Source organism: Musa acuminata, chromosome BXJ1-3 (genome assembly GCF_036884655.1).
Source record: "Musa acuminata AAA Group cultivar baxijiao chromosome BXJ1-3, Cavendish_Baxijiao_AAA, whole genome shotgun sequence".
NCBI classification, from domain to species: Eukaryota; Viridiplantae; Streptophyta; class Magnoliopsida; order Zingiberales; family Musaceae; genus Musa; species Musa acuminata.
The window spans coordinates 16,660,780-16,804,958 of record NC_088329.1 but is presented as its reverse complement, the minus strand read 5'-3'; positions in this window follow the sequence as shown (position 1 = coordinate 16,804,958).

The following is a 144,179-nucleotide window of genomic DNA, read 5'->3' as shown; positions in this document are numbered from 1 at the left end:
TCATAAAATTATTATAATCCTAATATTAAAGATTTTTAAATATAAATCAAAGTTAGTTTGAAAAGAATAGAAGATCCTACCTTTGCTCATGGAATTCTCTCCTCAATCCTATCACTATCAAACTCGGCGAGGATTGAGAGAAGAGAAATACTCTATATATAAGAGAAGATGAGCTCTTCTCAAAAGATAAATAATAATTTAATTTAATTTTTAATTTACTTTTATTTTGCTTCACACACAAAGATAGAAATGGTTCACACACGAAAATGAGATTTGAACTATTTACTTTCCAAAAATCACATCATTTACTAGAAAATAAATAAATTAATAATTTAATTGATTGATGAGATTTCTAACTTATCCATATGAATAAGAAAATTAATTTTAATTATTTTCTCAATCATACAATGAAGTTAATAATTTAAACAAAAGTAACACATTATTTATGATAATTTATTTATGTTAAGGGAGAAAAGTTATTGGTGATTATATTTTTTACATCAAAGTTGACATAGTATTTGGACATGGCGATGAGCTCGAGTAGGAAAAATCTACCCATGAATGGATAGAGTTAGAGGACTCGTTATCACATGGAGTCACCATTAGGCTATGCTTCATATGCACCATATTGGGATTTGATCTAGATTATGCTGAATTTTGATGAGAACATAAAACCCTTGAGTGGAAAAAATTATAATACTTCAATTAGTCTTGCTAGGATTAAAATTGGCACTAAGAGGAGGGGAGGGGTGAATTAGTACTTTCGTAAAACTTACGTTGATTTAGAAACTTCATTCAATAAAGGCATATCAGAAACTAAAAAACATACGAAAGTGTAATGAGCGTAGTGAGAGTAGGAAATCAGTTTAGAATATAAATGAAAAATATAAAGTAAATACAAATCATATTTTATAGTGGTTCGGTCGTCGTGACCTACGTCCATTTCCGATTCCTCTTCACTCGAGGCCATCAGCTTTCACTACTGATCTTCTTTCAACAAGCGAAGATCAACTACCCTTACAACTCTTTTTCCTTTTCACAAGCTTAGGAGAGAACATTTACACCTTTCCCTTTTACGCTTAGACCTCATTTCTCCCTTTAAAAGAACTTCTAAATACTAGGAAGAGGTAACTCTACACTTTCCCTTTTCTAGTGAATCTCATATTTTGATGATGAAACCAATTGATAATGTCTATAATTTAATCTATGTTTTGAGTGATATAGAAAGCTTCGATTAGGGAAAGATAATTAAAAGCAGGAAGAATCATGTTGGTGTTAGGATCGGAGCGGCACTAAGAGGGGGGGGGGGTGAATTAGTACAGCGGATTAAAACGTTGGTTTCGACAAATCTTTCGTACGATAAAAACTGGACTTGAAAAGCTTAACTTGAACGTGTGTTCGTAAAGGTGTGCAGCAAAGGTAATGAGGAAATAAAGCACGTAAGAAGGTTTGCAGTAATGTAAATAGCAATAAGAAAATGCAAACCAGAGATCACGCCGATTTTAAAGTGGTTCGGTCAAATGACCTACATCCATTTGCGAGGCCCTCTTCGATGAGGCTCCCACCTTCCACTAGCAAATCTCTTGAAGGGGAAGGGCAAATACCCCTCTTACAATCTTTTACAAGCAGTTCACACTCTTACAAATTTTCAGCAAGAAAGAATGAGGTGAACACTCTAGCAAATTGAAAACAAGACTTGTTAAGACTTTTCTAAGACCTTTCTCTCAATCAATTGCTTCTCAAAAAGTTATAATCTCAGCTGAGATTTGAGGGGTATTTATAGGCCTCAAGAGGATTCAAATTTGGGCTCCAAAATTTGAATTCTCTTTGGTTCCCGATGATGGCGGTGCCACCGCCCAGCCAGGCGGTACCACCTCCTGGCTCTCGTGTGCTGGGCGGTGCCACCGCCATACCCTTCGGTTCACAGGTTGGGCTTTAAGTTCAGCCCAAACCAAGTCTAATTTTGGGCCTAGTTGGCCCCTAACCAGGATATAGGATTATCTTTTAATCCTAATCCTAATTACATGTGAACTACATAACTAAAAACATCCCAAGCAAGTTTTCAACCGTGAATGTCGAGTCTTGTTCTGGCGAGCTTTCCGACGAACTTCCGACGGACTTCCGATATGCCCTCGGATTTCTTCCGACGGACTCCCAGCAAGTTCCCGATCTTGTGATGACTTCAACGAGTAGCCGAGCCTTCTCGGTGATCTTCATGAACCTCCAACGATCTCTTCGACAAACTTCCAAAAATTCCGATAGGTTCCCGATTTCTTCTCGGTTGGTTTTGGCAGCATCTCCGACGATTCTTCGGACTCTTAAACGTCCATCGAACTTGACTCCGGTATTCTTGCTTTATGTTTTCTGGTTATCGTAGTTAATCCTACACACTTAACTCAATAATATGGATTAGATCAATTAACCCATCAATTGATTTTATCATCAAAATATGAGATTCAACAATCTCCCCCTTTTTTATGATGATAATCAATTGATGACGGAGTTAAACGTAACTCCCCCTATCTATATGCCATATTATGAGAAGATAAAAACACTTGAATTCCATCCCATTTAATTCAAGCATAAACCGATAAGTTCTAACTGTAGAACTTATCGTTATTCTCATTAAGCAATAGTAAATACGAAACTTCGATGAAAATCATAAGTCAAATGATAAGGGACGATTTTTTGATAGAACCCTTGCATATTCTAGACTTGGGGTTGATCTCTTTAGGGGATCGGCCTCCTTGGAACTCTATAGGGGTTCCTCCCTCCAAGTTGCTGCTCAAAGGCTGCAGAAAAGATTCATCTATTGCTTTAGAAAAGAGAAGGAATACATGGCTATTTATAGGGCTTCTAAACCCTAACTCCTAATAGGACTCCTACTTAAGACTCTTACTTCTAACCAACTCCTAATATGACTCATACTCAAGACTCCTATTCCCTTACAACTCCTAATTCTTCTCTAAGAAAAAACCTCCTAACAGAATGTCCCTTTCAATTAGGACTCTCCTAATTAGAGTCCTAACAGAGTGTCCCTCTCAATTAGGACTCTCCTAGCTAGAGTCCTAACAGAATGTCCCTCTCAATTAGGACTCTCCTAGCTAGAGTCCTAACAGAATGTCCCTCTCAATTAGGACTGATACCAGGTGTTAGAACCCTTGCAGATTCTAAACTTGGGGTTGATCTCTTTAGGGGATCGGCCTCCTTGGAACTCTATAGGGGTTCCTCCCTCCAAGTTGCTGCTCAAAGGCTGCAAAAAAGATTCATCTATTGCTTTAGAAAAGAGAAGGAATACATGGCTATTTATAGGGCTTCTAAACCCTAACTCCTAATAGGACTCCTACTTAAGACTCTTACTTCTAACGAACTCCTAATATGACTCATACTCAAGACTCCTATTCCCTTACAACTCCTAATTCTTCTCTAAGAAAAAACCTCCTAACAGAATGTCCCTTTCAATTAGGACTCTCCTAGTTAGAGTCCTAATAGAGTGTCCCTCTCAATTAGGACTCTCTTAGCTAGAGTCCTAACAGAATGTCCCTCTCAATTAGGACTCTCCTAGCTAGAGTCCTAACAGAATGTCCCTCTCAATTAGGACTCTCCTAGTTAGAGTCCTAACAAACCCGCCCTCTTCAAATCAGCCTTGTCTTCAAGGCTGAGATTACATGAACTCAGGGAACCGGGTCTTTAGCTCCTCATATGGTTCCCATGTGGCGTCTTCAAGTGGTAGATTATTCCAATGCACTAGTACTTCAGTAGAGGGATGTCGGCGATGCATCACGATCCTACGATCGAGGATGGCCTGTGGTTGGGCTTGAATAACTCCATCCTCAGTTGTGTTGGGCAGTTGGATCTAGGATGACTCGTGTTCTCCCAACTTGGGCTTTAGGCATGATACGTGGAAGACAGGGTGAATTTTGGCATCTTCAGGTAATTTAAGTCTGTATGCCACGACTCCAATACACTCTGTGATCTGATAGGGCCCATAAAAACGTGGGGATAGCTTCATGGAGGCTCGAGTGTTGATAGAGTGTTGCTTGTATGGTTGTAGGCGAAGATAAACCCAATCTCCCACTGAAAATTCTCTTTCACTTCGTCGTGTGTCGGCTTGCTGCTTCATTCTGGCTTGAGCGGTAGAGAGATTATCTTTTAACAGTTGTAAGAGTTTGTCCCTATCAATCAATTCTTGGTCAACCTGATCTACCTTGGCCGAGCCAATTACATACTTTGGAATCACAGGTGCTGGTCGACCATACAATGCTTCATAAGGGGCACATTTTGTAGATGAATGATATGTAGTATTATACCACCATTCGGCCCAAGGAAGCCATTTTGCCCACTCTTTTGGTCGGTCGCTAGCGAAACACCGGAGGTACGTCTCTAAGCACCTATTTACCACCTCTGTTTGGCCGTCAGTTTGTGGATGATATGCTGTGCTCATCTTGAGTTTGGTGCCTTGTAACTGAAATAACTCGGTCCAAAATTTACTAGTGAAGATCCTGTCACGATCACTTACGATGGACCTTGGCATCCCATGCAGTTTAACAATATTTTCTATGAAAATCTGAGCAATACTAGCAGCAGTGTAGGGATTTCTCACAGCACAAAAATGAGCATATTTCGTAAGTCGATCAACCACCACGAGAATCGTGCTTTTACCTTTGGAAGATGGCAGCCCTTTAATGAAGTCCATGGAGATGTCAGTCCACACTGAGTATGGTATGGGTAGTGGTTGTAGCTTCCCTGGATTTGCCACAGTTTCACCCTTGTGCTGTTGACATACATCACATTGTGCCACATATTCAGCAATAATTTTTTTCATCCCTCTCCAATAAAAATTTTGCTTCACTCTTTTGTAGGTTCTTAGGAATCCAGAGTGCCCTGCTGAAGGTATAGAGTGCATTTCATGCAAGATGATTGCGATGCAAGGGGAGTCAGGTATAAGCACAATGCGACCTTTGTAGCGTAAATCCCTCGAATCCCAAGTGTAGTGGGCTATTGCACTTGGATCCTCCTCCAATTTTTTTATGATCTTGCTAATCTCTGGATCCTTCTTCCATTCTTCCCTAATGTCCTCGAGGAGACCGGTGGTAGGAAGGGAGATGGCTGAAACCTTAGCTTGTTCAGGTAGCCGTGAGAGTGCATCTGCAACAACGTTTTCTTTCCCCTTTTTGTAAATAATTTCATAATCAAATCCAAGAAGTTTGGTTATCCATTTTTGCTGCTCAGGGGATGATATCTTTTGCTCCAAAAAGTACTTTAGGCTTTTATGGTCAGTTTTAATTTGAAATCGCCGACCGATCAGGTAGGGTCTCCACCTCGTTACTACGTGTACAATGGCAAGCATCTCCTTATCATATACTGACATATTTTGATGGGAGGGAGATAATGCCTTGCTAGTGTATGCGAGTAGTCGACCATTTTGTATGAGAACGGCTCCAATTCTGACTCCAGATGCGTCGGCCTCAATGATGAAGGGTCTATTGAAATCTGGTAGCGCAAGCACCGGCGTCGTTGTCATGGCTGCTTTAAGTTTGTCGAAGGCAGCAGAGGCTTTGTCCGACCATTGGAAAGCATCTTTTTTCAGTAAAGAAGTGAGTGGTGCACTGATCTTCCCATAGTCCTTAACAAATTTTCGGTAGTAGCCCGTTAGTCCAAGGAACCCCCGCAGTAATTTCACGTTTGTCGGTTTCGGCCAGCCTTGCATTGCCTCAATTTTTGTTGGGTCTACCGCCACTCCTTCTTCTGATATTATATGCCCAAGGTACTCTACTTTTTGCTGGAGAAAGCTGCACTTTGGTTGCTTAACAAAAAGAGTATTCTCCCGAAGGATCGTCAAAACAATCCGTAAATGCTAAAAGTGAGTCTCAAGAGAAGGCCTGTAAACGAGAATATCATCGAAAAATACCAGCACAAATTTACGAAGAATGCTCCGAAATATATCATTCATGAGACTTTGAAAGGTTGAAGGAGCATTAGTGAGTCCAAAAGGCATTACCAAGAATTCATAATGGCCATCATGTGTGCGAAATGCAGTTTTTGGAATGTCATCGTTACATACCCGAATTTGGTGGTAACCGGATCGGAGGTCCAACTTCGTGAAGACTCGAGCTCCTTTCAATTCATCAAGAAGTTCATCCACCACTGGTATTGGGTATTTGTCCTTGACGGTGATGCCATTTAAAGCTCGGTAGTCGATGCACATCCGCCAAGTTCCGTCCTTCTTGCGTACAAGTAGCACCGGTGAGGAATAGGGGCTGCAACTTGGTCGAATCACCCCTGTTTCAAGCATCTCCTTTACGATCTTTTCAATTTCATCTTTCTGGAGGTGAGGATATCGGTATGGTCGAGTGTTCGCTGGTGGCTTGCCCGGAAGGATTGGAATTCGATGGTCATGTTGCCGAGAAGGAGGAAGACCGCGCGGTTCAGCAAATATGTCGGCAAATTTAGTAAGTAATTGGGCAAGATTTTGATCTTCAAATTCTATTTTCTTCCCCCTGGTTGCTGCTGGAGGTGCATCAAAAAGGCACCATTTACCTTGTGTAAAACTTTCTCCATTCGTTGGGTCGAAACAGTGGTAACGTTGCTTCCGCGCTTCCCGCGTAGGATGATCTGCTTGCCCTTACAGTAGAATTTCATAATTAATTTAGAAAAGTTCCAAGAGACATCACCTAGTGTAGTCAGCCATTCTATACCAAGCACTGCCTCATAGTCATCGATTGGTAGGAGGAAGAAATCGGTGATAATTTCTTGGTCTTGCAGTAATAGTTTCACCTGCGGGCATCTTTGGTCGCACTTTAGGATTCTACCGTCGGCAACCTTTACATCGAACTTGCTGCAACCTTCAATATGCAGTGCCATCCGAGCAGCAACCTTACTATTCAGGAAGTTATTAGTGCTACCTGTGTCGATGAGAACAGTGATCGGCTGTTGTTTGAGAAGGCCTCCAACTTTCATCGTTTGCGGATTTGAATAGCCGGCTAGTGCGTGTACCGTAATGTCGGTCGGCTGTGGCTCTTCTTCCATATCTTCTTCTTCATGTTCAAGGCTCTCTTCTAGATGTTCAATGACCTCTTCTTCTACTGGTTCAATCATAAGAAGTCTACCTTTTTTACAGCGATGCTCGCGGCTCCACGGCTCGTCGCAATGCCAACATAACCCCTTCGCAGATCGCTCCCGAAGTTCTTCTCTTGTTAACCTTTTCGGTGCAGGGACTCGGTTGATAGTAGGGGGGGCTGAGGGCTTTAGTATTGTAGGTCGTGGAGTGATCCTTGTCCTTCGGGCTTCATGGTTCAATCGCTCCTCTTGAAGTCGTGCGAAAGAGATGGCTTCCATAAGCGTGTATGGTTGTCGCGCCTTAACTTCTCCCCGGATCTCCGGCTTTAAGCCCTCAATAAAAGTCCCCAATAACTGTTTTTCAGACCAATCACGAGTTTGATTAGATAACCTTTCAAACCTGGTTTGGTACTCCTGAATGGTAGAGGTTTGTCGGATCTTTGCTAGTTGTCCGTCAATGTTCTCGTAATAAGTTGGTCCGAAGCGGATCAGTAGTCCTTCTTTGAATTGTCACCATGAAAGGGCTCCATAAGTGTGTTCAAACCAGTCAAACCATTGTATGGCATCCCCTTCAAGATGTATAGCTGTAATTTCCACCATGGATGCATCCGCAGTTTTATGGTACCGAAAATATCGCTCAGCGCGCGAGATCCAACCAATTGGGTCTCCTTCTTCCCATCTAGGGAAGTCCACTCTCATGCGCGAATAGTTGGGGTCGGTCATAGAGCCTCCCCTCTCTTGGAAGTCATCTCTTTGGGCATGATGTGATTGGTTAGAGCTCTCTCCTTGATGTGATTTCTTCGGGCTTGGTGGTCGGCCCAAACTGAATTCGGTAAGGAGAGTCCGAATCTTATCCTCCATTCGTGCCTCAAAGGCTTCAAATTTAGCATTGATTGCCTCCTTAGATGCCATAGTATATGACTCCAAATCTGTGATGTTAAGATCTCTCTTTTGTTGACGAGTTAAAGGCATGTATAGGTTTGATAGAAATCAGTGAAAGTTTGCTGCAGAATTGTGTTGTCTTGTAAGAGCAGAATTATCGTCGAAGAAACAGTGGTTTCTCGACGAAATCTCCAAAAAAAATTTGAGAGATTTGAGGAGAGAGTTGACAGCAATATCTCAGTTTATATGATAGCAAGGATGTCCATCAAGAAAATTTCGACAGTAACAGCAAGAAAATTGGTGTAAGTTGCGATAGCAGAATTCTTGTCGAAAAATTTCAGCAACTTACGATGAAAATTTGCAGCAATAAAGGAACGATTTTTTTTTCTTTTTTTTTTGGATTTTCGGATAGGAATAAATAAATTGCAGCAGTAGTAAGGTAGGAAACCAGAACCTGTTGCAATTCACGGGGAGATCAAAGGTTGATCTGCGGTGGTGGAGATGATGGTGGAATTGGGCGACGATCTTTTAAGCAATTGTGGGAATTGCTTTGGATGGTTGTGGAGGGTTGATGGATGGCTGTGGAAGGGCAGCGAGACGCCAAGAACGCTGCTCTGATACCAGGTGTTAGAACCCTTGCAGATTCTAAACTTGGGGTTGATCTCTTTAGGGGATCAGCCTCCTTGGAACTCTATAGGGGTTCCTCCCTCCAAGTTGCTGCTCAAAGGCTGCAAAAAAGATTCATCTATTGCTTTAGAAAAGAGAAGGAATACATGGCTATTTATAGGGCTTCTAAACCCTAACTCCTAATAGGACTCCTACTTAAGACTCTTACTTCTAACCAACTCCTAATATGACTCATACTCAAGACTCCTATTGCCTTCCAACTCCTAATTCTTCTCTAAGAAAAAACCTCCTAACAGAATGTCCCTTTCAATTAGGACTCTCCTAGTTAGAGTCCTAATAGAGTGTCCCTCTCAATTAGGACTCTCCTAGTTAGAGTCCTAACAGAATGTCCCTCTCGATTAGGACTCTCCTAGCTAGAGTCCTAACATTTTTACTACGACAGGAGATAAAGATTTTCAACATGAATTTCATGATATAGATGTAAGGCATGCTTTCAATATGATCAATCAATCTTGTGATATTCTCAAAGATTTTGCAAGGTATATAAGACATTCATATCACACAAGCTTTTGCAATTCATATAAGTCATGCTATCAAAATGGTACAAGTCATCACTTTTCTCCCCCTTTATCATCAACAAAAAGGAGATGAGACTTTGAAGCACACAATTTGTGATCATAAAATCATTAGAGAAAAAATCCAGCATTAAGATTAATCATTCAAATTTACCAAAAATATTTATCCAAAATTTATCTTAAAAAAAAGCATTCATCCAGAAAAGAAATCAGCATATATCCAGAATTTTAAAAATACATCTAAGAAGAAGGTTCAGTTTTCGTTCAAAAGATGACAAGCTTCGAACTTGATATTAAGAGTAAACAAAACAGAATAAAAAGATACATCAATTAATCCTTAGGAGGTAATCCATAGTGCTGATACATAACATCTATTTTTTGATTCATTTGTCGTAGTTCCTTTAAAATTTCAATTTGCTAGAGTTGAATTTGTTCTTGCTGCGATTTGAGTTGGTCTTGTTGGAATTTGATCTGAGACAGTTCTGCCATAATGAGTCCTTCAGAGGATGAAACAGAAGCTGAAGGTGCTGCGTCAAAGGGACTAGGAGGAGGAGATTTATTTACCCTAAAAATTGGTGTTTCTAGTTACTCTACTGGTGGAGGAATCGGATCAGTCCTTCTAGGTTGCCTTACTCATATTCCATTGTTAAATGTGCACCTAAGTCTTTTTAGTAGATTTTTATTGATGATGTTATATCTATCACTTTGAATTGTTTCTTCATCGGGTGGGATGCAAATGTCATAGGTAAGAAGAAATCTAGTGATTAACCCCCCATATGACAACATAGTATCTTTAGCTGTAATATCCTGCATGTGTTAACGTATTGAGTATCCAAAACAGTTATGTTGACCGGTCATAATCCAATACATGGTGCTTATCTCTATTAGACTTATTTCATCAAGATGAAATTGCTTAGGGAATAGTATGCTTGTTATGATATGATGAAGAATCTTAGAGTTAAAAGGTAGTAAGTGTTCGCAGCTTTTGGGTATTATTCCGAGGTCTGAGTTTGTAAAAATAGTTTCGACAGCTTCGGTGTAAGTTGCTCCGATTATATTAACATCCCATTTACCTCTAAAGTAGCAGCCTCTATCTTTTTCAGTGATTCCAATTAGTTCACAAATAGTATTATCAGAAATCCTAATTTATGTTCCTAAAAGGTAAGTACTTAGGCTATCGTTATCTACCCATAGGTTTGCATAAAAGAGCCTAACCAACCTAGGATAAATTGGTTCATCTATTTGTAGGAGAGGTAGGGCCTCTAGATGAGCAAACCACCTAATGGATTCTAAGTCTCCTAATTCATCGAGATCAACGTGTTTACCCTTATGGATACATCTTGTTTCAAATTTTGGAAACCTAAGGGCCTCTTCTTTGGATCTAAAAAGATTGTGGTCATATGAATCTCCTTCAATCCTTTTCCCTTTTGATCTCTTAGGAGCCATTATCTAGACAAGATGATAGAAAAAAAATGAAATTGTAATGAGTAGGTAAAACAAGAAGAGGAAGGAAAGATTTTACCTTATGGAGTGTTTCTTGGAGGATGGAGAGCTTTGACCAATAAGAATCCCTCTCAAGACTTCTAGAGGTTAGAATGAGAGTTAGGAAGGTTTTTGGGAGAGTTTGAGGGAGGCCTTCACGGGTTGGGGGCAGTGTCACTATCGGCCCTAACCCTTCGGTATTTAAAGGGTGTCTCGGGCGGTGCCACCACCAAACCGAGCGGTGCCACCGCCTGGCGCCCGAGCGCTCAGGCGGTGCTACCGTCGGTTTTGGCGGTGCCACCGCTGGCGTGCTGCGGAAGAAGAAAGAAAAAAAATCCTTTCTTCCCCCTTTTGTTTTTCAGAGATGTTTGACTCAAGATAGGTTAAGATAATGAGTTGTACTTCAATATGTCATTTTGAATCGAAGGAGAATGATGAAGTCAAATCCATAGAAGAACGAAAAAGGATGAGACATTTTTCGAAAAATATATTCAAACAAGCTTATTTTCAGGGATAATTTAACATGCCTAGTTCCCTTCTAATGAATTCAAATTGGTCTTCATTTAAGGCTTTTGTAAAAATATCTGCCAATTGATGCTTTGTGTCAATAAATTCTAAAACAACATTATTATTAAGGACGTGATCACATATGAAATGATGCCTAATGTCGATGTGTTTAGTTCTAGAGTGCTGAATTGGATTTTTAGTAAGACATATGGCACTAGTATTATCACATTTTATGGGAACGTTTTTGAAGTGAATTCCATAGTCTTCTAATGTATTTTTCATCCAAACAACTTGTGCACAGCATGCACTTGCAGCAATGTATTCGGCTTCCATCGTAGATAGTGCAATTGAATTTTGTTTCTTGGAAGTCCAAGAAACAAGTGCATGTCCTAAAAATTGGCATATTCCGTATGTACTTTTTCTATCTATCTTGCATCCGCCAAAATCGGCATCTGCATAAGCTATTAAATCGAATTTTTCAGATTTTGGATACCACAATCCTAAATTTGGAGTTCCTTTAAGATACCTAAATATTCTTTTAACACTCTTAAGATGAGATAATTTAGGATTAGATTGAAACCTAGCTCAATGTTCTACACTAAACATAATATCCGATCTAGTCGTGGTGAGGTAGAGTAGACTATCTATCATTCCCCTATATGTTTTTTGATCGAAATTTTCACTATTTTCAGCCAAATCTAACTTAGTCGAAGTACTCATCGGGGTGTTTGTTGCTTTTGAATTATCCATGTTAAATCGTTTTAACAATTCTAATGTATATTTAGATTGGTTAAGAAATATACCATCACTAAGTTGTTTGATTTGTAATCCTAAAAAGAAAGTTAATTCACCCATTAAACTTATTTCAAATTCATGACTCATACATTTGGCAAATGATTCACATAGTGATTCATCCGAAGAGCCAAAAATAATATCGTTAACATAAATTTACACAATAAGAAAATTATCTTCTAAGTGTTTGATAAACAATGTAGTATCAACCTTGCCTTTGGTAAAATTATTTGAAATAAGAAAGGAACTAAGTCTTTCGTACCAAGCTCTAGGAGCTTGTTTTAAACCATAGAGGGCCTTAGTCAATTTGAATACTTGATTAGGTAGAAGAGAATTTTTAAATCCGGGAGGTTGTTCAACATATACTTCTTCCGAAATAAAACCATTCAAGAAGGCACTTTTGATGTCCATTTGAAATAGTTTAAAGTTATTACTACTAGCATAGGCAAGGAGCATCCTTATGGCTTCTAATCGAGCTACGGGAGTGAAGGTTTCTTAGTAATCGATACCTTCTTCTTGGTTGAAACCTTTGGCCACTAATCTAGCCTTGTTTCTAATCACGATATCATTTTCGTCTTGCTTGTTTCTAAAGACCCATTTAGTACCAATGACTAAATGGTCACTAGGTCTAGGAACAAGCTTCCATACCTTATTCCTCTCAAATTGATTCTATTCCTCTTGCATTGCAATAACCCAAAAATCATCTTTTAAGGCCTTGTCAATGCATTTAGGTTTGATTTGAGAAAGGAAGGCGGCGTTAGCACAAAAATTCTTGAAAGAGGAACGAGTTTGAACCCCTTTTGATGTATCTTCTATAATTAGCTCTTTTGGATGATGGTGTAGACATTATTTTGTTTTAATGCAATCATAGTTATGTTATGGTTTGGTTTTTCAATAATACACACATTTGATTCAAATCTAACGATATAACCTTTATCGCATAATTGACTAATACTCAAGAGATTATGTTTCAATCCATCAACTAGTAAGACATCATCAATAGAAAAATTTAATTTGTTACCTATGGTTCCCTTGCCAATGATTTTGCCTTGGTTGTTGTCTCCCAAGGTGACGAACCCTTCTTCTTTGCTAGTGAGCATAGAGAAATGAGATGGATCTCCAGTCATATATCTTGAGCATCCACTATCTAGATACCATCTCTTGCTCCTAGCTTGTGATGGTGTATGTTTCTACAAGAAGGGATTATTTTTAGGTACCCATTTTCTTTTTGGTGCCTTAAAAACTGATTTGACTTGTTCATCATATTGCATAGAATTGATCATGGTTCCTTTAGAAACCTAAATTAGTTTGTTCGAACTAATTTTCTTGAATGGACATTTATAAGTTTTATGTCCATATTTGCAACAAAAGTTGCAATTGCTTTGGTGCTGAACATGTAAGACAGGGCCTTTAACGAAGGTGGTTGGATTTTGGTGAGGACTTCTCACAAATTCGATTCCACTTCTTTTAGGAACGTGACCCTTATTTGTAAGGATCATGTTCAAAGACTTACTACCAACCTCGAATTTCTTCAAGGTATCCTTAAGTAGCAAGTTCTCCTTTTGGAGAGTTTCTAGATCATGACATTTTATACATGGAGCTAAACTATCATGATATTCAGTCTTTAATTTATCGACATCACAAGTGAGACTATCATGCTCCTTTTTTAGCAATTTGTATTTTCTACTAATTGTCTTACATTCATCAAATAACTCATGGAAGGCATTTTATAATTCATGATATGGTAAATCTGCATCAATTAAATCCGTTACCTCTTCTCTGATGGCCATTAGGGCATAATGAGCAACTTGCTCGGTGTTGGACTCCTCTTCTTCGGACGCGCTTGAATCATCCCACGTTGCCTTGAGCGCCTTCTTCTTTGATGTTCTCTTTCTGGCTTGGGGACAATTGTTCTTGTAGTGTCCCGATTTTTTGCACTCATAGCAAATAACTTGGTCCTTCTTGTGTTCAAATTTTTTTTTGTATTATTTTTAAATTTGTTCTTTCTTAAAATTTTTTTAAATTTTTGAGTCAAAAGTGCAATGTCATTGTCACTGTCCTCATCACTTGATGTTCCTTTCAAGTGATCTTCTTGTGATGTGAGTGCCATATCCTTCCTGTTCTTTGGAAGGGGGTTCTCGAGCTCGTCATGAGCTTGACATGTCATTTCGTAGGTCATTAGAGACCCAATAGGTTCTTCAAGAGGAAATGTTTTAAGGTCTTTGGCCTCTTGAATGGTCGTAACTTTTGGATCCCAACTTTTAGGGAGGGATATTAAGATTTTAGTTACTAGTTCAAAGTTAGTAAAATCTTTACCAAGAGCTTTGAGTCCATTGATGACATCCGTTAACCGGGTGTACATGTCTCCGATGGACTTAATTGGTTTCATTCGGAAAAGTTCGTAAGAGTGCACAAGGATGTTGATTTTGGACTCTTTCACTTGGCTAGTGCCTTCATGAGTGACCTCAAGAGTTCTCCAAATATCAAAAGCCGAATCACAAATTGAAACACGATTAAATTCATTTTTGTCTAGTGCACAAAACAAAGCATTCATAGCCTTTGTGTTTAAAGTAAAAACCTTCTTCTCCGATTCATTCCATTCGCTCATCGGAAGACAAGATTTTTGAAATCCGTTTTCGGCAATAGTCCAAAGCTCGAAATCCATGGAAATGAGGAAGATCCTCATACGAGTCTTCTAATAAGTATAATCTGACCCATTAAACATGGGTGGACGTGTGATAGAATGACCATTATGTATGCCGGAGTAAGCCATATCTGTTGGGTATTAAGCCAAATATGAGAGTGAGCCTAGCTCTGATACCAACTATTAGGATCGGAGCGGCACTAAGAGGGGGGGGTGAATTAGTGCAGCGGATTAAAACATTGGTTTCGACAAATCTTTCGTACGATAAAAACCGAACTCGAAAAGCTTAACTTGAACGTGTGTTCGTAAAGGTGTGCAGCAAAGGTAATGAGGAAATAAAGCACGTAAGAAGGTTTGCAGTAATGTAAATAGCAATAAGAAAATGCAAACCAGAGATCACGCCGATTTTAAAGTGGTTCGGTCAAATGACCTACATTCACTTGCGAGGCCCTCTTCGATGAGGCTCCCACCTTCCACTAGCAAATCTCTTGAAGAGGAAGGGCAAATACCCCTCTTACAACCTTTTACAAGCAGTTCACACTTTTACAAATTTTTAGCAAGAAAGAAGGAGGTGAACACTCTAGCAAATTGAAAACAAGACTTACTAAGACTTTTCTAAGACCTTTCTCTCAATCAATTGCTTCTCAAAAAGTTGTAATCTCAGCTAAGATTTGAGGGGTATTTATAGGCCTCAAGAGGATTCAAATTTAGGCTCAAAAAATTGAATTCTCTTTGGTTCCCGATGCTGGCGGTGCCACCGCCTGTCAGTGGCGGTGCCACCGCTTGTCAGTGTCTGACACTGACAGTGTACTAGCGGTGCCACCGCCTGGCTCTCGGCTGCTGGGCGGTGCCACCGCCTGGCTCTCAGGTGCTGGACGGTGCCACCGCCCAATTTGGCGGTGCCACCACCAAACCCTTCGGTTCACAGGTTGGGCTTTAAGTTCAGCCCAAACCAAGTCTAATTTTGGGCCCAGTTGGCCCCTAACCAGGATATAGGATTATCTTTTAATCTTATCCTAATTACATGTGAACTACATAACTAAAAACATCCCAAGCAAGTTTTCAACCGCGAACGTCGAGTCTTATTCCGGCGAGCTTTCCGACGAACTTTCGGCGGACTTCCGATATGCCCTTGGATTTCTTCCGATGGACTCCCAGCAAGCTCCCGATCTTGTGACGACTTCAACGAGTAGCCGAGCCTTCTCGATGATCTCCGTGAACCTCCGACGATCTCTTCGGCGTACTTCCGAAAATTCCGACAGGTTCCCGATTTCTTCTCGATTGGTTCCGGCAGCATCTCCGACGATTCTTCGGACTCTTAAACGTCCATCGAACTTGACTTCGGTATTCTTTTTTTATGTTTTCTGGTTATCGTAGTTAATCCTGCACACTTAACTCAATAATATGGATTAGATCAATTAACCCATCAATTGATTTTATCATCAAAATCCGAGATTCAACAGTTGGGCTAGTGTAGAACATGGTAGAAGGTTGAACGTTGAGCCGGAGGACCGATCGACATTTCGATAGAAGGCTTCGGACCATGGGTTCGGGCATCGAGCCAAGAAGAGTGGAAATTGTGCCAAGGAAATTGGAGTTACGGAGGTCAACTAACCGCTTAGGCAATAGGCCGCAAGAGAGGACGATGCGCCAAAGAATCGGACGAAGCGTCGATGAACCAATGACATACCGAATAACATTTGATTTAAGCTTTATAATAATTGTCTAGATCAAAGTAGGTTTTAAGTGTGCAGGATTAACTACGATAGCAATCAAGGCATAAAGCAAAATGAAGTCCCGGAGTCAAGAACAAGACTTCGTTGGCAGTTCGAGAGTTCGTCGGAAGTCCGGATGTTCATTGGAAGTTCTATCGGAATTGACCGAGAAGTCTAAGAGCTTGCCAAAGAAGCTCATTGAAACTCACCACGAAGATCATCATGAAGTCCAAGAGCTTGCTGGGAGTCCGTTGGAACATTGTCGAGAGATCGTCGGAAGTTCGCTAGAAGATCTCCGGAAGCTCACCAGAAGAAATCTAGACTTAGGGGCCAACTCAATTCGTAGTTAGTACATAATTGGGTTGAAATTGGGCCAACTCAATTAGGGGCCATTTGGGCCCAAGTTTGGGCTGTGTTGGGCTAAGTGAAAATAGGCGGTGGTACCGCCAATACCCGAAAACCGGGGATGAATCCACTTGAGGCCTATAAATACCTCTCTTATCCCTGATTAGATCACACAAGCACAAAGAGCTTAAAAGTGGGAAAACACTATAACAATTACTTAAGATATCCCTCCTCTAGTTCTAAGTGTTGATCTCAGATTTTGATAATGAAATTAATTGTAAATTATTTGATCCAATCTATATATTGAGAAAAGTGTGTAGGATTAACTACGATAGCAGTAAGACATAAAGCAGGTATTGTGCCGGAGTCACGATCGAGATCTTGTTGGGAGTTCAAGAGTTCGTCGGAAGTCTGGATATTCGTCAGATGTTCTACCGAAACCAATCGAGAAGTCCAGGAGCTTGCCAAAGAAGCTCGTCGGAACTTGTGAAAAAGATCGTCGTAAAGTTCAGGAGCTTACCGAGAGTCTACCGGAACATTGTTGGTAGTTCATCAGAAGTTCGCCGGTGTTGAATCTTGTATTTTGATGATGAAACCACTTGATAGGTGTTTATGATTTAATCTGCGTTTTGAGTGACGGAGGATGCTTCGATCAAGATGAGATAATTAAAATAGGAAAATCATGTTGTGCCGGAGGAACATGTCAGAAGATTGGACGGCGGGCCGGTGGATCGGTCGACGTATCGACAGAAGGCTTTGGGCCATGGATTCGGGCATCGGGCCAAGAAGAGTGGGTATTGCGCTAAGGATATCGGAGTTGTGGAGTCAATTGGCCGATTGGGCAATAGGCTGCAAGAGAGGACGATGTGCCGAAGAATCAGACGAAGCGTCGAGGGACTAATGACATGCCAGACAACTTGATTAATTGCTTAGGAGTAATTGTCTAGGTCAAACTTTTGTTTTACATGTGCAAGATTAACTACGATAGCTTGAAGACATAAAGCAAGTCTACCAGAGTCAAGTTCGATGGGTGTTCGAGAGTCCGAATATTCGTCGGAGATGCTGCCAGAACCAACCGAGAAGAAATCGGGGACTTGTCAGAGTTTTCAAAAGTCTGCCGAAGAGATCGTTGGAGGTTCGCAGAGATCACCGAGAAGGCTCGGCTGCTTGTTGAACTAGCCACAAGATCGGGAGCCTACTGGGAGTCCGCCGGAAGAAATCCGAGGGTGTATCGGAAGTTCGTCGGAAGATCGCCGGATAGCTCGCCAGAAGGAGACTCGACATTTGCCAGTTAAAAACTTGCTTAGGACTATGTTTTCAGTTGCATAGTTTGCATATAATTAGGGTTAGGATTAAGGGATAATCCTATATCCTGGTTAGGGGTCAATTGGGCCCGAATATGACTTGGTTTGGGCTGGATTTAAAGCCCAACTAATGACTGGTAAAATTGGGCGGTGGAAGCGCCGGACTGGGTGGTGGCACCACCCAGAACCCAAGGACCGGGTGGTGGTACCACCATACTGGGCGGTGGCACCACCTAGCACCCGAGAGGTCCGACGGTGGCACCGTCAGTACATGTCAGTGTCAGACACTGACAGGCGGTGGCACCGTCAGCATCGGGAACCCAAAAGAATTCAAAATTTGGAGCCCAAATTTGAATCCTCTTGGGGCCTATAAATACCCCTCAATTCTTAATAGAGAAGACAACCTTTGAGAAGCAATAGATTGAGATAAAAGCCTTAGCAAAGTCTTTAGTAAGTCTTATTTTCAATTGCTTGAGTGTTCACCTCGTTCTTTCTCGTTGAAAATTTGTAAGAGTGTGAACCACTGTAAAAGGTTGTAAGAGGGGTATTTGTCCTTCCCCTTCAAAGTGATTTGCTAGTGGAAGTTGGGAGCCTCATCGAAGAAGGCTTCGCAAGTGGATGTAGGTCATTTGACCGAACCACTTTAAATTGGTGTGTTCCTTGAATGTGTGAGTACTTACCTTTCTGAAATTGTTATTTACACTGCAGTAAGCTTTCGTTTTCATCTTCTCAAGTTACTATCGAATCAAAATCTCCTCGCATTTACGAATTCGTTTTCAAACTTACAAGTTTTAATCCACTATACTAATTCACCCACCCTCTTAGTGCCGCTACGATCTTAACTGCCGGAAGATCGCCGGAAGCTCGCTGGAGAGTAATTGATGTACCGAAATAAGAATACTTTATCAATTGTCTTAATTATTATGGTTAGTCCGTAAATTGAGTTAGGATTTGGTGGTAATCCCACTAACTTAGTTAGGAGCCAACTGGGCCCTTAATGCTAGTCATAGGTGCCCAGCAAGCCAATCACGTGAGTGATGGCATGTGTGACTTGATACAGAATCTTTTTGCTTATTATATTTTGGCGTATACCACTTTATAACTATTGCATATATGCATATATATATTGTGATGTTCTTGGATTTGTGCAATGGGAATCGGATCGTGTTGAGATCATGATAATGAGATCGATTCACCTTTTAACACATATCTTAAATAATCCCGGTCATAGGTTACTCGAGAGGGACATCGTGATAACCGGAGAGACTGGTGTGCTGTATACCCATCCATATGATGGATGCAGCTGGTCTCATAGCTGCTCATGTAGGGACACTAGGGATACACTACAGGTGCTCATTGGAGAATGAGTTCACTGATTGAGTCGCTTACGGAATGTTGGATGGTTGATGATGCCTTATTGTTAGACAGCGATTCCGTAGTCCTAGTGGTGTACCTGGTCCTTAGACTTGAGACACCAAGGATGTCCTGTATGAGTGCTCCACTCTTTGATACTAGACTTATAGGTTTGGTTGTCCCAGATCTAGTACAGCTGGTCATTGGGAGTGGTAGTCAACCTTACGAGGGCTATTGAGTGTTGATAGAGGATCATCCACTCTCGGCGTCATGAGAAGAATATCCCATGTGTTCTTGCTCAGAAAAATCCCTGGCCAGGGTCACTCAAGTTGAGAGAGAAAGAGTTCTTCGAGAGAATCCATTAGAGCGAGACTCAAGTAGAAACCATATGGGCTTGACAGCACCATGCTCGATATACGGTCTCAGGGATATTAGATGGATGAGGGACTATAGGTACACGGTAACTGAGGACAGACAGATCCAATGGATTGGATTCCCTTGTATCGTCTGGGGACTATAACGTAGTGGCCTAGTACGATCGTAGTCGATGAGTCAAGTGAATTATTACAGAGATAATAATTCACTGAGTTAGAAGGAGTTCTGATAGGTATGACTCACGGCTAGCTCGATATTGGGCCTAGAGGGTCACACACATATGGTAGGCATTGCGATAATTAGAGGTTCGGATATGAGATATCCGACGGAGCCCTTGTCTTATTGGATGCAGATCCAATACCCACTAGGGGAGGACCCATTAGGGTTTGACAGGAGACCTCAATAAATAGGAGGGATTCAGAGCCTCATAGGCTAGAGCCTTTGCTTGCCTCTCCTATTCTCCTCCCCCTATCCACCTCAGAGTAGGCCTGGAGTTTTGAGGAGCATCGTCGCAGCCCTGCTATGTGGATGACTGCTAGAGAGGAGGACACTTGACCTCCTTCACCCTCTCCTAAAGATCTGCGAGAAAATAGGGATATACGATCTCCCTAGGTAACACAATCTACTCTATACGCAGTTTTAAGTTTCGTGGATTTTGCGCACCAATCTTCGCACGACGACGAACATCTCTATGGGAATCGGGGATTTTGTTTTTTTGTTCTTCCGCTGCGCATGTGATGTCGCCCCTAAGATTTCCCAACAGTGGTATCAGAGCTAGGTTGTTCGTGCGAATGATTGGTTTTGAACTGCATGTGTTGTGTTTAGGAAGAATTTTGACGTCAAAATCGTTGACACAAAAACAAGGAAGGGCAGCAACAATTGCTACCCTCGATCTGCGTGCGTGCAGCGTAGCCGAAGGCAGGCAAAGAAGGGGCTGTGCCTACAGCAGCCAGCCGGCGGCCTGCTTGCAATAGGCTTGCAACCGGTGGGGCTGGCAGCCCGCGGGTGCCCCACCCACGGTCGTTGCTGCATAGCGCTGACAGGTAGGGCTATAGGCAAGGCGGCCACCTACATGCGGGCACTGTGCCCGCGCGCAAGGGCGACGCCTGCGGGTGCTGGACTCGCAGGCAGAGGCACCACAGAGTGAGGCGCCTGCGGCCGTAGCGCTCGCGGGCTGAGGCGCCACAGGGCAACGGTACTTGCGACCGTTGCTCCTGCGGGCAAACCCCCCGGCAAGGGTGGCCGCCCGGCGGGGCACTACACCCGCGGACACAGCACTCGTGGGGGCAACGCCACCCGAAGGGGCGCCAACCCACAGTGGTGCCCACCTACAAGGGCGGGGGCAGCGCCCACCTACAAGGGCGGCGCCCCCGCCCCGCTGCACAGGCCGCCGCCAGCAGGGTGGCAGCGGCGGCAACAGCAAAGGGGAGTAGGGCATTAGGGTTTTTGGGAAAAAGATAGTTTTATCCCTTCAGAATTTGAGAAATTCCAGTTTCTATCTTTTGTCTAAATTATAAAAATACCCCTATGAATTCAGAAGCTTTCAAATTCAATGGGCGAATTTGACTACCCCTTCAATGGGTGAAGATCAACTACCCTTATTCTAATACCAATTGTGAGGATCAAGAGCACACTAAGAGAGGGGGGTGAATTAGTGCAATGAAAAACTTTCCTGATTAAACCCGATTCCGAAAAATATTCGTTTCGATTCAATCTGTTTCGGAGAGAGATTGAATTTGAAAGCTTTTGTAAAAGTGCAAAGAGAAGATTAAGGAGGTTTGCAGTAATATAAATTGCACAAATGAAAAGCAAACTAGAATTTAGAGTTTTTGTAAGCAAATGCGAAACAATGGGATATACATGTGCCTATATGAGTCAATGTGATATAGCATAAACGTTACACAATATATTTCAAGAATGTAAATAATTTATAAACAAGAGCTAACCAGAATTCAAGCATTAATATAAGCATCAATTGAGTGAAGGGAACTAAATGAAATAAATTTCCAAATGAATGAAAACAAAATATGCGAAATCGATCAAAGCTCGATTTCTGACAGAATTCGAGAGGCACATTGAATAAATACTTCAGATTATCAATTATGCTCCAATACCCTCAAGAAAGCTATTATTGAAAGATATATCAATCTATTTTCTAACGAAATAAATTTTGTATGAATCAAGGTTTTCAACAATGAGTTACCATTGATTTAGTAACCAAAGGTAAAAAACAAAATCACTATTTTGTAAAATTCATAGGGTCGGTTTCAATAGATAACAGGATAGGCATTTGAATTCCAAATTTTTCAATCTATATATCAAAAGAAAGGTTTACAAGTCTAGTTTCGAATGAAGTCAGTTTGTATAAATTAGAATTTTTAACAGGGACTTATAGGCATTTTAGTATCAAAAGGTTAGAAATTTTGATCCATGTTTTGCAGCATCTATAGGCTCATTTGAAACAGATGTTTGGATAAGTATTCGGTGTCCAAAATTTTTCAAAATCAGTGGTAAAAGAAAGATATAAGAGTCTAATTTCAATTGAACTAGGTCCTGCCTAAATCCACATTTGACGCTAAAAATTATAGCTGAAACAGTATATAGGGGTCAGTTTACCGAAAAATTTTAGATCCATGATTTTATGCCCAAATAGAGAAATATCAGGTTCTAAGCAGAAATATTTCAGATTATTCAGAATTAATATAAGAACAGAGACAAATATTTTTGTAGGATGGTATTAGAATACTTGCCTTTGAGAATTATGATCCCAATTGAGAAGATTTAAGCAAGAAACCTCAAAGCCCCCAAATTTCTCTTATTCTTCTTCCCCCTAATTTTTCTTCTTCTTTCTCTCTTTCTCTCTTCTTCTCCCACACGCCTTCTCGGGTTTCTTGAGAACGAAGGCAGAGAGGCTTAAGCAGCGGGTTTTGTAATTTTGTATATTTTACAGTTTAGTCATTGCATTATTATATTTACGATTAGGTCCTCAGGGTTTACATATAGGTCCTCAGATTTTTTTTTCTTTTTGAACAGATCCCCAAATCTTATGAATAAGTTCTTAGATTTATACTTTGGCTCTTTTATCGAATTTAAAATAGATACTTATATTACAACTAGAAACTTATACGAAAATTTAGAAATGAGAGATGTTACATAAGTGCTTTTCATGAATTGTTTAATGAATGTAGAATCTTGAGTAAAAAATATAACTCTTTGAAACGGAAACATGCTTCTCTTATTAGTAATTTTGATAGATTAAAAATTGAGTATGATGATAGTTTAGTTGCCTGCACAAAATGTCATGAAGTAAAAACACTTAGAATAAATTGCTACTCAAAGAAACCTTAGAAAGATTTGAGGTTGGTAGCAAGTCCTCAAACATAATCCTTGCCAACAAGGGTCCCGTTCATAGAAAAGACGGAATCAAATTTGTGAGTAGCTCTCACCAAAATCCAACCACCTTTGTTTAAGGCCCTGTTAGGATCGGAGCGGCACTAAGAGGGGGGGGTGAATTAGTGTAGCAGATTAAAACGTTGGTTTCGACAAATCTTTCGTACGATAAAAATCGAACTTGAAAAGCTTAACTTAAACGCGTGTTCATAAATGTGTGCAGCAAAGGTAATGAGGAAATAAAGCATGTAAGAAGGTTTGCAGTAATGTAAATAGAAATAAGAAAATGCAAACCAGAGATCACGCCAATTTTAAAGTGGTTCGGTCAAATGACCTACATCCACTTGCGGGGCCCTCTTCGATGAGGCTCCCACCTTCCACTAGCAAATCTCTTGAAGGGGAAGGACAAATACCCCTCTTACAACCTTTTATAACCGGTTCACACTCTTACAAATTTTCAGCAAGAAAGAAGGAGGTGAACACTCTAGCAAATTGAAAACAAGACTTGCTAAGACTTTTCTAAGATCTTTTCCTCAATCTATTGCTGCTCAAAAAGTTGTAATCTCAGCTGAGAATTGAAGGGTATTTATAGGCCTCAAGAGGATTCAAATTTAAGCTCCAAAATTTGAATTCTCTTTGGTTCCCGATGCTGGTGGTGCCACCGCCTGTCAGTGGCGGTGCCACCACTTGTCAGTGTCTGACACTGACAGTGTACTAGCGGTGCCACCGCCCAGCCAAGCGGTGCCACGGCCTGGCTCTCGGGTGCTGGGCGGTGCCACCGCCCAGCCAGGTGGTGCCACCGCCTAGCTCTCGGGTGTTAGGCGGTGCCACTGCCAAACCCTTCGGTTAACTGGTTGGGCTTTAAGTTCAGCCCAAACCAAGTCTACTTTTGGGCCTAGTTGGCCCCTAACCAGGATATAGGATTATTTTTTAATCTTAATCCTAATTATATGTGAACTACATAACTAAAAACATCCCAAGCAAGTTTTCAACCGTGAACGTCGAGTCTTGTTCCGGCGAGCTTTCCGACGAACTTCCAGCGGACTTCCGATATGCCCTCGGATTTCTTCCGACGGACTCCCAGTAGGCTCCCGATCTTGTGATGACTTCAATGAGTAGCCGTGGTGATCTCCGCGAACCTCCAACGATCTCTTCGGCGAACTTTCGAAAATTCCGATAAGTTCCTGATTTCTTCTCGGTTGGTTCCGGCAACATCTCCGACGATTCTTCGGACTCTTAAATGTCCATCGAACTTGACTCCGGTATTCTTGCTTTATGTTTTCTGGTTATCGTAGTTAATCTTGCACACACAAACCAAAACTCTACTCCGATCTAGACAATTATTACAACGCGAATTGACATTATGTTGTCCGGCACATCATTGGTTGGCGCTTCGTCCAATTCTTCAACGCATCTTTCTCTCTTGCTGCTTGTTGCCCAATCGGCGGTTGACCTCCGCAACCCCGATATCCTTGGCGCAATTCCGCTCTTGGCCCGATGCCCGCCGTCCGAAGGCTTCTGCAATCCAATATCCTAACGTGATCTCCTCCGGCGCAATGTCAATTCCTCCTGCGTTAACTGTCTAATCCTGATCGAGTAGACCTACATCACTCAAAATGTAGTTAAACATATAAACACAATCAATTAGTTTCATCATCAAAATTCGAGATTCAACAATCTCCCCCTTTTTAGTGATAACAACTAATTGATGACTAACGGAGTTAACCTTAACTCCCCGGAGTTTAACCAAACTCCCCCTATCAATATGCCATTGATAGAACACTTGGATTATCCCAAATCCTAGTAACATTCATCACATGTTATGAAAAACATTTAAACCATCATGCAAATATATATAAAATATTCAATTCAATGCATGAAGTCATCAATATACTTCTCCCCTTATGTCATCAACAAAAAGGAGAAGTAGCTCTAGCTATTTTAAAATATATTCAAGTTTTTATAATATGAAGCTAGATTTTCATCACAACATATAAGTACAAAAGCATACTAAGATTCTTAAGTTCAATCATGGCAATTCAACACTTGAATTTTTGTGCAAGATTGCACTTTGCTTTTCGTTGCAAGTAACAATATTTATGATGTTTGATATAGCAAATTTCTTCATTACAATTATCGAGCTAGCAAATTCTTCATTCAAGTGTGCAAGCTAGCAATAACTTCCTCCCCCTTTGTCAATGTCAAAAAGGAGAGGAACCAATGATTTAGACTTTTACATCAACTTTGCATCAATCAATATTTCAATCATCACATCATGCATACAAGACAATAATGCAAAGAAATCATTTCATGAAGGATATCAATGTGAAAATTCACCAAGGATCACACGACACAATCGCAAATCATGATATCATTATGCGATACATCATGAGATTGATAATTTATCATATCAATGAAAGATATCAATTGTTAAACATGATATGATAATAGTCTCAAATATTTCAATTTGCGATACATGTGATACATTGCAATACACTAAAAAATTTAATGCGATGCTTTTAAGGATATCAACCTATTTTTGATACAAAGCATGGTAAGAGCAATTATATTGCAAGTTTTCTAAGTTTTGGATTTTTTGCTTCTTTCGAGATAGCAATTCTTTGCTTCTCTTTAGATTGCAGGATTTGCAATTCATTGGTAGTGTTCATGATAGCAAGTTTTTTCAATGAAATGATCGAGCTAGCAAATTTTCCTTCCTTTGAAATATGCAGGCTAGTAAACTAACTCCCCCTTTATCATTATCAAAAAGAAGGGAGAAATCAATGGCTAAAATTTTTTAATCATTATATAAGCCATGTTACAAAATCATGTCATGATATCAAGAAAATTCAAGAAGGACATAATTCATTCGATAAATCTTTTTAATAGAGCAAAAGAATTATACAACCAAGGATCAAGATTAAAATATATCAATATCATAGATCAAGTCATGATTCATGATTCATCATAAAGCAAATTAATTTTCAATCATCACATAAGGCATTTAAAGAATTTTTGAAACATAAGAGAATGATTAATTGAAGCATGCAATGTTTCAATCAAATTCAAGTCATGAATACCAATACTTTCATATTGTGAGTATCAATTCATGAATACTAAAAGATATTATTTGTGATTCTAGTTTTGCAAGATCAAGACTATGATTTAGATAAAATTCATTCAAATCAAATCGTTAACTTGAGACTCATAATCAAGTCATCAAAATCAATTTCGAGATTCATAAAATATCATGAAATCATTAATCTTGATCAGATAGGAAAAGCATTTTTTAAGTGATTCTTCTTCATCTAAGCATGCCTTAGTCTTTATATGCTAAATCAAGATAAGTATGAAAGTTTAAGACGTAAAGGCAAAATCTTATAAAATAACTCATCAAGCAAGATTTTAAACATCTATTTTCAAGCCATATAAAGAGTAAGTCAAGGACTCAATTATCTCATATCATGAATTCCAACAGGCATCTCAAATTATCAACATCACATTAAAAGGATATTTCAAAAAGATATATCGATAAGTGATTCATTTGTATCATTTCATTCATTCGGAAAATTCTCCTCTTTAGTAAATAAATTTAGGAGAACAAAATGAATTAAGGGAGATATAACATAATTGAAGCATTGAACATGATTCATATTTAAAATTTGTCTCATGTTATAAGTATGAATCAAGCATTTGTGAAATCCGAAATCATCCTCAAAATCACATTCAATAAATTCATATATGACAAGCATAGATTTATTGAAAAGTCGATAAGATAGAGGATCACATTTTGTTTTTATAAATTTCTATTCATGTGATTTGCTTCTTATAAGCATGCCTTTACTTTTAATAAAACAAGTGTCAACATTTAAGATGAAAAGGTAAATTTCGTAAAATAAATCATCAAGCATATTATTTCAATCATTGTTTCAAAATCATCACTATAACTCATCATGCACAAAATGTAAAATCATCTAACATGATACAAACATTTATTTTCAAAATATCTATCACTATTTTCATGTATGATAATAAAGTATTCATGATACACATTATATGAATATATCATCACAATAAAAAGCAATTGCATGCATAATTTCAAATCATAAATGTTTCAAATCATGATGGTATTAACTTGTCAAATTTCATCCTACCATTCATAATCATAACTTTTCATTTGTATGCATCAAAATAATATCAAGAGTATTTCATGTATAATTTTATATCACCACATAAGGAATATCAAGAAGAAAGTAATTGGGTGATGCGATAAACATTTCATGGATACAAGGAATTGCATAAAAATCATATCATGAAATATTAGAACATGTGAATACCAAAAGACATGATTTCTTTTTGAAAAAACCTACTCATAATTAATCAAAAGAAAATCTTAGGAGATCGATTAATGAAAAAATCTTGATTCATAATAAATCTTAATTTGTAAATATCATGAAATCAAGATCATGATTTTGGATAAAACTCATTCAAATTCAAATCACCAAAAATCATTTTTATAGTTCACAAAATTCGTAACATAAGTAGATTCATGATTTCATTAATAATATATTTTTCCTTTTTTAAGTATTTCATTTTAAGTGATTGATTTCATGTTAGCATGCTTTTTCATTTATGTTAAATAAAAACATGCATCAACGTTTAGGATCAAAAAATGAATTTCATCATAAAACCATCAAGATCAATAGATTCTAAAAAATGAATTGTTAGGATCAAGAAAATCCGAAAATAAAATTTAACACTTTCATGCATTCGGACATAGTTTTGCTATAGATTTTCAAATTCAATCATGAAGTTAAAAATGCTCATGATCATGGATATTTTTGTATTCAAAACACATAATTTCTAACATGTTATTAAGGCATGTAATAGTGTAAAATCATCAAGATACACATGCATGGATTAATCCTAAGCACTATCACATATCGTATAATTATCATCACTAATGTTGCATACATCATTCAACATTTCAAAACATAACATGCATGAAACCTTAGCAATATACTTTTCATGATCAAATTTTTAATTTTTCAAAGATGCTAAAAAGAAAAACATGATATAATTTTTGAAAAATAATTTTTTATTTCCTATTCTACATTAAGCACTCAATGAAAGACTTCAAGTAATTTCAAAATAATTCAAGAGAGTTGAGTTACTTACCTTGTAGTCGAAGCCTGTCAAAGCCCAATTCGCCGTTTCACCTTTGGAAGTTCTTGATTCATCCTTGGTTGCCTTCCTCTTCTTTGGCCTCTTCCTCCGTTCAAGTTCATTGTTTATTTTAGATTTTTGTTTAATGAACTTATTAAGATTTAGTATTCGAAGTTCAAGTTCATCATTGTCCTCATCACTTGAGTCATTGCTCAAGTGGTATTCATTGATCCGGAGTTCCAAATCCTTCCTATTCTTTGGAAGGTGATTTCGTTCATCATGTTCATCATGTGCATTGTGCACCATTTCATATGTCATTAACGAACCAATTAGTTCTTCAAGTGAAAAAATATTTAAATCTTTTGTTTCTTGTATTGTGGTTATTTTAGGATCCCACCTTTTTGGAAGGGATCTTACGATCTTGCTTACGAGATCAAAATTCAAAAAAGATTTACCAAGAACTCTTAGATTATTGACGACATCCGTGAAACGGGTGTACATGTCACCTATAGTCTCGCTTGGTTGCATTCGAAAAAATTCAAAATCATGCAATAAAATGTGAACTTTTGAGTCTTTGACTCTACTAGTTCCCTCGTGCGTGATTTCAAGTGTTCGCCAAATATCAAAAGTCGTTTTGCATGTTGAAATCCGATTAAACTCATTTTTGTCCAAAGCACAAAATAAGGCATTCATAGCCTTTGCGTTTAAAGAAAAATACTTCTTCTCCAAATCCGACCATTCGTTCATCGGTTTAGAGGGAAGTTAAAAACCGTTTTCAACGATATTCCAAAAATCCAAATTCATAGAAATCAAGAAAACTCTCATTCGAGTTTTCTAATAAGTGTAGTCCAATCCGTTAAACAACGGTGGACGAAAAATCGATAAGCCCTCTTGAAAGCCATGAAGAATCATTTCTCTCGGGTGTAAATCCGAAATGAGAAATATCGGGCTCTGATACCAATTGTTAGGATCGAAGCGACACTAAGAGGGGGGGGGGGGGGGGGGGTGAATTAGTGCAGCAGATTAAAACGTTGGTTTCGACAAATCATTCGTACGATAAAAACCGAACTTGAAAAGCTTAACTTGAACGTGTTCGTAAAGATGTGCAGCAAAGGTAATGAGGAAATAAAGCACGTAAGAAGGTTTGCAGTAATGTAAATAGCAATAATAAAATGCAAACTAGAGATCACGCCAATTTTAAAGTGGTTCGGTAAAATGACCTACATCCACTTGCGAGGCCCTCTTCGATGAGGCTCCCACCTTCCACTAGCAAATCTCTTGAAGGGGAAGGACAAATACCCCTCTTACAACCTTTTACAAGCGGTTCACACTCTTACAAATTTTCAACAAGAAAGGAGGAGGTGAACACTCTAGCAAATTGAAAACAAGACTTGCTAAGACTTTTCTAAGAACTTTTTCTCAATCTATTGCTGCTCAAAAAGTTGTAATCTCAGCTGAGAATTGAGGGGTATTTATAGGCCTCAAGAGGATTCAAATTTGGGCTCCAAAATTTGAATTCTCTTTGGTTCCCGATGCTGGCGGTGCCACCGCCTATCAGTGTCTGACAGTGACAGTGTACTGGCTGTAACACCCCTCATTTCCGAATGTTCGTATAATTTTGGTGATAATGTAAGCATCTATTTTAATTGACAAAAGAGATAGAGTATGGATTAGAGGTAACTTATTTTTAAGATTTGGGAGATCTGTTCAAAAAAAAAAAAAAAGAATCTGAGGACCTATATGTAAACCCTAAGGACCTAATCGTGAATATGATAAAAACAAGGACTAATCTGCAAAATGCACCAAATGACAAATCCCACCGCTTAAGCTTCTCTGCCTTCGTTCTTAAGGAAGCAAAGAAGGCAGCTCGTGGGTGATCAGGGAAAGAAAGAAAGAAAGAAGAAGAAGAAGAAGAAGAAGAAGAAGAGAAACAAAAATTGGGGCTTTTGGGGTTCTTGCTTTAATCTTTTCACTTCGGGTCAAAATTCTCAAAGGCAAGTGTTCTAACCCCATCCTACAGAAGTATTAGACTCTGTTTTTATGTTGATTCAAAATAAATTGGAAGATTTCTATTTAGAAACTGATATGTCTCTCTTTGGACTTAAAACCATGGATTCTGAAATATTTTCGGTATACTGACCCCTATACACTGTTTCGGCTATAAGTTTTAGCACCAAATGTGAATTCAGGCAGGAACTATTTTGTTTGTAATTAGACTCTTATGTCTTTCTTTTGACACCGATTTTGTAGAATTTGGACACCGAATACTTACCCAAACATTTTTTTCAAATGAGACTATAGATGCTGTAAAACAGACTTCAAGATTTCTGATCTATCGATACTAAATTACCTATAACTCCCTGTTGAAAATTCTGATTTGTACCAAACTGATTTTATTTGAAATTAGATTTGAAAATCTTTCTTTTGACATACAGTTTGGAAATTTTGGAATTCAATTGCCTACCCTATTATCTGTTGAGTCCGACCCTATAAATTTTGCAAAACAGTGATTGTGATTTTGACCTTGTGTTACCAAATCTGAGGTAACTCTGTGTTGGGAGCCCTGTTTCATATGAAATCTGTTCCATCCGAATATAGATTGATATATGGTTCGACCATAGTCTTCTTATGGGTATTGGAGCATAATTGTTATTCTGAAATATTTGTTTGATGTGCCACTGGATTTCTGTCCGAAATCGAGCTTTGATCGATTTCGCGTATTATGTTCCCTTCCTTTGGATACTTGAATTCGTCTAACCTTCTTATTTGAATTGAGCTAACTATAATTGGATTCCCTGTACACTCTTGCTTCCATTTTTCTTTCTAAAATGAATACATTTGTGAGAGATTTGTATCCTTGCGTCATTTGTTTTTAAAATGGCACATGTAAGCTTCGTTGTTCCGCGTGTGCTTCCGATATATGCTACTTATTGTTGAAACTGCCCTTTTGTACTCTGGTGTGTGGGATTGTCTGGACCTTTGCCAGAAATGGTAAAGGGTATGCGCTATTTGCCCGCTTTGTGGGGTCCCGTTATGTGGGATATTCTGGACCTTTGCCAGAAATGGTAAAGGGTATGCGCTTGTTGCCCGCTTTGTGGGTATGTGATTAGAGCCTGCGATGCTCTGCCGGCCCCCTTTGACTTCACCTAGACGTGGGTGGATGGAGCTCCCAAACGTGGGAGACTTTTGTCAGGTGGTCATTCAGAAATGGTTGAATCACATTCTGACTGAGATCCCACTACACCCTCTATATGTTTGATATGACATCCAGAGTTTTGGTGAGTTATTTCTGTTCATACTCTGGATAAGATTGATATGATTGCAACGTCAAGGACGACGTTTGAGCTCTTGTACGATATGTGTACCTATATGCTCTGAAAGGCTTCATTCACTGATGATTTTGCTTCGAAATGTTCCTTATGCTGTTGATATGCTTCGAGACATTTTATATGCCATTGATAAGCTCTGATATGTTTCCTTTGTTTCTGATATGCTCCAATTACTCTATGCCCTATCTGTCAGGAACCAAATATGCATGATTGAAAGGACAAACTGTGATTCTGCTCCTAATGATATTATGTCTACGAAATCGTATATTCTGCTTTGTGTTTGAAACTGTATCTCTTTGGAAATTGTACCCTTTTGATATGGATATGTTAGTCACTTGCTGAGCTCTTTATGCTCACCCCGTTTGTTGATAAATTTTTCAGGATAGCGTATCGCTTGCTTAAATGTTAAGAATGGGCTGAGGCAGTGGAAAGTTTAGAAGACGTTGGGCAGAACTTTTGTTAGCATATATGTAGTTGTGTATGAGCTACCTTGCATCTAATGAAATGTGACTATGAATCTAAACCTGTGGATTTTGTGTAAGTTAATGGATCCCTCATGTATAGGGTTTTGGAATGTTAAATTAAATTCGTGTAGTGATATGAACTTATGGTAAATCGATGATTATGGTGACTGCATAGAATTCCCCACTTGTGGATTTACACTGTGGTTTTTATTTTGATGAGTTGAGTTCAGATTGTATGAATTATCGAGTGATGGGTGCTATGTATATGAATTGCACAGGGTTATGAATTGGTAGATTATAGAAGTGAAAATTTTGATCTGAATGTTTTCTTAGTGACCTCAAATGTGTGTTTGGATCCTGGGTTAGTTGTGATGAAGATTTTAAATATTATCGATACGTTTTGTGGGGTCGTGACAGAGGTGGTATCAGAGCATGATTTGAGAATCACTAAGAATATTATCTTTATTTGAGGTTTATTGACTGTCATTAGAGATTGATCAAAGAAAATGTTCTTTTGATGTTTTAGGAAGCGAGGATGACGAGATCATCTGGTTCTCCTGTTGCATCTACTGCTGATCAATTGAGTGGTATCATGCGGACTTTGGAGACTATGGCACAAGTGATGCAACAACAACAACAACCTGTCCAACAAGGAAGTAATGATGGAACAGAGACATCAAACCAGATGGGGTTGGGAATTGGACAGTTTAAGAAGCTTAGTCCTCCCAGTTTTAGTGGTGAGTCTGATCCAATGGTGGCAGAACGATGGATGATGCAGATAGAGAAAATATTTGATGCCTTAAGTTACTCTGATGATCGAAAGGTTTTTCTTGCCACCTTTATGTTGGGAGGAGAAGCTGAACACTGGTGGAGAATGATTAAGAGAATGTCTGAAATCAAACATGAGCCAATGACATGGAAGTTATTCCAAGAAAAGTTTAATGACAAATATTTTTCAGATTGCATAAGAGAGCAAAAAGAATTGGAGTTCTTGAATCTTATCCAGGGAAGTATGACGGTTACAAAGTATGAATCTAAATTCACTGAACTCTCCAGGTTTGCCACACATATGACTGATGATGAATCTAGAAAGGCAAGAAGGTTTGAAAGGGGATTGCGGCCAGCAATAAGAAGCCGAATGTCAGCTTTAAAATTACAAACATATGCTGATACGGTGGAAAGAGCTTTGAAAATTGAAAGAGACATGGAGGAAATTCAAGAAATCATTGGCAAGGACAAAAGGGGCAAATTTACTAGCAAAAGCAGGAGAGAAAATGAATATGAAGATAGTAACAAGAGGTTTAAGACATCTGGATTTGAGAAAAGGAAACCATTGGGGAGGACTCAGTTATGTGCAAAATGCGGATTAAATCATGAAACAAGTCGGTGTTTTCGGGTGACTAGAGCATGTTTTGGTTGTGGAAAGCTGGGTCATCAAATAAGAGATTGCCCACCGAACAAGAAGAAAGAGCCACTGCCTCCTAGACCCTCAGTCCATGCTAGAGTGTACGCTATCACTGAACAAGATTCTAAAGCTTCTAAGTCAGTGGTGGAAGGTATTCTTCATGTTTCTAAAAGAAATGCAAAAGTTTTGTTTGATCCCGGCTCCAACTTATCTTTTGTTTCACAATACTTTGCTTGTCACTTGGATATTCTACCTAAACCCCTGGATTATATGTTATATGTAACAACTGCTGTTGGAGATTCATTGGCAACAAACTTGGTCTACCCATCTTGTTTGATCTCTATTGGAGACCACGAACTCCTTGCTGATTTGATTCTCCTAGAGATCCAGGGTTTTGATATTATACTTGGCATGGATTGGTTATCTTCTCATCACGCTAGTATTGATTGTTATAAAAAAATAATTACTTTCTGCATACCAGATCAGCCTATATTTTTCTTTGAGGGCATTAAGCATGATTTGCCTCCTTGCTTGATATCAGCACTTCAAGTTTATCGTCTTATGCAGAAAGGTTGTTTTTGTTATATGGTGTGTGTAAAGGAGCATTCAAATCAGGAAACCCACCTAGATGAAATTTCAGTGGTCAAAGAATTCCCTGATGTATTTCCAGATGACTTGCCTGGTTTACCTCTAGATAGGGAGGGTGAATTTGCTATTGATCTAGTTCCCAGTACAACCCCAATATCTAAGCCTCCCTATAGAATGGCGCCACTCGAGCTAGAAGAGTTAAAGAAGCAAATACAAGAATTATTAGATAAGGGTTTCATACGACCCAGTGTATCTCCATGGGGTGCTCCGGTACTATTAGTGAAGAAGAAGGATGGAACATTGAGGCTTTGTATTGATTATAGACAGTTGAATCAGGTGACCATCAAAAACAAATATCCCATACCTAGAATTGATGATTTGTTTGATCAATTGCAGGGTGCACAAGTATTCTCTAAGATTGACCTGAGGTCAGGTTACTATCAGTTGAAGATCAAGGAGGAGGATATTTCAAAAACAGCTTTCAGAACTCGATATGGTCATTATGAATTCTTAGTGATGCCTTTTGGTCTGACAAATGCCCCTGCAGCTTTTATGGAACTAATGAATAGGATATTTCAACCGCTCTTGGATATCTGTGTAATTGTATTTATTGATGACATATTGGTGTATTCAAAGAGTAATCAGGAGCATGAGGAACACTTGAGAGATGTATTGTCCATACTAAGAGAAAAGAAGTTGTATGCGAAGTTCAGCAAATGTGAATTTTGGTTGAATGAAGTTGCTTTCTTAGGCCATGTGATTTCAGGGAAGGGTATATCTGTTGATCCAAAGAAAATAGAAGCTGTAGTTGAATGGGAAGTACCAACAAATGTAACAGAAGTTCGAAGCTTTTTGGGCATGGCAGGTTATTACAGGAGATTTGTGGAGGGATTTTCTCGAATCGCTCAACCTCTCACCAAACTCACTAATAAGAATATGAAATTTGTATGGGGTGATGATTGTGAGCAAAGTTTTCAAGAGTTAAAAAGAAGATTCACTAGTGCCCCTATTCTCACTATTCCAAGTGGTAGTGAGGGATTTGTAGTTTATACTGATGCTCCAAGAAAGGGCCTAGGATGTGTTTTGATGCAGGAAGGGAGAGTAATTGCTTATGCTTCTAGGCAACTTAAAGGTTATGAATTGAATTATCCAACTCATGATTTGGAATTGGCAGCAATTATTTTTGCTCTAAAGATTTGGAGACATTATTTGTATGGTCGACAGTTTGAAATCTTTACTGATCACAAGAGTTTAAAATATATTTTCACTCAGAAAGAGTTAAACATGAGGCAGCGAAGATGGATAGAACTTCTGAAGGATTATGATTGTGCCATCCGTTATCACCCGGGCAAAGCCAATGTTGTAGCTGATGCACTTAGTAGGAAATCTACAAGTTTTATGGCTAGTTTGGTCGTGAAACAATGGAAGTCATTAGAAGAAAGTTTTGATTTGAAAGCTTTGAGCAAAGAGCAAGACTCGATGATATTGATGGCCTCCATTCAAGTGCAATCTGATCTTATTCAACAAATTAAGGAAGGACAATTACGAGATCCACATTTAATCTACTTGAGGAGTGAAGTAGAAAAGGAATTGAAGCCACAATTTCAAGTTTCAAAGGATGGCCTATTGAGATTTGGGGAGAGAGTATGTGTCACACCCCTAAAAATATCCATGATATTTAAAATTTTTTTTTTTTCGTCACAACTAACCCAGGATCCAAACACACATTTGAGGTCACTAAGAAAACATTCAGATCAAAAATTGCACTTCTATAATCTACCAATTCATAACCCTGTGCAGTTCATAAACATAGCACACATCACTCGATAATTTATACAATCTGAACTCAACTCATCAAAATAAAAACCACAATATAAATCCACAAGTGGGGAAATCTATGCAGTCACCACAATCATCGATTTACCATAAGTTCATATCATTACACGAATTTAATTTAACATTCCAAAACCCCATACATGAGGGATCCTTTAACTTACACAAAATCCACAGGTTCAGATTCACAGTCACATTTCATTAGATGCAAGGTAGCTTATACACAACTACATATATGCTAACAAAAGTTCTGCCCAACGTCTTCTAAACTCTCCACTGCCTCAGCCCATTCTTAACATTTAAGCAAGCGATACGTTATCCTGAAAAATTTATCAACAAATGGGGTGAGCATAAAGAGCTCAGCAAGTGACTAACATATCCATATCAAAATAGTACAATTTCCAAAGAGATGCAGTTTTCAAACACAAAGCAGAATATACGATTTCGTATACATAATATCATTAGGAGCAGAATCATAATTGTCCTTTTTAATCATACATATTCGGTTCCTCACAGATGGGGCATAGAGTAATTGGAGCATATCAGAAACAAAGGAAACATATCGGAGCTTAACAATGGCATTTAAAATGTTCCAAATCACATCAACGACATATGGAACATTACGAAGCAAAATCAACAGTGAATGAAGCATTTCAGAGCATATCAAACTCATATGTCGTACAGAAGCTCAAACGTCGTCCTTGACGTTGCAATCATATCATAACTATCCAGAGCACGAACAGAAATAACTCACCAAAACTCTGGATGTCATATCAAACATATAGAGGGTGTAGTGGGATCTCAGTCAGAATGTGATGCATCCATTTCTGAATGACCACCTGACAAAAGTCTCCCACGTCTGGGAGCTCCGTCCACCCACGTCTAGGTGAAGTCAAAGGGGGCCGGCAGAGCATCGCAGGCTCTAAGCAATATCCCACAAAGCGGGCAAATAAGCGCATACCAGAATATCCCACAAAGCGGGACCCCACAAAGCGGGCAAATCAGCGCATACCCTTTACCATTTCTGGCAAAGGTCCAGACAATCCCACACACCAGAGTACAAGAAGGCAGTTTCAACAATAAGTAGCATATAACGGAAGCACACGCGGAACAACCAAACGTACATGTGCCTTTTCAAAAGCAATGTGATGCAAGGAACAAATCTCTCACAAAAGTATTCGTTTTAGGAAAGAAATGAAAGCAAGAGTGTACAGGGATTCCAAGCAATCATAATCAGCTCAATTCTAATCAGAAGATTAGACGAAATTCAAGTATCCAAAGGAAATGGAACAGAATACGCGAAATCGACCAAAGCTCGATTTCGGACAGAATTCCAGTGGCACATCAAACAAATATTTCAGAATAACAATTATGCTCCAATACCCATAAGAAGACTATGGTCAAATCATATATCAATCTATATTCGGATGGAACAGATTTCATATGAAACAGGGCTCCCAACACAGAGTTACCTCTGATTTGGTAACACAAGGTCAAAATCACAATCACTCTTTTGCAGAATTTATAGGGTCGGATTCAACGGATAATAGGGTAGGCAATTGAATTCCAAAATTTTCAAACCATACGTCAAAAGAAAGATTTTCAAGTCTAGTTTCAAATAAAATCAGTTTGGTACAATTCAGAATTTTCAACAGGGAGTTATAGGCATTTTAGTAGTGATAGGTCAGAAATCTTGAACTCTGTTTTACAGCGTCTATAGGCTCATTTGAAAAAAATGTTTGGGTAAGTATTCGGTGTCCAAAATCTACAAAATCGGTGTCAAAAGAAAGACATAAGAGTCTAATTACAAACAAAATAGTTCCTGCCTGAATTCACATCTTATACTAAAACTTACAGCCGAAGCAGTGTATAGGGGTCAGTTTACCGAAAATATTTCAGAATGCATGGTTTTAGGTCCAAAACGAGTCATATCAGTTTCAAAACAGAAATCTTCCAATTTATTTTGAATCAACATAAAAACAGAGTCTAATACTTCTGTAGGATGGGGTTAGAACACTTGCCTTTGGAAATTTTGACCCGAAATGACAAGATTAAAGCAAGAACCCTAAAAGCCCCAATTTTCTTTCTCTTCTTCTTCTTCTTCTTCTTCTTCTTCTTCTTCTTCTTCTTCTTCTTCTTCTTCTTCTTCTTCTTCTTCTTCTTTCTTTCTTTCTTTCCCTGATCACCCACGAGCTGCCTCCTCTGCTTCCTTACAACGAAGGCAGAGAAAGCTTAAGCGGTGGAATTTGTCATTTGGTGCATTTTGCAGTTTAGTCCTTGTTTTTATCATATTCACGATTAGGTCCTTAGGGTTTACATATAGGTCCTCAGATTCTTTTTTTTTTTTTTTTTTTTTTGAACAGATCTCCCAAATCTTAAAAATAAGTTACCTCTGATTCATACTCTATTTCTTTTGTCAATTAAAATAGATGCTTACATTATCACCAAAAATTTATACGAACATTCGAAAATGAGGGGTGTTACAGTATGTGTACCAAATGAACCAGATATCAAGAATCAAATCCTAAATGAAAGTCATACTTCAAAGTACACCCTACACCCTGGAAGCACTAAGATGTATAAAGATCTTCAAAGTCATTATTGGTGGGAAGGCATGAAGAAGGAAATTGCAATGTATGTTTCAAAATGTTTGACGTGTCAGCAAATCAAAGTAGAACACCAAAGACCTGGAGGGTTACTGCAACCTTTAGTTATTCCTGAATGGAAATGGGAATGTATTACTATGGATTTTGTTTCAGGGCTACCCAGAACCTCGAGGAAGCATGATGCTATTTGGGTTATCATTGATAGGTTAACAAAATCTGCACATTTCCTACCGATTAATATGACTTATTCGCTTGATAGACTTGCAGATTTATATGTTAATGAAATAGTAAGACTTCATGGTATTCCAAAGGAGATTATCTCTGATAGAGACTCCAGATTTCTCTCTAGATTCTGGAGAAGATTGCAGGAGTCGATGGGCACTAAAGTTAAGTTTAGTACTGCATATCATCCTCAGACTGATGGTCAGTCAGAAAGAACAATTCAAACACTTGAGGATTTGCTTAGAGCCTATGTTATGGATTGGAAAGGTGAATGGGATAAGGATATTTCACTTGTTGAGTTCACGTATAATAATAGTTATCATTCAAGTATTCAGATGGCTCCTTATGAAGCTTTATATGGGCGAATGTGCATAACACCTATATGTTGGGAGGAAGTTGGTGACAGAAAGCTGTTAGCACCGGACAAGGTACAAGAAACTACTGACAAAATTCAAGTTATAAGAAAAAGGCTAAAAACTGCTCAGAGTCGTCAAAAGAGTTATGCCGACAATAGAAGGCGAGATATTGAGTTTGAAATCAGAGATTTTGTATTCTTAAAAGTCTCCCCTTCCAAAGGCATTATAAGGTTTGGGAAGAAAGGAAAATTAAGCCCAAGATTTATTGGACCTTTTGAGGTTCTTGAGAGGGTTGGTTCTGTCGCTTACAGGATTGCATTACCACCAGCATTGAGCCATGTCCATGATATATTTCATGTCTCGATGATTAGGAAGTATATGTATGACCCTTCTCACATCATTAAGTATGAGCTGGTGGAGATCAATAAAGATTTATCCTATGTGGAAGAGCCTATGCAGATTATTGACAAGAAAGAAAAAGTCCTAAGGAATCGGGTCATTCCACTGGTTCAAGTAATTTGGAGACATCATTCTGGAGCGGAGACAACTTGGGAGCTAGAAGAGAAAATGAAAAAGGTGTATCCTCGTCTTTTCATCGAATAGAGGTACGATAAATTTAGAGGACTAAATTTTTCTTTTAAGGGGGGGAGAGTGTAACACCCCTCGTTTCCGAATGTTCGTATAATTTTGGTGATAATGTAAGCATCTATTTTAATTGACAAAAGAGATAGAGTATGGATTAGAGGTAACTTATTTTTAAGATTTGGGAGATCTGTTCAAAAAAAAAAAAAAAGAATCTGAGGACCTATATGTAAACCCTAAGGACCTAATCGTGAATCTGATAAAAACAAGGACTAATCTGCAAAATGCACCAAATGACAAATCCCACCGCTTAAGCTTCTCTGCCTTCGTTCTTAAGGAAGCAGAGAAGGCAGCTCGTGGGTGATCAGGGAAAGAAAGAAAGAAAGAAGAAGAAGAAGAAGAAGAAGAAGAAGAAGAAGAGAAACAAAAATTGGGGCTTTTGGGGTTCTTGCTTTAATCTTTTCACTTCGGGTCAAAATTCTCAAAGGCAAGTGTTCTAACCCCATCCTACAGAAGTATTAGACTCTGTTTTTATGTTGATTCAAAATAAATTGGAAGATTTCTATTTAGAAACTGATATGTCTCTCTTTGGACTTAAAACCATGGATTCTGAAATATTTTCGGTATACTGACCCCTATACACTGTTTCGGCTATAAGTTTTAGCACCAAATGTGAATTCAGGCAGGAACTATTTTGTTTGTAATTAGACTCTTATGTCTTTCTTTTGACACCGATTTTGTAGAATTTGGACACCGAATACTTACCCAAACATTTTTTTCAAATGAGACTATAGATGCTGTAAAACAGACTTCAAGATTTCTGATCTATCGATACTAAATTACCTATAACTCCCTGTTGAAAATTCTGATTTGTACTAAACTGATTTTATTTGAAACTAGATTTGAAAATCTTTCTTTTGACATACAGTTTGGAAATTTTGGAATTCAATTGCCTACCCTATTATCTGTTGAGTCCGACCCTATAAATTTTGCAAAACAGTGATTGTGATTTTGACCTTGTGTTACCAAATCTGAGGTAACTCTGTGTTGGGAGCCCTGTTTCATATGAAATCTGTTCCATCCGAATATAGATTGATATATGGTTCGACCATAGTCTTCTTATGGGTATTGGAGCATAATTGTTATTCTGAAATATTTGTTTGATGTGCCACTGGAATTCTGTCCGAAATCGAGCTTTGATCGATTTCGCGTATTCTGTTCCCTTCCTTTGGATACTTGAATTCGTCTAACCTTCTTATTTGAATTGAGCTAACTATAATTGGATTCCCTGTACACTCTTGCTTCCATTTTTCTTTCTAAAATGAATACATTTGTGAGAGATTTGTATCCTTGCGTCATTTGTTTTTAAAAAGGCACATATAAGCTTCGTTGTTCCGCGTGTGCTTCCGATATATGCTACTTATTGTTGAAACTGCCCTTTTGTACTCTGGTGTGTGGGATTGTCTGGACCTTTGCCAGAAATGGTAAAGGGTATACGCTATTTGCCCGCTTTGTGGTGTCCCGTTATGTGGGATATTCTGGACCTTTGCCAGAAATGGTAAAGGGTATGCGCTTGTTGCCCGCTTTATGGGTATGTGATTAGAGCCTGCGATGCTCTGCCGGCCCCCTTTGACTTCACCTAGACGTGGGTGGATGGAGCTCCCAAACGTGGGAGACTTTTGTCAGGTGGTCATTCAGAAATGGTTGAATCACATTCTGACTGAGATCCCACTACACCCTCTATATGTTTGATATGACATCCAGAGTTTTGGTGAGTTATTTCTGTTCATACTCTGGATAAGATTGATATGATTGCAACGTCAAGGACGACGTTTGAGCTCTTGTACGATATGTGTACCTATATGCTCTGAAAGGCTTCATTCACTAATGATTTTGCTTCGAAATGTTCCTTATGCTGTTGATATGCTTCGAGACATTTTATATGCCATTGATAAGCTCTGATATGTTTCCTTTGTTTCTGATATGCTCCAATTACTCTATGCCCTATCTGTCAGGAACCAAATATGCATGATTGAAAGGACAAACTGTGATTCTGCTCCTAATGATATTATGTCTACGAAATCGTATATTCTGCTTTGTGTTTGAAACTGTATCTCTTTGGAAATTGTACCCTTTTGATATGGATATGTTAGTCACTTGCTGAGCTCTTTATGCTCACCCCGTTTGTTGATAAATTTTTCAGGATAGCGTATCGCTTGCTTAAATGTTAAGAATGGGCTGAGGCAGTGGAAAGTTTAGAAGACGTTGGGCAGAACTTTTGTTAGCATATATGTAGTTGTGTATGAGCTACCTTGCATCTAATGAAATGTGACTATGAATCTAAACCTGTGGATTTTGTGTAAGTTAATGGATCCCTCATGTATAGGGTTTTGGAATGTTAAATTAAATTCGTGTAGTGATATGAACTTATGGTAAATCGATGATTATGGTGACTGCATAGAATTCCCCACTTGTGGATTTACACTGTGGTTTTTATTTTGATGAGTTGAGTTCAGATTGTATGAATTATTGAGTGATGGGTGCTATGTATATGAATTGCACAGGGTTATGAATTGGTAGATTATAGAAGTGAAAATTTTGATCTGAATGTTTTCTTAGTGACCTCAAATGTGTGTTTGGATCCTGGGTTAGTTGTGATGAAGATTTTAAATATTATCGATACGTTTTGTGGGGTCGTGACACTGGCGGTGCTACCGCCTAGCCAAGCGGTGCCACCGCCTGGCTCTCGGGTGCTGGGCGGTGCCACCGCCCAGCTAGGTGGTGCAACCGCCTAGCTCTCGGGTGTTGGGCGGTGCCACCGCCCAGTCTGGCGGTGCCACTGCCCAGTCTGGCGGTGCCACCGCCAGAACCTTCGGTTCACTGGTTGGGCTTTAAGTTCAACCCAAACCAAGCCTAATTTTGGGCCTAGTTGGCCCCTAACCAGGATATAGGATTATTTTTTAATCCTAATCCTAATTACATGTGAACTACATAACTAAAAACATCCTAAGCAAGTTTTCAACCGCGAACGTCGAGTCTTGTTCTAGCGAGCTTTCCGATGAACTTCTGGCGGACTTCTGATATGCCCTCGGATTTTTTCCGACGGACTCCCAGTGGGCTCCCGATCTTAGGACGACTTCAACAAGTAGCCAAGCCTTCTCGCTGATTTCCGCGAACCTCCGACGATCTCTTCGGCGAACTTCCGAAAATTCCGACAAGTTCCTGATTTCTTCTCGGTTGGTTCCGGCAGCATCTCCGACGATTCTTCGGACTCTTAAACGTCCATCTAACTTGACTCCGGTATTCATGCTTTATATTTTTTGGTTATCGTAGTTAATCCTGCACACACAAGCCAAAACTCTACTCCGATCTAGACAATTATTACAACGCGAATTGACATTCTGTTGCCCGGCACATCATTGGTTGGTGCTTCATCCGATTCTTCAGCGCATCGTCCTCTCTTGCGGCATGTTGCCCAATCGACGGTTGACCTCAGCAACCCCGATATCCTTGGCGCAATTTCGCTCTTGGCCCGATGCCCGACGTCCGAAGCCTTCTGCCATCCAATATCCAAACGTGATCTCCTCCGGCGCAACGTCAATTCCTCCTGCGTTAACTGTCTAATCCTGATCGAGTAGACCTGCATCACTCAAAATGTAGTTAAACATATAAACACAATCAATTAGTTTCATCGTCAAAATCCGAGATTCAACAGGCCCTACTTTGCATGTTTCACCCCAAAACTAATGTAACTTTTGTTGCAAATTTGGGCATATAGCTTATCATTGTCCATTTAAGAAATGTAGTCCACATAAACTAATTTGGGTTCCTATAAGGAACCGTAAAGAACTCTATGCAAAATGATAAGTTAAGCCGATTAATTTTTGAGGCACCCAAGCTCAAATGAGTACCTAAAAATTATCCTTTTTTGTAGAAACGGTTACCATCACAAGCTAGAAACAAGATATGGTACATTGATAGTGGATACTCAAGGCATATAACCAGAGATCCATCTCAATTCTCTAAGCTCACTAGCCTAGATGAAGGATATATCACCTTTAGAGACAACAACAAGGGTAAAATCATTGGCAAAAGAACTATAGGTAACACATCCTAAGTATTAGTCAAATGTGTGATAAAGGATACATCATTAGATTTGAATCCAATGCTTGCATTATTGAAAAACCACACAAAAAACACATCTATAGTTGCTCTAAAACAAAATAATGTATACACTATCGACATTGATGATCTTTGTAATGCAATGTATTTTTCAGTTTTAAATGATGATGCTTGGCTTTGGCATAGGAGATTATGTCATGCTAGTAAGAAACTAATCTCTCAAATCTCATCCAAAGAACTTGTAAGAGAGATTCCTCACATTAAGTTCGTTAAAGACAGTATGTGTGATGCATGTCAATTAGGAAAACAAATGAAAGGTAGTTTCAAACCAAAGAACCAAATAAGCATCTCTAGACCATTGCAATTGATCCACATAGACTGATTCAGACCAATTGCTACATCAAGTCTAGGAGGTAGCAAATACGCCTTTGTCATCATAGATGATTATAGTAGATACACTTGGACTTACTTCTTGACATACAAAAGTAATTGCTTTGGGTATTTCTTTAAGTTTTGTAAACTTATTCAAAATGAAAAGGTGCCCAGCAATTGACGTACTGGAACAAGAGTGCTTTGATTATGTCTTAGGTATTATAGTTAGATAGTAGATGCTAGTCATAGGTGCTCAGCAAGCCAATCACGTGAGTGATAACACGTGTGACTTGACACGGAATCTTTTTGCTTATTATATTTTAGCATTTATTACTTTATATTGACTATTGCATATATGCATGTATATATTGTGATGTCCTTAGATCTATGCAATGGAAATCGGATCGTGATGAGATCACGATAATGAGACCGATTCACCTTTAAACACAGATCCTAAATAATCTTGGTCATAGGTTACTCGAGAGGGACATCAAGATAACCAGACAGACTGGTATGCTGTATACCCATCCATATGATAGATGTAGCTAGTCTTATGGTTGCTCGTGTGGGGACACTAGGGATACAATACAGGTGCTTATTGGAGAATGAGTTCATTGATTGATCCGTTTACGGAATGCTGGATGGTTGATGATACCTTATTGTCTGACAACGATTCCGTAGTCCTAGTGGTGTATTTGGTCCTTAGGCTTGAGACACCAAGGATGTCCTGTATGAGTGCTCCATTTTTTGATACCAAACTTATAGGTTTGGATGTCCCAGATCTTATACAACCGGTCATTTGGGAGTGCTAGTCAATCTTACAAGGGCTATTGAGTGTCGATAGAGGATCATCCACTCTCGGTGTCATGAGAGAAATATCTCATGTGTTCTTGCTCAGACAAATCCTTGGCCGGGGTCATTTGAATTGAGAGAGAAAGAGTTCTCTGGGAGAATCAGATTAGAGCGAGACTCGAGTAGAAACCGTGTGGGTCTGATAGCACCATGCCTAGTATACGGTCTTTGGGATATTAGATGGATGAGGGACTATAGGTACATGGTAATTGAGGATAGATAGGTCCAATGGATTGGATTCCCCTATATCGTCAGGGACTGCGACGTAGTGGCCTAGTACGTCCACAATTGATGAGTCAAGTGAATTATTATAGAGATAATAATTCACTAAGCTAGAAGGAGTTCTGACAGGTATAACTCACGGCCAGCTAGATATTAGGCCTAGAGAGTCACACACATATGGTAGGCACTACGATGAATAGAGGTACGGAATTGAGATATTCGCCGGAGCCCTTGTCTTATTGGATATCCAATAAGCCCCTGAATTATTGGATCCTATGGATGAGATCTAATAAGAGCCCATGAGAGATTATTGGATAGAGATCCACTAATCTAAGAGGCTTGGGTAGTTAAATGCAGATCCAATACCCAATAGGAGAGGATCCATTAGGGTTTGACAGGGGACCTCTATAAATAGGAGGGATTCAATGGTTCATAGGCTAGAGCTTTTGCTTGCCTCTCCTATTCTCCTCCCTCTCTCCATCTCAAAGTAGGCTTGGAGTTTTGAGGAGCATCGTCGCAGCCCTGCTATGTGGATCACCGCTAGAGAGGAGGGCGTTTGACCTCCTTCACCCTCTCCTACAAATCTATAGGGATTCAGGGATATACGATCTCCCTAAGTAAAACAATCTATTCTATACGATGTTTTAAGTTTCGTGAATTTTTGCGCACCAATCTTCGCACGATGAAGAACATCTCTTTGGGAATAGGAGATTTTGTTTTCTATTCTTCTGCTACGCATGTGATGTCGCCCCCAAAGATTTCCCAATAGTAGATTGAGTTAGAATTGGGAGATAATCCCACTAACTTAATTAGGGGCCAATTGGGCCCTTAACAGGGCTAAATTGGGCCGAATTGAATAGCCCATTCAACCCTTGAAAACATGGCTAATGGTGGCACCGCTAGGGCTGGCGGTGGCACCGCCTAGGAGACCCATTCTCCTAGGTGGTCTAGGTGGTGGTACCGCCCAATAATGGCGATGGTACCACTAGTACCCAAAAATTCGGGGATGTGATACTTTTTGGCTCCAATTTTGAAGCCATTGGGGCCTATAAAAACCCTACCCTTTTCTATATAAAAGGGTATGAAAAGTATTAGCATAATCTTGAGTCTTTCAAGTGTTAAAGAGTTGTAAAAGGGCTAGAGTCCTCCTCCTCCTCCCTTTCTAAGTGTTGAGATCATTCAAGAGAGGTGTGTGTCACGCCCCCCGAATTTAATTCTCATTTAGGAGGTGTGAACCTAATTCAAGATTGATAATATTTAATTCAACAAACAATCCAGGATCCAATCACACCTTTGAGGTCACTAAGAAAAACATTCAAGTCATTCACCTCTACAATCCACAATTCACAAAACCTGTGCAGTCTATAATCATACATCATGTCACTAGATGATTCTTAAAATCCAAAAACAACTTAACTAAACCATAACTATATCATAAATCCATAAGCGCGGTAATTAATGCAATCACAAAACCAACATGTACTACATGTTTATATCAGTACACAGTTTAGACTTAACATTTCCAAAATCCTGACATAAGAGGTACTTTTCAAATATTTACAAGATACATCAATCTAGATTTGTAATTGATATTTCATTACACCCAAAAAGAACTTATACAACATCAACCTATCAAGTACAAAATATTTGCCCCAAAATCTTCTAGTCTTCCACTGCCTCAACCCAATTTACACATTTTAGTGAGCGATAAGCTATCCTGAAAAATTTATATAGCAACGGGGTGAGCATTTAAAGCTCAGCAAATGACTAACATATCCATAGCGAAGAGGACAGTTTTCAAACAAATGAGATATCAAAATATAAAGCAGAGATACAGGATGAAACAGTAGCATGTTTTATTTGAATGCAGAATTACAATATCATATCGTTCGAAGCACGTTTTATTCATACAGTCGAAGAAAGGTAATTGGAGCATATCATTGGCATAAGGAGCATATCGATGACATATGGTAGTTTTCAAGGTATAACAAAGACTTATAACATTTCAGAAATATATCAAAGAACAAAACATAAATAGAAGCTCAAATGTCACATGACGATGCATTCATTTCATTCTTATCCAAAGCATGCATAGAAACATAGCTAAAGCTTTGGATATCATATCAAACACATAGAAGGTGAAGTGAGATCATAACATAATATGGTTCATCCATTTCTGAATGGCCAATAAACATAAGTCTCCCACGTTTGGGAGCTCCATCCACCCACGTCTGAGTAAAGTCATAGGGGGCCAGCAGAGCATCGCGGGCTCTAAGCATAACTCCCTTTACCATTTCTGGCAAAGGTCCACATTTATCCCACAAACACCGGAGTATAAAGGGACAGTATGAATAATGAAATTAGCATATATTGGAAGCACATGCGGAACAATGAAATGTACATATGCCTTTCGAGTCAATACGATACAAACATAATCTTTCACAAATGTATTCAGATTTAAAAGGAAACAAAAGCAAGAGCATACAAGGATTTCAAGAAATCATATATAGCTCAATTGAAATACGAAAGTTAGATAAATTCAATGTCCAAAGAAATGAAATAGGAAGAAGCACATATTGAAAGCAAATGTGGAACAATGGGATGCATGTGCCGAATCATTACGATGCAAACATGATCTTTAGATGATAGCTGCATATGTACAAATAAATAAAGGACAAGAGTATACAAGAATTTAAGGTAATAATGTAAAGCTTAATTGAAGTAAGAGTTTTTGCTGAAATCGATTTCCAAAGAGAAGAAATAAGGAAAGTCGAAATCGACCAAAGCTCGATTCTGGCATAATATGATAGGAACATTATATGAACTATTTGGATAACCTATTATACTCCAATTTATACAAAATAGGTGTCATTAGAAATCTTTGTCAATCTAGTTTTACGCAAATCAAGTTTTACAAGAATTGGAATTTACAACAGGGAGTTACAGATAATTTCGTAGCAAAAGGTCTGAAAATATTAGCTCTGTTTTATTGAATCCATAGGGTCGATGAAAGCAGATGTTTTAGTTAGCAATTATACTCCAAAAATTTCAAATCAGATATATACAGAAAGCATTTTGAGTCTAGCTTCGAATAAATCATACTTTGTATGAATCTGAGTTCACAGCAGAAAGTTATAAGTAGTTAAGCAACAAGAGGTCAGAAATTTCAATCCCTGTTTTGTAGAATCTGTAGGGTTAATTTAAACAGAAGTCTTATTAGGCATTTAAACTCCAAATCATTCGATCTTAGTATCAAAATAAAGATTTTTTTGTCTACTTTTAAATGGAATATGTCTTGTCTAAATCAGAGTTTATTACAAAATGTTATGACCAAAAAATTACATAGAGGTCAGATTACCGAAAAATTACATATTCATAGCTTTATATCAAAACGAAAGAAGGTCTGGTTCTCAGTTGAAATCTTTCAAATTTTGTAGAATAAAAATGGAAATAGAGATTAAGGTTACTGTGGGATGGGGTTAGAACACTTGCCTTAAAATTATTTGAATCCCAAATGTGAGAAAATTGATGAAAAACCTCAAGCTCTTCTTCTTCTTCTTCTTCTTCTTCTTCTTTTTCTCAAACTCACGTTGGCTGCAACTCTTCAGGTTTGTTTTCTTTAACCTTTCATCGAATTATTTGGGTTTTGGCTAATGCAAAAGTTACAAGGTGAAAGGGGCTAGGTGTCATCTTTAGAGCAAAGATAAGTGGCACCAACCTTAGGTTAGCTAGTGACACATGTCCACTATATATATATATATATATATATAAAACTTAAATCTGAATCTTTCATAAATTATATCAAACTTCTAATATTTACTCTTAGGTCCCTAGCCATAAACTTTTAATATAATATCATTGAATATAAAATTATTATTAAATAATCCTTATTTTTACAAATAAACCTTTTACTAAATTTTTAAAAAATGGGGGATGTTACACTCTCCCCTCCTTAAAGAAAAATTTAGTCCTCTAAATTTATCATACCTCATTCGACGAAAAGACGAGGATAAGCTTTCATCATTTCTTCCTCAAGCTCCCAAGTTGTTTCCTCTCCAGAATGATATCTCCAGATTACTTTAACTAGAGGGATAACCCGATTCCTCAAGATCTTTTCTTTTTTATCAATAATCTGAGTGGGCTCTTCCACATAAGACAAGTCTTTATCAATCACCATCGGCTCATACTTAATGATATGAGAGGGATCAGGTATATACTTACTGATCATTGAAACATGAAATATTTCATGGATATGGCACAATGATGGTGGCAAGGCAATCCTGTAAGGGACAGAACCAACCCTCTCAAGAATCTCAAAAATTCCAATAAATCTTGTGCTTAACTTTCCTTTCTTCCCAAATCTTACAATGCCTTTAGAAGAGGAGACCTTCAGGAATACAAAATCCCCGATTTGAAGCTCAATATTTCGTCTTCTGTTATCAGCATAACTCTTTTGACGACTCTGAGCAGTCTTTAACCTTTTTCTTATAAGTTGAATTTTCTCTATAGTCTCTTGTACTTTTTCTGGTGCTAATAACTTTCTGTCGCCAATTTCTTCCCAACATATAGGCGTCCTGCACTTTCGCCCATATAAAGCTTCATAAGGAGCCATCTGAATACTTGAATGATAACTATTATTGTAAGTGAACTCAATAAGAGAGATATCTTTATCTCATTCACCTTTCCAATCCATAACATAGGCTCGAAGCAAATCCTCAAGTGTTTGAATGGTTCTTTCTGATTGACCATCAGTTTGAGGGTGATAAGCAGTGCTAAACTTGACTTTAGTGCCAATAGATTCCTGTAACCTTCTCCAAAATCTAGATAGAATTCTGGAGTCTCTGTCAGAGATTATCTCCTTTGGAACACTATGAAGTCTTACTATTTCATTTATATATAAATCTGCAAGCCTATCAAGAGAATAAGTCATATTGATCAGTAGAAAATGAGCAGATTTCATTAACCTATCAATGATAACCCAAATAGCATCATGCTTTCTAGAAGTTTGGGGTAGTCCTGAAATAAAGTCCATGGTAATACATTCCCATTTCCATTCAGGAATATCTAAAGGTTGCAACAAACCTCCAGGTCTTTGGTGTTCTGCTTTGATTTGCTGACAAGTCAAACACTTTGAAACATATATTGCAATCTCCTTCTTCATGCCTTCCCACCAATAATGACTTTGGAGATCTCTATACATCTTAGTGCTACTAGGATGCATGGTGTACTTTGAATTATGACCATCCCTCAGGATTTGATTTTTGATATCTGAGTCATTTGGAATACATATTCTATCCCTAAATCTCAATAGGCCATCCTCTGAAACTCGAAAATTCACTTTTAATCCCTTTTCTACTTCATTCCTTAAGCAGATCAAGCGTCGATCTCGTAGTTGTCCTCCTTTAATTTGTTGAATGAGATCAGATTGCACTTGGATGGAGGTCATTAATATCATTGAGTCTTGCCCTTTTCTCATAACATTCGAATCATAATTCTCTTCTAATAACTTCAATTGCTTCATAACCAAAGTCGCCATAAAACTTGTAGATTTTCTACTAAGGGCATCTGCTACAACATTAGCTTTACCCGGGTGATAACGAATGGTACAATCATAATCCTTTAGAAGTTCTATCCATCTCCGCTGTCTCATGTTTAACTCTTTTTGAGTAAAAATATACTTTAAACTCTTATGATCAATAAAGATTTCAAATGTTCGTCCATACAAGTAATGCCTCCAAATCTTTAGAGCAAAAATAATTATTGCCAATTCCAAATCATGAGTTGGATAATTCAGTTCATAACTCTTTAGTTGTCTAGAAGCATAAGCAATCACTTTCCCTTCTTGCATCAAAACACATCCAAGGCCCTTTCTTGAGGCATCAGTGTAAACCATAAATCCCTCATCACCACTTGGAATAGTGAGAATAGGGGCACTAGTCAATCTCCTTTTTAACTCTTGAAAACTTTGCTCACAATCATCACCCCATACAAATTTCATATTCTTTTGAGTGAGTTTGGTGAGAGGTTGAGCGATTCGAGAAAATCCCTCCACAAATCTCCTATAATAACCTGCCATGCCCAAGAAGCTTCTAACTTCTGTCACGTTTCTTGGTACTTCCCACTTAACAACAACTTCAACTTTCTTTGAATCAACAGATATATCCTTCCCTGAAATCACATGGCCTAAGAAAGCAATTTCATTCAACCAAAATTCACATTTGCTGAACTTTGCATAGAACTTCTTTTCTCTTAGTATGGATAATACATTTCTCAAGTGTTCCTCATGCTCCTGATTACTCCTTGAATATACTAATACGTCATCAATGAATACAATCACACAATCATCCAAGAATGGCTGAAATATCCTATTCATCAGTTCCATAAAAGCTGTAGGGGCATTAGTTAAACCAAAAGGCATCACTAAGAATTCATAGTGACCATATCGAGTTCTAAAAGTTGTTTTTGGAATATCCTCCTTCATGATCTTCAACTGATAGTAACCTGACCTTAAATCAATCTTGGAGAATACTTGTGCACCCTGTAATTGATCAAACAAATCATCAATTCTGGGTAGGGGATACTTATTTTTTATGGTCACCTGATTCAATTGTCTATAATCAATACAAAGCCTTAACGTTCCATCCTTCTTCTTAACTAATAGCACCGGAGCACCCCATGGTGAAACATTGGGTCGAATGAAACCCTTATCTAATAGTTCTTATAGTTGCTTTTTCAATTCCTCTAGCTCGAGTGGTGCCATTCTGTAAGGAGGCTTAGATATTGGGGTTGTCCCAGGGACCAAATCAAGAGTAAATTCACCCTCTCTATCTGGAGATAAACCAGGCAAGTCATCTGGAAATACATAAGGGAACTCTTTGACCATTGTAATTTCATTTAGGTGAGTTTCTTGATTTGAATGCTCCTTTACACATACTATATAACAAAAACAACCCTTCTGCATAAAACGATAAGCTTGAAGTGCTGATATCAAGCAAGGAGGCAAATCATGCCTAATACCCTCAAAGTAAAATATAGGCTGATCTGGTATGCAGAAAGTAATTATTTTTGTATAGCAATCAACACTAGCATGATAGGAAGATAGCCAATCCATGCCAAGTATAATATCAAAACCCTGGATCTCTAGGAGAATCAAATCAGCAAGAAGTTCACATTCTCCGATAGAAATCAAACAAGATGGATAAACCAAGTTTGTTGTCAAAGAATCCCCAACAGCAGTAGTTACATATAACATATAATCCAAGGGTCTAGGTTCAATGCCCAAGTAACAAGCAAAGTGTTGTGAAACAAAAGATAAGTTGGAACCAGGATCAAACAAAACTTTTACATTTCTTTTAGAAACATGAAGAATACCTTCAACCACTGATTTAGAGGCTCTGGAATCTTGTTCAGTAATAGCATATACTCTAGCATGGGCTGTTGACTTAGGAGGCAGTGGCTCTTTCTTCTTGTTCAGTGGGCAATCTCTTACTTTATGATCTAATTTCTCGCAAGCAAAATAAGCTCCAGTCGTCCGAAAACATTGACTTGTTTCATGATTTAATCCACATTTAGCACATGAATGAGTCCTCTATGGTAGTTTTTCTTTCTCAAATCTGGATATCTTGACCCTCTTATAACTTGTTTCAGATTCATTCCCTCTCTTATTTTTGCTGATAAACTTCTTATCTTTCTTGTCCTTGATTTCTTGAATTCCCTCCAAGTCTCTTTCAATTATCAAAGCCCTTTCGACCACATCGGCATAAGCTTGGAGTTTTAATGCTGATATTCGACTTCTTATAGCTGGCCTTCGACCCCTTTCAAATTTCTTTGCTTTTTTAATTTCATCATCAGTTATATGAGTGGCAAATCTGGAGAGCTCAGTGAATTTGGATTCATACTTTACAATTGTCAAATTTCCCTAGATGAGATCCAAGAACTCCAATTCTTTCTGCTCTCTAATACAATCTGGAAAATATTTATCGTTGAACTTTTCTATGAATGCCTTCTATGTGATTGGCTCATGTTTGATTTCAGAAATCCTTTTAATCATTGTCTCCGCCTCTCCTTCCAACATAAAGGCTGCAAGAGAAACCATTTGGTCTTCAGGGCAATTTAAGACATAAAATATTTTTTCTTTCTGCATCATCAATCGCTCTGCTGTCATTGGATCAGGCTCACCACTAAAACTAGGAGGACTAGGCTTCTTAAACTGTTCAATTCTCAACCTAGTATGGTTTGATGCTCCCGTTCTATTATTTCCTCCTTGTTAGACTTGTTGTTGCATCACTTGTGTCATAGTCTCCAGAGTTCTCATAATTCCACTTAATTGATCAGCAGTAGATGCAATAGGAGAACCAGATGTCCTCGTCATCCTCGCTTCCTAAAAACAACAAAAGAGATTTTTTTTTTTTATCAATATCTGAATAAAATTCACTAAACCACCAAATTCTTTTTGTGTATCTAGCATATCAAAATAATAATAATAATAATAATAATAATAATAATCTTAGTGATCCTCAAATCATGCTCTGATACCACTAAGTCACGGCCCCCGAATTTAATTCTCATTTAGGAGGTGTGAATCTAATTCAAGATTGATAATATTTAATTCAACAAACAATCCAGGATCCAATCACACCTTTGAGGTTACTAAGAAAAACATTCAAGTCATTCACCTCTACAATCCACAATTCACAAAACCTGTGCAGTCTATAATCATACATCATGTCACTAGATGATTCTTAAAATCCAAAAGCAACTTAACTAAACCATAACTATATCATAAATTCATATGCGCAGTAATTAATGCAATCATAAAACCAACATGTACTACATGTTTATATCAGTACACAGTTTAGACTTAACATTTCCAAAATCCTAACGTAAGAGGTACTTTTCAAATATTTACAAGATACATCAATCTAGATTTGTCATTGATATTTCATTACACCCGAAAAGAACTTATACAACATCAACCTATCAAGTACAAAATATTTGCCCCAAAATCTTCTAGTCTTCCACTGCCTCAACCCAATTTACATATTTTAGTGAGCGATAAGTTATCCTAAAAAATTTATATAGCAACGGGGTGAGCATATAAATCTCAGCAAATGACTAACATATCCATAGCAAAGAGGACAGTTTTCAAACAAATGAGATATCAAAATACAAAGCAGAGATACAGGATGAAACAGTAGCATGTTTTGTTTGAATGCATAATTACAATATCATATCGTTCGAAGCACTTTTATTCATACAATCGAGGAAAGGTAATTGGAGCATATCATTGGCATAAGGAGCATATCGATGACATATGGTAGTTTCCAAGGTATAACAAAGACTTATAACATTTCAGAAATATATCAAAGAACAAAACATGAATAGAAGCTCAAATGTCATATAACGATGCATTCATTTCATTCTTATCCAAACCATGCATAGAAACATAGCCAAAGGTTTGGATATCATATCAAACATATAGAAGGTGAAGTGGGATCATAACATAATATGGTCCATCCATTTCTGAATGACCAACAAACATAAGTCTCCCACGTTTGGGAGCTCCATCCACTCACGTCTGAGTGAAGTCATAGGCGGCCGGTAGAGCATCGCAGGCTCTAAGCATAACTACCTTTATCATTTCTGGCAAAGGTTCACATTTATCCCACAAACACCGGAGTACAAAGGGACAGCATGAATAATGAAACTAGCATATATTGGAAGCACATGTTGTTGAATCTCGGATTTTGATGATGAAGTCAATTGTCATTTGTTATCTAATCTATATGTTGAGATAAGTGTGCAGGATTAACTACGATGAGAGTAAGACATGCAACAGGAGTTGCGCCGGAGTTAGGACAATGATCACGTTGGGAGTTAGAGAGTTCAACGGAAGTTTGGACAGTCGTCGGAGGTTCTGCGGGAACAAATCCGAGAAGTCCATAAGCTTGCCAAAGAAGCTCGTCAGAACTCGCCAATTGGATCGTCGCAAGTCCAGGAGTTTGCCGGAAGTCCGTAGGAGCATCACCGAGGGTTCATCGAATGATCGACGGAAGTTCGCCGGAAGCTCGCCGGAAGAAGCGATTGGCGCACCGGAGCAAGTTACAGTAAATGTCTTAGGGAATATCATAGTTAGCACAATGATTAAGTTAGAAATGGGAGGTGATCCCATTAACTTAATCTTGGGCCAATTGGGCCCTTGAAAAACCCAAATTGGGCCGAATGGATCAACCCATTCGGACCCTGATTTCTGCCAGGCGGTTGAACCGCCCAAGCCAGGAGGTGGCACCGCCTGGGCTGAGTCTCCGAGGGAGACTGGGCGGTGCAACCGCCCCAGCCAAGAGGTGGCACCGTCTGGGCTCAATCTCCGAGTGAGACTGGGCGGTGCAACCTCCCCTAACAAGAGGTGGCACCGCCTAAGCTCGGTCTTCGAGCTCTCGCAGGAGGTGCAACCGCACAAGTCAGGAGGTGGCACTGCTTGAGCTCGATCTTCGAGCTCTGGCAGGAGGTGCAACCGCCCCTAACAAGAGGTGGCACCGCCCAGAGGCTCAGTCTTCGAGCTCTGCCAGGCGGTGTAACCGCTCCAGTCAGGAGGTGCAACCGCCAGATTCCGGAATTTCGGGAATTGACAGTTTTGAGCTCCAAATTTGAACTGAGGTGGCACCGCCTAAGTCTCCCACGTTTGGGAGCTCCATCCACTCACGTCTGAGTGAAGTCATAGGCGGCCGGTAGAGCATCGCAGGCTCTAAGCATAACTACCTTTACCATTTCTGGCAAAGGTTCACATTTATCCCACAAACACCGGAGTACAAAGGGACAGCATGAATAATGAAACTAGCATATATTGGAAGCACATGCTGTTGAATCTCGGATTTTGATGATGAAGTCAATTGTCATTTGTTATCTAATCTATATGTTGAGATAAGTGTGCAGGATTTACTACGATGAAAGTAAGACATGCAACAGGAGTTGCGCCGGAGTTAGGACAATGATCACGTTGGGAGTTAGAGAGTTCAACGGAAGTTTGGACAGTCGTCGGAGGTTCTGCGGGAACAAATCCGAGAAGTCCATAAGATTGCCAAAGAAGCTCGTCGGAACTCGCCAATTGGATCGTCGCAAGTCCAGGAGTTTGCCGGAAGTCCGTAGGAGCATCACCGAGGGTTCATCGGATGATCGACGGAAGTTCGCCGGAAGCTCGCCGGAAGAAGCGATTGGCGCACCGGAGCAAGTTACAGTAAATGTCTTAGGGAATATCATAGTTAGCACAATGATTAAGTTAGAAATGGGAGGTGATCCCATTAACTTAATCTTGGGCCAATTGGGCCCTTGAAAAACCCAAATTGGGCCGAATGGATCAACCCATTCGGACCCTGATTTTTGCCAGGCGGTTGAACCGCCCAAGCCAGGAGGTGGCACCGCCTGGGCTGAGTCTCCGAGGGAGACTGGGCGGTGCAACCGCCCCAGCCAAGAGGTGGCACCGCCTGGGCTCAATCTCCGAGTGAGACTGGGCGGTGCAACCTCCCCTGACAAGAGGTGGCACCGCCTAAGCTCGGTCTTCGAGCTCTCGCAGGAGGTGCAACCGCCCAAGTCAGGAGGTGGCACTGCCTGAGCTCGATCTTCGAGCTCTGGCAGGAGGTGCAACCGCCCCTGACAAGAGGTGGCACCGCCCAGAGGCTCAGTCTTCGAGCTCTGCCAGGCGGTGTAACCGCTCCAGTCAGGAGGTTCAACCGCCAGATTCCGGAATTTCGGTAATTGACAGTTTTGAGCTCCAAATTTGAACTGGGTTGGGGCCTATAAATACCCCACACATTCAGCACTGAAAGAGCACTGAACATACACCGAAATTTTGATCTTGTTCTATGATTTTTAGAGCTCAAAATTGTTGTAAAGGCCAAAAGTTCTTCTCCCTCTTTTCTTCCAAGTTCTGAGCTTTAAAGAGAGGAGAGAAAAGTCTGTAAACTGCCTTTACGAACGTGTTTCAAAGTTCAGTGCTTTCCGAATCGACGTTTAGACGCAAATCAGTTTTATCATACGAACATCATATTTTAGTTTGCGCTTACATTCTGATTTCCATCATAACTGCAAACTGCCTTTATATCCTTGCTTTAACTACATCTTGCTTCATCTCAAGTTAAAGTGGTTTACGAATCGGCTTTCACATCGAAATCGCTTTTATCGTACGAATGTCGTATTTCAGTTTGCGCTTATATTCTGGTTTTCATCATAACTGCAAACTGCCTTCATAGATTGACTTTAACGTCATCTCGCTTGATCTTAAGTTAAAGTAATCTTAGAATCGACATTCACACCGAAATCGTTTTTATCGTTCGAATATTATTTTATCGTTGAAAGATTTCCGCTGCACTAATTCACCCCCCCTCTTAGTGCTCTTGATCCTAACAATTGGTATCAGAGCAGGGTTAACTCTCAAACGGATTAAAACCAAGAGAGATGGCATATGCCGGAAACCAAGAGGGCCATTCTATTACACGTCCACCCATGTTCAATGGGACGGACTACACCTATTGGAAGACCTGAATGAGGATCTTTCTTATTTCTATGGATTTTGAACTTTGGAATCTTGTCGAAAATGGATTTTCGAAGTCTTCTCTTCCAATGATCGATTGGAATGAATTGGAGAAGAAGGCTTTCGCTCTTAATGCAAAGGCTATGAATGCCTTATTTTGTGCGCTTGATAAAAACGAGTTCAACCGTGTTTCGGTTTGTGAAACCACATTTGATATTTGGCACATACTCGAAGTGACTCACGAAGGCACAAGTAGAGTGAAATAGTCAAAAATCAATCTCTTGTTACATTCTTTCGAACTTTTTCGGATGAAACCGAGTGAGACTATTGGCGACATGTTTACCCGTTTCACGGATGTCGTCAACGGTCTAAAAGGACTCGGAAAAATATTTTCGGATTTTGAGCTCGTAAATAAGATTCTAAGATCCCTTCCTAAGAGTTGGGATCCTAAAGTCACTGCTATTCAATAGGCGAAAGATCTAAACAACTTCCCTCTTGAAGAACTAATCGGGTCATTAATAACCTACGAGATGACTTGCAAAGCTCATGAAGAGCAAGAAGACATCCTTCCAAAGAACAAGAAGGATATGACACTTAGAACTTCAGAAGACCACTTGAGAGAAAGCTCAAGTGATGAGGACTGTAACGATGACTTGGCACTTCTAACAAGAAAATTTAAAAAATTCATTAAAAGAAACAAGTTTAAAAATGACACAAAAAATAAACTTGAACCCAAGAAGGACCAAGTTATTTGCTATGAGTGCAAAAAGTCGGGACACTACAAGAGTGATTGTCCCCAAGTCAAAAAGAGAACATAAAAAAAGAAGGCGCTCAAAGTAACATGGGATGACTCGAGCGCGTCCGAAGAAGAGGAGTCCAACACCGAGCAAGTTGCTCATTACACCTTAATGGCAATCGGAGAGGAGGTAACGAATTTAATAGATGCAGATTTATCATTTGATGAATTATTAAATGCCTTACATGACTTATTTGATGAATGCAAGATTATTAGTAGAAAATATAAATTGCTAAAAAAGGAGCATGATAGTCTTACTTGTAATTTTGATAAGCTAAAAACTGAATATCATGATAGTTTAAGTTCATGCATAAAATGCCATGATCTAGAAACTCTCCAAAAGGAAAACATGCTACTTAAGGACACCTTGAATAAATTCGAGGTTGGTAGCAAGTTATTGAACATGATCCTTGCAAACAAGGGTCACATTCCCAAAAGAAGTGGAATCAGATTTGTGAGAAGTCCTCACCAAAATCCAACCACCTTCATAAAAGGCCCCATCTTACATGTTCGACACCAAAGCAAATGCAACTTTTGTTGCAAACTTGGACACAAAACACACTATTGTCCATTCAAGAAAATTAGTCCGAACAAATTAATTTGGGTTCCTAAAGGAACCATGATAAATTCTATGCAACATGATAAACAATGTAGATCTATTTTTGAGGTACCCAAAAGCAAATGGGTACCTAAAAATCATCCTTTCCTGTAAAGACATAAAAAAAATTATAAGCTGGAGCAAGAAATAATATCCTGCTCCTTGGATTCTCGATATTCATGACCCGAGATCCAAAAAGAACTCGGGATGCTCTCTAGCCTAAATAACATATGAAGATTAGAAATTTAAAATCACAAATGCGATTTAGATGCAATCCTATTTGATTTCTAAGAATTGGAAACCTATGATTCTCAATTCACATATCCTCTGGATTTTCGAACCCATCGATTTCATCCGTTCGTAACTTTCGAATCCAACTCTATATCATGAACTGACTAAGTTTGTTATAAACTTGCAAGGCTTACCAACTTGAACAAACTATCACAAACATGTGTACGACATTGAGAGTATGAACGTCAAAAGATCTATCTTGATCGTGCAAAAGTTCTTATCTTAAAATGAAAACTCTTACGTAATTACGTAAGTAAAGTTGATTGCTCCACAAACAAAAATTCATCTCAAAGTCAAAAATCAGACCACACAGCAGTCAGAACCATGCTCGCTGCCTGCAGCGGTAGCACCGCCCCAGCTGGAGGTAGCACCTCCGATTGTCACGTGTTGCAAGCGGTTGCACCGCCCCAGCCAGAGGTGCAACCGCCCGCAACTCTGCCCCTTTTTAACCCGAGCTAGGGCCGGCGGTGGAACTGACCCCAACTCACTCCCTTCCCCTCTTTACTCTTCCAAAGCTTCTCCACCTCCATTTCTCCCCTCATAGCATCCCAAATACTCCTCATTTCAAAGCAAAAGATCAACAATCTTTCCCCCTCTTGAAAATCTCACTAAGGTATTCTCTAAGAAGCCCTTAAATTCTGTTTTTGATTCATTTACTCTTGCTCATTACTATCCTCCTAAACAGTAGTAGTTATCGGGTCTAGAAGATCCTCAAGAGACAAAGGGAAGAGGAGATTAGTGGAAGATTTTGATCTTACCCTTTTCGATTCAAAATATCATGCTGAAAAGTTTTCCTCTTTCGAACTTAGGAGTGTCAATAAGGGAAAACATGTAGATTTAAATGAACTAAGAGACTTAGAGACAATCCAATGGTTTGCAAACTTAGATCTACTCCCTATTTTACAAATTAATGAACCCATCTATCCAAGACTTGTTAGATTGTTTTACAACAACATACAAGTAAATGAAAAAAAAAGAATGTCTACCTATCTCTTAGGACAACACATCTCCATTATGGATAAATTCATTTGCGACATGATAGGCATTCCCATAAAAAGTAGAGGACTTTACTTTAGAGGATCATGGGATGATGAAACTGTTAGTGCTAGTCATAGGTGCCCAGCAAGCCAATCACGTGAGTGATGGCACGTGTGACTTGATACAGAATCTTTTTGCTTATTATATTTTGGCGTATATCACTTTATAACTATTGCATAAATGCATATATATATTGTGATGTCCTTGGATTTGTGCAATGGGAATCGGATCGTGATGAGATCACGATAATGAGATCGATTCACCTTTAAACACATATCCTAAATAATCCCGGTCATAGGTTACTCGAGAGGGACATCGTGATAACCGGATAGACTGGTGTGCTGTATACCCGTCCATATGATGGATGCAGCTGGTCTCATAGCTGCTCGTATAGGGACACTAGGGATACAGTACAGGTGCTCATTGGAGAATGAGTTCACTGATTGATCCGCTTACGGAATGCTGGATGGTTGATGATGCCTTATTGTCAGACAGCGATTCCGTAGTCCTAGTGGTGTATCTGGTCCTTAGACTTGAGACACCAAGGATGTCCTGTATGAGTGCTCCACTCTTTGATACCAGACTTATAGGTTTGGCTGTCCCCAGATCTAGTACAGTTGGTCATTCGGAGTAGTAGTCGACCTTACGAGGGCTATTGAGTGTCAATAGAGGATCATCCACTCTCGGCGTCATGAGAGGAATATCCTATGTGTTCTTGCTCAGAAAAATCCTTAGCCAGGGTCATTCGGGTTGAGAGAGAAAGAGTTCTCCGGGAGAATCCGATTAGAGCAAGACTCGAGTAGAAACCGTATGGGTCTGACAGCACCATGCTCGATATACGGTCTCTGGGATATTAGATGGATGAGGGACTATAGGTACATGGTAACTCAGGACAGACAGGTCCAATGGATTGGATTCCCCTGTATCGTCTGGGGACTACGGCGTAGTGGCCTAGTACGTCCGTAGTCGATGAGTCGAGTGAATTATTACAGAGATAATAATTCACTGAGTTAGAAGGAGTTCTAACAGGTATGACTCACGGCCAGCTCGATATTGGGCCTAGAGGGTCACACACATATGGTAGGCATTGCGATGAGTAGAGGTTCGGATATGAGATATCCGAAGGAGCCCTTGTCTTATTGGATGCAGATCCAATACCCACTAGGGAAGGACCCATTAGGGTTTGACACGGGATCTCTATAAATAGGAGGGATTCACAGCCTGTGTGGATCACCGCTAGAGAGGAGGACGCTTGACCTCCTTCACCCTCTCCTAAGGATTTGCAAGGAAACAGGGATATACGATCTCCCTAGGTAACACAATCTCTATACGCAGTTTTGTGTTTTGCGGATTTTTGCGCACCAATCTTCGCACGACGACGAACAACTTTTTGGGAATCGGGGATTTTGTTTTCTTATTCTTCCGCTGCGCATATGATGTCGCCCCCAATGATTTCCCAACAGTGGTATCAGAGCTAGGTTGTTCGTGCGAATGATTGGTTTTGAACTGCGTGTGTTGTGTTTAGGAAGAATATTGACGTCAAAATCGTTGACGCAAAAGCGAGAAAGGGCAGCAACAGTTGCTGCCCTCGATCTGCGTGCGTGCAGCGCAGCCGAAGGCGGGCAGCGCAAGGGCTGCGTCTGCAGCAGCCGGCCGGCGGCCTGCTTGCAGCAGGCTTGCTGGCGGCGGGGCTGGCAACCCACGGGCAGAGGCGCCGCAGGGCAGCGGCGCCTGCCGCCGAAAGGAAGCGGCGCTTGCCGCCGTAGGGCTGCGACGTGCGACGCCTGCCGCCGCTGCTCCCGCGGGCGAAACCCCCCCACAGGGGCGGCCGCCCGGCGGGACAGCACCGCCTGTGGAGGCAGCGGCGCCCGAAGGGGGCGCCCACCCGTAGCGGCATCGCCGCCAACGGGCGTGCCGCCTGCAGGCGAGGGCAGTGCCCTCGCCCCGCCGCACAGGCCGCCGCCGGCAGGGTGGCGGCGGCGGCAGCAGCGAAAGGGGGAAAGGGCATTAGGGTTTTCTGGGCAAAAGACAGTTTTGCCCCTCGGAATTTGAGAAATTCCAGTTTCTGTCTTTTTGTCCAAATTACGAAAATACCCTTAGGAATTGAGAAATTCCCTACATGTCCCTGATTTCAGAAAAATATTAATTAATTAAAAGGTTTAGTTGATTATTATTTTTATTATTATCTAGTAGTCTTACATGATGATGATTATTTATACATGTGATGTATGATGTGTGGACGGATGATCATGGACCGTGTGATGTGTGTACTTGTGATTATTATTATTGAGGTCTGCGAATCTCCATTATATTTCTCGTTTATTGTCGGGCCTGCGTGCCTATGATTAAGTTGTAATCACATGAGGAGGCGCAGCGGGAGCGTGGATGCGATAGCGGGACCCACGAGACGGACGATCGTGATGCATGGAGATGCATCAAGATGTCGACGAAACCGACGAGGACGAGATGGACGATCACAGGGCATGGAGATGCACCGTTGCACACATAGATCTTGATGTGAGTGATTAGGTCTACTGGCTCGGGCCTAATCATATTAGGTTGTGGTCCATAATCATCTGATGTGATTGCTTATACACATACTAGATATGTATATATATTTGCATGCGATGTAGATATATATTAAATAAATATATGTGTGACATGTCATATTAGGAGACCAAATTATAGAAACATCTCTCGATAATATTAAGTCGGTAAACGTTATGCAATTAGATTGACCCACGTGGCCTTCCATCGTTATGAGTAGGAACCGATTCCCGGTGTAGGTTGAGTTGGTCGAGTCCCTCGAGACTCACCTATATCGCGATTCGCTATCTTGCTTACGACATAGAGATGTCACCGGTGACCTTAAGGACATGGTATGCTTGGTCGAGTCCCTCAAGGGTATATCATCAAATCAGACTCATCTTGTAACGAAGGTGTTGACTTAACCGAGCATCATGGTTGGTCAAGTCCCTCGAGGCCATGGTGATTCGGAGGCCGAACAGGACGGGAATCACAAGGAGTTGTGATCGGTAAGAGTTGCCTACCTTTTAGGCTTAGTGTGATTGGTCGAGTCCCTCGAGGTTACACTAAGACGCTGATTGGATCCTGATCCCCACTAGAAGTCTGTCGGAGACTTTCCTTTCACGTGCTGAGGGTGTCGCGTGACTCGTTAGTAAAATAGTGGGAGCATATTAAGATAGAAGTCCATATCTTGATAGTTTATTTCTTACAAAATCTGCATGTTATTCATTTCTGCTACATCTTTATTTTCAGAAAATGTCGCTTTCAAATCCCTTACGTGACATACTTGATGTCAACCGCCTCACTGGTCCAAATTATACGGATTGGCTCCGTAACTTGAGAATTGTTCTCACAGCAGAGAAAATCGTGTACGTCCTTGATACAGTGATGCCTACGCCCGAAGAAGGGGCAAGCGAGGATGAGATCGCTCGCTACGTGAAGTACATTGATGACTCCACTCTTGCTCAGTGCTATATGTTGGGCTCTATGACTCCAGAGTTACAGAGACAACATGAAAAGATGGATGCCAGATCCATTCTCCTACATGTCCGCAAATTGTTTGAGGAACAGGGAAGGACTCAACGATATGAGATATCCAAGAGCCGTTTCTGCACTAGGATGACTGAGGGGACACCGGTTCAGAACCATGTCCTAAAGATGATTGAGTGGATAGAGAAACTCACAGGTCTAGGAATGGTTCTAGAGGATAACTTGTGTGTGGACATTGTGCTTCAGTCCCTACCAGATTCCTTTTCACAATTCATAATGAATTTTAATATGAACAAGCTTGAGGTGACTCTCCCAGAGCTCCTCAATATGTTGAGGGAGGCAGAGAGTACTATTAAGAAAGAGAAGCCATTTCTCTACACTGGTGAGACCAGAAAGAAACGGAAAGCAGAAAGGTCCCTTAAGAAGGGAAAGGGCAAGGGCAAACAAGGTAAAGCAAAGGTTGCTAAGAAAGACCCAACAAAGGACAAAGGCCAGTGCTTCCACTGTGGTAAAGATGGGCACTGGAAGAGAAACTGCAAAGAGTACCTTGCAGAAAGGGCGAAACAAAAGCTTGATGAAGCTTCAGGTACATTCATGATCAGTCTCCATTTGTCAGACTCTTATGATAACACATGGGTATTGGATACCGGTAGTGCTTATCATATATGCAATTCGTTGCAGGTTCTGGCAAGGCCTAGGAGACTAGAGAGAGGCGAGATGGACCTCAAGATGGGTAATGGAGCAAAAGTTGCTGTATTAGCTGTTGGCGAGGTCGCCCTACATCTGCCTAGTGGAGCTTTTATTGCATTAGATGCATGTTATTTTGTTCCTTCTATTATCAAAAATATTATCTCCATTTCATGTTTAACAGTTAGTGGATATAAATTTGTTTTTGAGAACAATGGTTGTTCGATATTATTAGATGATAAGATCATCACGAAAGGAACATTGCATAATGGTTTATTTATGTTAGACACCACTCCACATATCATAAATGTAAATGTGTCCAAAAGAAACGAGATGAGTTGAACAGTGCATACCTGTGGCATTGTAGGTTAGGTCACATCCATGAAAGAAGGATTCAAAAGTTGCTAAATGATGGATATCTAGATCCATTCGACTATGTGTCATATGTAACTTGTGAGCCTTGCATTCGTGGAAAATTGACCAAATCTCCATTTAGTGGAACTGGAGAGAGAGCCACTGAGTTGTTGGAACTCATACATAGTGATGTATGTGGACCCATGTCAACTCATGCCATTGGAGGTTACTCTTACTTCATTACATTTACTGATGATTTCTCAAGGTATGGATATGTGTACTTAATGAAGCACAAGTCCGAGGCCTTTGAGAAATTCGAAGAGTATAAGAATGAGGTGGAGAACCAGACTGGAAAGAGTATCAAAACTCTTCGATCAGATCGAGGAGGTGAGTACTTAAGTACAGAGTTTACTCAGTTCCTCAAGGACCATCGGATATTATCCCAATGGACACCTCCTTACACACCTCAGCTCAATGGTGTCTCTGAAAGGAGAAATCGTACTTTATTAGATATGGTACGGTCCATGATGAGTTTCGCTGACCTACCCATCTCATTCTGGGGATATGCCCTAGAAACCGCAGCTTACCTTCTGAACAAAGTTCCAACTAAGTCGGTAGTGTTTACACCATATGAGATATGGAAAGGGAAGAAGCCTGATCTTAAGGTTGTTAAGATTTGGGGCTGCCCAGCCCACGTTAAAAGACACAACCCCGATAAGTTAGAATCAAGGACAGAGCGATGCATATTTGTGAGATACCTCAAGGAAACTTGTGGGTATTACTTCTATCATCTCAAGGACCAAAAGGTCTTTGTAGCTAAGAGAGTAGTGTTCCTTGAGAAGGAACACATTCTTGGCGGAGACAGTGGGAGAATGATAGAGTTGAGCGAAGTTAGAGAACCAAGCTCAAGAACCACTCTACAGCCCGAGTCTGTTCAGGTACCTAATACACAAGTTTTCAACTTTACGCAGGTCTGATAGAGTATCTCATCCTCCTGAGAGATATGTGGGACATATTAGAGGAGAGGATGCTGAGGATATTGATCCTCAGACCTACGAGGAGGCTATTATGAGTATAGACTCCGAGAAGTGGCAAGAAGCCATGAATTCTGAGATGGATTCTATGTACTCCAATAAGGTTTGGAACCTAGTTGAAGCGCCCGAAGGTATTGTACCCATCGGTTGCAAGTGGATCTTTAAGAAAAAGATCGGAGTAGATGGAAAAGTAGAGACCTATAAAGCAAGGCTAGTGGCTAAGGGGTATTGTCAAAGGCAAGGTGTTGACTACGACGAAACTTTCTCACCCGTAGCAATGTTAAAATCCATCAGAATTCTATTGGCTATTGCAGCACACTATGATTATGAGATCTGGCAGATGGATGTGAAAACCGCATTCCTCAATGGGAACCTCGAGGAGGAGGTGTATATGATGCAACCTGAGGGATTCGTGTCCAAGAACTGCCCAGATAAGGTGTGTAGGTTGCTTAGATCCATTTATGGACTAAAGCAAGCTTCCCAAAGTTGGAACATAAGATTTGATGAGGCAATCAGATCTTATGACTTCATTAAGAACGAAGATAAACCTTGTGTATACAGGAAGGTAAGTGGGAGCACTATCACCTTTTTGTTGTTATATGTGGATGACATCCTCATCATTGGGAATGACGTAGGAATGCTATCCACTGTAAAGACTTGGTTATCTAGACACTTCTCCATAAAGGACTTAGGGGAAGCATCCTATATATTGGGGATTAGAATCTATAGAGATAGATCCAAGAGGATGCTTGGCTTGTCCCAGTCTAGGTACATAGAAACCATTGTCAAAATGTTTGGCATTGAAAATTCTAAGAAAGGGCGAACATGGATATGATACCTTATGCCTCAGCAATATGGTATATCATGTATGCCATGCTATGTACTAGGCCTGATATAGCGCATGCTCTGAGTGTCACGAGCAGGTATCAGGCGGATCCAGGCTTGGAGCACTGGAAAGCAGTAAAGTGTATCCTTAAGTACTTGAGAAGGACTAAGGATCTTTTGCTAGTATATGGAGGTAATAGCCTTAAGGTTGAAGGCTACACTAACTCAAGTTTTCAGTCTGATGTCGATGATAGCAAGTCGAATTCAGGGTATGTGTACACCTTGAATGGAGGAGTAGTGTGCTGGAAGAGTTCCAAGCAAGATACCACTGCTGACTCAACCACAGAGGCGGAGTACATTGCTGCATCAGATGCAGCAAAGGAGGGAGTCTGGATGAAGAAGTTCATCACAGATTTGGGAGTCATGCCGAGTAACGAGGAGTCGACTTCCTTATATTGCGACAACTATGGGGTGATTACTCAAATAAGGGAACCCGGGTCTCATCAGAAGTGTTCTGAGGAGGTTCCAGCTTATAAGAGAGATCGTAACCCGAGGAGATGTAGTAGTGGAAAGAGTTCCATCCGAAGATAACAATGCAGATCCACTGACAAAGCCGTTGTCTCAGATTGTCTTTGAGCGTCACAGGGGTCTGATGGGGATCAGACACATAAGTGATTGGCTTTAGGTCAAGTGGGAGATTGCTAGTCATAGGTGCCCAGCAAGCCAATCACGTGAGTGATGGCACGTGTGACTTGATACAGAATCTTTTTGTTTATTATATTTTGGCGTATATCACTTTATAACTATTGCATAAATGCATATATATATTGTGATGTCCTTGGATTTGTGCAATGGGAATCGGATCGTGATGAGATCACGATAATGAGATCGATTCACCTTTAAACACATATCCTAAATAATCCCGGTCATATGTTACTTGAGAGGGACATCGTGATAACCGGATAGACTGGTGTGTTGTATACCCGTCCATATGATGGATGCAGCTGGTCTCATAGCTGCTCGTGTAGGGACACTAGGGATACAGTACAGGTGCTCATTGGAGAATGAGTTCACTGATTGATCTGCTTACGGAATGCTGGATGGTTGATGATGCCTTATTGTCAGACAGTGATTCCGTAGTCCTAGTGGTGTATCTGGTCCTTAGACTTGAGACACCAAGGATGTCCTGTATGAGTGCTCCACTCTTTGATACCAGACTTATAGGTTTGGCTGTCCCCAGATCTAGTACAACTGTTCATTGGGAGTGGTAGTCGACCTTACGAGGGCTATTGAGTGTCAATAGAGGATCATCCACTCTCGGCATCATGAGAGGAATATCCTATGTGTTCTTGCTCAGAAAAATCCCTGGCCAGGGTCATTCGGGTTGAGAGAGAAAGAGTTCTCCAGGAGAATCCGATTAGAGCGAGACTCGAGTAGAAACGGTATGGGTCTGACAGCACCATGCTCGATATACGGTCTCTGGGATATTAGATGGATGAGGGACTATAGGTACATGGTAACTAAGGACAGACAGGTCCAATGGATTGGATTCCCCTGTATCGTCTGGGGACTACGGCATAGTGGCCTAGTACGTCCGTAGTCGATGAGTCGAGTGAATTATTACAGAGATAATAATTCACTGAGTTAGAAGGAGTTCTGACAGGTATGACTCACGGCCAGCTCGATATTGGGCCTAGAGGGTCACACATTTGGTAGGCATTGCGATGAGTAGAGGTTCGGATATGAGATATCCGACGGAGCCCTTGTCTTATTGGATGCAGATCCAATACCCACTAGGGAAGGACCCATTAGGGTTTGACACGGGATCTCTATAAATAGGAGGGATTCACAGCCTCATAGGCTAGAGTCTTTGCCTGCCTTTCCTATTCTCCTCTCCCTCTCCACCTCAGAGTAGGCCTGGAGTTTTGAGGAGCGTCGTCGCAACCCTACTGTGTGGATCACCGCTAGAGAGGAGGACGCTTGACCTCCTTCACCCTCTCCTAAGGATCTGCAAGGAAACAGGGATATACGATCTCCCTAGGTAACACAATCTCTATACGCAGTTTTGTGTTTTGCGGATTTTTGCGCACCAATCTTCGCACGACGACGAACATCTTTTTGGGAATCGGGGATTTTGTTTTCTTGTTCTTCCGCTGCGCATATGATGTCGCCCCCAATGATTTCCCAACAGTTGGGACAACATATGTTGAAGCCTTAGGAACAATTTTCGTCAATCCCAACTTAACATTTATTCCTAAAAGTTGTGAACATCTACTGCCACTAAACACTAAGGTACTTCATCATATCCTAGCTAGCATCATTCTCCCTAAACAATACCATCATGATGAAGTAAGCCAATTAGAATTAGGAACTATGTATTTGATCATGAAAGGACATGACATCTGTCTTGGTTATCTTATCTAGCAAAACATGTTAGAACTATCTAAGAAAGACATGATGCTTCCATATGATGGTATAATCACTAGAATACTGAAAGCCTACGATATTCTAATACCACCGGAAGAAGAAGTAATAAAAGTAGATAGGTTTAGCATAATAAATAAAAATCTACTTCACCGATTAAGATGTGTTTATAGAAACGGTAACTGGGTTAGAATGCCTAGAAGAACCGATCCCCCTAAACCTGAACCAGAACTGGAAACACCAGTCTTTAGGGGTACTCAATCTCCTCCGATCTGTCCCTTTGAGGAAACACATTCATTTGAGCCAGCTCATACATCATCTGTCGAAGATATTGGGATTCGGATGGACCGATTTGAACAAAGACAAGAACGGCTTGAACATCGACAAGATCAAATCCTATCTGAGCTGCAGCAAATTCATCGACAATTTGACGCTTTATTTAGGCATTTTAATTTTTCACCTCCTGAATGAGCTTATATGTGTATTGTAAACTCTTTATGTTACTCACTATGATCACAATGCCTTGTGCCTTGATCCTTGATCTGGTTACCTGATGTATTTATTTGTGAGCAGAGTTACAAACATCACTCATTGTTTAATCTCGTTACTCACTGTCGGATTTTACATCGAAACTAAATGTTTTTGAAAACCTTGTGTCTTGGTTTCCATGATAAATATGATTTGTGAAAATGATATACCAATGCAGTTGACGCGTCATGTTATTATATTGCCATAATATTAAACATCAACTAGCTGATATTTTTACAAACCTCTAAGTAAAGAACAATTTGATTTCATAAGAAGAGAATTAGGAATATTGATGTGTCCAAGTACATAAACTAGTTAAAATTATCTTTCGGACTTTATTAAATGATCAAATCACTTGACTACCATTACATGCCTAAATAACATGTTGGAAATTATGTGTTGAATATAAAAATTTCCATAGCAATAAGCATGTTTTGTTTTCATGATTATATTTGAAAATATGTAGCATAGTCTTATCCGAATGCATGAAAGTGTTAATTTCATTTTCGGATTCACTTAACAATTGGTATCCTAACAATCGGATTTTCTCATACACTTATGAAAAATATTTTTCTGAAATGGATTTGATGAAATGATTCCTGCTTATGAATTCCATCTTGAAATATGGATGATAGTGTTTTTTACTTGCAAAGATTTGTTTCACATACATATCTTGATACTTGTAAAAATGAAGCATGATTCAATCTCTCATCGATTTTAACTTCATGATTTAATCTCTCATCGGTTTTAACTTAACTCAAAGTAAACTCACAAATAGCTGGTATCACAAATGGCCTTCCTCCTTCATGCAAAAAGATTATAACAAATACAAAGGAAGAAGTATTCAAAGTGATCTACATATCATGCTTGTACAATTGAATTCCTATCACTTACTATTGGAAAATAACTTGAACCTAGTAAAGGCATGAACGACTATCACACTTATGCTCAAAATTTGCTTATATTGTTCTCCTGGTATCACAATTACCATGCTTTTTGTTGATGACAAAGGGGGAGAAATATATGAGTACTAATGCCATCACCAAGAGATGCTATGATTGCTATAATTTGCATTATGCCTTGTTTGTATTATGTCAAGATATCAAACAAAAAACTTGCATCGTAATTTTACGTATTGATATCTTACCATGTGATGAAATGTAATAATTGCTAAAACATTTGAAATGTGTGCATCATGTAATGATATCAAAATCTTACTTCGCAGTTTTACATGTTGATATCTTACAATATGATGAATTGCTACTATTACCATCATTCAAACATGTAATGTAAAATTTGAAAATGAATGTCAAGCCTTGACATCAACTTCAGAGAGATACATCATGATGGGAATCATGATGGGAGTATTGATAAGTTTAAATGATTTTAACTTGTCAATATGTCTCTTGAATTCAAAGGTTTTGAATTCTAAAATGACTTATCTTAAGTATGGCATATAGATAGGGGGAGTTAAGGTTAACTCCATTATCAATTGATTGTCATCATTAAAAAGGGGGAGATTGTTGAATCTCGGATTTTGATGATGAAGTCAATTGTCATTTATTATCAAATCTATATGTTGAGATAAGTGTGCAGGATTAACTACGATGAAAGTAAGACATGCAGCAGGAGTTGCGCCGGAGTCAGGACAATGATCACGTTGGGAGTTAGAGAGTTCAACGGAAGTTCGGACAATCGTCGAAGGTTCTACGGGAACAAATCCGAGAAGTCCATAAGCTTGCCAAAGAAGCTCGTCGGAACTCGCCAAGTGGATCATCGCAAGTCCAGGAGTCTGCCGGAAGTCCACAGGAGCATCACTGAGGGTTCATCGGATAATCGACGGAAGTTCGCCGGAAGCTCGCCGGAAGAAGCGATTGACGCACCAGAGCAAGTTGCAGTAAATGTCTTAGGGAATATCGTAGTTAGCACAATGATTAAGTTGGAAATGGGAGGTGATCCCATTAACTTAATCTTGGGGCAATTGGGCCGCTGAAAAAACCAAATTGGGCCGAATGGATCAACCCATTCGGACCCTGATTTCTGCCAGACGGTTGAACCGCCCAAGCCAGGAGGTGGCACCACCTGGGCTGAGTCTCCAAGGGAGACTGGGCGGTGCAACCGCCCCAACCAAGAGGTGGCACCGCCTGGGCTCAGTCTTTGAGCGAGACTGGGCGGTGCAACCTCCCCTGACAAGAGGTGGCACCGCCTGAGCTCGGTCTTCGAGCTCTGGCAGGAGGTGCAACAGCCTCAGTCAGGAGGTGGCACCGCTTGAGCTCGGTCTTCGAGCTCTAGCAGGAGGTGCAATCGCCCTTGACAAGAGGTGGCACCACCCAGAGGCTCAGTCTTCGAGCTCTGTCAAGCGGTGCAACCGCTCCAGTCAGGAGGTGCAACCGCCAGATCCCGGAATTCTAGGAATTGGTAGTTTTGAGCTCCAAATTTGAACTGGGTTAGGGCCTATAAATACCCCACCCATTCAGCACTGAAAGAGCACTGAACATGCACCGAAATCTTGATCTTGTTCTATGATTTTTAGAGCTCAAAATTGTTGTAAAGGCCAAAAGTTCTTCTCCCTCTTTTCTTCCAAGTTCTGAGCTTTAAAGAGAGGAGAGAAAAGTCTGTAAGGGTTGTCTCCTAAGCCCGTCAAAAGGAGTGAAACTGTAAAAGGGTGGTTGGCCTTCGCCTATTGAAGGAAGGCCTCTAGTTGACATCGGTGACCTCGTCGGTGGAGGAAGCCAAAAGTGGAGTAGGTCAAGATTGATCGAACCACTCTAAATCTTGGTTTGCATTTACTTTGAGCATCTTATCTTTACTGCAAACCTCCTCAATAGCTTACTGCTTTCTGTGTTTTTACGAACGTGTTTCAAAGTTCAGTGCTTTCCAAATCGGCGTTTAGACGTAAATCAGTTTTATCGTACGAACATCATATTTCAGTTTACGCTTACGTTCTGATTTCCATCATAACTGCAAACTGCCTTTATATCCTTGCTTTAACTACATCTCGCTTCATCTCAAGTTAAAGCGGTTTACGAATCGGCTTTCACACCGAAATCGCTTTTATCGTACGAACGTCGTATTTCAGTTTGCGCTTATATTCTAGTTTTCATCATAACTGCAAACTGCCTTCATAGATTGACTTTAACGTCATCTCGCTTGACCTTAAGTTAAAGTAATCTTAGAATCGGCTTTCACACCGAAATCATTTTTATCGTTCGAACGTTTTTTTATCGTTGAAAGATTTCCGCTGCACTAATTCACCCCCCCTCTTAGTGCTCTTGATCATAACACATGCGGAACAATGAAATGTATATATGCCTTTCGAGTCAATACGATACAAACATAATTTTTCACTAATGTATTCAGATTTGAAAGGAAACAAAAGCAAGAGTATACAAGGATTTCAAGAAATCATATATAGCTCAATTGAAATAAGAAAGTTAGATAAATTCAATGTTCAAAGAAATGAAACCGGAAGAAGCACATATCGAAAGCAAATGTGGAACAATGGGATGCATGTGCCGAATCATTACGATGCAAACATGATCTTTAGATGATAGCTACAGATGTACAAATAAATAAAGGACAAAAGTATACAGGAATTTAAGGTAATAATGTAAAGCTTAACTAAAGTAAGAGTTTTTGCCAAAATCGATTTCCAAAGAGAAGAAACAAGGAAAGCCGAAATCGACCAAAGCTCGATTCTGGTAGAATATGATAGGAACATTTTATGAACTATTTGGATAACCAATTATACTCCAATTTATACAAAATAGGTGTCATTAGAAAGCTTTGTCAATCTAGTTTTATGCAAATCAAGTTTTACAAGAATTAGAATTTACAACAGGGAGTTACAGATAATTTCGTAGCTAAAGGTCTGAAAATATTTGCTCTGTTTTATTGAATCCATAGGGTCGATGAAAGCAGATGTTTTAGTGAGCAATTGTACTCCAAAAATTTCAAATCAGATATATACAGAAAGCATTTTGAGTCTAACTTCGAACAAATCATACGTCGTATGAATCTGAGTTCACAGCAGAAAGTTATAAGTAGTTAAGCAACAAGAGGTTAGAAATTTCAGTCCCTGTTTTGCAGAATCTGTAAGGTTAATTTAAACAGAAGTCTTAGTCGACATTTAAACTCCAAATCATTCGATCTTAGTATAAAAATAAAGATTTTTTTGTCTACTTTCAAATGGAATATGTCTTGTCTAAATAAGAGTTTATTACAAAATGTTATGACCAAAACATTGCATAGAGGTTAGATTACCGAAAAATTACATATTCATAGCTTTATATCAAAACGAAGGAAGGTCTGGTTCAAAGTTGAAATCTTTCAAATTTTGCAGAATAAAAATGGAAACATAGATTAAGGTTACTGTGGGATGGGGTTAGAACACTTGCCTTAAAATTATTTGAATCCCAAATGTGAGAAAATTGATGAAAATCCTCAAGCTCTTCTTCTTCTTCTTCTTCTTCTTTTTTTTCTCAAACTCACGTTGGCTGCAACTCTTCAGATTTTTTTTCTTTAACCTTTCATCTAATTATTTGGGTTTTAGCTAATGCAAAAGTTACAAGATGTCATGCATGCATGAAAGGGGCTAGGTGTCATCTTTAGAGCAAAGATAAGTGGCACCAACCTTACGTTAGCTAGTGACACATGTCCACTATATATATATATATATATATTTTAACTTAAATCTGAATCTTTCATAAATTATATCAAACTTCTAATATTTACTCTTAGGTCCCTAGCCATAAACTTTTAATATAATATCATTGAATATAAAATAATTATTAAATAATCCTTATTTTTACAAACAAACCTTTTACTAAATGTTACAGTGTGAGACTTGTAAGGGTTATCTCCTAAGCCCGTGAAAAGGAGAAAGCATTGTAAAAGATGGTTGATCTTTGCCTATTGAAGGAAGGCCATTAGTGGATGCCGGTGACCTCGACGGAGAAGGAATTCGAAAGTGGATGTAGGTCACAACGATCGAACCACTCTAAATTCTAGTTTTCTTTTCATTTGTGTAATTAATATTACTACAAACCTCCTTAATCTTCTCTTTGCACTTTTACGAAAGCTTTCAAATTCAATCTCTCTCCGAAACGGATTGAATCGAAACGAAGATTTTTCGGAATCGAGTTTAATTGGGAAAGTTTTCTGCTACACTAATTCACCCCCCCTCTTAGTGCGCTCTTGATCCTAACAGGTACCACTTCCCAATCTGGTGGTACTACTGCTTGATACAGTCTCAGAGATTGTATCTTGGAGACTAAGCCTCTAGTGGTGCCACTACTTGGACCGGTGATGCCACCACTGTTAGGATCAAGAGCACTAAGAGGAGAGGGGGCGGGGGGGTATGAATTAGTGCAGTGAAAAACTTTCATCGTTTCAAAAAGACTTTGTATGAAAACCATTTCGGAAAGATCTTTAACTTGAGAGTAAACGAAAGTATAGTTGATGTAAAGCAACGGAGGTAGTTTGCAGTTAAGATAAAGAGCAGAATGTAAATGCAAACCGAGATTTAGAGTGGTTCGGTCAATCTTGACCTACATCCACTTTTGGCTTCCTCCTCCGATGAGGTCATCGATGTCCACTAGAGGCCTTCCTTCAATAGGCGAAGGCCAACCACCCTTTTACAGCTTTTCTCCTTTTGACGGGCTTAGGAGACAACCCTTACAGTTTTCACTTCTCTCTTGAATGATCAAGACTTAAAAAGAAAAGAGGGAGAGGAACTCTAGCCTTTTACAACACTTTTAAGCTCTCAAATACTCAGAATAAAAGCAAGCTTTTGGTTACCCTTTCATGCAGAAAGGGTGAGGTTTGTATAGGCCCCAATCAGTTTGAATTCGGAGCTTAAAAGTGTTAATTCTCGGATTTCCGGGGTCCTAGCGGTACCACCGCCATAACTAGGCGGTACTACCGCTTGTCATCTATCACTGAGCGGTACTACCACTCAGTCTGGGTGGTACTACCGCCTGATATTGCTCGGAGACTAAGCTCAGGCGGTACCACCGCTTGACAGGGGTGGTACCATCACTGCCAGTAATAACTGCCGACCGTATCACTGCCTGACAGGGATGGTACTACCACCTAGAATTCCTAGGAGACCGAGTCTCCTGGGCGATGCCACCGTCAACTAGGAATTCTGGGTCCGAATGGGCTGATCCATTCGGCCTAATTTGGGTCTACCAAAGACCCAATTGGCCCCATATTAAATTAATGGGATCACCTCCTAATCATAACTTAATCTAGATGCTAACTACGATAATTAAGACATCAATACTGCAGATCGTGTTCTGGTGCGTCAATCGCTTCTTCCGACGAACTTCCGATGAACATCCGATGAACCCTCGGCGATGCTCCGGCAGACTCCCGGCAAACTCCTAGACTTGCAACGATCCTCTTGGGGAGTTTTGATGAGCTTCTTTGGCAAGCTCCTGGACTTCTCAGATTATTCCCTCAGAACCTCCGACGACCATCCGAACTTCCGACGAACTCTCGAACCCCCAACGTGATCTTGGTCTTGACTCCGGCTTAACACCTGCTGCATGTCTTACTGCCATCGTTGTTAATCCTGCACACTTATCTCAACATACAGATTAGATAACAAAATGACAATTGACTTCATCATCAAAATCTGAGATTCAACAACCACTTGACCCAACTTTTGGGTCACTAAATGAGCCTTTCTCTTGACCCAAAATAGCCCCAATATATGCCCAATTGGCCCCTAATTGAGTTGGCCTGGTTACACCCGAAACCAACTCAATTATTACCTAAACTAACTTGATCTAGACAAATTATTATAAAGCATGAATAATCTATTGTCCGGCATGTCAATGGTTCTTCCGACACTTTATTCGATCCTTCGGTGCATCGTCCTCTCCTTTGGCGTATTACCTAATCGGCATGTTGACTCCCGCAACTTTCGATCTCCTTAGCTCAATGTCCGATCCTTCAGCCCATTGTCCAAACTCATGGCACGAAGCCTTCTGCTGACACGTCGACTATTCCTCCGGTCTGACATCCAATCTTCTAACATGTTCAACTCCGGTTCAACATCTAATTCCTCCTGCTTCAATCAATTTTCCTCTCCTTGATCAAAGCTAGTCCTATGTCACTCAAAATGCAGATTAGATCATAATATTATCAATTGGTTTCATCATCAAAATCCGAGATTCAACAATCTCCCCCTTTTTGATGATGACAACCAATTGATGACAGAGTTTAAACAAAACTCCCAATATGCCATTTGATAGAACCTTGAAATTCAAAAAACCATACAATATTTTAAAATATAAAAATATATTATACCACACATGATTCAAATCATCATCATTACTTCTCCATCTTTGTCATCAACAAAAAAGAGAAATGTATCTAGCAAGTTTTTGATATATGCAAGTTTTACAATATATAAGCTGGCAACAATTTTGAGTTGTGCAAGTTTGTAAATTTTATTTATTTTTTGAGATATGCAAGTTTGTAAATTTTTTAGATATGAAAGTTAGCAAAATTTTTGCATCTTTTGAGATATACAAGATAGCATGTTTTCTTTTCTTTGTGATGTTCAAGCTAGTAAGTTTTTTAAAAATGAATGCAAGATAGTAAATAATAAGTTTTACATCATTTTAGAACATGCAAGCTAGCAAGTTTTAGAGATGTGCAAGTTTAGTAATTCTTTTCTTCTTGAGATGAGCAAGATAGTACTTTTGCTTGAGAGTGGAAGCTAGCAATTTTGTTTTTCCTTTTGCAATGTGCAAGTTTGCAAATTTAACAAGTTTTACATCATTTTAGAACATGTAAGCTAGCAAATTTTACATCATTTAGAACATGTATGCTAGCAATTTTGCATTTCTTTGCGATGTTCAAACTAGCATGATTTGCTTCTTCTTGAATTGTGCAAGCAAGCAAATTATGGTTGTCTTTTGAGATATGCACACTAGCAATTCTTTCTCTCTCTTTGTCATTGACAAAAAGAGGGTAATAACACAAAGGTGTAAATATTCAAGTCATTACATGAAAGATATCAAGAAAAATTAATTTGTGATGAGGAATATAATTTATGAATACAAGGGAGTCTTATGAAACAAATCTCAAGTTGTAAATATAAAAAAAAATTCATAACTCATTTTGATAAGTGCTCTCTTTAGTAAAATGAGAGAATTATATGAGAACAAATAAAAGATCTCGATTCATGCAAAAGAATTCTCAAGTCATCAAGATCATGATTCATAAAAAAAATCTCAAGTTATAAATATCAAGAAATCAAGATCATGATTTGGATAATAACTCATTCAAATTCTAATCATCAAAATTACTTTCATAGTTCAGGAGATTCAAAATATAAATAGATTCATCACTAAGGATGTCTAAGCCGAAAACTCGATAAGATAGAGATTGAGAAATTTTCAAGAAAAATGCATTCTCCCCTTTTTACTTTAATTTAAGTGATTTGATTTCATATAAGCAAGCTTCAATTTTTTACGCCATAATCAACACATGCATCATTTTTAAAACCGAAAAATAAGATTTATCACAAAAATCGACAAAATAAAAAAATGTAACACATAATTCCAAAACATAAAATTTCAAATCATCATTACTTCAAATTCTAATGCATAGTATAAAATTTCAAACATGATACCAAAACTTTTAACATTTTCATTACATTATTATGCATAATTAAATCATTAAACATAATTTCATAAAGCATTTTCAATCAAAATTATTTTGTTTGCTGTAGTAATGTATTTTTCTTTTTAAGTGAATCTAACTCTTCATGCTTAGTGCTAGGAGTTAACATGCAATTGCCATGCTCAAATTTTTTTTTTTTTTTTCAAAATCACTAGAAAGAAAGGCATGATATTTTTTACATATATTTTTTTTATTTTTATACTAATTAATTTAAATAACTCATAAAAAGTATTAAGTAATTTCATAGTAAGGTAAAGAGGTTTTGGGTGAGTCATTTACCTCATTATCGAGAGTCATCAAAGTGAAGTTCGCTACTTTGTCTTCATCAGTTTGCTCCTCGTTTTCGAATATACTCGTTTCGTCTCAAGTCACCTTGAGTGCTTTCTTGTTCTTTGGCAGCTTTTTCTTTTTAAGTTCATTTTTATTCTTAGTTTCATGTTTCATAAATTTTATAAATTTACTTATGAGGAGTTCTATATCATCACCACTTGAGCTTTCACTTGAGTGGCCTTCTTTTGTTCTAAGTATCAAGTCTTTCCTGTTCTTTAAAAGATTATTCTCAAGTTCATCATGTTCATTATGTGCCTTGCATATCATTTCATATGTCATCAATGAACTAATAAGTTCTTCCAGTGAAAAATTTTTCAAGTTCTTTACCTCTTGTATGATAGTTACTTTTGAATCCTAGTTTTTAGGAAGAGAATATAAAACTTTATTCACAAGTTTAAGATTTGAAAAACTTTTACCAAGTGCTTTTAAACTATTAATGATATTCGTAAAACGGTTGTATATGTCTTCAATGGTTTTGCTTGGTTTTATATGAAACAACTCAAAATCATGCATCAAAAGATTTATCTTGGAATCTTTAACTCTACTAGTGCCTTTGTGTATGATTTCAAGTGTGTGCCAAATCTCATAAGCCGTTTGGCAAATAGAAACTTGATTGAATTCATTTTTATCCAAAGCACAAAACAAAGCATTCATAGCTTTAGCATTCAAGGAGAAAGTTTTCTTCTCCAAGTCATTCCATTCGTTCATTGGAAGAGAAGATTTTTGAAACCCGTTTTTAATAATATTCTATAAATTGAAATCTAAATAAAGCAAGAAAACTCTTATTCGAGATTTCCAATATATGTAGTCCATCCCATTGAACATAGGAGGATGAATGATAGAGTGATCCTCTTGAAATATGATAAAAGCTATTTCTTTTGGGTGTTAAACTAAATAAGAAAAACATGGCTCTGATACTAACTATTAGGATCGAGTCGGCACTAAGAGGGGGGGGGGGTGTGAATTAGTGCTATTGTAAAACTTACATCGATCTAAAAACCTTCTTATTCGATAAAATCATTATCGGAAAGATATTAACTTGAAAGCGTACGAAAGTGTAGTGAGATTAAGAAATCAGTTTGCAATATAAAGAAAAAACATAAAGTAAATACAAACTGAGTTTTATAGTGGTTCGGTCATCGTGACCTATATCCACTCTCAATTCCTCTTCACTCGAGGCCACCGGCTTCTGCTACCGATCTTCCTTCAATGGGAGAAGATTAATTACTCTTTTACTCTTTCTCCTTTTGATAGGCTCAGGAGAGAACCTTTATAACCTCTCTTTTAGATCTCACTCCTTCCTTAAAAACCTTCTAACTCTAGGAGGAAGAGACTCTAAATCCTAAGAGAGTTTCTAATTTTTCTTAAGTATTCTTTACCCCTTTTTAAACTTAATTTCATGCCCAATTCTTGCATCTCATGCAGGAATAGTTGGGATATTTATAGACCCCAAACGACTTCAAAATTGGAGCTAAAAAATATCTCATCCCGGGTTTCTTGGGTCCTAGCGGTACCATCACTTGCAGCACTAACACTAGGCAGTACCATCGCTTAGTCTAGCGGTACCATCGCTTGACACAATTTGGGAGACTATGTTTGGGCGGTATCACTACCTAACACTAGGTAGTACCATTGCCCAATCTAATGGTACTACTGCCTGACATAGTCTCAAAGACTATGTCTTGGAGACTGAGCCTCTAGCAGTGCCATCACCTAGATTGGCGGTGCCACCGCTTGACCAAACTTTTAGGTCACTGAATGAGCCTTTCTCTTGGCTCAAAATAGCCCCAACATAGGCCCAATTGGCCACTAATTGAGTTAGCCTAGTTACACCCGAAACTAACTTAATTACGACCTAAACTAACTCGATCTAGATAAATTATTACAAAGCGTGAATCTTTTTTTTATTTGTTGTTCGATATATCATTGGTTCTTCCGACACATCATCCTCTTTGTCGATTCCTTCTTAGCAACCTTTGCTTTACCTAGTTTGCCCTTGCCCTTTCCTTTCTTAAGGGATTTTTCTATGATGCTTTTCTTTCTGGTCTCACTAGTATAGAGAATTGGCTTCTCTTTTTTTATAGTGCTCTCTATCTCCCTCAACATAATGAGGAGCTCAGGGAGAGTCATCTCAAACTTGTCATATTAAAATTAATTATGAATTATGAAAAGGAATCTGGTAGGCACTGAAGCACAAGATCCATACACAAGTTATCCTCTAGGATCATTCCTATACCTATGAGTTTCTCTATCCACTCAGTCATCCTTAGGACACGGTTTTGAATCAGTGTCCCCTCAATCATCCTAGTGTGGAAGAGGCTCTTTGATATCTCATATCACTAAGTCCGTCCTTGTTCCTCAAATAGTTTGCGGATATGTATAAGAATGAATTTGACATCCATCTTTTCATGTTATCTTTGTAACTCGGGAGTCATGGAGCCCAACATGTAACACTAAGCAAGAGCGGAGTCATCTATGTACTTCACGTAATGAGCGATCTCATCCTCGGTTGCCTCTTCCTCGAGTATAGGTATTACTATATCAAGGATATATGTGATTTTCTACACTATTAGAATGATTCTCAGGTTGTGGAGTCAATCTGTGTAGTTTGAACAATGAAACGGTTGACATCAAGTATGCCATATAAGGGATTTAAAAGCGATATTTTCTAAAAATAAACATGTAACAAAAATAAAAATAAATTACATGCAGACTTTATAAGAAGTAAACAACTAAGATATGGACTTATATCTTAATATGCTCTCACTATTTTCTTGTGAAGCATACACTGTTAGGATCAAGAACGGCACTAAGAAAGGGGGGGGGATTAGTGCAGTGGAAAAATTACGTCGGTTCGACGATAAAAGCTCGTATCAGAAATATAAGTTTAACTTAAAAATGTATGAAAGAGTGTAATAAGAAAGTAAAGCAAGTAAGACAGTTTGCAATATAGGTAAATTGCAAGAAGTAAATGTAAATTGAGTTTTATAGTGGTTCAGTCATCGTGACCTACATCCACTCCCGATTCCTCTTCTATCGAGGCCACCGATATTCACTAACGGTCTTCCTTCAATAGGCGAAGACCAATCACCTTCTTACAACTCTATTCTCCTTTTGACAGACTCAGGAGAGAACCTTTACACCCCCAATACCTCCTCTCTTAAACTTTACTAACACTTAGAGTTTGAGAGGAGTTCTCACAAGATTACAACAACATTTTCTTCTTCTTTTGCTCTCAATTCTTGTATTATCAGAGCAGAGATGAGATGGTATTTATAGGCCCCAAGTGGATTTATAGCATGTCATTGGTTCATCGACACCTCATCCAATTCTTCAGCGCATCATTCTCTCTTGTGGCCTATTTTCCAATCGCCCAATTGACCTCTGCAACTCTGATTTCCTTGACGTATTTTTTGCTCTTCTTGGCCCGATGCTCGAACCCATAGCCCGAAACCTTCTGGCGATATGTCGATCGATCCTCTGGCTCGATGTCCAATCTTCTGACTTGTTCTACTCTAGCGCAACATGATTCTTCCTGCTTTAATTATCTCTCCCTGATCGAAGCTTCCTACATCACTCAAAACATATATCAGATCATAAACACTATCAATTGGTTTCATCAACAAAATCTGAGATTCAGCAATCTTCTTATTTTTGATGATGACAACCAATTGATGACGGAGTTAACCTTAACTCCCCCTATCAATATGTCATATAGATAGAACTTTTGAATTCAAAAATCCAAGCAACATGTCATCATAAAATCATGCATAATCAAATTTTCAATATATCATTCCATGCATGATCATCATTATAACTTCTCCTCCTTTGTCATCAACAAAAAGGAGAAGTGCAACTAGCAAGTTTTCGATATATAATTTCAAATCATTGCATTATAAACATAATCTCAAGTTTTATCATCGTGCAAGCTAGTAATTTTCTTTCTTCTCTTTTGAGAAGTGCATTTTTTTGCTTCCTTTGCAAAGCGCAAGCTAGCAAAATTTTACATCATTTTACAATATGCAAGCTAGCAACTTTGGCAAGTTTTACATCATTTTCAAATTTGTAAGCTAGCAAATTTTTTAGATGTTCATGCATCATGAATATTAGCTCTATTGAGATGTGGAAGATAGCACTTTTGCGTTTTACCAAAATTTTCTCCTTGAAATGTATAAGCTAGCAATTTTTCTCCCCCTTTGTCATTGTCAAAAAGAAGGGAAGAATACAACATTGTAATTATTTTCCCGTTACATCAATTTCCAAATCATGACAAAGGTAAAGTATCAATCTTATTTCAATATGTTTGTGCATTATTATAGTTTCAAATTAAAACATGCACAATTTCAAAACCTTACATTTCATCCTTCATGCATGATACCAAAAATAAATCAATCATCACTATGGGCATATTATATATGATACTCAAACATTCATGAGATATCATTTTGGTCATAACATTCATGATGCTAAGACATTAAAATTTTTAAGCATTTACCACTTCAAGCATTAAATTAATATTTTGATCATGATACCAAACATTCATCATTTCTCCCACTTTGTCATCAACAAAAAAAAGAATCATTCAACAATGCAAAGGTTTGAAAGCATGTCAAGTAAGTTTTACACCAATTTATCCAAACTAGCAAAAATGAGAGGTTAAGCAAAAACTTTGTATGAAAAATAAGAAGCTAGCATTTTTTCTTAAGAGCTTTTTGGTTCTTCTTAAGATGTACAAGTTTCTTTTTTCCTTTGTCATAAAATGATAAGAAGAAGAGGAAGAAGAGTAAGGGAGAAATTCATTCTCCACAAAAAAAAAAAAAAATCAAGAACCAATTCATGAAACGATTTTGAACCAAGCCAAATCCATAATAAATGAGTTTCATTAAATCAAGTTTCTATCTTAGCAAAGAGAAAGGATTCATTAAAAGGATCAAGATGTCCATACAAAATCAAATCCCTATTCTTGCAAATGATCATCACATACTAAAAGTCCATGAATAAAAATTCATAAATCAAATCTCTTTTCTTGTAAATAGAAGGAAGAATGATTCAAAAGAATTAATTAAGTCATTAATCCAAAAATCCATGAATCAAGGCTCTTCTTTTGGAAGATTTAGCATGCCTAATTATCTAAAAAATCTGAAATCTGAAAAAGAATTCATGCATTTGGAAGATTTAGCATGCCTAATTATCTTTTAATGAAATCAAATTATTCCTCATTCAATTTCAAATCGTCAAATCATCAAAATCACTCTCAAGAGATTCATAAAAAATAACATAAATAGATTAATTAATCTCTTTTTAAAAAATCGATAAGATAGTGATAAAGAAATTTTCAATAATGCATTCCCATTTTAGTTGTTTCAATTAATGTGATTGATTTCATACAAGCATGCCAAAATTTTTATTTTTTGTGTTTATATCAAAACAAAAATATGTATCATTGTTTAAGACTGAAAAATAAATTTCATCATCAAAATCATAATGACCAAAAATATAACACATTAAACATAAGGCTTCTTTAAATAAGAGATTTGATTTATTATTTTAATTCCAATGATAATACATTTTCCTTTTTATGTATTTCATTTTATGTGATTGATTTCAAATAAGTATGCTCAAGTTTTTCATATGAAAATCATCCATCATGTTTAAAACCAAAAAGCAATATAAAATCATCAAGATACATATAATTGTTTCTTATAACATACAAGGAATTAATCTTATTTAATGTGCAAGTATTATTACAAAATATGTAACTATCATGATCATATATATATATATATATATATATATAACTAATCATGAAAAGTACTAAGTAATTTCATGGTAAGGAAAAAGAGATTCGATTGAGTCGCTTACCTTGTTGACGAAAGTTATGAAGGCATAGTTCACCACCTCGCCTTTGTTGGTTTACTCCTTATCTTTGAATGTGCTCGTTTCATCCCAAGTCACATTGAGTGCTTTCCTGTTCTTTGACAGTTTTTTCTTTTTAAGTTTATTTTTATTCTTAGTTTCATGTTTTATAAATTTTATAAATTTACTTGTGAGGAGTTTTATGTCATCATCACTTGAGCTTCCGCTCAAGTGGTCTCCTATTGTTCGAAGTGCCAAATTCTTCCTATCCTTTGGAAGGTAGTTCTAATATTCATCATGTTCATCATGTGTCATACAACTCATTTCATAGGTCATTAAAGTGTTGAATCTCGGATTTTGATGATGAAATCAATTATAAATTGTTTGAACTAATCTATATATTGAGAAAAATGTGCAGGATTAACTATGATAGCAGTAAGGCATAAAGCAGGTATTGTGTCGGAGTCAAGATCGAGATCTTGTTGGAAGTTCAAGAGTTCGTCAGAAGTTCGGACGTCCGTCGAAAGTTCTACCAGAACCAACCGAGAAGTCCAGGAGCTTGCCAAACAAGCTCATCAGAACTTGTCAAGAAGATCGTCGTAACATCTAGGAGCTTGTCAGGAGTCCGTCGGAACGTTGCCGAGAGTTCGTCGGAAGATCGTCAGAAGCTCATCGGAAGAGCAATTGACGTACTGGAACAAGAGTGCTTTGATTATGTCTTGGTTATTGTAGTTAGACAGTAGATTGAGTTAGAATTGAGAGGTAATCTCATTAACTTAATTAGGGGCCAACTAGGCCCTTAACAAGGCTGAATTGGGTCGAATTAAATAGTCTATTCAGCCCCTGAAAATATGACCGGTGGTGGCACCGCTTGAGAGACCCAGTCTCCCAGGTGGTCTAGGTGGTGGTACCGCCCAGACTAGGTTGTGGTACCATGTTAGGACTCTAGCTAGGAGAGTCCTAATAGAGAGTTCTATCTAAGTCGACTCCTATTAAAGAGGTGAAGAGGCCAACTAAGGTTAGGAGGTTGTTTCTTAAAGAAGAATTAGGAGTTGTAAATGAATAGGAGTCTTGAGTAGGAGTCATATTAGGAGTTGGTTAGAAATAGGAGTCTTGAGTAGGAGTCCTATTAGGAGTTAGGGTTTAGAAGCCCTATAAATAGCTATGTATTCCTCCTCTTTTGTCAAACAATAGATGAATCTTTTCTACAGCTTTTGAGCAGCAACTTGGAGGGAGGAACCCCTATAGAGTTCCAAAGAGGTCGATCCCCTAAAGAGATCAACCCCTAGTTTAGAATCTATAAGGGTTCTAACACTTGGTATCAGAGCAGTGTTCTTGGTATCTCGCTGCCCTTCCATAGCCATCCATCAGCCCTCCACAGCCGCCCAAAGCAATTCCCATAATTGTTTAAAAGATTTTTGCCAAATTCCATCGTCATCTCCACCACCACCACGGATCATCATTTGATCTCCTCTTGAATTACAAAAGGTTCTAGTTTCCTACCTTACTGCTACTGTAATTTAGTTATCCTTATTCGAAAATCCAAAAAAAAAATGTTCCTATATTGTTGCATAAACTTTTCATCGTAAAGTTTTCATCTCTACGACGAAAGGTACATTGTAGAATTCCAACCGCATAGCACATTCTGTTTGATCTTGCTACTATATTTTTTATTTCCAAATATCTACAAAATTTTTATGACAGCTTTGACACTTCCTAATAGTAGATTTCCCTTTGGTTTCATCGAAAATTTCTCAATATAAACCACTAATCTTTTACATCCAATTTGCTACACTAGAAAATCTAGATTGTAGAAAATTTCAATCGCATATTGTTGCCTTAACCGATCTATTTGCAATACTTTTTGAACAAAATTTCTTATACATTTCATAGACAATCTTGGCTTCTATCTAAGATTGATCTATTAAGGAATTCATCTCTAAAAACATTCTTGTGTTGCTGCAAATTTTCATCACAAACTGCTGAAATTTTTCGATGAGAATTCTACTATTACAACTTGCACCAATTTCCTTGCTATTATATAGCCGAAATTTTCTTAATTAAATTAGTCATCCTTACTGTCATATAAACTAAGATTTTTCTGTCAATTCTCTCCTCAAATTTCTTGGATTTTGCTGGAAATTTCATCAAGAAATTGCTATTTCTTCAATGATAATTTTGCTCTTATAAGACAACACACACCTACAGCAACTTCCATTGATTTCTATCAAACCTTTGATGTCATCTACCACAGATCTAAAACTTTTTCCCTAACCTTCATCCACTACCATCACAACCCTAAAACTTTACTAAACTACACCCTCAAATTGCACCCAAAACAGTCACAAAACAAGCCTAAACCACAGCCTACATCAACCAATCCACCAACCCTTTCGACCATCACTTCTCGTAACCTATACATGCCTTTAACATGACAACAAAAGAGAGATCTTAACTCATAAATTTGGAGGCATATACTATGGCATATGAGGAGGCAATCAATGCTAAATTCGAAGCCTTCGAGGCACGAATGAAGGATAAGATTCGAACGCTCTTTTCTGAAATCAGTTTAGGCCGACCACCAAGCCCGAAGAAATCACGTAAAGGAGAAAGCTCTACCTAATCGCACCAAGCTCGAAGATATGACTTTCAAGAGAGGGGAGGCTCTATGACCAACCTCAACTATCCACACATGAGGGTGGACTTCCCTAGATGGGAAGAAGGAGACCCGATTGGTTGGATCTCGCACGCGGAGCGATATTTTCGGTACCACAAAACCACGGAGGCATCTATGATGGAAATTATGACTATACATCTTGAAGGGGATCTTATACAGTAGTTTAATTGGTTTGAATACACTCATGGGGTCCTCTCATGGTAACAATTCAAAGAAGGACTATTGATCCGCTTCGAACCAACCGATTACGAGAACATTGACAAACAACTAGCAAAGATCCGACAAACCTCCACCATTCAAGAGTACCAAACCAGGTTTGAAAGGTTATCTAATCAAACTCATGATTGGTCTGAAAAATAACTATTGGGGATCTTCATTGAGGGCTTGAAGCAGGAGATCTAGGGAGAAGTTAAAGCGCAATAACCGTACACACTTATTGCAATCATCTCTTTCGCAGGATTTCAAGAGGAGCGATTGAACCATGAAGCTCGGAGAACTAGGGTCACTCCCCGACTAGCAATACTGAAGCCCTTAGCCTCTCCTACTATCAAATGAGTCCTTGCACCAAAAGGGTTGACAAGAGAAGAGCTTCGGGAGCGATCTGCGAAGGGGTTATGTTGGCACTACGACGAGCCATGGAGCCATGAGCATCGTTGTAGAAAAGGGAGACTTCTTATAATTGAAACAGTAGAAGAAGAGGTCATTGAACATCTAGAAGAGAGCCTTGAATATGAAGAAGAATATACAGAAGAAGAGCCACAACTGACCGACGTTACGGTACACGCACTAGCCAACTACTCAAACCCGCAAACGATGAAAGTTGGAGGCCTTCTCAAACAACAACCGATCACTGTTCTCATTGACACGGGCAGCACTAATAACTTCCTAAATAGTAAGGTTGCTGCTCGGATGGTGCCCCACATTAAAGGTTGCAGCAAGTTCGACGTAAAGGTCACCGACGGAAGAATCCTAAAGTACGACCAAAGATGTCCGCAGGTGAAACTATTACTGCAAGACCAAGAAATTATTACCGACTTCTTCCTCCCACCAACTGATGACTATGAGGCCGTGCTTAACATAGAATGACTGATGATGCTAGGTGATGTCTCTTGGAACTTATCTAAATTAATTATGAAATTCTATTGCAAAGGCAAACAGATCATCCTATGCGGAATGTGCGGAAGCAACGTAACCACCGTTTCGACCCAACGAATGGAGAAAGTTTTGCACAAGGTAAATGGTGCCTTTTTGATGCATCTCTAGCAGCAACCAGAGGGGAAGAAAATAGAAATTGAATATCAAAATCTCACCTAATTTCTTGAATTTGTCGATATTTTTGCTGAGCCGCGCGGTCTTCCTCCTATGCGGCAACATGACAATAGGATTCCAATCCTTCCGAGGAAGCCACCAGCGAACACTCGGCCATACCAATATCCTCACCTCCAGAAGGATGAAATTAAAAAGATCGTAATTGAGATGCTTGAAACAGGGGTGGTTCGGCCAAGTTGCAGCCCCTATTCCTCATCGGTGCTACTTGTACTCAAGAAGGACGGAACTTGGCGGATGTGCATCAACTACCAAGCTTTAAATGGCATCACCATCAAGGACAAATACCCTATTCCAGTAATAGATGAATTGCTGGATGAAAGAGAGCATGAATCTTCATAAAGTTGGACCTTCGATCCGGGTATCATCAAATACGAGTGTGCGAAGATGATATACAAAATACCACCTTTCAAACATACAATGGCCACTACGAATTTTGGGCATATCATATCAGAGGAAGGTGTGGTGGTAGACCCCTCCATAATTGAAGCAATGCAGAACTGGCCGACCCCGAGGAACATAAAATTGCTACATGGCTTTTTGGGTTTAATAGGCTACTACCGCAAGTTCGTGAAAAACTATAGAAAGATCAGTGCACCACTTACTTCCTTGCTAAAAAAAGATGCGTTCCAATGGTTGGACAAAGCCACCACTACCTTTGACGAACTTAAAGCCGCAATGACGACAGCGCCCGAGTTCGGTAAGACTTTTGTTATTGAAGCTGATGCCTCTAGAGTCAAAATTGGTGCTGTACTAATATAAGATGACCGCCCCCTCACTTATACTAGTAAGGCATTATCTCCTTCCCATCTTAATATGACTGTTTAAGACAAGGAAATGCTCACGATTGTGCATGCGGTGGCCAAGTGGAGACCATACTTGATCGGGCGACGCTTTCAAATCAAGATTGACTATAAAAGCCAAAAAAATTTCTTAGAGTAGAAGATATCTTCCCCCAAGCGACAAAAATGGATAACAAATATTCTTAGATATGATTATGAAATAGCGTACAAAAAGGGGAAAGAGAATGTTATTGTAGATACGCTTTCGTGGCTACCCAAGCAAGCTGAATTTTTGGTCGTTTCACTTCCGACCAGCGACTTCCTTGGGGATATTAAGATAGAATGGCAGGAAGATCTAGAGACTAGTAAGATTATAAAAAAATTAGAGGAAGCACCAAGCTCCATGACTCATTACAGTTGAGACTCAAAAGAATTACCCTATAAAGGACATATTGTGTTTGTGCCAAATTATACTTGCATCTTCACAAGCAGATTTTGGACAGAGTTATTCTAGATGCAAGGCACTAAATTGAAAAGGAGTATGGTGTATCACCCACAAATCGATGGCTAGATGAAAGTGGTGAACAGGTGCTTGGAGACAGCCCAAAGTCATCCACCAAATATGAATACCCAAAGAGAACTCCAAACCCAATCGAGTGCCATTATTGATCGACAAATTGTGACCCAACGATGATGACCCACTACTGAAGCGCTAATATAGTGGGCGAACTTACCAGCAAAAGGTGCCACTTGGGAGAACTATGACAACTTGAAGATCAAATTCCCAGAGTTCATGGAATCTCAGCCTCGAGGACAAGTCTGATTTAAAGAGGACGGGTTTGTTATGAGTCTAGCTAGGAGAGTCCTAATAGAGAGAGGCATTCATGTAAAACTTGTCTAAGCCGAACCCTATTAAAGAGGTGAAAAGGCCAGCGAGGGTTAGGAGGTTGTTTCTTAAAGAAGAATTATGAGTTGTAAAGGAATAGGAGTCTTGAGTAGGAGTCCTATTAGGAGTTGGTTAGAAGTAGGAGTCTTTAGTAGGAGTCCTATTAGGAGTTAGGGTTTAGAAGCTCTATAAATAGTCATGTATTCCTCCTCTTTTGTCAAGCAATAGATGAATTTTTTCTGCAACCTTTAAGCAGCAACTTGGAGGGAGGAACCCCTATAGAGTTCCAAGGAGGCCGATCCCTAAAGATATCAACCCCTAGTTTAGAATCTGAAAGGGTTCTACCATACCGTTGGCAATCAATATTGCTAGTAGTGGTACCACCCCTGTCAGGCGGTGGTACTACCAGAGCTGTTGGGAAATCATTGGGGGCGGCATCATATGCGCAGCGGAAGAACAAGAAAACAAAAATCCCCGATTCCCAAAAAAATGTTCGTCGTCGTGCGAAGATTGGTGCGCAAAATCTGCGAAACACAAAACTGTGTATAGAGATTGTGTTACCTAGGGAGATCGTATATCCCTGTTTCCTTGCAGATCCTTAGGAGAGGGTGAAGGAGGTCAAGCGTCCTCCTCTCTAGCGGTGATCCACACAGTAGGGTTGTGACGACGCTCCTCAAATCTCCAAGCCTACTCTGAGGTGGAGAGGGAGAGGAGAATAGGAAAGGCAAGCAAAGACTCTAGCCTATGAGGCTGTGAATCCCTCCTATTTATAGAGATCCTGTGTCAAACCCTAATGGGTCCTTCCCTAGCGGGTATTGGATCTGCATCCAATAAGACAAGGGCTCCGTCGGATATCTCATATCCGAACCTCTACTCATCGCAATGCCTACCATATGTGTGTGACCCTCTAGGCCCAATATCGAGCTGGCCGTGAGTCATACCTGTCAGAACTCCTTCTAACTCAGTGAATTATTATCTCTGTAATAATTCACTCGACTCATCGACTACGGACGTACTAGGCCACTACGCCGTAGTCCCCAAACGATACAGGGGAATCCAATCCATTGGACCTGTCTGTCCTCAGTTACCATGTACCTATAGTCCCTCATCCATCTAATATCCCAAAGACCGTATATCGAGCATGGTGCTGTCAGACCCATACGGTTTCTACTCGAGTCTCGCTCTAATCGGATTCTCCCGGAGAACTCTTTCTCTCTCAACCCGAATGACCCTAGCCAGGGATTTGTCTAAGCAAGAACACATAGGATATTCCTCTCATGACGTCGAGAGTGGATGATCCTCTATTGACACTCAATAGCCCTCGTAAGGTCGACTACCACTCCCAATGATCAGCTGTACTAGATCTGGGACAGCCAAACCTATAAGTCTGGTATCATAGAGTGGAGCACTCATACAGGACATCCTTGGTGTCTCAAGTCTAAGGACCAGATACACCACTAGGACTACGGAATCGCTGTCTGACAATAAGGCATCATCAACCATCCAGCATTCCGTAAGCGGATCAATCAGTGAACTCATTCTCCAATGAGCACCTGTACTGTATCCCTAGTGTCCCTACACGAGCAGCTATGAGACCAGCTGCATCCATCATATGGACGGGTATACAGCACACCAGTCTATCCGGTTATCACGATGTCCCTCTCGAGTAACCTATGACCGGGATTATTTAGGATATGTGTTTAAAGGTGAATCGATCTCATTATCGTGATCTCATCACGATCCGATTCCCATTGCACAAATCCAAGGACATCACAATATATATATGCATTTATGCAATAGTTATAAAGTGATATACGCCAAAATATAATAAGCAAAAAGATTATGTATCAAGTCACACGTGCCATCACTCACGTGATTGGCTTGCTGGGCACATATGACTAGCAATCTCCCACTTGACCTAAAGCCTATCACCTATGTGTCTGATCCCCATCAGACTCCTGTGACGCTCAAAGACAATCTGAGACAATGGCTTTGTCAGTGGATCTGCAATGTTATCTTCGGATGGAACTCTTTCCACTGCTACATCTCCTCGGGTTACGATCTCTCTGATAAGTTGGAACCTCCTCAGAACACTTCTGATGAGACCCGGGTTCCCTTATTTGAGTAATCGCCCCATAGTTGTCGCAATATAAGGAAGTCGGCTCCTCGTTACTCGGCACGACTCCCAAATCTGTGATGAACTTCTTCATCCAGACTCCCTCCTTTGCTGCATCTAATGCAGCAACGTACTCCGCCTCTGTGGTCGAGTCAGCAGTGATATCTTGCTTGGAACTCTTCCAGCACACTGCTCCTCCATTCAAGGTGTACACATACCCTGAATTCGACTTGCTATCATCGACATCAGACTGAAAACTTGAGTCAGTGAAGCCTTCAACCTTAAGGCTATTACCTCCATATACTAGTAAAAGATCCTTAGTCCTACTTAAGGATACACTTTACTGCTTTCCAGTGCTCCAAGCCTGGATCCGCCTGATACCTGCTCGTGACACTCAGAGCATGCGCTATATCAGGCCTAGTACATAGCATGGCATACATGATAGACCCTATTGCTGAGGCATAAGGTATCATATTCATGTTTGCCCTTTGGAATTTTCCATGCCAAACCTTTTGACAATGGTTTCTATGTACCTGGACTGGGACAAGCCAAGCATCCTCTTGGATCTATCTCTATAGATTCTAATCCCCAAGATATAGGATGCTTCCCCTAAGTCCTTTATGGAGAAGTGTCTAGATAACCAAGTCTTTACTGTGGATAGTATTCCTACGTCATTCCCAATGATGAGGATGTCATCCACATATAACACCAAAAAGTGATAGCGCTCCCACTTACCTTCCTGTACACACAAGGCTCATCTTCGTTCTTAACGAAGTCATAAGATCTGATTGCCTCATCAAATCATATGTTCCAACTTTGGGAAGCTTGCTTTAGTCCATAAATGGATTTAAGCAACCTACACACCTTATCTGGGCAGTTCTTGGACACGAATCCCTCAGGTTGCATCATATACACTTCCTCCTCGAGGTTCCCATTGAGGAATGCAGTTTTCACATCCATCCGTCAGATCTCATAATCATAGTGTGCTGCAATAGCCAATAGAATTCTGATGGATTTTAGCATTGCTACGGGTGAGAAGGTTTCGTCGTAGTCAACACCTTGCCTTTGACGATACCCTTTAGCCACTAGCCTTGCTTTATAGGTCTCTACCTTTCCATCTACTCCGATCTTTTTCTTAAAGATCCATTTGCAATCGATGGGTACAATACCTTCGGGCGCATCAACTAGGTTCCAAACCTTATTGGAGTACATAGAATCCATCTCAGAATTCATGGCTTCTTGCTACTTCCCGGAGTCTATACTCATAATAGCCTCCTCATAGGTCTGAGGATCAATATCCTCAGCATCCTCTCCTCTAATATGTCCCACATATCTCTCAGGAGGATGAGATACTCTATCAGACCTGCGTAAAGTTGAAACTTGTATATTAGGTACCTGAACAGACTCGGGCTGTAGAGTGGTGCTTGAGCTTGGTTCTCTAACTTCGCTCAACTCTATCATTCTCCCACTGTCTCCGCCAAGAATGTGTTCCTTCTCAAGGAACACTGCTCTCTTAGCTACAAAGACCTTTTGGTCCTCGAGATGATAGAAGTAATACCCACAAGTTTCCTTGGGGTATCCCACAAATATGCATCGCTCTGTCCTTGATTCTAATTTATCGGGGTTGTGTCTTTTAACGTGGGCTGGGCAGCCCCAAATCTTAACAACCTTAAGATCAGGCTTCTTCCCTTTCCATATCTCATATGGTGTAGACACTACCGACTTAGTTGGAACTCTGTTCAGAAGGTAAGCTGCGGTTTCTAGGGCATATCCCCAGAATGAGATGGGTAGGTCAGCGAAACTCATCATGGACCGTACCATATCTCATAAAGTACGATTTCTCCTTTCAGAGACACCATTGAGCTGAGGTGTGTAAGGAGGTGTCCATTGGGATAAAATCCCATTGTCCTTGAGGAACTGAGTAAACTCTGTACTTAAGTACTCACCTCCTCGATTTGATCGAAGAGTTTTGATACTCTTTCCAGTCTGGTTCTCCACCTCATTCTTATACTCTCTGAATTTCTCAAAGGCCTCGGACTTGTACTTCATTAAGTACACATATCCATACCTTGAGAAATCATCAGTAAATGTAATGAAGTAGGAGTAACCTCCAATGGCATGAGTTGACATGGGTCCACATACATCACTATGTATGAGTTCCAACAACTCAGTGGCTCTCTCTCCAGTTCCACTAAATGGAGAGTTGGTCAATTTTCCACGAATGCAAGGCTAACAAGTTGCATAAGACATATAGTCGAATGGATCTAGATATCCATCATTTAGCAACTTTTGAATCCTTCTTTCATGGATGTGACCTAGCCTACAATGCCACAGGTATGCACTGTTCAACTCATCTTGTTTCCTTTTGGACACATTTACATTCATGATATGTGGAGTGGTGTCTAACATAAATAAACCATTATGCAATGTTCCTTTCGTGATGATCTTATCATCTAATAATATTGAACAACCATTGTTCTCAAAAACAAATTTATATCCACTAACTGTTAAATATGAAATGGAGATAATGTTTTTGATAATAGAAGGAACAAAATAACATGCATCTAATGCAATAAAAGCTCCACTAGGCAGATGTAGGGCGACCTCGCCAACAGCTAATACAGCAGCTTTTGCTCCATTACCCATCTTGAGGTCCATCTCGCCTCTCTCTAGTCTCCTAGGCCTTGCCAGAACCTGCAACGAATTGCATATATGATAAGCACTACCGGTATCCAATACCCATGTGTTATCATAAGAGTCTGACAAATGGAGACTGATCATGAATGTACCTGAAGCTTCATCAAGCTTTTGTTTCGCCCTTTCTGCAAGGTACTCTTTGCAGTTTCTCTTCCAATGCCCATCTTTACCACAATGGAAGCACTGGCCTTTGTCCTTTGCTGGGTCTTTCTTAGCAACCTTTGCTTTACCTTGTTTGCCCTTGCCCTTTCCCTTCTTAAGGGACCTTTCTGCTTTCCTTTTCTTTCTGGTCTCACCAGTGTAGAGAACTGGCTTCTCTTTCTTAATAGTACTCTCTGCCTCCCTCAACTTATTGAAGAGCTCTGGGAGAGTCACCTCAAGCTTGTTCATATTAAAATTCATTATGAACTGTGAAAAGGAATCTGGTAGGGACTGAAGCACAATGTCCACACACAAGTTATCCTCTAGGACCATTCCTAGACCTGTGAGTTTCTCTATCCACTCAATCATCTTTAGGACATGGTTCTGAACCGGTGTCCCCTCAGTCATCCTAGCACGGAAAAGGCTCTTGGATATCTCATATCGTTGAGTCCTTCCCTGTTCCTCAAACAATTTGCGGACATGTAGGAGAATGGATATGGCATCCATCTTTTCATGTTGTCTTTGTAACTGTGGAGTCATAGAGCCCAACATATAGCACTGAGCAAGAGTGGAGTCATCAATGTACTTCACGTAGCGAGCGATCTCATCCTCGTTTGCCCCTTCTTCGGGCGTAGGCATCACTGTATCAAGGACGTACACGATTTTCTCCGCTGTGAGAACAATTCTCAAGTTACGGAGCCAATCCGTATAATTTGGACCAGTGAGGCGGTTGACATCAAGTATGCCACGTAAGGGATTTGAAAGCGACATTTTCTGAAAATAAAGATGTAGCAGAAATGAATAACATGCAGATTTTGCAAGAAATAAACTATCAAGATATGGACTTCTATCTTAATATGCTCCCACTATTTTACTATCGAGTCACGCGACACCCTCAGCACGTAAAACGGAAGTCTCCGGCAGACTTCTAGTGGGGATCAGGATCCAATCAGCGTCTTAGTGTAACCTCGAGGGACTCGACCAATCACACTAAGCCTAAAAGGTAGGCAACTCTTGCCGATCACAACTCCTTGTGATTCCCATCCTGTTCGGCCTCCGAATCACCATGGCCTCGAGGGACTCGACCAACCATGATGCTCGGTTAAGTCAACACCTTCGTTACAAGATGAGTCTGATTTGATGATATACCCTTGAGGGACTCGACCAAGCATATCATGCCCTCAGGTCATCGGTGACATCTCTATGTCGTAAGCAAGATAGCGAATCGTGATATAGGCGAGTCTCGAGGGACTCGACCAACTCAACCTACACCGGGAATCGGTTCCTACTCATAACGATGGAAGGCAACGTGGGTCAATCTAATTGCCTCACGTTTACCGACTTAATATTATCGAGAGATGTTTCTATGATTTGGTCTCCTAATATGACATGTCACACATATACATATTTAATATATATCTACATCGCATGCAAATATATATACATATCTAGTATGTGTATAAGCAATCACACCAGATGATCATGGACCATAACCTAATATGATTAGGCCCGAGCCAGTAGGCCTAATCACTCACATCAAGATCTATGTGTGCAACGGTGCATCTCCAAGCCCTGTGATCGTCCATCTCGTCCTCGTCGGTTCCGTCGACATCTTGATGCATCTCCATGCATCACGATCGTCCGTCTCGTGGGTCCCGCTATCGCATCCACGCTCCCGCTGCGCCTCCTCATATGATTACAACTTAATCATTGGCACGCAGGCCCGACAATAAACGAGAAATATAATGGAGGTTCGCAGACCTCAATAATAATAATCACAAGTACACACATCACACGGTCCATGATCATCCGTCCACACATCACACATCACACGTATAAATAATCATCATCATGTAGGACTACTAGATAATAATAAAAATAATAATCAACTAAACCTTTTAATTAATTAATATTTTCTGAAATCAGGGATATATAGGGAATTTCTCAATTCCTAAGGGTATTTTCATAATTTTGACAAAAGACAGAAACTGGAATTTCTCAAATTCACATGGGCAAAACTATCTTTTTTTGCCCAAAACCCTAATTCCCTCTTTCTGCTGCCGCTGCCGCCGCCGCCAACCTGCTGGCGGCGGCCTATGCGGCGGGGCGAGGGCGTTGCCCTCGCCTGCAGGCGGCACGCTCGCTGGCGGCGCTGCCGCTGCAGGTGGGCTCCCCCTTCGGGCGTCGCTGCCTCCGCAGGCGGTGCTGTCCCGCCGGGCGGCCGCCCCTGTAGGGGGGGTTTCGCCCGCGGGAGCAGCGGCGACAGGCGCCGCTGCCCTGCGGCGCCTCTGCCCGTGGGCTGCCAGCCCCGCCAGCAGCAAGCCTGCTGCAAGCAGGCCGCCGGCCGGCTGCTGCAGACACAGCCCCTGCGCTGCCCGCCTTCGGCTGCGCTGCAAGCACGCAGATCGAGGGCAGCAACTGTTGCTGCCCTTTCTCGCTTTTGCGTCAACGATTTTGAAGTCAATATTCTTCCTAAACACAACACACGCAGTTCAAAACCAATCATTCGCACGAACAACCTGGCTCTGATACCACTGTTGGGAAATCATTGGAGGCGGCATCATATGCGCAGCGGAAGAACAAGAAAACAAAAATCCCCGATTCCCAAAAAGATGTTCATCGTCGTGCGAAGATTGGTGCGCAAAATCCGCGAAACACAAAACTGCGTATAGAGATTGTGTTACCTAGGGAGATCGTATATCCCTGTTTCCTTGCAGATCCTTAGGAGAGGGTGAAGGAGGTCAAGCGTCCTCCTCTCTAGCGGTGATCCACACAGCAGGGTTGCGACGACGCTCCTCAAATCTCCAAGCCTACTTTGAGGTGGAGAGGGAGAGGAGAATAGGAAAGGCAAGCAAAGACTCTAGCCTATGAGGCTGTGAATCCCTCCTATTTATAGAGATCCCGTGTCAAACCCTAATGGGTCCTTCCCTAGCGGGTATTGGATCTGCATCCAATAAGACAAGGGCTCCGTCGGATATCTCATATCCGAACCTCTACTCATCGCAATGCCTACCATATGTCTGTGACCCTCTAGGCCCAATATCGAGCTGGCTGTGAGTCATACCTGTCAGAACTCCTTCTAACTCAGTGAATTATTATCTCTGTAATAATTCACTCGACTCATCGACTACGGACGTACTAGGCCACTACGCCGTAGTCCCCAAACGATACAGGGGAATCCAATCCATTGGACCTGTCTGTCCTCAGTTACCATGTACCTATAGTCCCTCATCCATCTAATATCCCAGAGACCGTATATCGAGCATGTTGCTGTCAGACCCATACGGTTTCTACTCGAGTCTCGCTCTAATCGGATTCTCCCGGAGAACTCTTTCTCTCTCAACCCGAATGACCCTGGCCAGGGATTTGTCTGAGCAAGAACACATAGGATATTCCTCTCATGACGCCGAGAGTGGATGATCCTCTATTGACACTCAATAGCCCTCGTAAGGTCGACTACCACTCTCAATGACCAGCTGTACTAGATCTGGGACAGTCAAACCTATAAGTCTGGTATCAAAGAGTGGAGCACTCATACAGGACATCCTTGGTGTCTCAAGTCTAAGGACCAGATACACCACTAGGACTACGGAATCGCTGTCTGACAATAAGGCATCATCAACCATCCAGCATTCCGTAAGCGGATCAATCAGTGAACTCATTCTCCAATGAGCACTTGTACTGTATCCCTAGTGTCCCTACACGAGCAGCTATGAGACCAGTTGCATCCATCATATGGACGGGTATACAGCACACCAGTCTATCCGGTTATCACGATGTCCCTCTCGAGTAACCTATGACCGGGATTATTTAGGATATGTGTTTAAAGGTGAATCGATCTCATTATCGTGATCTCATCATGATCCGATTCCCATTGCACAAATCCAAGGACATCACAATATATATATGCATTTATGCAATAGTTATAAAGTGATATACGCCAAAATATAATAAGCAAAAAGATTATGTATCAAGTCACACGTGCCATCACTCACGTGATTGGCTTGCTGGGCACATATGACTAGCAAGAGCTTGGTCTCCGAGCTCTGTCAGGCGATGGTACTGCTAGCATCCCAAAATCCAAGGATTTTAATTTTTTGGCTCCAACTTTTGAAGCAATTGGGGCCTATAAATACCCCACCCTTTTCTGCATGAAAGGAATATAAAGTGCTATCATATGTTTGAAAAATTCTAAGTGTTTGGGGTGTGAAAAGTATTGTAACAGTGAGAAGAGTTCTCCTCCTCCCTCTCTTAGCCTTCTAACCATCCAAGAAAGAGGAGTGAAAGTTGTAAGGGTTGTCTCCTAAACCCGACCAAAGGAGAAAGTGCTATAAAAGGTGGTTGGTCTTTGCCTATTGAAGGAAGGCCTTTAGTGGACGCCGTTGACCTCGACGAAGGAGGAATCTGAAGTGGACGTATGTCTCATTGACTGAACCACTCTAAATTCTGGTTTGCTTTTCATTTTATGCAATTTACTTTACTACAAATCTTCTGGAGCTTCTCCTTACATTCTGACGAAAGTTTTAAGTTCAACATCTTTCCGAAATGATTTGAATCGAGACAAACTTTCTACAAAATCGAAGAATTTTCTACTGCACTAATTCACCCCCCCTCTTAGTGTCGCTCTTGATCCTAACAATTGGTATCAGAGCAAGGTTCACTCTTATTTGGTTTAAAACCCAAGAGAGATGGTATTTGCCGGCAACCAAGAGGGTCATTCAATTACACGTCTGCCCATGTTCAATGGGATGGATTACACATATTGGAAGACTAAAATGAGGATCTTCCTAATTTCAATATATTTTGAATTATGGAATATTATCGAAAATGGGTTTCAAAAGTCGTCTTTTCTAATGAACGATTGGAATGAGTTGGAGAAGAAGACTTTCGCTTTAAACGCCAAGGCTATGAATGCCTTGTTTTGTGCTTTAGATAAAAACGAGTTCAATCGTGTGTCTATTTGTGAAATTGCTTTTGATATTTGGCACACACTCAAAGTGACTCATGAAGACACTAGTAGAGTGAAGGAGTCAAAAATTAATCTTTTAGTCTATACTTATGAGTTGTTTCGGATGAAACCGAGTGAGACCATTGGAGACATGTACACTCGATTTACGGATATCGTCAATGGTCTAAAAGGACTTAGTAAAGGTTTCTCGGATTTTCAACTTATTAATAAAATTCTAAGATCACTTCCAAAGAGTTGGGATCCTAAAGCCACGGCCACTCAAGAGGCCAAAGATTTAAATAACTTTCCTATTAAAGAACTAATCAGGTCACTAATAGCCTATGAGATGACTTGTAATGCTCATGAAGAGCTTGAAAATAACCTTCCAAAGAATAGGAAGGATATGGCACTAAAAACTCAAGAAGACCACTTGAAAGAAAATTTAAGTGATGAGGACTTTGATAAAGACTTGGCACTCTTGACAAGAAAGTTCAAAAAATTCATAAAAGGAAACAAATTTAAAAATGATACAAAAAATAAATTTGAACCTAAGAAAGAACAAGTGATATGCTATGAATGGAAAAAGCTAGGAGACTTCAAGAGTGAATGTCCCCAAGCAAAAAGGAAGCAACCGAAGAAGAAGAAGGCTCTTAAAGCAACTTGGGACAACTCAAATGCATCTGAAGAAGAGGAGCCAACCAACACCGAGCAAGTTGCTCACTATGCGTTAATGGCTATTGGAGATTAGGTGAGTAGTTCCTTTGATGCAAATTTATCCTTTGATGAACTATTAAATGATTTTCATGATTTATTTGATGAATGTAAATTAATTATAAAAAATATAAATTATTGAAAAAAGAGCATGCTTCTCTTGCTAGTGATTTCGATAGATTAAAAGTTAAGCACAATGATAGTTTAGCTCCATGTACGAAATGTGATGAACTAGAAATACTTCAAAAGCAAAACTTGCTACTCAAAGATGTTGAATCTTGGATTTTGATAATAAAGTCAATTGTAATTTGTTTGATCTAATCTATATGTTGAGAAAAGTGTGCAAGATTAACTACGATAGCAGTAAGACATAAAGCAAGAGTTGTGCCGGAGTCAAGGTCGAGATCACGTTAGGAGTTCGAGAGTTCGTCGAAAGTCCAGACGTTCGTCGAAAGTTCTACCGGACCCAACCGAGAAGTCCAAGAGCTTGCCAAAGAAGCTCGTCGGAACTTGCCAAGAAGATCGTCATAAAGTCTAGGAGCTTGCCGAGAGTCCGTCGGAGCATTGCCGAGAGTTTGTCGGATGTTCGCTGGAAGTATGCCGGAAGCGTACCGGAAGAGCAATTGACGCACCGGAATAAGAAGAATTGTGATCGTGTCTTAATTATCGTAGTTAGAGCGTAAATTAAGTTAGGATTGAGAGGTAATCCCACTAACTTAATTAGAGGCCAATTAGGCCCTTAACAGGGCTGATTTGGGCTGGATTGAACAGCCCAATCAGCCCCTCAAAACATGGCCAGCGATGGCACCGCCTAGAAGACCCAGTCTCCGAGGTGGTCTGGGCGATAGTACTGCCGGCAATTATTGCTGCTAGCGGTGGTATCGCCCCTGTCAGGTGGTGGTACCGCCAGAGCTTGGTCTCCGAGCTCTGTCAGGCGATAGTACCGCTCAGACTGAGTAGTAGTACCGCCTAGTGTCAAGTGTCAAGCGATGGTACCACCCAGTAATAGCGGTGGTACTGCCAGGACCTAGAAAATCTGGGATTAGACACTTTTTGACTCCATTTTTGAAGCCATTGGGGCCTATAAAAACCTCACCCTTTTCTGCATGAAAGGGCACGAAAGCAATGAGATAATCTTGAGTTGTTGGGGTGTAAAAGTGTTGTAAACAAGTGCTAGAGTCCTCCTCCTTCCTTTCTAAGTTTTGAGATCATTCAGGAGAGGTGTGAGACTTGTAAGGGTTCTCTCCTAAACCCGTGAAAAGGAGAAAGCACTATAAAAGGTGGTTGGTCTTCATATATTGAAGGAAGGCCTTTAATGGATGTCGGTGACCTCGTCGGAGGAGGAATCCGAAAGTGGATGTAGGTCACATTAACCAAACCACTCTGAAACTCGGTTTGCATTTAATTTAAGCAATTTACTTTTATAGCAAACTACCTCTCTTTTTTACTATGCTTTTATTACGCCTACGTCTCACATATGCTTTCAAGTAAACACCTTCTGAGATCGGTTTTAATTATATGAAGATTTTACAAAACCGACGCTTTTCATTTGTGCAATTTACATTACTACAAATCTCCTTAATCTTCTCTTACACTTTTACGAAAAGCTTTCAAGTTCAAATTCTTTCCGAAACGGATTGAATCAAAACCATTTTCGTCAGAATCGGTTTTAATCGAAACAAAGTCTTTTGAATTTTGAAAGTTTTCCACTACACTAATTCACTCCCCCTCTTAGTGCCGCTCTTGATCCTAATAATTGGTATCAGAGCAAGGTTCACTCTTGTTTGGTTTAAAACCCAAGAGAGATGACATTTGCCGATAACCAAGAGGGTCATTCAATTACACGTCCGTCCATGTTCAATGGGATGGATTACACATATTAGAAGATGTTAGGATCGAGACCACTAAGAGGGGGGGGGGGGGGGGGGGGGGGGGTGAATTAGTGCAGCGGAAAACTTTCTGCGATTAAAATCGAAAGCTGCGTTCGACCGATAAAAACAACTTCTGTATAAAAGTTGATACTAATCAATGTTAATGTCAAACTAAGCCGGCAGTTTGTAGCTATGATGAAAACCAGAATATCGGCGCAAACTGAAATCCGACGTTCGTACGAAGAAACTGATTTACGTCTAAATGCTGATTCGTAAATCACTTGATTAGATAAGACGTAGTTTAAGCAGGAGTATAAAGGCAGTGTGCAGTATTGGTAAAGCTCAAAACGTAAATGCAATCTGCAATATGATGATCATACGAAAAAGCAGATTTACGTCTAAACGTAGATTTACGTCTAAACGCAGATTTACGTCTAAACGCAGATTTACGTCTAAACGTTGAAACTTGTTTGTAAAATCGCAGAGGGCAGTAACTATTGAGAAGTTTGCAGTGAAGGTAAAATGCTTAAAGGAAATGCAAACCGAGATTTAGAGTGGTTCGGTCTATCTTGACCTACTCCACTTTTGGCTTCCTCCACCGATGAGGTCACCGACGTCAACTAGAGGCCTTCCTTCAATAGGCGAAGGCCAACCACCTTCTTACAGATTCACTCCTTTTGACGGGCTTGGGAGACAACCCTTACAGAAGTTTTCTCTCCTCTCTTTACAACTCAAACTTTGAAGAACAAAAAGAGGAGAACTAGCAGTTTTGAGCTCTAAAAACCACAGAATGACAGCAAGATTTCAAGTGTGTGTTATTTTCTTTCAGTACTAAATGGGTGGGGTATTTATAGGCCCCAACCTAGTTCAAATTTGGAGCTCAATTCTGTCAATTCCCGGAATTCCGGGATCAGGCGGTTGCACCTCCAGACTGGGGCGGTTGCACCGCCGGGCAGAGCTCGAAGACTGAGCCTCTGGGCGGTGCCACCTCTGTCAGGGGCGGTTGCACCTCTCTGCCAGAGCTCGAAGACCGAGCTCAGGCGGTTGCACCGCCTGACTGGGGAGGTTGCACCGCCTGGCAGAGCTCGAAACTTGAGCTCTGGCGGTGCTACCTCTTGACAGAAGAGGTTGCACCGCCCAGTCTCGCTCGGAGACTGAGCTCGGGGCTGTGCCACCTCTTGGCTGGGGCGGTTGCACCGCCCAGTCTCGTTGGGAGACATAGCCTGGGCGGTGCTACCTCCTGGCTTGGGCGGTTGCACCTCCCACAGCAATCAGGGTCCGAATGGGTTAATCCATTCGGCCCAATTTGATTCTTTCAAGGGCCCAATTGCCCCAAGATTAAGCTAATGGGATCACCTCCCATTTCTAACTTAGTCAATGTCCTAACTACGATTATTTCCTAAGACATATTCTGCAGCTTGCTCCGGTGCGTCAATCGCTTCTTCCGGCGAGTTTCCGGCGAACTTCCGTCGATCATCCGACGAACCCTCGGTGATCCTCCTGCGGACTTCCGGCAAACTCCTGGACTTGCGACGATCCACTTGGCAAGTTCCGACGAGCTCCTTAGGCAAGCTTTTGGACTTCTCGGATTTGTTCCCGCCGAACCTCCGACGACTGTCCGAACTTCCGTCGAGCTCTTGAACTCCCAACGTGATCATTGTCATGACTCCGGCGCAACTCCTGCTGCATGTCTTACTTTCATCGTAGTTAATCCTGCACACTTATCTCAATACACAGATTAGACAAACAATTGACAATTGATTTCATCATCAAAATCCGAGATTCAACAATCTCCCCCTTTTTGATGATGACAATCAATTGATAATAGAGTTAACCTTAACTCCCCCTGTCTATATGACAATCAATTTATAAATTCAAGAGACATATTCCTATCATGATTCCTATCATGATGTATCTCTTTGAAGATGATGTCAAGGCTTGACATTCATTTTCAAATATAACAAGTTTGAATGATGGTAATTGTAGCAATTCATCATATTGTAAGATATCGACATGTAAAGCTGTGAAGCAAGATTTTGATATCATTACATGATATACACATTTCGAATATTTAGCAAGTGTAGCATTGCATCACATGGTAAGATATCAGTTCGTACGATGCAAATATTTGTTTGATATCTTGATACAGGGCATATAGCAATGATAGCAATCATATATTTCTTGGTGATGCAAGTATGGCCTAATCATAGCATCAGTGATAGCAACCATATCAACATCAGTGATAGCTAACATATCAGCATCAGTGATAGTAACCATATCAATTTATATGTTTGTCCCCCTTTGTCATCAACAAAAAAACATGGTAGATGTGATTCCAGGAGAACAATATAAGCAGGTTATCAAGCACATAAAGGAAGGCATGACACGTATAATGCTTTGAATACCTCTTCTCCTTGCATGTTATAATTCTTTGTGCATGAAAGAGGAAACTCATTTTTCCAAAAATAAGAGTGTACAGGAAAATCCGGATTTTAGCATTCAAATAGTTAAGCAAATCCGAAAATGAAATGAACTTTTCCAAAACATAATTTCTAACATGTTATTTGATCAAATGATACCAAAGCATGTAATACTAATCAAGTGATTTGATCATTCAATAAAGTCCGAAAAATAATTTTAGCTAGTTTAAGTATTCGGACACATCAACATTCCTAATTCTCTTCTTATAAAATCAAATTGTTCTTCACTTAGAGGTTTTGTAAAAATATCAGCTAGTTGATGTTTAGTATCAATGAACTCTATGATTACATCATGATTCGTAACATGATCTCGTATAAAGTGATGTCTGATATCAATATGTTTTGTTCTTGAGTGTTGTATAGGGTTCTTTGTTAAGCATATTGCACTTGTGTTATCACATTTAATTGGAATATTTTTAAGATGAACTTTATAATCTTCTAAGGTGTTTTTCATCCATACAACTTGTGCAGAGCATGCACTTGCTGCAATATATTCAGCTTCGGTTGTTGATAATGCAACCGAGTTTTGTTTCTTAGATGACCAGGAAACAAGGGCATGTCCTAAGAATTGACATGTTCCTGATGTGCTTTTTCTATCTAATCTACAGCCAGCAAAGTCCGCATCAGCATAAGCAATTAAGTCAAGATTCTCTGATTTTGGGTACCATAATCCTAGATTTGTGGTACTATTAAGATATCTGAGTATTCTTTTAACTGCTTTGAGATGAGATATCTTAGGGTTTAATTGAAATCTATCACAAAATCCTACACTGAACATGATGTCTGGTCTTGTTTCATTGAGGTAAAGTAAACTTCCTATCATACCCCTATAAGTTTTTTGATCAAAGCTTTCTCCACTTTCATCAATTTCTAACTTAGTGGAGGTGCTCATAGGAGTGTTAATTGCTTTTGAGTTCTTCATATTAAACTTCTTTAGTAAATTCATAGCATATTTAGTTTGACTAATAAAGATGTCATTGCTTAGTTGTTTGATTTGTAAACCTAAGAAGAATGTTAACTCTCCCATTAAACTCATTTCGAATTCAAGACTCATAGTTTTAGCAAAAGATTCACAGAGAGATTCATTCGTAGAACCAAAGATAATATCATCAACATAAATTTGAACAATGAGAAAATTATTTTCAAAATTCTTGATGAATAATGTAGTATCAATCTTGCCTTTTATGAAATTATTTTCAATGAGAAAAGAACTAAGTCTCTCATACCAAGCCCTTGGAGCTTGTTTTAAACCATAGAGAGCTTTAGTTAATCTAAACACATGATTAGGGAGACTATTATTTTCAAATCCAGAAGGTTGTTCAACATAGACTTCTTTGGAAATAAAGCCATTAAGAAAAGCGCTTTTAACATCCATTTGAAACAACTTAAAATTATTACTACTAGCGTAGGCAAGGAGCATCCTTATGGCTTCTAATCGAGCCACAGGAGTGAAGGTTTCTTCATAATCGATACCTTCTTCTTGGTTGAAACCTTTGGCCACTAATCTAGCCTTGTTTCTAACCACGATACCATTTTCATCTTGCTTGTTTCTAAAGACCCATTTAGTACCAATAACTAAATGGTCATTTGGCCTCGGAACAAGCGTCCACACCTCATTTCTCTCAAATTTATTCAATTCATCTTGCATTGTGATAATCCATGAATCATCTTTCATGGCTTCATCAACACATTTGGGTTCAATTTGGGAGAGAAAGGCGGCGTTGGCACAAAAATTTTTGAAAGAAGATCGTGTTTGAACCCCCTTTGATGTGTCCCCTAAGATTAGCTCCTTAGGATGAGCATCTATATACTTCCAATCCTTGGGTAAGGAAATCTGGGAAGTGGATGCATCCAAGTTGTCAGTTGGAGACGGGGTTTCATTTAAATTCAAGAAATCAAAATTAACATCATCATCAAGATCATTTTTCCTAATTTCGAAAATCTCATTGAAAACAACATGAATGGATTCTTCAGTAATTAAAGTTCTTTTATTGAAGATACGAAAAGCTTTAGAAACCGAAGAATAACCAAGAAAGATTCCTTCATCGGATTTAGCATCAAATTTTCCTAAGTTATCCTTTTCATTCAAGATAAAACACTTACACCCAAAGACTTTAAAATATGAAACATTGGGTTTTTTGTTATTCCATAACTAATAAGGAGTTTTGGTGAGTAGGGGTCTTACTATAACTCTATTCAAAATATAGCATGTAGTGTTTACGGTTTCGGCCCAAAAATATTTGGGTAGGCTATGTTCATTCAACATGGTTCTTGCCATTTCTTGTAAATTTCGATTTTTTCTTTCTACTACCCCATTTTGTTGAGGATTTCTTGGAGTAGAGAAATTATGGTTGTATCCATTGAGTTCACAGAATTCTTGGAAATCATGGTTTTGAAATTCTCCACCATGATCACTTCTAATTGACGAAATCATAGAACCCTTCTCATTTTGAACAAGTTTACAAAACTTGGTAAAATATCTAAAGCATTCATTTTTCTGTTTTAAGAAGTAGGTCCATGTATATCTGTTATAGTCATCAACAATGACAAAGGCGTATTTGCTACCTCCTAGACTCGATGTAGAGATTGGTCCGAACAAGTCCATATGGATCAATTGTAAGGGCCTAGAGGTGCTTATTTGATTCTTAGTCTTGAAACTACCCTTAATTTGTTTACCTAATTGGCAAGCATCACATACATTATCTTTGATGAACTTGATATGAGGAATTCCTCTTACAAGTTCTTTATATGACATTTGAGTGATTAGTTTCATGTTAGCATGACCTAATCTTCTATGCCATAGCCAAGCATCCTCATTCAAAACCGAAAAACACATTTCATTACACAAATCATTTATTTCAATAGTGTATACGTTATTTTGTTTTAATGCAATCATGGACATGTTTTTATGTGGTTTTTCAATGATGCAAGCATTAGATTCGAATTTGACAGTGTATCCTTTATCACATAATTGACTAATGCTCAAGAGGTTATGTTTTAAATCATCAACTAACAAAACATCTTCAATAAAGAAGTAGGAGTTGTTACCTATGGTTCCTTTGCCAATGATTTTACCCTTGTTGTTGTCTCCGAAGGTGACATAGCCTTCCTCTATGCTAGTGAGCTTAGAGAATTGAGATGGATCTCCGGTCATATGCCTTGAGCATCCACTATCAAGGTACCATCTCTTGCTCCTAACTTGCGATAGTGTGGGTTTCTACAAGAAAGGATGATTTTTAGGTACCCATTTGCTTTTGGGTGCCTCAAAGATAGATCTACATTGTCTATCATGTTGCATAGAGTTTATCAGGGTTCCTTTAGGAACCCAAGTCAGTTTGTTTGGACTTATTTTCTTGAATGGACAATAATGCGTCTTGTGTCCAAATTTGCAACAAAAGTTGCATTTGGTTTGGTGTTGAACATGTAAGATGTGGCCTTTTATGAAGGTGGTTGGATTTAGGTGAGGACTTCTCACAAATCCAATTCCACTCCTTTTTGGAACGTGACCCTTGTTTGCAAGGATAATGTTCAATGACTTGCTACCAACCTCGAATTTCTTCAAGGTGTCCTTACGTAGCAGGTTTTCTTTTTGGAGGGTTTCTAGATCATGGCATTTGATACATGAATTTAAACTATCATGATATTCAGTTTTTAACTTATCAAAATCACAAGTAAGACTATCATGCTCCTTTTTTAGCAATTTGTATTTTCTATTGATAATCTTGCATTCATCAAATAAGACATGGAAGGCATTTAATAATTCATCGAGTCATTCAATTACATGTCCGTCCATGTTCAATGGGACGGATTACACATATTAGAAGATGTTAAGATCGAGAGCACAAAGAGGGGGGGGGGGGGTGAATTAGTGCAGCGGAAAACTTTCTGCGATTAAAATCGAAAGCTACGTTCGACCGATAAAAACAACTTTTGTATGAAAGTTGATACTAATCAATGTTAATGTCAAACTAAGCAGGCAGTTTGCAGCTATGATGAAAATCAGAATATCGGCGCAAACTGAAATCCGACGTTCGTACGAAGAAACTGATTTACGTTTAAATGCTGATTCGTAAATCACTTGATTAGATAAGACGCAGTTTAAGCAGGAGTATAAAGGCAGTGTGTAGTATTGGTAAAGCTCAAAACGTAAATGCAATCTGCAATATGATGATCATACGAAAAAGCAGATTTACGTCTAAACGTAGATTTACGTCTAAACGTAGATTTACGTCTAAACGCAGATTTACGTCTAAACGTTGAAACTTGTTTGTAAAATCGCAGAGGGCAGTAACTTTTGAGAAGTTTGCAGTGAAGGTAAAATGCTTAAAGGAAATGCAAACCGAGATTTAGAGTGGTTCGGTCTATCTTGACCTACTCCACTTTTGGCTTCCTCCACCGATGAGGTCACCGACGTCAACTAGAGGCCTTCCTTCAATAGGCGAAGGCCAACCACCTTCTTACAGATTCACTCCATTTGACTGGCTTAGGAGACAACCCTTACAGAAGTTTTCTCTCATCTCTTTACAACTCAAACTTTGAAGAATAGAAAGAGGAGAACTAGCAGTTTTGAGCTCTAAGAACTACAGAAAGACAGCAAGATTTCAAGTGTGTTTTATTTTCTTTCAGTGCTGAATGGGTGGGGTATTTATAGGCCTCAACCCAATTCAAATTTGGAGCTCAATTCTGTCAATTCCCGAAATTCCGGGATCAGGCGGTTGCACCTCCTGACTGGGGCGGTTGCACCGCTTGCCAGAGCTCGAAGACTAAGCCTCTGGACGGTGCCACCTCTGTCAGGGGCGGTTGCACCTCTCTGCCAGAGCTCGAAGACCGAGCTCAGGCAGTTGCACTGCCTGACTGGGGAGGTTGCACCGCCTGGCAGAGCTCGAAACTTGAGCTCTGGCGGTGCTACCTCTTGACAGAAGAGGTTGCACTGCCCAGTCTCGCTCGGAGACTGAGCTCGGGGCGGTGCCACCTCTTGGCTGGGGCGGTTGCACCGCCCAGTCTCGTTGGGAGACATAGCCTGGGTGGTGCTACCTCCTGGCTTGGGCGGTTGCACCTCCCACAGCAATCAGGGTCCGAATGGGTTAATCCATTCGGCCCAATTTGATTCTTTCAAAGGCCCAATTGCCCCAAGATTAAGCTAATGGGATCGCCTCCCATTTCTAAATTAATTAATGTGCTAACTCCGATTATTTCCTAAGACATATTCTGCAGCTTGCTACGGTGCGTCAATCGCTTCTTCCGGCGAGTTTCCGGCGAACTTCCGTCGATCATCCGACGAACCCTCGGTGATCCTCCTGCGGACTTCCGGCAAACTCCTGGACTTGCGACGACCCACTTGGCAAGTTCCGACGAGCTCCTTTGGCAAGCTTCTGTTCTTCTCGGATTTGTTCCCGCAGAACCTCCGACGACTGTCCGAACTTCCGTCGAGCTCTTGAACTCCCAACGTGATCATTGTCATGACTCCGGCGCAACTCCTGCTGCATGTCTTACTTTCATCGTAGTTAATCCTGCACACTTATCTCAATACACAGATTAGAAAAACAATTGACAATTGATTTCATCATCAAAATCCGAGATTCAACAATCTCCCCCTTTTTGATGATGACAATCAATTGATAATGGAGTTAACCTTAACTCCCCCTGTCTATATGACAATCAATTTATAAATTCAAGAGACATATTCCTATCATGATTCCTATCATGATGTATCTCTTTGAAGATGATGTCAAGGCTTGACATTCATTTTCAAATATAACAAGTTTGAATGATGGTAATTGTAGCAATTCATCATATTGTAAGATATTGACATGCAAAGCTGTGAAGCAAGATTTTGATATCATTACATGATATACACATTTCGAATATTTAGCAAGTGTAGCATTGCATCACATGGTAAGATATCAGTTCGTACGATGCAAATATATGTTTGATATCTTGATACAGGGCATATAGCAATGATAGCAATCATATATTTCTTGGTGATGCAAGTATGGCCTAATCATAGCATCAGTGATAGCAACCATATCAACATCAGTGATAGCAAACATATCAGCATCAGTGATAGCAACCATATCAATTAATATATTTCTCCCCCTTTGTCATCAATAAAAAAACATGGTAGATGTGATTCCAAGAGAACAATATAAGCAGGTTATCAAGCACATAAAGGAAGGCATGACACGTATAAAGCTTTGAATACCTCTTCTCCTTGCATGTTATAATTCTTTGTGCATGAAAGACGAAACTCATTTTTCCAAAAATAAGAGTGTACAGGAAAATCCGATTTTTAGCATTCAAATAGTTAAGCAAATCCGAAAATGAAATGAACTTTTCCAAAACATAATTTCTAACATGTTATTTGATCAAGTGATACCAAAGCATGTAATACTAATCAAGTGATTTGATCATTCAATAAAGTCCGAAAAATAATTTTAGCTAGTTTAAGTATTCGGACACATCAACATTCCTAATTCTCTTCTTATAAAATCAAATTGTTCTTCACATAAAGGTTTTGTAAAAATATCAGCTAGTTGATATTTAGTATCAATGAACTCTATGATTACATCATGATTCGTAACATGATCTCGTATAAAGTGATGTCTGATATCAATATGTTTTGTTCTTGAGTGTTGTATAGGGTTCTTTGTTAAGCATATTGCACTTGTGTTATCACATTTAATTGGAATATTTTTAAGATGAACTTTATAATCTTCTAAGGTGTTTTTCATCCATACAACTTGTGCACAGCATGCACTTGCTGCAATATATTCAGCTTCGGTTGTTGATAGTGCAACCGAGTTTTGTTTCTTAGATGACCAGGAAACAAGGGCATGTCCTAAGAATTGACATGTTCCTGATGTGCTTTTTCTATCTAATCTACAACCAGCAAAGTCCGCATCGGCATAAGCAATTAACTCAAGATTCTATGATTTTGGGTACCATAATCCTAGATTTGTGGTACCATTATGATATCTGAGTATTTTTTTAACTGCTTTGAGATGAGATATCTTAGGATTTGATTGAAATCGAGCACAAAGTCCTACACTGAACATGATGTCTGGTCTTGTTGCATTGAGGTAAAGTAAACTTCCTATCATACCCCTATAAGTTTTTTGATCAAAGCTTTCTCCACTTTCATCAATTTCTAACTTCGTGGAGGTGCTTATAGGAGTGTTAATGGCTTTTGAGTTCTTCATATTAAACTTCTTTAGTAAATTCATAGCATATTTAGTTTGACTAATAAAGATGCCATTGCTTAGTTGTTTGATTTGTAAACCTAAGAAGAATGTTAACTCTCCCATTAAACTCATTTCAAATTCAAGACTCATTGTTTTAGCAAAAGATTCACAAAGAGATTCATTCGTAGAACCAAAGATAATATCATCAACATAAATTTGAACAATGAGAAAATTATTTTCAAAATTCTTGATGAATAATGTAGTATCAACCTTGCCTTTTATGAAATTATTTTCAATGAGAAAAGAACTAAATCTCTCATACCAAGCCCTTGGAGCTTGTTTTAAACCATAGAGAGCTTTAGTTAATCTAAACACATGATTAGGGAGACTATTATTTTCAAATCCAGGAGGTTGTTCAACATAGACTTCTTCGGAAATAAAGCCATTAAGAAAAGCGCTTTTAACATCCATTTGAAACAACTTAAAATTATTACTACTAGCGTAGGCAAGGAGCATCCTTATGGCTTCTAATCCAGCCACAGGAGCGAAGGTTTCTTCATAATCGATACCTTCTTCTTGGTTGAAACCTTTGGCCACTAATCTAGCCTTGTTTTTAACCACGATACCATTTTCATCTTGCTTGTTTCTAAAGACCCATTTAGTACCAATAACTAAATGGTCATTTGGCCTAGGAACAAGCGTCCACACCTCATTTCTCTCAAATTGATTCAATTCATCTTGCATTGCGATAATCCATGAATCATCTTTCATGGCTTCATCAACACATTTGGGTTCAATTTGGGAGAGAAAGGCGGCGTTGGCACAAAAATTTTTGAAAGAAGATCGTGTTTGAACCCCCTTTGATGTGTCCCCTAAGATTAGCTCCTTAAGATGAGCATCTACATACTTCCAATCCTTGGGTAAGGAAATCTGGGAGGTGGATGCATCCAAGTTGCCAGTTGGAGACGGGGTTTCATTTAAATTCAAGGAATCAAAATTAACATCATCATCAAGATCATTTTTCCTAATTTCGGAAATCTCATTGAAAATAACATGAATGGATTCTTCAATAATTAAAGTTCTTTTATTGAAGATACGAAAAGCTTTAGAAACCGAAGAATAACCAAGAACGATTCCTTCATCGGATTTTGCATCAAATTTTCCTAAGTTATCATTTTCATTCAAGATAAAACACTTACACCCAAAGACTTTAAAATATGAAACATTGGGTTTTTTGTTATTCCATAACTAATAAGGAGTTTTGGTGAGTAGGGGTCTTACTATAACTCTATTCAAAATATAGCATGTAGTGTTTACGGCTTCGGCCCAAAAATATTTGGGTAGGCTATGTTCATTCAACATAGTTCTTGCCATTTCTTGTAAATTTCGATTTTTTATTTCTACTACCCATTTTGTTGAGGATTTCTTGGAGTAGAGAAATTATGGTTGTATCCATTGAGTTCACAGAATTCTTGGAAATCATGGTTTTGAAATTCTCCACCATGATCACTTCTAATTGACGAAATCATATAACCCTTCTCAATTTGAACAAGTTTACAAAACTTGGTAAAATATCTAAAGCATTCATTTTTCTGTTTTAAGAAGTAGGTCCATGTATATCTGCTATAGTCATCAACAATGACAAAGGCGTATTTGCTACCTCCTAGACTCGATGTAGAGATTGGTCCGAACAAGTCCATATGGATCAATTGTAAGGGCCTAGAGGTGCTTATTTGATTCTTAGTCTTGAAACTACCCTTAATTTGTTTACCTAATTGGCAAGCATCACATACATTATCTTTGATGAACTTGATATGAGGAATTCCTCTTACAAGTTCTTTAGATGATATTTGAGTGATTAGTTTCATGCTAGCATGACCTAATCTTCTATGCCATAGCCAAGCATCCTCATTCAAAACCGAAAAATACATTTCATTACACAAATCATTTATGTCAATAGTGTATACGTTATTTTGTTTTAATGCAATCATGGACATGTTTTTATGTGGTTTTTCAATGATGCAAGCATTAGATTCGAATTTGACAGTGTATCCTTTATCACATAATTGACTAATGCTCAAGAGGTTATGTTTTAAACCATCAACTAACAAAACATCTTCAATAAAGAAGTTGGATTTGTTACCTATGGTTCCTTTGCCAATGATTTTACCCTTGTTGTTGTCTCCGAAGGTGACATAGACTTCGTCTATGCTAGTGAACTTAGAGAATTGAGATGGATCTCCGGTCATATGCCTTGAGCATCCACTATCAAGGTACCATCTCTTGCTCCTAGCTTGCGATGGTATGGGTTTCTACAAGAAAGGATGATTTTTAGGTACCCATTTGCTTTTGGGTGCCTCAAAGATAGATCTACATTGTTTATCATGTTGCATAGAGTTTATCATGGTTCCTTTAGGAACCCAAGTCAGTTTGTTTGGACTTATTTTCTTGAATGGACAATAATGCGTCTTGTGTCCAAATTTGCAACAAAAGTTGCATTTGGTTTGGTGTTGAACATGTAAGATGGGGCCTTTTATGAAGGTGGTTGGATTTAGGTGAGGACTTCTTACAAATCCAATTCCACTCCTTTTTGGAACGTGACCCTTGTTTGCAAGGATAATGTTCAATGACTTGCTACCAACCTCGAATTTCTTCAAGGTGTCCTTAAGTAGCGGGTTTTCTTTTTGGAGGGTTTCTAGATCATGGCATTTGATACATGAATTTAAACTATCATGATATTCAGTTTTTAACTTATCAAAATCACAAGTAAGACTATCATGCTCCTTTTTTAGCAATTTGTATTTTCTATTGATAATCTTGCATTCATCAAATAAGTCATGGAAGGCATTTAATAATTCATCGAGTCATTCAATTACACGTCCGTCCATGTTCAATGGGACGGATTACACATATTAGAAGATGTTAGGATCGAGAGCACTAAGAGGGGGGGGGGTGAATTAGTGCAGCGGAAAACTTTCTGCGATTAAAATCGAAAGCTGCGTTCGACCGATAAAAACAACTTCTGTATGAAAGTTGATACTAATCAATGTTAATGTCAAACTAAGCAGGCAGTTTGCAGCTATGATGAAAACCAGAATATCGGCGCAAACTGAAATCCGACGTTCGTACGAAGAAACTGATTTACGTCTAAATGCTGATTCGTAAATCACTTGATTAGATAATACGTAGTTTAAGCAGGAGTATAAAGGCAGTGTGCAGTATTGGTAAAGCTCAAAACGTAAATGCAATCTGCAATATGATGATCATACGAAAAAGCAGATTTACGTCTAAACGTAGATTTACGTCTAAACGCAGATTTACGTCTAAACGTTGAAACTTGTTTGTAAAATCGCAGAGGGCAGTAACTATTGAGAAGTTTGCAGTGAAGGTAAAATGCTTAAAGGAAATGCAAACCGAGATTTAGAGTGGTTCGGTCTATCTTGACCTACTCCACTTTTGGCTTCCTCCACCGATGAGGTCACCGACGTCAACTAGAGGCCTTCCTTCAATAGGCGAAGGCCAACCACCTTCTTACAGATTCACTCCTTTCGACGGGCTTAGGAGACAACCCTTACAGAAGTTTTCTCTCCTCTCTTTACAACTCAAACTTTGAAGAATAGAAAGAGGAGAACTAGCAGTTTTGAGCTCTAAGAACCACAGAAAGACAGCAAGATTTCAAGTGTGTGTTATTTTCTTTCAGTACTGAATGGGTGGGGTATTTATAGGCCCCAACCCAGTTCAAATTTGGAGCTCAATTCTGTCAATTCCTGAAATTCCGGGATCAGGCGGTTGCACCTCCTGACTGGGGCGGTTGCACCACCTGGTAGAGCTGGAAGACTAAGCCTCTAGGCGGTGCCACCTCTGTCAGGGGCGGTTGCACCTCTCTGCCAGAGCTCGAAGACCGAGCTCAGGCGGTTGCACCGCCTGACTGGGGAGGTTGCACCGCCTGGCAGAGCTCGAAACTTGAGCTCTGGCGGTGCTACCTCTTGACAGAAGAGGTTGCACCGCCCAGTCTCGCTCGGAGACTGAGCTCGGGGCGGTGCCACCTCTTGGCTGGGGCGGTTGCACCGCCCAGTCTCGCTGGGAGACATAGCCTGGGCGGTGCTACCTCTTGGCTTGGGCGATTGCACCTCCCAGAGCAATCAGGGTCCGAATGGGTTAATCCATTCGGCCCAATTTGATTCTTTCAAGGGCCCAATTGCCCTAAGATTAAGCTAATGGGATCACCTCCCATTTCTAACTTAATCAATGTCCTAACTACGATTATTTCCTAAGACATATTCTGCAGCTTGCTCCGGTGCGTCAATCGCTTTTTCCGGCGAGTTTCCGGCGAACTTCCGTCGATCATCCGATGAACCCTCGGTGATCCTCCTGTGGACTTCCGGCAAACTCCTGGACTTGCGACGATCCACTTGGCAAGTTCCGACGAGCTCCTTTGGCAAGCTTCTGGACTTCTCGGATTTGTTCCCGCAGAACCTCCGACGACTGTCCGAACTTCCGTCGAGCTCTTGAACTCCCAACGTGATCATTGTCATGACTTCGGCGCAACTCCTGCTGCATGTCTTACTTTCATCGTAGTTAATCCTGCACACTTATCTCAATACACAAATTAGACAAACAATTGACAATTGATTTCATCATCAAAATCCGAGATTCAATAGAAGACTAGAATGAGGATCTTTCTAATTTCAATAGATTTTTAGCTTTAGAACATTGTCGAAAACGATTTTTAAAAGTCTTCTCTTCCAATGAATGATTGGAATGAGTTGGAGAAGAAGACTTTTACTTTAAATGCTAAGGCTATGAATGTCTTGTTTTGTGCATTAGATAAAAACAAGTTTAATTAAGTGTCAATTTGTGAAATGACTTTTGATATTTGGCACACACTCGAAGTGACTCATGAAGGCACTAGTAGAGTGAAGGAGTCAAAAATTATTCTTTTAGTGCACACTTATGAGTTATTTCGGACGAAACCGAGTGAGACCATTGGAGATATGTACACCTGATTTACGGATGTCGTTGATGGTCTAAAAGGACTTAGTAAAGGTTTCTTGGATTTTGAACTCGTTTATAAAGTTTTAAGATCCCTTCCAAAGAGTTGGGACCCTAAATTCACGGTCATTCAAGAGGTCAAAGAATTAAATAATTTTCCTCTCAAAGAATTAATTGGGTCACTAATGACCTATAAGATGACTTGTAAAGCTCATGAAGAGCTTGAGGACACCCTTTCAAAGAATAGGAAGGATATGGTACTAAGAACCCAAGAAGACCACTTGAAAGAAAACTTAAGTGATGAGGACCTTGATGAAGACTTGGCACTTTTAACAAAGAAATTTAAAAAATTCTTAAGAAGGAATAAATTTAAAAATGACATTAAAAATAAATTTGAACCCAAGAGAGATCAAGTAATATGCTACGAATGCAAGAAACCGGGATACTACAAGAGCAAATGTCCTTAAGCTAAGAAGAGGACACTAAAGAAGAAGACTCTCAAAGCAACATGGGACAACTCAAGTGCATCCGAAGAAGAGGAGCCAACCAACACCGAGCAAGTTGCTCACTATGCACTAATGACCATTGGAGATGAGGTAACAAGTTCAATTGATGCAAATTTATCATTAGATAAACTATTAAATGCTTTTCATGATTTATTTGATGAATGCAAATCAATTAGTAAAAAATATAAATTATTAAAAAAGGAGCATGATTCTCTTGTTAGTGATTATAATAGATTAAAAGTTGAGCATAATGATAGTTTAGCTCCATGTATGAAATGCCATGAAGTTAAAAACACTTAGAAGAGAAAACTTGTTACTCAAAGAAACTTTAGAAAAATTTGAGGTTGGTAGCAAGTCCATGAACATGATCTTTGCCAATAAGGATCACGTTCATAAAAGAAGTTGAATCTGATTTGTGAGTAGTTCTTACCAAAATCCAACCACCTTTGTTAAAGGCCCTATCTTGCATATTTCACCCTAAAACAAATGTAACTTTTGTTGCAAACTTGGACATATAGCTTATCATTGTCCATTTAAAAAGTGTAGTCCATACAAATTGATTTAGGTTCCTAAAGGAACCGTAAAGGATTCCATGTAAAATGATAAGTTAAGCCGATCGATTTTTGAGGCACCCAAGGTCAAATGGGTACCTAAAAATCATTCTTTTTTGTAGAAACGTATACCATCACAAGCTAGGAGCAAGAGATGGTAACTTGATAGCGGATGCTCAAGGCATATGACTAGAGATCCATCTCAATTCTCTAAGCTCACTAGCCTAAACGAAGGATGCACCTTCGGAGACAACAATGAGGGTAAAATCATTGGCAAAGGAACTATAGGTAACACATCCAACTTTTTTTATTGAAGATGTGTTGTTAGTTGATAGCTTAAAGTATAACCTTTTGAGCATTAGTCAATTATATGATAAAGAATATATTGTTAGATTTGAATCTAATACTTGTATTATAGAAAAACCACACAAAAACACATCTATGATTGCTCTAAAATAAAATAATATATACACTATCGACATTAATGATCTTTGTAATGAAATGTTTTTTTCGGTTTTAAATGACAATGCTTGGCTTTGTCATAGGAGATTAGGTCATGCTAGCATTAAACTAATCTCTCAAATTTCATCTAAAGGACTTGTAAGAGGAATTTCTCATATCAAGTTTGTCAAAGATAATATGTGTGATGCATGTCAACTAGGAAAACAAATAAAAGATAGCTTCAAACCTAAGAACCAAATAAGTACCTTTAAACCTTTGCAATTGATCCATACAGACTTGTTCGAACCAATTTATACATCAAGCCTAAGAGGTATCAAATATGCATTTGTCATCGTGGATGATTATAGTAGATACACATGGACTTATTTTTTAACACACAAAAGTGAATGCTTTAGGTATTTCTCTAAGTTTTGTAAATTTATTCAAAATGAAAAGGGTTTTATGATTTCGTCAATTGAAAGTGATCATTATGGTGAATTTCAAAAATATGATTTCTATGAATTTTATGAATCTAATGGATACAACCATAACTTCTCTACCCTAAGAAATCCTCAACAAAATGTAGTAGAAAGAAAGAATAAAAATTTACAAGAAATGACAAGAACCATGTTAAATAAACATAGCCTACCCAAATATTTTTGGGCCAAAGCCATAAACACGGCATGCTATGTCATGAATAGAGTTCTAGTAAGACCCTTACTCACCAAAACTCCTTATGAGTTGTGGAACAACAAAAAAACCTAATGTTTCATATTTTAAAGTTTTTGGGTATAAGTGTTTTATCTTGAATGAAAAAAATGCCTTAGGAAAATTTGATGTTAAATCCGATGAAGGAATTTTTCTTGGCTATTCTTCTATTTCTAAAGCATTTCGTATCTTTAATAAAAAAACTTTGATTATAGAAGAATCTATTCATATTATTTTTAATGAAGTTTTTGCAGTTAAGAAACATGATTTTGATGATAATATTAATTTTGATGCCTTGAATTTAAATGAAACCCTTTCTCAATCTAGCAACTTGGATGCATCTACTTCCAAAATATCCTTACCCAAGGATTGGAAGTATGTAGATGACATTGACGAGGCCTTGAAAGATGATTCATGGGTCATCACAATGCAAGATAAGTTAAATTAATTTAAGAGAAATGAGATGTGGAAACTTGTTCCTAGGCCAAATGACCATTTAGTTATTAGTACTAAATGAGTCTTTAGAAACAAGCAAGATAAATTTAGTATCGTAGTTAGAAACAAGGCTAGATTAGTGGCCAAAGGTTTCAACGAAGAAGAAGGTATTGATTACGAAGAAACCTTCACTCTTGTGGCTCATTCAGAAGCCATAAGGATGCTCCTTGCCTATGCTAGTAGTAATAATTTTAAATTATTTCAAATGGATGTTAAAAGTGTTTTTCTTAATGGTTTTATTTCTGAAGAAGTTTATGTTAAACAACCGTCCAGATTTGAGAATGATGATTTCCCTAATCATATGTTTAAATTAACTAAAGCTCTCTATAGATTGAAACAAGCTCCAAGGGCTTGGTATGAGAGACTTAGCTCATTTCTGATTCATAATAATTTCTCTAAAGGTTAGGTTGATACTACATTGTTTATGAAAAATTTTGAAAATAATTTTCTTATTATTCAAATTTATGTTGATGCTATTATTTTTGGTTCCACGAATGAATCTCTCTATAAATCATTTGCTAAAAGCATGAGTCTTAAATTTGAAATAAGTTTGATGGGGGAATTAACTTTCTTTTTAGGCTTACAAATCAAACAACTAAGTAGTGACATTTTTCTTAGTCAAATAAAATATACTTTAGATTTGCTAAAAAGGTTTAATATGGATAGCTCAAAGGCTATCAATACTCCCATGAGTACCTCCACTAAGTTAGATATTGATTAAAGTAGAGAAAGCTTTGATCAAAAAGCTTATAGGGGTATGATAGAAAGTTTACTATACCTCACAGCAACTAGACTGGATATCATGTTTAATGTAGGTCTTTGTGTTAGGTTTCAATCTAATCCTAAGATATCTCATCTTAAAGCAGTTAAGAGAATTCTTAACATCTTAAAGGTACCACAAATCTAAGATTATGATATCTAAAATCTGAGAACTTTGAACTAATTGCATATACTGATGCGGATTTTGCTAGATATAGATTAGATAGAAAAAGCACATCCGGAACATGTCAATTTTTAGTACACGCACTTGTTTCTTGGTCTTCCAAGAAACAAAACTCGATTGTACTATCTACAACCGAAGCTAAGTACATTGCAACTAATGCATGTTGTGCACAAGTTGTGTGGATGAAAAACCTTTAGAGGATTATAAGATTCATCTTAAAAACATTCCCATAAAATGTGATAACACATGTGCAATATGTTTAACAAAAAATCTCATTCAACACTCTAGAGCTAAATATATTGATATTAGGCATCACTTTATACGAGATTATGTTAATAATCATGATGTAATCTTAGAGTTTATTGATACGAAACATCAATTAGCTGATATCTTTACAAAACCTTTAAGTGAAGAACAATATGATTTTATTAGAAGAGAGTTAGGAATGTTAATTTGTCCAACTGCATGAATTTGATTGATGTATATCTTTTCTGGATTATCTTTTTGTATCTTATAAATGGAGCTTTCATGAACTTATTTCATTTTTATCTTCCTTGGTATCAAGTTTACTTCATACCCTTGCTCCATCACTTAGTGATTTTTGATACACTTAATCACTCCATGGATTTCATTGACAAATGCATCTCTCACGGATTTATCTCTTCTGAATTTTTAATGGGAAATGCATTTGATGTAATGCTCATCTCATTATGAAGGTTTATTCATGAAATTTCTTTTATCCTTCATATGATGATTTTTTCACATGAATTCTTTCTTAATGAAGGAAGAATTTTTATTTTTTATGAGATGAACACTTGCAAGAATAAGGAGTTGATTTCACATGAATATCTTGATCCTTATGAAAATTAAAAAATGATTTAATGAAACACTTTTATCGTTTTTTACTTGATTCAAATCATTTCACAAAGTTGGTTCTTAATGGATTTCCTCTTTACTTTCCTTCTTCATGCCAAAGTTTTGATAAAAAAAAAGTGGGGGGGAGAAGTTGATGCAAGCTATCTCTTTAATATTTATAACTTTTAATGTGAGAATTTTTGAATGATATCATGTAATGAATACTTGAAATATGATTGTTATACAAATTAAAATGTGGCATAAATTTTTACCACACTTGCATTGTTGAATTATTCTCCTTTTTGTTGATAACAAAGGGGGAGAAATAATACCAAAATGTGGTAAATTGATGACAAATGTATGCAATGTATTTCATCATATATACTTGAAATATTTGCTTGATAAATTTTCTTCATTATGATAATATATCTAGAGCTTAACTTGCTATTTTACAATTGATATCTTGCCATAGAATGATGAATTGCTGTCTTTGTCATCTTTCATATTTGAAATATCATGCTTGAAAATGGATGTCATGCCTTGACATCATTTTGAGAATATTAGATCATGATAGTAATCATGATGTGCATGTTGATAAGTTTAAATGAATCGAACTTATCAGTTTGATACTTGAATGCAAAGGCTTTGAATTCAAGAGTGTCTTTTCTCAAGTATGGCATATAGATAGGGGGAGTTAAGGTTAACTCCATCATCAATTGATTGTCATCATCAAAAAGGGAGAGATTATTGAATCTCGGATTTTGATGATGAAGTCAATTATAATTTGTTTGATCTAATCTATATGTTAAGAAAAGTGTGTAAGATTAACTATAATAGCAGTAAGACATAAAGCAGGTGTTGTGCTGGAGTCAAGATCGAGATCACGTTGGGAGTTCGAGAGTTCATCGGAAGTCCGAACGTTTATCGGAAGTTCTGTCGGAACAAACCGAGAAATCTAGGAGCTTGCAAAAGAAGCTCATCAGAACTTACCAAGAAGATCATCATAAAGTCTAGGAGCTTGCCGGGAGTCCACTGGAGCATTGCCGATAGTTCATCGAATGTTCGCCGGAAGTACACCGGAAGCTCACTAGAAGAGCAATTGACGCACCGGAACAAGAAGAGTTATGATCATATCGTAATTATCATAATTAGAGCATAAATTAAGTTAGGATTGTGAGGTAATCCTACTAACTTAATTAGGGGCCAATTGGGCCCTTAATAGGGCTGATTTGGGCCAGATTGAATAGCCTAATCAGCCCCTAAAAACATGGCTGGCAATGGCATCGCTAGGGCCGGCAGTGGCACCGCCTAAAAGACCCAGTCTCCGAAGTAGTCTGGGTGGTGGTACCGTCGGCAGTTATTACTGCCAGTGGTGGTATCACCTCTATCAGGCAATGGTACTACTAGAGCTCGGTCTCATAGCTCTATCAAGCGGTGGTACCGCCCAGACTGAGCGATAGTACCGCTTAGTGTCAAGTGTCAAGGGTGGTACCGCCAGGACCCCGGAAATATAGGATTAGACATTTTTTGAATCCATTTTTGAAGCCATTGGGGTCTATAAAAACCTCACCCTTTTCTACATGAAAGGACACGAAAGAATTGTGATAATTTTGAGTTGTTGGGGTGTAAAAGTATTGTAAACAAGTGCTAGAGTCCTCCTCCTCCCTTTCTAAGTTTTGAGATTATTCAAGAGAGGTGTGAGACTTGTAAGGGTTCTCTCCAAAACCCGTGAAAAGGAGAAAGCGCTATAAAAGTTGGTTGGTCTTCACCTATTGAAGTAAGGCCTTTAATGGATGCCAGTGACCTCGTCGAAGGAGGAATTCGAAAGTGGATGTAGATCACATTGACCGAACCACTCTAAAACTCAGTTTGTATTTACTTTTAGCAATTTACTTTTATAGCAAACTGCCTCTCTTCCTTACTGTGCTTTTACTACGCCTACGTCTAATATACGCTTTCAAGTAAATAACTTCCGAGATCGATTTTAATCGTATGACGATTTTATGAAACTGACGCTTTTCATTTGTGCAATTTATATTACTGCAAATCTCCTTAATCTTCTCTTACACTTTTATGAAAAGCTTTCAAGTTCAAATTCTCTCCGAAATGGATTGAATCAAAATCATTTTTGTCGAAATCGATTTTATTTGAAACAAAGTCTTTTAAATTTGGAAAGTTTTCCGCTGCACTAATTCACCCCCCCTCTTAGTGCCGCACTGGATCCTAACAAAAAAAACCTTAGAAAAATTTGAAGTTGGTAGCAAGTCCTTGAATATGATCCTTACCAACAAGTGTCACATTCATAGAAAAGGCGGAATTGGATTTGTGAGTGACTCTCACTAAAATCCAACCACCTTTGTTAAAGGCCCTACTTTGTATGTTTCACCCCAAAACAAATATAACTTATATTGCAAATTTAGATATGTAGCTTATCATTATCTATTTAAGAAATGTAGTCCACACAAACTGATTTGGGTTCCTAAAGGAACCATAAAGAACTCCATGCAAAATGATGAGTCAAGCCAATCGATTTTTTAGGCACCCAAGGTTAAATGGGTACTTCAAAATCATTCTTTTTTGTAGAAACGGTTACCATCATAAGTTAGGAGCAAGAGATGGTACCTTGATAGTGGATGCTCAAGGCATATGACTGAAGATCAATCTCAATTATCTAAATTCACTAGCTTAGATGAAGGATATGTCACCTTCGGAGATAACATAAAGGGTAAAATTATTTGCAAAGGAACCATAGGTAACACATCCAACTTTTTTATTGAAGATGTGTTCATAGTTGATGGCTTAAAGCATAACCTTTTGAGCATTAATCAATTGTGTGATAAATGATATATTCTTAGATTTGAATCGAATGCTTATATTATAGAAAAACCATACAAAAACATATCTATGATTATCCTAAAACAAAATAATGCATACACTATCAATATTGATGATCTTTGTAATGAAATGTGTCTTTCGGTTTTAAATGATGATGCTTGGCTATGGCATAGGAGATTAAGTCATGCTAGCATGAAACTAATCTCTCAAATCTCATCTAAAGTACTTATAAGAGAAATTCCTCATATTGAGTTCATTAAAGACAATGTGTGTGATGCATGTCAACTAGGAAAACAAATAAAAGGTAGCTTCCAACCAAAGAACCAAATAAGCACCTCTGGACCATTGCAATTGATCCATATTGATTTGTTTGGACCAATTACTACATCAAGCCTAGGAGGTAACAAATACGCCTTTGTTATTATGGATGATTATAATAGATACACATGGACTTACTTTTTGGCACACAAAAGTGATTGCTTTAGGTATTCTTGAAGTTTTGTAAACTTATTTAAAACAAAAAGAGTTTTACGATTTCATCAATTCGAAGTGATCACGGTGGTGAATTTCAAAACCATGATTTCCATGAATTTTGTGAATCTAATGGATATAACCATAATTTCACTACTCCAAGAAATTCTCAACAAAATGGAGTAGTAGAAAGAAAAAATAGAAACTTACAAGAAATGGCTAGAATCATGTTAAACGAACATAGCCTACCTAAATATTTTTGGGCTGAAGCCGTAAATACGGTATGCTATGTCATAAATAGGGTTTTAGTAAGAACATTGCTTTCAAAAACTCCTTATGAGTTGTGGAACAACAAAAATCCTAATATTTTATATTTTAAAGTCTTCGGGTGCAAATGTTTTATTTTGAATAAAAAAGATACCTTATAAAAGTTTGATACAAAATCCGATGAAGGAATTTTTATCTTCTAATTCTATTGCAACATTTCTTCTATTTCTAAGGCTTTTCGTATCTTTAATAAAAGAACTTTGATTATAGAAGAGTCTATTCATGTGGATTTTAATGAAGTTTCCGTAACTAAGAAAAACGATTTTGATGATAATCTTAACTTTGATGCTTTAAATTTAAATGAAATCATTTCTCCATCTAGCAACTCGGATGCATCTTCTTCCGAAACATTCTTACCCAAGGAATGGAAGTATGTAGATGCTCATCCTAAGGAGCTAATCATAGGAGACATCAAAAGAGGTTCAAACTCGTTCTTCTCTTTAGAATTTTTGTGCCAACGTCATTTTTCTCTCCCAAATTGAACCTAAATGCATTGACGAGGCCTTGAAAGATGATTCATGGGTTATTGCAATGCAAGAAGAGTTAAATCAATTTGAGAGAAATAAGGTGTGGAAGCTTGTTCCAAGGCCAAATGACCATTTAGATATTGGTATTAAATGGGTCTTTAGAAACAAGCAAGATGAATTTGATATCGTGGTTAGAAATAGGGCTAGATTAGTAGCCAAAGGTTTCAACCAAGAAGAAGGTATCGATTATGAAGAAATCTTCGCTCCTATGGCACGATTAGAAGTCATATAGATACTCTTTGCCTATGCTAGTAGTAATAATTTTAAGTTATTTCAAATGGATGTTAAAAGTACTTTTCTTAATAGCTTTATTTCTGAAGAAGTTTATGTTGAATAATCCCCTAGATTTAAGAATGATAAGTTCTCCAATCATATGTGTAAATTGACTAAAGCTCTCTGTGGTTTAAAACAAGCCCCAAGGGCTTGGTACGAGAGACTTAGCTATTTCTTATTCAAAATAATTTCTCTAAAGGCAAGGTCGATACTACATTGTTTATCAAAAATTTTGAAAATGATTTTCTTATTATTCAAATTTATGTTGATGACATTATTTTTGACTCTACAAATGAATCCTTATGTGAATCGTTTACTAAAAGCATGAGTCTAGAGTTTGAAATGAGCCTAATGGGGGAACTAACCTTCTTTTTAAGCTTACAAATCAAACAACTTAAGGATGATATTTTTATTAGTCAAACAAAATATACATTAGAATTGCTAAAATGATTTAATATGAAAAGTTTAAGGGCTATCAATACTCCTATGAATACCTCCACTAAGTTAGACATTGATGAAGGTGGAGAAAGCTTTGATCAAAAAGCTTATAGGGGTATGATAGGTAGTTTGCTATACCTCACTGTAACTAGACCGGATATCATGTTTAGTGTAGGACTTTGTGTTAGATTTCAATCTAACCTCAAGAAATCTCATTTAAAAGCTGTCAAAAGGATTTTTAGATACCTAAAAGGAACTCCTAAATTAGGATTATGATATCCAAAATCTAAAATTTTGAATTGCTTGGTTATGTTGGGTGTCGAATAGATAGAAAAAGTACATCCAGAATCTTTCAATTTTTAGGACACGCACTTGTCTCTTGGTCTTCCAAGAAACAAAACTCAATTGTACTATCCACAACCGAAGCCGAATACATTGCAGCTAGTGCATGTTGTGCACAAGTTGTATGGATGAAAAATACATTAGAAGATTATAAAATTTATCTTAAGAATATTCATATAAAATGTGACAGTACATGTGCAATATGTTTAACAAAAAATCCTATTCAACACTCTAGAACTAAGCATATTGACATTAGGCATCACTTTATACGAGACCTTGTTAATAATCATGATGTAATCTTAGAGTTTATTGATATGAAACATCAATTGGCTGATATCTTTACAAAACTCTTAAATAAAGAATAATTTGATTAAATTAGAAGGAAATTAGGGATGTAAAATTGTCCAAATACATAAGTTTGTTGTATTTCTTTTCCGGACTTGGTGCCTTCTCTTAATGTATTTCATGAATGGAGCTTTCATGAATTTATTTCGATATTATCTTCCTTGATATCAAGTTTACTTCATATTCTTGCTTCATCACTTAATGATGTTTAACATATGGAATTCATTGACAAATGCATCTCTCACGGATTTCACTCTTATGAATCTTTAAATGAGAAATAGATTTGATTTATGAAGGTTTATTCATGGAATTTCCTTTATCCTTCATATAGTGCTTCTTTCCCATGAATTCTTCCTTATTCTTCTGATGATAGATGAATTTTATGAATTCCAATGGATATCTTGATTCTTGAAAGATGATTTTTGTGTGAGATAATTACTTGCAAGAATGGTGATTTGATTTCAAATTATATTTGATTCAAATCATTTCACAAATTAGGTTCTTATCGGATTCCCTCCTTACCGTCCTTCTTCACGTAAAGTTTTTGATGACAATGGGGGAGAAGTTGATGGAATCTATCTCTTTAATATTGAGAACTTTTGAAGGTTACCATGCAACGATACAATATTGATTGAATAAATTAGTGTGAAATTTGCATGAATTTTTACCACACTTGCATTGTTGAATTGTTCTCCTTTTTGTTGATGACAAAGGGGGAGAAATAATACCAAAAAGTGATAAATTGATGATAAGATATCTTGAGCTTAGCTTGCTATTTTACAATTTGATATCTTGCCATGAAATGATGAATTGCTATCTTTGTCATCTTGCTATATTTCATATTTGAAATTCATATCATACTTACAAATGATGAATGTCTATGACTAGACTTGAAGATGGATGTCATGCCTTAACATCATTTTCATTTATAAATATGCAGCATCTATGAGAATGTTAAATCATATTAGGAATCATGATGTTCATGTTGATAAGTTTAAATGAACTTAACTTATCGGTTTGATACTTGAATTCAAGAATATATTTTCTCAAGTATGGCATATAGATAGGGGGAGTTAAGGTTAACTCTGTCATCAATTGATTGTCATCATCAAAAAGGGAAGATTGTTGAATCTTGGATTTTGATGATGAAATCAATTGTAAATTATTTGAACTAATCTATATGTTGAGAAAAGTGTGCAGGATTAACTACGATAGCAGTAAGATATAAAGCAGGCATTGTGCCGGAGTCAAGATCGTGATCTCGTTGGAAGTTCAAGAGTTCATCGGAAGTTCTACCGGAACCGACCAAGAAGTCCAGGAGCTTGCCAAAGAAGCTCATCGGAACTCGCCAAGAAGATCATCATAAAGTTTAGGAGCTTGCCGAGAGTCTATCGGAACATTGCTAGCAGTTCGTCAGAAGTTCACCGGAAGCTTGCCGAAAGCTCGCCGGAAGAGCAATTGATATATTGGAACAAGAATGCTTTGTCAATTGTCTTAATTATTGTAGTTAGTCCATAAATTGAGTTAGAATTGGGAGATAATCCCATAACTTAATTAGGGGCCAACTAGGCCCTTAATAGGGTTGAATTAGGTCGGATTAAACAGCCCATTCCGCCCCTGAAAACATGACCGGCGGTGGCACCGCTTGGGAGACCTAGTCTCCCAAGTGGTCTGGGCAGTGGTACTGCCCAGACTGAGTGATGGTACCACTGGCAATCAATGCTACCAATGGTGGTACTGCCCCTGTCAGGCGATGGAACCGCCAGAGCTTGGTCTCCGAGCTCTATCAAGCGGTGGTACTACCAGAGCTCGGTCTCCGAGCTCTGTTAGGCGATGGTACCGCCCTTTAATGGTGGTGGTACCACTAGCATCCCGAAATATAAGGATTTGAATTTTTTGGCTCCAACTTTTGAAGCCATTGGGGCCTATAAATACCCCATCCTTTTCTGAATGAAAGGAAAACAAAGTGATATCATATGTGTGAAAAATTCTAAGTGTTTGGGGTGTGAAAAGTGTTGTAAAAGTGAGAAGAGTTCTCCTCCCTCTCTTAGCCTTGTAACCATCTAAGAAAGAGGAGTGAAACTTGTAAGGGTTGTCTCCTAAACTCTGCAAAAGGAGAAAGCGCTGTAAAAGGTGGTTGGTCTTCACCTATTGAAGGAAGGCCTTTAGTGGATACTGGTGATCTTGACGGAGGAGGAATCCAAAGTGGACGTAGGTCTCATTGACCAAACCACTATAAATTCTGGTTTGCTTATCATTTTATGCAATTTACTTTACTACAAATCTCCTTGAGCTTCTCCTTATATTCTTACGAAAGTTTTAAGTTCAACATCTTTCCGAAACGATTTTAATCGAGACGAACTTTCTACGAAATAGAAGAATTTTCCACTGCACTAATTCACCCCCCCCTCTTAGTGCCATCTTGATCCTAACATAAAGACCCAATAAGTTCTTTAATCGGGAAATGGTTCAAGTTCTTTGATTCTTGAATAGCCGTTACTTTAGGATCCCAATTTTTAGGAAGGGATCTTAGTATTTTGTTAACAAGTTCAAGGTTAGAAATACTTTTACTAAGTACTTTTAAACTATTGACGACATCCATAAAATGAGTGTATATGTCAACAATAGTTTCGCTTGGTTTCATATGAAACAACTTGAAATCATGCATCAAAAGATTAATGTTAGAGTCTTTAGCTCTACTAGTGCCTTCGCGTGTGATTTCAAGTGTATACCAAATCTTATCAGATGTTTTGCAAATAGAAACTTGATTGAATTCATTTTTATCCATACCACAAAACAAAGCATTCATAGCTTTGGCATTCAAAGAGAAAGTCTTCTTCTCCAAATCATTCCAATCGTTCATTGGAAGAGAAGACTTTTGAAATTCATTTTCAACGACATTCCATAAATCGAGGTTCAATGAAAGCAAGAAAACTCTTATCCGAGTTTTTCAATAAGTGTAGTCTGTACCATTGAACATAGGAGGATGAATGATAGAGTGACCCTCTTGAAATCTGAAAAGAGTCATTTCTCTTGGGTGTTGAATTAGTGCAGCGAAAAAATTACGTCGGTCCGAAAATCTTTCATTCGATAAAAGCTCATATCAGAAATGTGAGTTTAACTTAAAAACATATGAAAGAGTGTAATAAGAAAGTAAAGCAAGTAAGGCAGTTTGTAGTAAAGGTAAATTGCAAGAAGTAAATGCAAACTGAGTTTTATAGTAGTTCGGTCATCGTGACCTACATCCACTCCTGATTCCTCTTCCGTCAAGGCTACCGGCAACCACTAACGGTCTTCCTTCAATAGGCGAAGACCAACCACCTTCTTACAACTTTATTCTCCATTTGACAAGCTCAAGAGAAAACCTTTAAACCCCCACTACCTCCTCTCTTAAACTTTACTAACACTTAGAGTTTGAGAGGAGTTCTCACAAGATTACAATAACATTCTCACGAGATTACAATAACATTTTCTTCCATTTTTGCTCTCAATTCTTGTGTTATCTGAGCAGGGATGAGATGGGTATTTATAGGCCCCAAGTGGATTCAAACTTAGAGCCAAAATGTGTCTCATCCTTGATTTTTGGGGTACTTGTGGTACCACCGCTTGTGTTGGGCGGTATCACCGCCTGCAGCATTGACATTGGGTGGTATCACCACCCAATCTGGCGATACCATCACTTGGGAGACTATATCTGGGCAGTACCACCATGTGACAATCTTGGAGACTAAGTCTGGACGGTACCATCGCCTACAGCATTGATATTGGGCAGTACCATTGCCCAGTTTTGTAGTACCACCGTTTGGGAGCCACCGTGTGATGTGCGTACAAGTGATTTGATTATTATTATTATTGGGGCCTGTTAGCCACAACTTTATTTCTCATTTATTATCAGGCCTACGCACCTATGATTAAGTTGTAATCACACGAGGAGACATAGCGGGAGCATGGAAGCGATAGTAGGACCCACGAGACCGAGATGGACGATCGCGATGCATGGAGATGCATCGAGATGCCGATGGAATCGACGAGGATGAGATTAATACTCACTAGGCATGGAGATGCGTCGCTACACACATAGATCTTGATGTGAGTGATTGGGCCCACTGTCTCGGGCCTTATCACATTAGGCTATGGTCCATGATCATCTGGTGTGATTGCTTATGTGATGTGTGATATATATATATATATATATATATATATATATATTTGCATGTGATATAGATATATATTAAACATGCATATGTGTAACATGTTATATTAGGAGACCAAATCAAAATCCCCTCTCTCAATAATATTAAGTCGGTAAACATGGGGTAATTAGATTGACTCACGTGGCCTTCCATCGTTATATGTAGGGATCGATTCTTGATGTAGGTTGAGTTGATCGAGTCCCTCAAGGCTCACCTATATCACGAATCACTATCTTGCCTACGACATAGAGATGTCACCGGTGACCTGAGGACATGGTATACTTGGTCGAGTCCCTTAAGGATATATCATCGAATCAGACTCATCTTATAATAATGGTGTTGAATTAACCAAATATCATGGTTGGTCGAGTTACTCGAGGCCATGGTGGTTTGGAGGCCGAAAAGGACGGGAATCATAAGGAGTTGTGATCAGCAAGAGTTGCCTATCTTTTAGGCTTAGTGTGATTGGTCGAGTTCCTCGAGGAATCTATTGGAGACTTCCGTTTCACGTGCTGAGGGTGTCGTATGACTCGCTAGAAAAATAGTGGGAGTAGATTAAGATAGAAAATATATCTTATTAGATATCTAATAAGCCCCTGAATTATTGGATCCTTGGATGAGATTCAATAAGAGCCAATGAGAGATTATTGGATAGAGATTCATTAATCTAAGAGGTTTAGGTAGTTGGATGGAGATCCAACACCCAATAGGACAGGATCCATTAGGGTTAAGTTGATAGGAGATCTCTATAAATAGGAGGGAATCAAATGTTCATAAGCTAGAGCTTCTCTTGGTTGCCATCATTTATTCTCCTCTCCCCTTCTCCTTAGATAATAGGCCTGGAGATTTGAGGAGTATCATCGTAGCCCTGTTATATGGATCACCACTAGAGAGGAGGGCGCTTGACCTCCTTTACCCTCTCCTACAGATCTGTAGGGATCCAAGGATATACGATCTCCCTAGGTAACACAATCTTTCATATACGCAGTTTTTGATTTTATAGATTTTATGTACCAATCTTTGCATGATGACGAACACATCATTAGAAAATTTGAGATTTTTTATTTTTGTTCTTCTACTGCGCATGTGATGTCACCCCTAGATTTCCCTACAACAAGCCCCAATAATAATAATAATCACATCACATGTACACACATATTACACGATCCATGATCATCTATCCACATCATACATCACATGTACATATCATCACTATGTATGACAACTAGATAATAATTATAATAATTAATTAAACTATTTAATTAATTATTCTGTAGTATTTTGAGAATCTTACCATAGGGTGCCCCAAAATGGTAGGTAGTTCCTTAAGTGGCTAGGAAATCTTAGCCATTAAGGACTCCCTTGTGGCTAGGAATCCTAGGCAACAAGGCTGCCTTATGTGGCTAGGAATCCTAGGCCACAAGGCTACCTTGTGTGGCTAGGAAACCCTAGCCACCAAGGAGTCCCTTACAGCCCGGAATACCTGGCTGTAGGGTAGCCTTGGGTGGCTAGGAAAACTGGTCGCTTGCTTGCCCCATGCGGCCAGGAGTCCTGGCCACCAGGGGCACTTGGGCGGCTAAGAAACCTACCATGCAGCAGGTTGAGAGCAGCCTTGCTGCTCTTGTTCTTGCTACTTTTGGCCAGGCCGAGAGCAGTAAATTGGAGCTCTCAGCCAAGGCTGCAAGTAGCCTTCGACCAATCCAAGTGGCAGCAATAGTTGCTGCCCTTTTTTATGCTTTTATGTAAACAAATTTGATATCAAAAGTCCTCTCTAAAACACCTCTTAATAGCAAGAAAAGGTGCAGCACAAATTTGAAAACTACGATAAAAAAGTCACAGCAACCGCGCAAAACAATTTAACCACAATTGAACACACCACATGCAGTTTAAAGCCAATCTTTTGCACGAGCAACCTAGCTTTGATATCACTGTTGAAAAATATAGGGTAACATCATATGTGTAATAGAAGAATAGAAAATAAAATCCCAGAATTCCCCCAGAAAAATAAGGTTTTATTGACGTGCAAAGATTGGTGCGCAAAAACTTACAAAATCAAAAAACTATATATATAAGAAAGATGTGTTACCTAGGGAGATCGTATATCCCTAAAACCTGTAGATCTGTGAGAGAAGATGAAGGAGGTCAATTATCCTCCTCTCTAGTAGTGATCCACATGGCAGGGGCTACGAAGATGATCCTCAAATCGTAACCCAAATCTCTTTCTCGTGCGTACCACACAATCAAGAAGGGGCTGCCCCTTCTTACTATCCACATTGTTAGGATCGAGTCAGCACTAAGAGGGAGGGTGAATTAGTGCAGCGGATAAAAACATTGGTTTAAAAATCTTTGTAGGTTAAAAAATAGATCTCGGAAGATTGCTTGAAAGCATGTTTGTTCGTAAGGGTAGTGATAGCCAAGTAAGGAGGAAGTGAAGAAATTGCAAAGTAAGTAAATGATAATAATAAAAATGCAAACTAGAATTTATAGTGGTTCGGTCGGTATGACCTACATCCACTTCTGATTCCTCCTCTGTCAAGGTCACCGGCATCCACTAATGGTCTTCCTTCAATAGGCGAAGACCAACCACCTCTTTACAGTACTTTCTCCTTTTCACGGGTTTAGGAGATAACCCTTATAAGCCTCACACCTCTCTTGAATGATTACAAAACTAAGGAGATGGAGGAGGACTCTTCTCACTTTTACAACACTTTTAACACCCCAACACTTTGATTACACTTTTGTTGCCTTTTCATATAGAAAAGGGTGGGGTATTTATATGCCCCAATGGCTTTAGAATTGGAGCCAAAAAGTGTCACATCCCCGGATTTTGAGGCATTAGCAGTACCACTACCATTAATGGGCTGTACTATCGCCTGCAAATTGACACTGGGCGGTACCACCACTTAATAGAGCTCGGAGATCGAGCTCTAGCGGTACCACCTCGTAACAGGGGTGGTACCATCACTAGTAGCATTAACTGCTGGTGGTACCACCACCCAGACCACCTGGGAGACCGAGTCACCAAGTAGTGCCACCGCCGACCATGACATCAGGTGTAGAATAAGCTATTCAACTGGCCCAGTTCAGCCTTGTTAAGGGCCCAATTGGCCCCTAACTAAGTTAATGGGATTATCTCTTAATCCTAACTCAACTTAAGGTCTAACTATGATAGTTAAGACACTTATGTTAGGATCAAGAGCGCACTAAGAGGGGGGGGGTGAATTAGTGTAGTGAAAAATTTTTACGATTTTAAAAACCTTGTTTCGATTAAAGCCGATTCAACTCAATTAGTTTCGGAAGGAATTTGAGCTTGAAGTCTAAAGTGAAAATGTAAGAGAAGACTAAAACGATTTGCAGGAATGTAAGTCACAAAAACGTAGATTTCGTAAAGTCTTCGTAGAAAGCCGATCTCGGAAGATGTTTTACGTCAAAGCGAATATAAACGTATTTAAAGCACAGTAAGGAGGAGAGGCAATTTGCTATAAAGGAAAGATGCTCAAAGTAAAAGCAAACCGAGATTTTAGAGTGGTTCGGTTAACGTGACCTACATCCACTATCGGCTTCCTCCTCCGACGAGGTCACTGGTGTCTACTAGAGGCCTTCCTTCAATAGGCGAAGGCCAACCACCCTTTTACAGCTTTTCTCCTTTTGACAGGCTTAGAAGACAACCCTTACAAGTTTTCACTCCTCTCTTGAATAATCTCAACACTTAGAAGAAAGGAGGAGAACTCTAGCTTTTTCAACACTTTAAGGCATCGAAGACTCAAGATTAAAGCAAGTTTTTTGTGTCCTTTCATGCAGGAAAGGGTGGGGTTTATATAGGCCCCAATGAGTTTGAAAATGGAGCCTAAATTTGTCCATTCCTGGATTTCCAGGGTCCTAGCAGTACCATCGCTATTACTGGGTGGTACTACCGCTTGTCATCAGACACTAAGCGGTACTATCGCTCAATTTGGGCGGTACTACCACTTGACAGTGCTCGAAGAGCGAGCTCAGGTAGTACCACTGCCTGACAGGGGCAGTACCACCGTTGGCAGCAATAACTGCCGATGGTACCACCACCTGATAGGGGCGGTACTACCACCCAGAATTCCTGGGAGGCCGAGTCTCCTAGACGGTGCCACCGCCGACCAGGAATTCTAGGTCTGAATGGGCTGTTCCATTCGGCCCAATTTGGGTCTGTTAAGGGCCCAATTGGCCCCTAATTAAGTCAGTGGGATTACCTCCTAACCTTAACTTAATCTATACTCTAACTATAACAATTACAATATGATTACTGTAATTTTGTGTTCCGGTGTATCAATCGCTTCTTCCGGTGAGCTTCCGGCGAACATTCAATGAACCCTCGGTGATGCTCCGGTGGACTCCCGGTAAGCTCCTGGACTTCGCGAAGATCATCTTGGCGAGTTCCAATGAGTTTCTATGGCAAGCTCTTGGACTTCTCGACTAGTTCCCGTAGAACTTCCGACGAACATCCGGACTTCCGACGAACTCTTGGACTCCCAATGTGATTTTGATCTTAACTCCGACATAACACCTGCTGCATGTCTTACTGCCATCGTAATTAATCCTGCATACTTTTCTCAATATATAGATTAGATAAACAAATGACAATTGACTTCATCATCAAAATTCGAGATTCAACAATCTCCCCCTTTTTTATGATGACAATCAATTGATGACGGAGTTAATCTTAACTCCCTCTATCTATATGTCATACTTGAGAAAATTCATTCTTGAATTCAATTCCTTTGAATTCAAGAGACATATTAATAAGTTAAGTTTATTTAAACTTATCCATACACCCATCATAATTCCTTTCATGATGTAACTTTCTGAAAATGATGTCAAGGCATGACATCCATTTTTAAGTCTTATATTTCAAATATGAAGGATAACAATCATAGTAATTCATTCTATAACAAGATATCAATTTGTAATATTTCAAATTAAGCTCTAGATATCTTATCATAATGTAAACATTTCAAGTGTAAAATTGCATATATTTATCATCAATTTACCACATATTTGGCATGACATCCATTTTCAAGTCTTATATTTCAAATATGAAGGATAATAATCATAGCAATTCATTCTATGATAAGATATCAATTTATAATATTTCAAATTAAGCTCTAGATATCTTATCATAATGCAAAATTTTCAAGTGTAAAATTACATACATTTATCATCAATTTACCACATATTTCTCCCTATCATCAACAAAAAGGAGAACAATTCAACAATATATGTAATTGTGGTAAAAATTCATGTAATTTTTCAACTTGTAAAGAAATTCATACTAATTATTTAACGAGAATTCATGACATGATATCATTCATTAACTTCTTTCCTTTTACTTATCATCAAAACTTTGCATGAAGGAGGAAAGTAAGGAGGAAAAGCCATTGAGAACTAACTTTGAATAAAGTTAAAAATGATAAGAGAGTTTTATTTCATTTTTCATTCAAAATGATAAAATCATGCTTCATTTTTTACAAGGATCAAGATATACATGTGAAATTAAATCCTTGCAAGTGTTTATGAGAGATGCATTTGTCAATTAATTTCATGTATCAATAATCATTAAGTGATGGAGCATAAATTCGATATGGCATAGGCACATGAAAGCTCTATTCAAGAAATACATTAAGTCCGGAAGAAAAAATACAACAAAATCATGCATTCGGACAATGTTTTGTCATAGCTTTTCAATCCCACTCGTGAAGGTAAAATCATTAGTGCTTTGTAGTATTCAAAGATTAAGAATTTGATGTATGATTAAAACTTCTTAAATCACAATCATGAAAGTATAACATGCTCATCATCATGGAAACTTTTAGCATCAAGGCACAAAATTTCTAACATCAAAGTAAACATGTTATTGAAGCACACAATCTTATCATTATGTAAAATTCGTATCATAAAATTTTCAGCACCAAATTTAAGTGATCAAAGAATCAAGAAAGTCCGAAAACGAAATTTATGAAATTCATGTATTCAGACAAATTAATATTCCTAACTCTCTTCTAATAAAATTGAATTGTTCTTCACTCAAAGACTTTGTAAAAATATCGGCCAATTGATGTTTTGTATCAATAAACTCTAGGATTATATTATGATTAGTGATATGATCTTGTATAAAGTGATGCCTAATGTCAATATATTTTGTTCTAGAGTATTGAATGGGATTTTTTGTTAGACATATTACACTTGTGTTATCACATTTAATAGGGATATTTTTAAGATGAATCTTATAATCCTCTAGAGTGTTTTTCATCCACACAACTTGTGCACAGCAAGCACTAGCTGCAATGTACTCAGCTTCGATTGTAGATAGTGCAACCGAGTTTTGTTTCTTAGATGACCAAGAAACAAGTGCATGTCCCAAAAATTGACATGTTCCTAATGTGCTTTTTCTATCTAGTCTACATCAAGCAATTAGCTCAAAATTCTCAGATTTTAGATATCATAATCCTAGATTTGTAGTACCTTTAAGATATCTAAGTATCCTCTTAACTGCTTTAAGATGAGATATCTTAGGATTAGATTGAAACCTAGCATAAAGACCTACACTAAACATGATATCTGGTCTTGTTGTCGTGAGGTATACTAGACTTCCTATCATACCCCTATAAGCTTTTTTATCAAAGCTTTCTCCACTTTCATCAATTTCTAACTTAGTGGAGGTGCTCATAGGAGTGTTGATAGCTTTTGAGCTATCCATATTAAATCTTTTTAGCAAATCTAAAGCATATTTTGTTTGACCAATAAAGATGTCATTACTTAGTTGTTTAATTTGTAAGCCTAAAAAGAAGGTTAATTATCCCATCAAACTCATTTCAAATTCAAGACTCATACTCTTAGCAAATGATTCACAAAGAGATTCATTCGTGGAACCGAAGATAATATCATCAATATAAATTTGAACAATAAGAAAATTATTTTTAAATTTTTTGATAAATAATGTAGTATCAACCTTGCCTTTAGATAAATTATTTTCAATAAGAAATGAACTAAGTCTCTCATACCAAGCTCTTGGGGCATGTTTTAAACCATAGAGAGCTTCAGTCAATTTAAACACATGATTAGGGAGACTATTATTCTCAAATCCGAGGGGTTGTTCAACATAAACTTCTTCAGAAATAAAGCCATTAAGAAAAATACTTTTAACATTCATTTGAAACAACTTAAAATTATTACTACTAGCATAGGCAAGGAACATCCTTATGGCTTCTAATCAAGCCACAAGAGCGAAGGTTTCTTCGTAATCGATACCTTCTTCTTGGTTGAAACATTTGGCCACTAATCTAGCCTTGTTTCTAACCACGATACTAGATTCATACTGCTTGTTTCTAAAGACTCATTTAGTACCAATAACTAAATGGTCATTTGGCCTAGGAACAAGCTCCCATAACTCATTTCTCTCAAATTGATTTAACTCATCTTGCATTGCGATAATCCATGAATCATCTTTCATGGCTTCGTCAATACATTTAGGTTTAATTTGGGAGAGAAAAGCAGCATTGACACAAAAATTTTTAAGAGAAGAACATGTTTGAACCCCTTTAGATGTGTCTCTTATGAGTAGCTCCTAAGGATGAGCATCTACATACTTCCAATCCTTAGGTAAGGATGTTTTAGAAGTAGATGCATCTAAGTTGCTAGTTGGAGAAGGGGTTTCATTTAAATTCAAAGTATCAAAACTAACATCATCATCAAAATTATTTTTCTTAATTTTGAAAATCTCATTAAAAACAACATGAATAGATTCTTCTATAATTAAAGTTCTTTTATTGAAGATACAAAATGCTTTAGAAATCGAAGAATAGACAAGAAAAATTCCTTCATCAGATTTAGCATCAAATTTTCCTAAGGCATCTTTTTCATTCAAAATAAAACACTTACACTCAAAAACTTTAAAATATAAAACATTGGATTTTTTGTTGTTCCACAACTCATAAGGAGTTTTGGTGAGTAAGGGTCTTACTAGAATTCTATTCATGATATAGCATGTTATGTTTACGGCTTTGGCCCAAAAATATTTGGGTAGGCTATATTTATTCAACATGGTTCTTGTCATTTCTTGCAAATTTCTATTCTTTCTTTCTACTACTCCATTTTGTTGAGGATTTCATAGAGTAGAGAAGTTGTGGTTGTATCCATTGGATTCATAAAATTCTTGAAAATCATGGTTTTGAAATTCACCATCGTGATCACTTCGAATTGACGAAATTATAGAACCCTTTTTATTTTGAACAAGTTTACAAAACTTGGTGAAATATCTAAGGCATTCATTTTTGTGTGTCAAGAAATAAGTCCATGCGTATCTACTATAATCATCTACAATGACAAAAGCATATTTGCTACCTCCTAGGCTTGATGTAAAAATTGGTCCGAATAAGTCCATATGGATCAATTGCAAAGGTCTAGAGTGCTTATTTGATTCTTATGTTTGAAGCTACCTTTAATTTGTTTTCCTAATTGACAAGCATCATACACATTACCTTTGACGAATTTGATATGAGGAATTCCTCTTACAAGTTCTTTGAATGAAATTTGGGTAATTAGTTTCATGCTAGCATGACCTAATTTCTTTATGCCAAAGCCAAGCATCGTTATTCAAAATCGAAAAACACATTTCATTGCAAAGATCAATGATGTCAATGGTATATATATTATTTTATTTTAATGCAATCATAGATGTATTTTTGTGTGGTTTTTCAATAATGCAAGCATTAGATTCAAATTTAGCAATATATCTTTTATCACACAATTGACTAATGCTCAAGAGGTTATGTTTTAAACCATCAACTAACAAAACATTTTCAATAAAGAAGTTAGATTTGTTACCTATGGTTCCTTTGCCAATGATTTTACCCTTGTTGTTGTCTTCGAATGTGACATATTCTTCGTCTATGCTAGTGAGCTTAGAGAATTGAGATGGATCTCCAGTAATATGTCTTGAGCATCCACTATCAAGATACCATCTCTTGCTCCTAGCTTGTGATGGTATACGTTTCTACAAAAGAGGATGATTTTTAGATACCCATTTGATCTTGGTGTTGAATCTCGGATTTTGATGATAAAATCAATTGATGGATTAATTGATCTAATCCATATTATTGAGTTAAGTGTGTAGGATTAACTACGATAACCAGAAAACACAAAGCAAGAATACCGGAGTCAAGTTCGATGGACGTTTAAGAGTCCGAAGAATCGTCGGAGATGCTGCCGGAACTAACCGAGAAGAAATCGGGAACTTGTCGGAATTTTCGGAAGTTTGCCGAAGAGATCGTCGGAGGTTCACGGAGATCACCGAGAAGGCTCGGCTACTCGTTAAAGTCATCATAAGATCGGGAGCTTGCTGGGAGTCCGTTGGAAGAAGTTCGTTGGAAAGCTCGCCGGAACAAGACTCGACGTTCATGGTTGAAAACTTGCTTAGGATGTTTTTAGTTATGTAGTTCACTTATAATTAGGATTAGGATTAAGAGATAATCCTATATCCTGGTTAGGGGCCAACTAGGCCCAAAATTAGATTTGGTTTGGGCTAAATTTAAAGCCCAACCAATGAACCGGAGAGCCAGGCGGTGGCACCGCCCAGCACCCGAGAGCTGAGCGGTGGCACCGCTTGGCTGGGCGGTGGCACCGCCAGTCCACTGTCAGTGTCAGACATTGACAGGCGGTGGCATCGCCAGCATCGGGAACCAAAGAGAATTCAAATTTTGGAGCCCAAATTTGAATCCTCTTGAGGCCAATAAATACCCCTCAAATCTCAATTGAGATTACAACTTTTTGAGAAGCAATTGATTGAGAGAAAGGTCTTAAAAAAGTCTTAGCAAGTCTTGTTTTCAATTTGCTAGTGTTCACCTCCTTCTTTCTTACTGAAAATCTGTAAGAGAGTGAACCGCTTGTAAAAAGTTGTAAGAGGGGTATTTACCCTTCCCCTTCAAGAGATTTGCTAGTGGAAGGTGGGAGCCTCATCGAAGAGGGGCCTCGCAAGTGGATGTAGGTCATTTGACCGAACCACTTTAAAATCGGCGTGATCTCGGGTTTGCATTTACTTATTGTCATTTATATTACTGCAAACCATTTGCACTTTAATGCTCTACTTCTTTGTCTCCTTCTTACGTATCCCTTCAAGTTAAAACGCAATCGAAACGGTTTCAAACGAAACGTTGCTTTTATCGTACGAAGTTTTCGAAAGTGTTTAAATCGCCAAACGTTTATCATACTTTACCACTGCACTAATTCACCCCCCCCCCTCTTAGTGCTGCTCCGATCCTAACAATTGGTATCAGAGCTAGGCTCACTCTCATATTTGGTTTGATACCCAAGAGAGATGGCTTACTCCGGCATACATGAGGGTCATTCTATCACACGTCCACCCTTGTTTAATGGGTCAGATTATACTTATTGGAAGACTCGTATCAGGATCTTCCTCATTTCCATGGATTTCGAGCTTTGGACTATTGTTGAAAACGGATTTCAAAAATCTTCTCTTCCGATGAGCGAATGGAATGAATCAGAGAAGAAGGTTTTTGCTTTAAACGCAAAGGCTATGAATGCCTTGTTTTGTGCACTAGACAAAAATGAATTTAATCGTGTTTCAATTTATGATTCGGCTTTTGATATTTGGAGAACTCTTGAGGTCACTCATGAAGGCACTAGTCGAGTGAAAGAGTCCAAAATCAACATCCTTGTGCACTCTTACGAACTTTTCCGAATGAAACCAAGTGAGTCCATCGGAGACATGTACACCCGGTTCACGGATGTCATAAATGGACTCAAAGCTCTTGGTAAAGATTTTACTAACTTTGAACTAGTAACTAAAATCTTAAGATCCCTCCCTAAAAGTTGGGATCCAAAAGTTACGGCAATTCAAGAGGCCAAAGACCTTAAAACATTCCCTCTTGAAGAACTTATTGGGTCTCTAATGACCTACAAAATGACATATCAAGCTCATGACGAGCTCGAGAACCCCCTTCCAAATAACAGGAAGGATATGACACTCACATCACAAGAAGACCACTTGAAAGGAACATCAAGTGATGAGGACAGTGACAATGACATTGCACTTTTGACTCAAAAATTTAAAAAATATTTAAGAAAGAACAAATTTAAAAATAATACAAAAAATAAATTCGAACACAAGAAGGACCAAGTGATTTGCTATGAGTGCAAAAAACAGGGACACTACAAGAACGATTGTCCTCAAGCTAAAAAGAGAACATCAAAGAAGAAGGCGCTCAAGGCAACGTGGGATGATTCAAGCACGTCCGAAGAAGAGGAGTCCAACACCGAGCAAGTTACTTATTACGCCCTAATGGCCATCGGAGAAGAGGTAACGGATTTAATTGATATAGATTTACCTTATCATGAATTATTAAATGCTTTCCATGAGTTATTTGATAAATGTAAGACAATTAGTAGAAAATATAAATTGCTAAAAAAGGAGCATGATAGTCTCACTTGTGATATCGATAAATTAAAAACTGAATATCATGATAGTTTAGCTCCATGTATAAAATGCCATGATCTAGAATCTCTCCAAAAGGAGAACTTGCTACTTAAGGACACCTTGAAGAAATTCGAGGTTGGTAGTAAATCTTTGAACATGATCCTTACAAATAAGGGTCACGTTCCTAAAAGAAGTAGAATCGGATTTGTGAGAAGTCCTCACCAAAATCCAACCACCTTCATTAAAGGCCCCCGTCTTACATGTTCGGCACCAAAGCAATTGCAACTTTTGTTGCAAATATGGACATAAAACTTATAAATGTCCATTCAAGAAAATTAGTCCGAACAAACTAATTTGGGTTCCTAAAGGAACCATGATCAATTCTATGTAATATGATGAACAAGTTAAATCAGTTTTTAAGGCACCCAAAAGAAAATGGGTACCTAAAAATAATCCCTTCTTGTAGAAACATACACCATCATAAGCTAGGAGCAAGAGATGGTATCTAGATAGTGCAGGATTAACTATGATAACCAGAAAACACAAAGCAAGAATACCGGAGTCAAGTTCGATGGACGTTTAAGAGTCCGAAGAATCGTACGAGATGCTGCCGGAACCAACCGAGAAGAAATCGGGAACCTGTCGGAATTTTCAGAAGTTCGCCGAAGAGATCGTCAGAGGTTCACGGAGATCACCGAGAAGGCTCGGCTATTCGTTAAAGTCATCGCAAGATCGGGAGCTTGCTGGGAGTCCGTCGGAAAAAGTTCGTCGGAAAGCTCGCCGGAACAAGACTCGACGTTCGCGGTTGACAACTTGCTTAGGATGTTTTTAGTTATGTAGTTCACTTATAATTAGGATTAGGATTAAGAGATAATCCTATATCCTGGTTAGGGGCCAACTGGGCCCAAAATTAGATTTGGTTTGGGCTAAATTTAAAGCCCAACCAATGAACCGGAGAGCCAAGCGGTGGCACCGCCTAGCACCCGAG